Below are 142,483 nucleotides of genomic sequence, written 5' to 3'. Positions count from 1 at the left end.
ACCACAGCCTCTGCCTCCCAGGTTCAAGTGATTCTCCTACCTCAGCCTCCAGAGTAGCTGGGATTACAGGTGCATGCCACCACACCCGGCTAATATTTTGTGTTTTTAGTAGAAACAGGGTTTCATCATGTTAGCCAGGACAGTCTTGAACTCCCGACCCCAGGTAATCCGCCTGCCTCGGCCTCCCAAAGTGCTAGGATTACAAGTGTGAGCCACTGCATCCAGCCTCTACCCACACTTTTTTCCTTTTTCTAATTAGCCAGGGCCGGGTATGGTGGCTCACACCTGTAATCTCAGCACTTTGGGAGCCCGAGGTGGGCGGATCACAAGGTCAAGAGATCAAGACCATCCTGGCCAATATGGTGAAACCCTGTCTCTACTGAAAATACAAAAAATTACCTGGGCATAGTGGCATGTGCCTATAGTCCCAGCTACTCAGGAGGCTGAGGCAAGAGAATCGCTTCAACCTGGGAGGCAGAGGTTGCGGTGAGCCGAGATCGTGCCACTGCACTCCAGCCTGGCAATAGAGCAAGATACTATCTGGAAAAAAAAAAAAAAAAAAAAAAAAAAGCCAGGCACGGTGGTACATGCCTGTAGTCCCAGCTACTCTGGAGGCTGAGGTAGGAGGACTGCTTGAGCCCAGGAGGTCAAGGCTGCAGTGAACTGTGATCATGCCACTGCATTCCAGCCTGGGTGACACAGCGAGACTGTGTCTCAAAAAAAAGAAAGACATTGCAGCTTCTGTCTTGGTGTCTTGAATCACTCTCCGGGGGTAGACAGCCACGATGTTGCAAGGACCTTCCAGCAACCCCATGGAGAGGAACTGAGGCCTCGTGCCAATAGTCAGCCCCAACTTGCCAGTCCTGGGAGTGAGGCACCTTGGAAACGAAGCCTCTAGACACAGTCAAGCCTTCAGATGACTGCAGCCCTGGCCAATATTTGACTACAATCTCATGAGAGATCCTGAGCCAGAACTGCTCAGTCAAGCTACTTCCAAATTTCTGACCCACAGAACCTGAAAGATAATAAATTATTTTTGTTTTAAGACACTACATTTGGGGGTTATTATACAGCAACGGATAACTAATATAAAACCTAAGTCAGATATGTCACTCCTCTCTGTTCAAAACCTTCCAATGGTTTCTCAGGTCACTCACATAAAACCAAAGGCGATGGCTCATGCCTGTCATCCCAGCACTTTGGGAGGCCGAGGCAGGTGGATTACCTGAGGTCGGAAGTTCGAAGCCAACCTGACCAACATGGTGAAACTCCGTCTCTACTAAAAATACAAAATTAGCCAGGTGTGGTGGTGCACGTCTGTAATCCCAGCTACTCAGGAATCCAAGGCAGGAAAATTGCTTGAACCCAGGAGGTGGAGATTGCGGTGAACCAAGATCGTACCATTGCACTCCAGCCTAGGCAACAAAAGTGAAACTCCATCCCAAAAAACAAAAAAACAAACAAAAAAACCAAAGCCGAGGCTGGGTATAGTGAGTCATGCTTATAATTCCAGCATTTTTTTTTTTTTTTTTTTTGAGACGGAGTCTCGCTCTGTCACCCAGGCTGGAGTGCAGTGGTGTGATCTCCACTCACTGCAAGCTCCACCTCCCAGATTCACGCCATTCTCCTGCCTCAGCCTCCTGAGTAGCTGGGACTACAGGCGCCCGCCACCGCACCCGGCTAATTTTTGTATTTTCAGTAGAGCGGGGTTTCACTGTGTTAGACCACAGGGTGGTCTTGATCTCCCGACCTCGTGATCCGCCCGTCTTGGCCTCCCAATGTGCTGGGATTACAGGCGTGAGCCACCGCGCCTGGCCAATTCCAGCATTTTGAGAGGCTGAGGCAGGAGGATCACTTGAACTCATAAGTTCAAGACCAGCCTGGGCAACATAGTGAGACCTCATCTCTACAAAAATTTAAAAATTAGCTAGGCATGGTGGTGCATGCCTGTAGTCCCAGCTACTTGGGAGACTGAGGTGGGAGGATCATGTGAGTCGTGGAGGTTGAGGCTGCAGTGAGCCATGATTGCACCCCTACAATCCAGCCTTGATGACAGAGTGGAAGATTCAGGAGAATCGCCTGAATCTGGGAGGTGGACGTTGCAGAGAGCTGAGATCATGCCATCACACTCCAGCCTAGGCAACAGAGCACAACTCCATCGCAAAATAAGTAAATAAATAAAAATCTCAAAAACAAACAAACAAAGCAGAACCCACAAAAAAACCAAAGGTGAGGTCCACTATGATCTGGCCTCTCTCACTATCATACCTCACCTCCTGCCCCCCTCCCTGATGCCAAAACCATCTCCCTTTCAGGACTTCTGCACTTGCTGTTGCCTCTACCTGAAATGTTCTTCCCCAGATACCCACATGGCTCACTCACTCACCTCCTTCAGGCCTCTGCTCAAATGTGACTTGGACACAGAGGCCTCCCCTGACCATTCCAGTTACTCTCTTTCTCTTTACTCTATTTCATTCTTCATTCTCATTCATATTCTTTGTTACCGCCTCATACATTAATTTTTTTTTTTTTTTTTTTTTTTTTTTTTGAGATGTGGTCTCACTCTGTCACCAGGCTGGAATGCAGTGGTGCAATCATGGCTCACTGCAGCCTTGACCTCCTAGGCTCAAGCAATCGTCCCAGCTCAGCCTCCCATGTACTTGGGACCACAGGTGTACACCACTATGACCGGGTAATTTTTTTTTTTTTTTTGGACAGAGTCTTGCTCTGTTGCCAGGCTGGAGTGCAGTGGCGCAGTCTTGGCTCACTGCAACCTCCGCCTCCCGGGTTTAAGCAATGCTCCTGCCTTAGCCTCCCGAGTAGCTGGGAATACAGGCGCACACCACCACACTCAGCTAACTTTTTTGTATTTTTAGTAGAGACGGGGTTTCACCATGTTGGCTAGGATGGTCTCGATCTCTTGACCTTGTGATCTGCCAGCCTCAGCCTCCCAAAGTGCTGGGATTATAGGCGTGAGTCACTGTGCCTGGCTAATTTTTTAATTTATTTTCTTATTTTGCGATGGAGTCTTGCTCTGTTGCCTAGGCTGGAGTGTGGTGGCACGATCTCAGCTCACTGCAACCTCTACCTCCCAGATTCAGGCGATTCTCCTACCTCAGCCGCCCGAGCAGCTGGGATTACAGGCACACACCATCACACCCGGCTAATTTTTGTAGTTTTAGTAGAGATGGGGTTTCACCACGTTGGCCAGGCTGGTCTCAAGCTCCTGACCTCAAGTGATCTACCCACCTTGGCCTCCCAAAGCACTGGGATTACAGGCATGAGCCACCGTGCCCAGCCCCAGCTAATTGTTTAAAAAATAAAAGTGGTTAATTGGGCTGGGCACCATGGCTCATGCCTGTAATCCCTGCACTTTGGGAGCCCAAGGCAGGCAAATCACCTGAGGCCAGGAGATGTGGCCAACACAGTAAAACCCATCTCTATTAAAAATATAAAAGTTAGCCAGGTGTGGTGGCACAAGACTGTAATTCCAGCTACTTGGGAGGCTGAGGCATGAGAATCGCTTGAACCTGAGAGGCGGAGGTTGCAGTGAGCCGAGATCGTGCCACTGCACTCCAGCCTGGGTGATGGAGTGAGACTGTCTTAAAAAACAAAACAAAACAAAACACCAAAACAAAACTCGTTAATTATTGGATGATGAGAGTGTGGGTGAGTTTTTTTGTTTTGTTTTGTTTTTTGAGACAGGGTCTTGCTCTGTCGCCCAGGCTGGAGTACAATGGTGCTATCACGGCTTACTACAACCTCCTGGGCTCAAGGGATCCTCTCACCTCAGCCTCCTAACGTGCTGGGATTACAGGCGTGATTCACTGCACGTGGCCTCACCTTTGGTTTTACAGGACTACAGGCACGTGCCATTATGCCTGGCTAATTTTCGTTTGTTCTTTTTTTTTTCTTTTGGTAGAGACAGGGTTTTATCACATTGCCAGGCTGGTCTCAACTCTTAGGCTCAAACCATCCTTCCACATTGGCCTCCCAAAGTGCTGGGATTATAGGCATGAGCCCCTGCGCCTGGCCCCAGCTAATTTTTCGTTATTTATTTATTTATTTATTTATTTTTTATTATTTTTTTTTGAGACGGAGTCTCGCTCTGTCACTCAGGCTAGAGTGCAGTGGCCGGCTCCACTGCAAGCTCCGCGTCCCGGGTTTACGCCATTCTCCTGCCTCAGCCTCCCGAGTAGCTGGGACTACAGGCGCCGGCCACCTCGCCCGGCTAGTTTTTTGTACGATCTCCTGACCTTGTGATCCGCCCGTCTCGGCCTCCCAAAGTGCTGGGATTACAGGCTTGAGCCACTGCGCCCGGCCCGTTATTTATTTCTTATCTGTTTCTTCCCCACTAGAACGCCAGTATCATGGGAGGAAGACTTAATTCATAATGGTTCAAGGTCTTAATTTGTATTCCCATTTTACAGATTTAGAACACGGAGTCTCATAATTACACACTGGATTAATTTTAAAGCTAGGCCTTGCACTCACACCCTTACACTACAAACCTAATGCCCTTTCCAAGGGTGACTCAGTTCCAAAGCCCTCATTTTACAGTTGCAGAGGAGGCAAGAGTTCACAGAAGGCCAGGGCCTGTTGCAAAGAAGCAGTTCTCTGCCTCTTCCCATCCTCTGCCCCTACATCATTAGCCTGGGTCCTTAACACCCTCCAAGCCCTGCTCCTCAGAAGCCTAATCCCTTGGAGGTGGGAGGGGGTTTCTCCTGCCAGCTCATCTCCCCAGCAGGCAAAGTGCTCAGAGTTCCTGTTTGCTTACTGGCAACAGCTGAGAGAAGATGGTCTCACTGTGAGCAAACACAACATTTAAAAGCCAGAGGGAGATGTAAAGGAAACTTACAGCAGGCAATGCCTAGCAGGGTTGCCAGAGCCCCAGTAATGCTTAATCCTTCATATTTGAGGCCCTCCTAAGGCTTGCAAAGCATTTTCATGAACTTTGGAGTCTCTCTGACAGCCTCATGCCAACTGCTGGTTCCTAGCTGAAGAATCTGAATTTCAGAAAGGTTATGCAATTTCGCTAAATAATAACACATTTTTATTATCAACCATCTACTATGCATCAGGTACTGTGGCAATATTATTTATATATATCTGTGTGTGTGTGTGTGTGTGTGTGTGTGTGTGTGTGTGTGTGCATATATATTTTTTTTAGATGTAGTCTTGCTCTGTTGCCCAGGCTGGAGTGCAGTAGCACCATCACGGTTCATTACAGCATTTGCCTCCTGGGCTTAAGTGATCCTCCCGCCTCAGCCTCCTAAGTAGCTGGGACCACAGGCACACAGAACCACACCTGGCTAAATTTTTTATTTTTATTTTGTATTGATGGAATTTTGCCAAATTGCTCAGGCTGTTCTTGATTTCTTGGCCTCAAGTGATCCTCCTGCCTCAGCCTCCCAAAATACTGGGATTAAAGGCACAAGCCACCATGCTACGCCTTTTTCCATTCTGTAGATGCAAAAACTGAGGTTCAGACAAGCTAATGACTTGTTTGAGTCACACAATGACTTGAGTTAGTGACTGGGCTGGGATTTGAAATGAAGTCTCCCAGGCTGTGTATAGCCAGCACACTGTAGCACCAGGACAGAAATCAAAGTGGACAAATCCAAGACTTTTGTACTTTTAGTAGAGACAGGGTTTTGCCATGTTGGCCAGGCTGATGTCAAACTCCTAATCTCAAGTGATCCACCTGCCTCCACCTCCTAATGTGCTGGGATTACAGGCATGAGCCACTGCACTTGGCCATGAAACTTTGAGCAGTGTTTGCCTCTGGAGTGGGGTTTGCGCTAGCAAGGGGGCACTTGTTTTTCACACTACAGGTATATTATTTTGAACGTTTTGAATTTTTCACCCTGTACATGAATTTAATGCCATTAAATTTTTGACTAATTTACGCAGCTAAAGTCCTGCCTTTTGGCATTGCCCTCAAGGGGCACTATGGGGACCCTTTCACTCCTATGATGCCTCAGGGCCCTTAGTGAGCCCTGCAAAGCCCCTGCTCATACCCTTACCCCATGTATTTGCCTCTAATCCTAAGACAATTTCTGGTTAAGATCCCCAAGGGTAAGGACCAAACCTCTTACTTTGGCATTCCAGAGCCGTCTCACATGGCTCAAACCTCCCGATGCTGCCTCATCTCCTGTCTCCACCTCCCCAAACCTATGCCCAGCACTGCTTGCTGCTCCCCACAAACTTTGCTCTTGACACCTGGGTCAGCACCTTTGTTCATGCAATCCCTCCATCTACAATTCCTTTTCTTATCTCTCATGTGTAGCTGTTAAAATCATACCCATCATTTGGCTCAACTCCTACCTCCTCCACGAACCCTCCACGATGCCAGACATATATGGACACATACACATAAATGGGTTGAGTGAGTGAATATACATATACATATATATATATATATATATATATATATATATATATATTTTTTTTTTTTTTTTTTTTTTTTTTTTTAGACGGAGTCTTGCTCTGTTGCCCAGGCTGGAGTGCAGTGGCATGATCCTGGTTCACTGCAACCTCCGTCTCCCAGGTTCAAGCAATTCTCCTGCCTCAGCCTCCCAAGTAGCTGGGATTACAGGGCCTGCCACCATGCCTGGCTAATTTTTGTATTTTCGTATTTTTTTTTTTTTTTTGAGATGGAATTTCGCTCTTGTTGCCCAGGCTGGAGCACAATGGCGTGATCTCAGCTCACCGCAACCTCCACCTCCCAGATTCAAGCGATTCTCCTGCCTCAGCTTTCCCAAGTAGCTGGGATTACAGGCATGCGCCACCATGCCCAGCTAATTTTGTATTTTTAGTAGAGATGGGGTTTCTCCACGTTGGTCAGGCTAGTCTTGAACTCCCGACCTCAGGTGATCCACCCGCCTTGGGCTTACAAAGTGCTGGGATTAAAGGCATAATTTTTGTATTTTTAGTAGAGACGGAATTTCACCATGTTGGCCAGGCTGGTCTCGAACTCTTGACCTCAGGTGATCCGCCTGCCTAGGCTACCCAAAGTGCTGGGATTACAGGTGTGAGCCACTGCACTCGGCCCATTCAACCCATGTATAAAGGACGCTTTTTTTTTTTTTTTTTTTTTTTGAGATGGAGTCGCTCTGTCACCCAGGCTGGAGGGCAGTGGCACAATCTCAGTTCACTGCAGCCTCTGCCTCCTGGTTGATCAAGTGATTCTCCTGCCTCAGCTTCCCAAGTAGCTGGGATTACAGGTGCCCGCCACCACACCCAGCTAATTTTTGTATTTTTAGTACAGATGGGGTTTCACCATGTTGGTCAGTCTGGTCTTGAACTCCTGATCTCAGGTGATCCACCCAGTTTGGCCTCCCAAAGTGCTGGGATTACAGGCGTGAGCCACCACGCCTGGCCATAAAGGACACTTTTATAAACCAAGCACTGGGCTAGGTGCTGATGTTGCGAAATGCATCCGGCATGGTCCCTATTCCTGCGGGACACTTCTGGTCCAGCTGGGGAAACAAATTGGCAAATAATTTGGTCTGATGGGTGACATGACATGAGAGGCAGCACAACGCGTGGCTTTGGGGCACTGACTCGTGTGCCATGCTTCCAGGGCCCAAGTCCCAGCTCTCCCACTCACAGGCTCTACAACCTCAAGCTGGGTGCTTCAACCTCACTGGTTCTCAGTGCTCTTATCTGTAACATGAAGATAATAAGAAAAGCAACCTCTTAGGGCTATTGTCTAATGAGGTGAGTTAATTGATGTAAAGTGTTTAGAACACTGTAGCACATGGTAAATGATACATGTTAGTCATTTAATACATGTTACTTATTATTTGAGACAGGGTCTTCCTCTGTCCCAGGCTGGAGTACAGTGGCACAAACATGACTCACTGCAACCTCTTGGGCTCAAGTGATCCTCCCACCTCTGCCTCCTGAGTAGCTAGAACCATAGGTACTTGCTGCCATGCCTGGCTAATCTTTCGACTTTTGGTAGAGATGGGGGGGGTCTCACTTTGTTGCTCAGGGTGGTCTTGAACTCCTGGGCTCAAGCGATCCACCTGCCTCAGCCTCCCAAACTGCTGGGATTACAGGCGTGACCACTGCACCCAGCCCATGTTACTTATTACAATTTCAAGGTTCTATGGGAGCTCAGAAAAGAATTTCATAGAATCTTGAAACATTTACGGTATGTTTTAAGCAGAGGGAAAGCTTAGACAATAGTGTGGAGGTGTGAAGAGTGACGAGAGTTTCTCTCACAAAAGCCCTTTGGATATTGTTTTGAGCTATCTTCAGGGGTTGGCTGAGTAAGGATCTCCCAAACTTTATCATCATAATTCAAGCCACACCATTTACTTAATACTTTTTCTTTGAACCAACTCACTGTTTGTAATCTAAGTTTCTTAAAAGGAAACTTTAAATCACATTTTTAAACAGAAATATACAAGTACATAATACCAAAAAATAAATAAAATGGCTGGGCGCAGGGGCTCACTGTAATCCCAACGCTTTGGGAGGCTGAGGCAGAAGGATCCCTTGAGGCCAGGAGTTCGAGACCAGCCTGGGCAACACGGCGAAACCCCAGCTCTACTAAAAATACAAAAATTAGCTGGTGTGGTGGCGCATGCCTGTGATCCCAGCTGCTTAGGAGGCTGGGCAACAGAGTGAGACCCTGTCTCAATAAATAAATAAATAAATAAATAACCTAGTAACAGTGTTACTAAATTCCAGCAAACTAAGATTGTCTGACTCTGAGGTCTACTCTGTTACAAGGACAGATTATTAGCAAGCAGTAGAGAGGAGTTAATGACACGACAGCACTGAACTGAGACTTTCTCTTTGGGCATTGTCAGCAGGATTGAGAAAAACTGAAAAGATAATTCTTGCCTTCTGCCAGTGCCTGCCCAGGACCCCCTAAACCAGCTTGTGCAGTGTCAGAGAGGGGAAGATATCCCTCACACTGGAGGAGATGAATGTCAAATGGATCAATGTGTTGCCAATTTGTTTTAGAAAGGTAGATTTTTCAGAGAAAGGTTTACCTGGTTATGCTTGGCATCCTGGGCTGATGATCAATAAAGGATTAGATGTAAAAACAAACCAGGCCGGGCGCGGTGGCTCAAGCCTGTAATCCCAGCACTTTGGGAGGCCGAGACGGGCGGATCACGAGGTCAGGAGATCGAGACCATCCTGGCTAACACGGTGAAACCCCGTCTCTACTAAAAATACAAAAACTAGCCGGGCGAAGTGGCGGGCGCCTGTAGTCCCAGCTACTCGGGAGGCTGAGGCAAGAGAATGGCGTAAACCCGGGAGGCGGAGCTTGCAGTGAGCTGAGATCCGGCCACTGCACTCCAGCCTGGGCGACAGAGCGAGACTCTGCCTCAAAAAAAAAAAAAAAAAAAAAAAAAAAAAAAAAAAAAAAAAAAAAACCAAACCTGCTTGCCCTTAAATAATGTTATTTCAAGGGAAAGGTCTCAACCCTGAAATAAACCAGGTTTCAAGCAAGAATGTGAATTTATTTTGACAACATAATCCAGAGTGTAGGATTTGCCTCCGGGCTATGGGTTTTTTTTCTGTTAACTCCACTAAGGACAGAAGGAGAACTGAGAGGAAGAATCTTTATTTTCAGGCCAGTGAAAGTTTATTATTATTGTTGTTGTTGTTACTATTAATAGATTATTTGCTGAGCTTCTTTGAACAGAAAATGGAAAGGAGAACTCAACTCTTTCTTCCTCCCTCTGTCCTTTCTCCTCTTTCTTCTTTTCTTATTCTCTCTCCCCTCCATATTTCTGGAGATCTGTGATGTTTCAGGACAGTGTTTCCAGCTTTGGTTCCTTTGAACACCAGCGTCTCCATTTCTCCATCCAATCAGATACAGATTTTGAAAAATGGAATTCCCTTTTCTTAATTTTGAAAAATTGAATTTCCTTTTTTTTCTCTCTCTGAGACAGGGTCCCACTCCAGTGTCCAGGCTGGAGTGCAGTAGTGCCATCACAGCTCACTTTGCCTCAACCTCCTCCTGGGCTCAAGTGGTCCTCCCACCTCAGCCTCCCGAGTAGCTGGGACTACAGGTGCACACCACATGCCTGGCTAATTTTTGTATTTTTTGTAAAGACAGGGTTTCCCTATGTTACCCAGGCTGGTTTTAAACTCCTGGGCTCAAGCGATTGGCATGCCTCAGCCTCCCAAAATGCTGGGATGACAGGAGTGAGCCACTGCACCCAGGCTTCCCTAAGAAAACATATAAATTTGGTCTGACCCTAAAACAATGAGAGAGATTTGATCATCTGGTTGTAAAGCCCCTACCAATATACAGTAGGAGATGGAGGTCAATACAAACTGGGCAGCAGGCAGTTTCTAAAGCCACCTTGTTGACCACACCTGGTGGAACCCGTGAGGCTCACCAGGGAGGGGCTGCAGAGGTCTTCCATTACCATTGGCTGGCTGACCACACAGTGAGATCCCTACTTCCTTCAGATCAGTGTCGCTCAAGTTTTAGCCCCAGGAGAGCTTAAGAGATTCCTGGGCTGCATCCCCAGAGATCCTGACTCAGTGGTTCTGGGCGGAGGCCTGGGATTCTGCATTTCTAACAAGTTCCCCCAGGTGATGCTGATGCTGCTGATCTGACGACCACAATTTCAGGTCTTGGGCCACCGGGCATCCAAATCACTTGCAGGTGCTTGTGAAAAGGCAGATTCCTGGGCACTACCCCCAAGACATTCTGATTCTCAGGTTCAGGGTGGCTCCTGGGAATCTGCCTTATCAACCAGCCCTGGAAGGAATCTCTGAAGTCCACCCTTTGAGAGGCACCGCCTAGACCATTAGCACCTGTAATACTGAGGTGAGGAATGCGGAGGTGAAGGGATTTGCTTCAAGGTCGTTCTGCAAGTCAGGAACAACTCCCTGGTGCCTGGGCCCTCCATCTTGGAGCACCCTGGACTCCTCTTTCCCTACCAGTCCACATTCAGCATGTCAGCAAATCCTGTTGGCTCTTCTTTCAAAACACGTTTAGGGTTTCCTTAAGACTCTAGCAAACAGACTTGGGTGTAGGAGAGTAAATTAAACTAGACTGGTAAAATGTGGGTCATTGTTGAAACTGTGAGTTCATTTTATTACTCACAACTTTTAATTTATATTTGAATTCTTCCATAACAAAAAGTTTTAGGTGTTTGATCCAACAAATTCACTTCTAGGAATTTATCTTAGTCAACTTTTTTTTTTTTTTGCTTTCTGTCCAACAACTTTACTAATGAACATTTTAAATAAAGAAAACCTCTTACAAATATTTTTTCAAATAACAATAGTGAAAAACTGGGGACACATTAAGTCTCCTTTGTTTATTTTGAGATGGAGTCTCGCTCTGTCGTCCAGGCTGGAGTGCAGTGGCACCATCTCAGCTCACTGCAACCTCCACTTCCCAGGTTCAAGCCATTCTCCTGCCTCAGCCTCCCAAGTAGCTGGGAATACAGGAATGTGCCACCACGCCTGGCTACTATTATTATTTGTATTTTTAGTAGAGACAGTTCATCATGTTGGCCAGGCTGGTCTTGAACTCCTGACCTCAAGTGATCTGTCCATCTCGGCCTCCCAAAGTGCTGGGATTACAGGCATGAGCCACCGTACTTGGCCTAAATTCTCATAATAGGAAAACAATAAACTATGGAACACTCCTTGGTAGATTTTTTTATAATCAAGAGCATTTATCCAGGCTACATACCAACAGGGAAAACATGATACACTATTAAGTAAAACAATAGGACATTAATTTGTATATATTGCATAATTAAAACTATGTAAATATTTGTATCTTTGAAAAAGACTGAAAAATAATTATATATGTTCAGAATCTAATCATTTCCCACTTTCTTCAATGCAATGGCCTTTGTCTCTTGGGAGAGGAGGGCACTGGAGTCCTAGTCTAGGGGTGCCCAGCACCCCAGTCTCTTACCTGCAACACTGTAACAGCCCTGCACTGGTCTCTCTGCTTTCACCTTTTCTCTCTCCAACCTCCTCGGCACTGACCAGCTAGAGAGGTCCTTCAGAACGTGAATCAGCTCATGCCCCTCTTCTGCTTAGAACCCTAGGAAGCTTCCCCTCTCTCTCCAACTAAAAGCTGCCTGCCATGGCTGTCCAGGCTGCAGAATGTCAGCTCGCCTGCTCTGATCTGCTGCTCGGTTCCCTGCCTAAGCCTGCCTCTCCAGGCATGCTGGCCTCCTGGCTGCTCTTCAGGTACACACTCCAGTCTTAGGGCCTTTGCATGTGCTGTTTTCTCTGCCGGGAATGTGCTCCCTCCCTCCTTCATGGCAGTTCTTCAGAGAGGTCTTACCTGGGCTCCTTATCTAAAATAGATCCACTCCCTCTTTTTGCTCCCAAACTCTTTATATTTATTTATAGCACTTATCAACACCTCCCACAGTATATTTATTACATCTGCTACTTTCTAGAATGCAACTTCCTTGAGAACAAAGACTTTATGCTTGATTCTCTCCTGCATTCCCAGTACCTAGCATAGAGCCTGACACATAGTAGGTGATCAACAAACACCTGCTGAATGACTGTTGTACTGAGTAACTATCCAATGGGGGCTGTAAGCTACATGTGGGCTTTGTTTCTTGGGTAACCTCCCCTCCTTAATCCTTCTGGCATAGGCAGACTCACAGCAGGAACCCAACAGAAGGTAAGGTGGCTGATCATTTTTCCATAGGAGGCCTCCATGGCACACAGGGTGGAAAGTGCATTCTGTGAATTAGAGGCAGCAGAGCATGGCGGCTAATGGAACTGGCTCTGGGAGGTCTAATTCTGGCTTAACACCACAAGCTGGGCAGCCTTGGGAAAATTATGAGAATTCTCAGGGCATTAATTTTTCCTTGTGCAGAAAGAGAAGGATAATGACAGCTCCTATTTCCCAGGGCTGGGGAATAAATAAGAGAATGCCCATAAAGCACTTAGCAAGCACAGGGCCTGGCATGGAGGTGACCAGCAATGAGAGGCAGTCAAATTAATCAACAGCCACATTTGTGCCTTTGTCTCTTTCAAGTTTACAACATGCTCTTACATACATGCTTTAGCTGATCTGGGCCTTTGAACATTTTATAGGTAAGAAAATTGGGCCAGAGGAAAAAGTGCTAGCTCACAGAACACAACTCAATTTTGCTAGAACTTCTGGTGCTCTTTCTTTCAGAACACAAGTGATTATTACTGCTGATGTGAATCAAGGTGATTTGGAGCCAGGTGTGCAGTCTCAGAGAGGCTGAGGCGGGAGGATCGCTTGTGCCTGGGAGGTCAAGGTGAGTCATGATCATGCCACTGCACTCTAGCCTGGGAGACAGAGCAAGGCCCTGTCTTGGGGGAAAAAAAAAATCAGATGGCCCCACTGGAGTCCCAGACTCTAAAGTGTTTGCCTAGTGTAAGGCTGTGGATGGCAAATGAATTCCAAAATGAAATCAGCCAGCCAGCCACAGGCTTACAACCTAGTGGCGGCAGAGAGTGTACAGTCTCCCTCATCTGCAGCTCTTTCTCTGGATGAGGCTTGAGAGCAAGTCTGGACAGGCAAACCATCTCTCAGTCCACCCAGGACTTAAAATACTTCATTGTTTTCCCAAAAGGGAAAAATAGCAAGGCCCGTTCTGTACAGTTTCTCCTGCTTAGAGTTGGGTGGTAGCTCTATGCAGCAAATGCTGACTTTGGTGTTTGAGATCTTTGATACCCTGTGACCTCTGAGCACTGACCCAGGCTGCGCCTGACAAAAAAATGTTTCCTCCCACAGGTAACCAAGGGAGAAGGCCCAGCAAGGAGCTCTTGGCCTGGCTCAGTGGAGGCTCTGCCACCTTTCCAGGATCAAAAGCCAATGGAGGTGACATGGTGGGGAAAAGATCTACAGGGGTCAGACATGGAATTTTAGAACCACAAGGTCAAAAAACCATGGGCTCTCGGGAGTCATGGATTATTAAAACTGCAGCATCTGAGAGACCAAAACACTCACGACTTAGAGCACCTCAAGCCTCATGGTGTTGGCAGAGATTACATCGGAAGGGAAGTGTCAAAAGGTGCTTCTCCACTGATAATTCCGATGGCTTCTGGGCGCTGGGCATCTTCTATGTGGTCAGAACCTTGGCAAATGTTCCCTTGTGAGAATATGGCCTGAAGGCTCCAGCTGCAGGAGGAGGCTGGGAGAACAGGCTTTAGATATCAACCTAATGCCAACATTCTACCAACCAGGCCCTGCTGGGGCAAGAGATCAGAAGAGATTTGATGGTGCCAGGTTTGCAGTGGCCACCAAACAACAAAAGACTGTGAGAACAATACCATGATAGTCTGACTTGATGGTATGTGCTCCTTGCCAGGAACGTGCTATGTGAGTGGCACTTGGTCGCCCACAGAGCGCTGCACAGCACTACGACCAATAACTTCCATTTGCATAGTGTTTATAATGCAGGACAATGTTCATCCCCCAAGCTCCAGAAATGGCCTAGGAAGTGGGGGACAACAATGGCTCTGGCCAGGCAGTAGGGATGGCTCTTGAGGGCCACACTGGGGGACACCTTGAAAAGCAGCCAAAAGACTCACACCAGCCCCAGCCTCGTCCACATTCAGTTAAGGTCACTTTAGGTATCTACGTTAATAGAATTCACTGATTTTCAAAAACTACAGAGAGTTCTAGGGTAGTCATGACCTTGCATCAAAATTATAGAAATCTCCCTATAAAAAATCTCTCTGAAGAGTTCAGCATCCCAGGCTGCTCAGAGCAGAATGGACCGAAAGATGGAGGCTGGACTGCTTTGCTGGTGTGAGAAATTCCCAGAAGAGCAGGAAGTACGTGCAATGGGAGATGCTCCTGCTCCTAGGAACTTGGAAGTCCTATGCCCTGGGATATGGAACGTCTCCCTCCTCCAGGGGCTCCTGGCACTCTTCTCCATCTTTGCCAGGTGAGAAGAGGAGTTTGCAATCCCGGAGCACCTCTGGCTGCCAGGCTTGGCTGGAAGGACCAGCTCAGATTCTGGTCCCTCCAGGATCAGAGGGCCTGGTGCTCAGGCCAGAATCAGAACTCGTCCCGCAGCTGAGGGGGCCTGTCCATGCCGAAGAAAGAAGACGGCCTCCCCTGGAGGTCCCGCTCCCGCTTCACAAAGGCAGTGAAGGAGGAGACACAGTTGCCAATAAAGTGGTCGGCTTGGCCGAGGATGTACAGGTCCACCTGGGCCACCTCAGGCTTCAGGCTCACCACCTTCACCTGCAGGAGGAAGGGCAGAGCATATAAGCTGGGGTGGCTGCAGGCCAAGGCCTGCCATCCACACCCCCAACCTTCTTCCCTGGGTTATAGACACAAAAGGAGGGGCAGAGAGGAGGAAGATGTGGTTCGGTGTCCGAGGGCAGCATTGCCCAGCTGTTGCTTAGGCCCACTCCACCCTTCCCTGCTCCAGGAGCCTCAGCTCCAAACAGACCATTCACGCCTTCATGCCTTCACTTGTGCTGTTCCCTCTGCCTGGAATGCTGTTTCTTCACCCGTTAACATACCGACCAGACTTTTTTATTTTATTTATTTTTTAAGATAGGTTTTTGCTACACCGCCCAGGCAGGTCTTAACCTCCCAGGCTCAAGCAACCTCCCACCTCAGCCTCCCAAGTAGCTGGGACTACAGGTGTGCACCACCACGGATGTGGTTAATTTAAAACAATTTTTTAAGAGGAGGGGGTCTTGCTATGTTGCTCAGAATGGTATTGAACTCCAAGATTCAAGTGACCCTCCTGCCTTAGCCTCCCAAATAGCTGGGATTATAGGTATGAGCCACTGTGCCTGGCCTGACGAGACTCTTAAGGCTAAGCTCAAGTTCTGTTTTTCCTAAAACCCTGGCCTGATGGACTTCCCCACCAAACCATAGAGGAACAGAGAGCCCCACACCTTCCAGTTCTGGGCTGGATGCCTCCGTCTCCCATCTACCCCAAATCCAAGCCCAAGGTCTGTCCAATCTACTCCCAAGATATTCCCCAAAGGTGAACCCTTCTCTTGAGGGACCGCCACTCCTTGGGCCTGATCATCACAATCTCTTGCCTGATGGACTGCAACAGCCTCTTCCTGGTCCCCTCACTGCCTCTCCTGGTCTGCTCACCACAGAGCAGCCAGAAGAAACTTTTTGAGATAACCTTGCACCTGTCCTTCCCACCCTCCAAGTGTAACACCCTTTAATGATGCCCTACTGCCCTTCAGATATGGATGACATATTGTGAACGTGGCCTACAAGGCCCTCGTTGGGCCTCTTCTTATCCCACCCCCATCATTCCTTGAGCTCCAGCCCCTACCCAGGCTCCTGCCCTCCTCAGGACGTTTGCACATGTTGTGCCGTTCAGGGTGCACCTCCCTTCACCTGGTTAGCTCCTAGCTCTCCTTTGAATCTCAGCTTCAGTGGTACCTCCTTGGGGAAGCACTCCCTGGCCCTCCAGCCTAGGCCAGAGTCCTCTGCTCTTCACTCTCGCAGAACCCTGCTGCTCTACTTTGGAGCACACATCTCTGCTTATAGTTTTCACCCCTTAGTGATTCTCTGATTAGCATCATCTCCTGCCCCTGACTGGGGCTAGAGCTGTGTCGGTTTGTTCTCCACTGCTGGCCAGGTGCAGCACAGAGCCTGCCCCAGTAAAAATCTGGTGAGGGGACAGGTGAATGAATGGACCTGCCCATCTCTCTAGCAAGCTCCTGAACCTACCTTGTGACACACGTTATTAGCTCCCTGCAGTCTCTTTTCCTGGGTCTAGAATGTGAGCCCTGGAAGGCAGGACCACATCTTATTTATTGGTACCCCTACTCAGCACTGGACCAGCTTAATGGAGGAGCAAGGCTTAGTTCAGGATAAGGGTGGCCTCTGAACCCATGGAGAAGGGAGTTGAGGGGTGGGGAGGGACGAGAAGACTGGCATAGGGACAGGAAATAGAAAATGGCAAGAGATTCAAGGTACAACAGATACAGACTCCAAAAACTCACAAAAAAACTCCCTGGGACTCTCCAAATGCTTCAGCTTAGTACAGAGGTAGTTGGGGGTTGTAGGTAGGTGAGGGGAATGTGGGCAGAGTTGGGGCTGAAAGTGCTTTGCTGTTCCACAGAGATTTCTGATGTAACAAGAATCATCATCCTGCTATCTGGATTGTAGCAAAGAAATAATACCAGTTTAATCATGGCCAAAATCCCCCAAACAATTCCACTCACATTCTGAAACTTACCCACTCTGTGTCATGCCCATTATAATTAGCTCTGGGACTGCTTGGGTAAACTCTATCCTTTCTTGGGACTTTGGTTTCCTCAGCTATAAAAGAGGGGTTAGACGACCCCTGAGGTCTCTCAGCTCTGATTTTCTCTTAATTATATCTTTCTTCTGCATTTATTTATTTATTTATTTATTTATTTATTTATTTATTTAATAGAGATGGGGTCTTGTTATGTTAGGCCGGGCTGGTCTTGAACTCCTGGCCTCAAGCAATTCTCCTGCCTTGGCCTGGGATTACAGGCACGAGCCACTGTGCCCAGCCCCAGCTCTGATTTTCTGTTCAGTGGGTGGGGAGGAGATTAGAATGTGCTGACTTAGCACTTCCTCTCTGCACTGGAGCTTCCTGTGTATCTGGGGTGAGAGAGAAGGGGAGGCCCTTGATATAAAGCCAATGGCACCCAGTGTCTGCCTCTTAAGGCCTGCACAGCATTTACAGTTTTCACTCATCCTACAAAGCCCTATGGAATGCTTAATACTAATTCAGTTATTTTATCAATACGTACTCATTACCTGAGTATTACTCTTCACTGATACAGTAAGCACTGACCAATAACATTCTAGTATTTACTCATGTACTGAATACTCACTATTCATAGCTTCTTCAAGGGTTTATAAGCACAAAGATCCTTTCCTTCCTTCATCAGCCACCAATTTCTACTATTGATGATAGCTAACTTTATTGAGCACTTGCTCTGTAGCAGGAACTGTTTCAATTTCTTTACATCTGACCTTCACAACTGCCCTGTGAGATAGGTACTGTTCAATCCCATTTTATAGATGAGGAAACAGAAGCACAGAGAGGTCAAATAACTTTTTCAAGGCTGCACAGTGGGTAAATTCAAGTTCTCTGACTCCAGAGTCTCTGTTACTAACTCCTCCACTATACTGGATCTCTCCCCAGAGCCCATTCTCTACATCCTCATTCAACAAACTGACTGCCTACTAAGTGTCAGGCACTGTCCTAGACACTGGTGATGGTAAGGCAGGGTTTCAGTCCCAAAGAGGTTGAAGCACCAGGCTAGACATCAACGAATGTAACAGTAAGTCAGCCTTGGATCCTGCCTTCAAGGAGCCCACAGCTCCTGGGAGGAAGTAAGACATGTTTCGACACCCGTCTCATACAGTACAGAAAGTGCCCAAGAGAAGAAATGATACAGGGCCGCGAAGGTCCCAGCGGGGACACGCGAGCTCCAGGAGCGGACGAAAACCTGGAAAGATTGCGGAGGAGGCCTCTGAGCTGGGGTTTGAAGGAAGGTAGGAACTGGAGAGGAACGGTAGATCCAGGCAAAAGGCTTGTAGGGGAGCCCATGAAGCATGCAGTGGGCAGTGGGACCACCCTGACTCCTCCTTTCATTCCCTTCCTGCTGTACTCCCACCTGGCCCGCACATACCTTCCCTTTGAAGAACTGTTGGAGCTCAGGCACGTAACTCTCGGAATCAGTAGCAACATAGACCGACTGGGCATCCAGTGACTTCACCCAGAGCTTCAGAGCCCTCTGGATCTCCTTCAGGTCAGGCAGGCACATAGTCATCGTGAGGGGGGCCGCTGTGCTGCGGCTGTAGCCCACACACTGCGGAGAGGCCATGAAGTGCGAGCCTGCAGTCCCGTCCTTCAGCATAGCACAGGCATTTTTCTATGGGGGGCAGGGAACAGGGTTAAATACTGGCAACTGCCCTGGTAAGTGGAAAAAGACAGGCTATACAGGAAAACCCTAATTACTTTTTTTTTTTTTTTTTGAGATGGAGTCTCACTCTGTCGTCCAGGCTGGAGTGCAGTGGCATGATCTCTGCTCACTGCAACCTCTGTCTCTCGGGTTCAAGCAATTCTCCTGCCTCAGCCTCCCGAGTAGCTAGAACTACAGGCACCTGCCACCATGCCCGGCTAATTTTTGTATTTTTAGTAGAGATGAAGTTTTGTAGAGATCCATGTTGGCCAGGATGGTCTTGAACTCCTGACCTCAGGTGGCCCACCCGCCTTGGCCTACCAAAGTGCTGAGATTACAGGCATGAGCAGCCGTGCCTGGCCTAACTACGCTTTTTTTTTTTTTTTTTTTGAGACAGAGTCTCGCTCTGTCACCCAGGCTGGAGTGCAGTGGTGTGATCTCGGCTCACTGCAAGCTCCGCCTCCTGGGTTCGTGACATTCTCCTGCTTCAGCCTCCTGAGTAGCTGGGACTACAGGCGCCTGCCACCAAGCCTGGCTAATTTTTTTGTATTTCTAGTAGAGACAGGGTTTCACCGTGTTAGCCAGCATGGTCTCTATCTCCTGACCTCGTGATCCGCCCACCTCGGCCTCCCAAAGTGCTGGGATTACAGGCGTGAGCCACTGTGCCCAGCCCCTAACTACATTTTTAAAGAAAACATTGAGGACCAGGCGCAGTGCCTCGCACCTGTAATCCCAGCATCTTGGGAGGCCTAGAGGTAGGCTGATGGCTTGAGCTCAGGAGTTGGAGACCAGCCTGGGCAACGTGGCAAAACCCCATCTCTACAAAAAATACAAAAATTAGCCAGGTGTGGTGATGCGTGCCTGAGGTCCTAGCTACCCAGGAGGCTGAGGTGAGAGGACCACCTGAGCCCAGTAGGTGGAAGCTGCAGTGAACTGTGATTTTGCCACTGCACTCCAGCCTCGGTGACGGAGTCTGGAGACCCTGTCTCAAAAAAAGCACTGAGGGAGGAAAATGCATCAAAAGAGTTAACAGTGGTTATTTCTGGGTGGTGGGATATTGGCTTTTTGAAACAAAAATTACTTTGCTTGGTATTACTGCATTATCTGGGACATTCACTGAATTCTGAACAGTGGCAGTGCTAACAGACAGCCTTATCTGATTCCCAACTACAGTGGGAACACTTCCAATAGCTCCCCAGGAGGTATGCCATCTGCTGTGGTTTCGAGAGATAGCCTTTATCAAGGTAAGGTGGGTCCATTCTATTTCTGGTTGGTTATGAGTTTTTATCATGAACAGGTGGTGACTTTTATCAAATGCTTTCTTGGCCTCTATTGAGATGATCATATGATTTTTCTTCTTTGGGTTTTAATATAGTAAATTTCATTACATTCTTGTGATAGATTTCACGTTTTTTTTTTTTTTTTGAGACGGAGTCTTGCTCTGCCGCCCAGGCTGGAGTGCAGTGGCCGGCTCTCAGCTCACTGCAAGCTCCGCCTCCCGGGTTGACACCATTCTCCTGTCTCAGCCTCCCGAGTAGCTGGGACTACAGGCGCCCGCCTCGTCGCCCGGCTGGTTTTTTGTATTTTTTAGTAGAGACGGGGTTTCAACCTATTAGCCAGGATGGTCTCGATCTCCTGACCTCGTGATCCGCCCGTCTCGGCCTCCCAAAGTGCTGGGATTACAGGCTTGAGCCACCGCACCCGGCCGATTTTACATGTTTGTGTTGTGTGCTAATATGTTATTGGGTTTGACCTGTTAATATTTCACTTAGGATCTATGCATTTGTGTTCATAAGCGAGAATAGGCTATAATTTTCTGAGTTGACCTTATCTGAGTTTGGTATTAGTGTTACACTAGCTTTATAAAAAATAGCATCTTATATCTCTTGATGTTGTAGGAAAGTATAGATGGGAATTACTATTCCTTGAATGTTTGGTTGGAGCCACTCATAAAATATCCTGGGTCTGGCTCCCTTTCTTTGTGGGGGTGGGGGGAAAGGGGAGAGTTTAGTAATGTAAAAATGTAAGATTACCTCATCAATCGGCTATGAGTTAATTTTAATTTTAGTATTTTTCAAGTTTTCTGCAATGAGCGTTTCTAACATATCTACGTATCTTCTTAAGTCAATTAAGGCAACAGTCTACACTGATTCTGTTATTTTCACACAGAGGTGAAAACTTCATTGGAATACGAGGATTCTGCACATTTAAACAGCCTCCAAATTCTGGAAGGATGACATCTTCATTTCTTGGGAGCCACACCTCATCTCCATAGTTTGTTTTTCAATACAGAGTCTACTAGCCAGACACTGAGCTAGGACAGGGGACTCCTGGACTGCGGCCTCTTTATGGCTTGCTGCCTGACCTGGGGTCTGGCGTGATTTCTCAGTTCACCTATCTGTAAAATGCGGATAAAACAGCAGCTGCTACAGTGAGAGCGGGCCGGCAGGCACTCCGGAGTTACATTTTGATGTGTACTGCAGTGGGATGATGGGACACAATCCCACGAACCAGGCCAAGCAAGAGCTCTCTGCTCTCGCTGGGACACGGGGCCAATCCCTACAGGCCGGGGCCCTGCTCAGGGACACATCCAAGTTAGCCAGTGAGGGAGGAAGGGGGAAGTTACCCAGTCAGAGCCAATACGCAGATGAATGCCCACATAGGGCCGGACAAGGTGGGCATGAATCTGGGCTTCTCCCGTCCTCACCATTTCGTCTGACCATACCATGTACTTCTGCAGTGGCCTGTGTTCCTCCAGGACAGGGAACTGGGCCGGGGCTCCCGGCAGGGCAAGCACCGGATGTTCCTTTGGAGAAAATCTAGACAGGAGATGGAATGAGGGAAGTCAGAGGACGCACAGAGAGCCTGGCTGCCACCCCCACGAAAAAAGGATGGTGTTGCACCATGTCCCAGAGACCCTACGGAGGGGCCCCTGTAACATGCAAGAAGCACGAGAGGTTGTGAAATACCAACGGGCTGATAAGGAACCTTGGTGGCGGTGGCAACAGGCACAATATGCAATACTGTCCCGCCGCAGGGAATTTACAACCCTCTTTGCTTGTTGAACAATTAAAACTTTACAGTAGAGCATTCCAACCTTTTATATGTCACGCTGGCTTCCAATCTGTGGTGCGGTAATTCACTCCAGGGTGGGGTGTCTGGACCAAGCCTTTGCCCTTTTATCTACACGGCGGGACTGGGACATGCAGCTGCTTACAGAAGCAACGGCCAGGTCACACTCACAGGGACTATGTACACTGGATTTGAATCATTCATTCAACATTTAAAAAACATTTATTGATTGCCTACTATGTATTGGGGCCTGGGGGAAAACAAGACAGGCACGGTCCCTGCGCTATGGAAGGGAGCAGAGGTCTGCAGGTGCCCCTATCACACCCTCCCAAGCACCTGCTTCCCCCTTCATACACAGTACACCTCATAATTATTTCACATCTGTTTCTGCTGTGGGAAGGCAGTGGTTACAGTGTGCGCAGAATAATGTCTGGCATACCCAAGAGCTCGGTAAATATTTTTCTTTTATTTTTCTTTTTTGAGACAGGGTCTTGCTGTCACCCACGTAGTGGGTGGAGTGTAGTGGGTCACTGCAACTCCACTAAAGGCTCCAGAAAAGACCCTCCCACCTCAGCCTCCTGAGTAGCTGGGACTACAGGTACGTGCCACCAGGCCCAGCTAATTTTTTATATTTTTTTGTAGAGATGGGGTTTCACAATGTTGCCCAGGTTGGTCTCGAACTCCTGGACTCAAGTGATCTGCCTACTTAGGCCTCCCAGGGTTGGGATTACAGGTGTGGGCCACTGCACCTGGTCAGTATTTCTTGACTGAACAAATGAGGAGCAAACCTGTGTTCCCTCTTCAGCTAAACCCAGACTACGTCTCAGCAACATGAAACACCTTGCTGTTCCATGTTCACAATGCACTTTCAAGTTCTAGATCTCCGTATACTTCTCTCCAGCTGGAGTGGGGAAGTGCCTTCTGCCAGCCAAAATCCTTTCCTTAAAAGTATAAAATAAGAACAGCCATTCTGGAAAACAGTTTGGCAGTTAGGTATGCAGTTACCTCACGACCCAGCAATTGTACTCTTAGGCATTTATCCAAGAAAAATGAAAACTTACGTTCACACAAGCCTATATACCGATGTCCCTTGCAGCTTTATTCATAAAATAGTCCCCAACTGGAAACAACCCAGATGTCACTCAACAAGTAAATGGCTAAACACACCGCAGTACACCTATATCATGGAATGTGAACCCCACCAAAATAAGGAACACACTATCAACACAGGCAACAATTTGGATGATGTCAAGGGGATTATCCTTGGGTCACGGAGGGTGGGCAATCTCAAAGGTTATGTATTGTAAGGTTCCATTTATATAAACATTTTAAAACGATAACATGGAGAAGAGAACAGAAATGGAGAAGAGATTAGTGGTTGGCAGAGGTTAGGAATGGAGTGTATGTTTAGGGAGGTGGGTGTGGTTATAAACTGGCAACACAAGGATCCTTGTGATAATGGAACCGTTCAGTGTCTTAACTATGGTAGTGGATACATAAACCCACACACAATAAAATTGCACAGAACTAAATACATACACACACACACACACACACACACACACACACAGAGGCACGTGCTCACACACTCAGAAGTAAGTACAAGAAAACTGAGTAAGATGGGTGAATTGTATCAATGTCAATATCCTGGTTGTGATACTGTACTATAGTTTTGCAAAATGTTACCATTGGGGGAAATTGGGTAAAGGCTACATGGGAGGTTGCTGTCTTATTTCTTACAACTGCATGTAAATGTACAATGACCTTAATGAAAATTTCAAATAAGAATTATGAAATATTTCAAACCATTCAGGCAAATACAGAAAATAATTTAATAATTTATATACCCATGACCCAAATCAGCAGATACTAACTTTGCTTTCAGGTTTAAAAAAACAAAACAAAACAAAACAAAACATACACACACCTAAACACAAGCTCATCCTGCCATCATCCTTCCCAGAGGGTAATGTGTTTTAATGTATGATTACACTTTTACTATAAGCATCAAAAAGGAGGGGAGGCTTCTTCTGAGTGCTTTCTATGGACTGAAATGATGAAGAATGTAGATTAAACCAGAATGCTTTGTTCCAACGTTGACTATGCCACTAGCTAACTTGGGCAGGTGACTTCACCACTCTGTGCCTTAGTTCCTCATCCGTATAATAGAGATAACAGATAACAGTTCCCACATCACAAAGCTGTTTTTTTTTTTTTTTTTTTTTTTTTTAAATTGTGCTTGGGTGTGGTAGCCACTCCTGTAATCCCAGCACTCTGGGAGGCTGAGGTGGGCAGATCACTTGAGCCCAGGAGTTCAAGACCAGCCTGGGCAACATGGCAACACCCCATCTATCCAAAAAAATCAAAAAATCAGCCAAGTGTTGTGGTGTGTGCCCGTGGTCTCAGCTACCTAGGAGACTAAGTGGGAAAATAGCTTGAGCCTGGAAGGTTGAGGCTGCAGTGAGCCATGATTGTGCCACTGAACTCCAGCCAGGGTGACAGGGTGAGACCTTGTCTCAAAAAAATAAAAAAAAGTTGGCTGGGCGCAGTGGCTCATGCCTGTAATCCCAGCACTTTGGGAGGCCAAGATGGGCGGATCACGAGGCTGGGAGATCGAGACCATCCTGGCTAACACAGTGAAACCCCACCTCTACTAAAAACATAAAAAATTAGTCGGGCGTAGTGGTGGGCGCCTGTAATCCCAGCTACTCGGGAGGCTGAGGCAGGAGAATGGTGAACCCGGGAGGCGGAGCTTGCAGTGAGCCGAGATCGCACCACTGCACTCCAGCCTGGGCAACAGCGCGAGACTCTGTCTCAAAAAAATAATAATAAACAACAACAAAAAAGTTGTATATATTTAAGATATACAATATGATATTCTGATATACGTGTATGTAGTTAAATGATTAGTACAGTCAAGCTAATTAATATATCCATTTACGGCCAGGCGCGGTGGCTCAAGCCTGTAATCCCAGCACTTTGGGAGGCCGAGACGGGTGGATCACGAGGTCAGGAGTTCGAGACCATCCTGGCTAACACGGTGAAACCCCGTCTCTACTAAAAAAAATACAAAAAGCTAGCCGGGCGAGGTGGCTGGCGCCTGTAGTCCCAGCTACTCAGGAGGCTGAGGCAGGAGAATGGCGTGAACCCGGGAGGCGGAGCTTGCAGTGAGCTGAGATCCGGCCACTGCACTCCAGTCCGGGTGACAGAGCGAGACTCCGTCTCAAAAAAAAGAAAAAAAAAAAAAAAAAAAAATATATATATATATATCCATTTACAGGACTATTGAGAGGATTAATGTATTAATCAAAGCAAAGCATTTAGAACTGTACCTTGGCACACAGAAAGCTCTCAGAGAATGCTAGCTCTCATCATCATCATCACATTGCATGTAACCTAGTTAAAGGTTACATACAAATCTAACCAACTTTCTAAAAATTCAACTTTATGTTTCAGAGACTTGGCCATGTTGATCATGTGGATCATGTGGTTGTACTGGCTTCTCTAAAAGTTTTCCATTTTGTACAAATAAACTGCAATTTACCTACCTATTTTCCTCTTGCTGGACAGTGAGGTCGTTCCAATCTTTCTCTCACACAACAGTGCTCTGACAGACATGCCACTCATTCTCCACACCCAACAAAGACCGCTTGCTCAGCAAACACCTTCCACACCTCCAAGGTCAGTCGGAACTCCCAAGCCTCACCTCCTTAGGGAGGGTTTCCTGTCCCACTTCTCTTGCTGCCTTCTGCACAACGATATGCCCTGCAGCCATCTTCCCTGCCCATGGAACTGTCAGCTGGTGAGGCTGGGGACCCGAGCAGCCTGTTTGCCACTGCTCCCACATACACTATCCAAGGCCTGTGTCACTTACACAGGCTTTGGACCAGTGACAAGAAAGTGTTCCCTGATGGTCCAGTTGTGTGACACTTGTCTTGCTAGACTCCAGTTTTCTTTTCTTTTTTTTTTGAGATGGAGTCTCGCTCTGTCTCCCAGGATGGAGTACAGTGGTGTGATCTCGGCTCACTGCAACCTCCGCCTCCCAGGTTGAAGCGATTCTCTTACCTCAGCCTCCTGAGTAGCTGGGATTACAGGCACGTGTCACCATGCCCGGCTAATTTTTGTATTTTTAGTAGAGATGAGTTTTCACCATGTTGCCCGGGCTGGTCTCGAACTCCTGATCTCAGATGATCCACCCGTCTCAGCCTCCCAAAGTGCTGGGATTACAGGCGTGAGCCACCGCGCCCAGCCTAGACTCCAGTTTTGTTTATATACATAACTGTGAATTGTTTATTGGGCCTCATTATGCGACAGGCAATGCTCCGATTGCTTATATATATTAAGTCATTTGATTTTCACAAGAGCTCTAGGGAAGTATACTGTCATTTCTCATTTTACAGATAAGGAAACTGAGGCACAGAGGTTACGTAACATGCCCAAGGTTGCACAGCCAGGAATTGGTGGAGCCAGGATTTAAATCCGGGCAGTGTGCTCCAGATCCTACGTTCTTAACTACTACCCCTCCCTCCCATCTCCTCCACCTCTGACAATGAGCTGAGTCTGTGGCTTCATCTTCTGATTCCCAGCCCCAGTACAGGCCTTATCCCATGGTAGGCATGATAACTTTTTTAGAATAAATGGGAAAGATTTGGGGACCTCACCAGAAAGACCAGATCAGGCTGTCAGGGGTTAGAAAAGGAAGGAACTCGTATTACCTGAGTACCTACTAAGGGCCAGGTCTTCAGTTAATCTTTCAGATGCTACCTCAAAGGATTTTCAAAGGAAAACCAGAGTAGATCTCCCAGCGGGGCTGGAACATTGGGATAAAACCCCGATGTGCGCCCCCCGGCTACCCTCCGACCTCTTGGAAAGTACCTGCAGTCGACATTTGGTGAATTCTAGACTTGGAATGTGTGTCCCCTCTACCTGAATCTGGACCAGCAAAGAGCTGTCCCCGTGGGACAACATCAGCTCAGACCCAACAAGCAGCGAGAGGCTAAGGCTGATCTGCTCACTCACTCTTGGTGAGGTAGGACAGCACTGTCTGGAAAGAAAACCGGGGGAACAGGGATCTTGGCTGGAAAGAAAATCTTGACCAGCTCCACCTGCCTGGTGACTGCTCACCCTTGGTCAGGTTCTTTGCTTACTGCTATCCAGCTGAAGTGGGCTGGCTTTCCTGCTGCTGGGCCCAGTGAACCTCTGGGGTTCTTCACCACCATGCCTGTGCTGCTGAGATTCTCCAACAAACTGGGACTTCTCTGTATACAGCATCTATTTATGTGTCCAGTGTATATTTGTGGGACCACGAGTGGATGAACCCCATATTGAGTGCAGAAGACCCAGAGACATGAACAAGGCAGGGCCTTGTTCTGGATGTCCCTGCCACGAAGGACTGTCTTTCCCTCCAGGTCTCTGCATGGCTGGCTCCCTCTCACTCTTCCAGTCTCATTCTGGATCCCACAGGGAGGCGGCAGCAGCCTGGGAGAATGACAAGCCATGCGCTCAAATACCTGGACCATTATATATGAGAATGGTTTGGCATGACGGTCCATTGCCTTCCGACAGTCAATGTGCAGTAAGTGTCAGCTGAATTAGAGCTGTGCCAGGCTATTCACAGGCTCAGAACCATCAGAGCTGGAAGGATCCTCAGAAAGCATGTGGTAAAGAAGAAATACATCTTATCCTCTTTCCCGAGAACCCAGTTTTCAGCTGCATACATGGCAGCCTAAAATAAAGACACTTCTTATCAGCCAAACATACCCCAGGGGGCGAGGGGGAGAAAGACAGACATTTCTAAGTACTTCTTGCAGCTAGGTATGGCCCATGTGCCCTAATACTAGCTAATGAGATGTAAGCAGAAGGGTTATAATGAACTTCTGGGAAAGCTTCTTAAAAAGGGAGGATATGCCCTTTTGCAACTTTTGTCCCTCCAGTTGGGATGTGATGGCTGGAGCTTCATCTGCCATCTTGGCCCATGAGGTGACACAAAAGCTAATACTGGATGGCTGAACAAAGAGATGGAAGCCTGATTCTTTTTTTTTTTTTTTTTTTTTTTTTTTGAGGTGAAGTCTCACTCTGTCGCCCAAGCTGGAGTGCAGTGGCATGAACTTGGCTCACTGCAGCCTCCGCCTCCCAGGTTTAAGTGATTCTCCTACCTTGGCCTCCTGAGTAGCTGGGATTACAGGCATGTGCCACCACGCCCAGCTAATTTTTTTTTTAGTATTTTTGGTAGAGACGGGGTTTCACCATGTTGGCCAGGCTGGTTTTGAACTCCTGACCTCAAGTGATCTGCCTGCCTCTGCCTCCCTAAGTGCTGTGATTACAGGTGTGAGCCACTGTGCCCAGCTGGATTCTTGATGACACTATGGAGCTGCCATCCAGCTCTGGACTGCATACCCAGTTCTTCTTTTACTTAAGAAAACAATAAACCCTATCAATCTGCTCTTATTTGGGGCTTCCTGCTACCTGTAGCCTAACTTAAGTCTAACACACCTAGACTTGTGGCCTACAAACTTCTTCTGCCTTACTGAGAGCCCTGATTTTTTAAGGGTTATTGGTTGAAGGCAATAGGGAGGAGGAATTGAGCCCCTGGAACTTGGTCCCCTGCTGCCCCCGATAAAGGCCCTAGAGGCACTTTTTTTTTTTTTTCAGCCGGTCTCACTCTCTCGCCTAGACTATAGTGCAGTGGACAGATCATGGGCTCACTGCAGCCATGACCTCCTCAGGCTCACCTGATCCTCCCACCTCAGCCTCCCAAGTAACTGGAACTACAGGTGTGTGCCACTATGCCTGGCTAATTTTTTCTATTTTTTGTAGAGACAGAGTCTCCCTACATTGCCCAGGCTGGTCTTGAACTCCCGGGCTCAAGGGATCACCTGCCTGGGCCTCCCTGTAATCCCTTAAGATTACAGGTGTGAGCCACCATGCCTGACAAGCACTTCTTGAAAACTCTGAAGATAGCTTCAAAACCACTCATCTTGCCCATCCCCTTCATTTTATAGATGGGACATTGAGGTCAGAGAAGGGGAACAGCTGCCTAATCGCACAGTAAGCCTGGGAAGAGCTTCACTTTCTGATTCCATTCTTCTCTCCTCTCCAAGGACAAATTTGCATAGCAAGGAAGTATTCTGTATCTTAAGAAATGTTTAATGCTAAATGTTCATAGACATTCAAATTCATCCCTACTAATCATTCACAGGCTTCTTACCAGATTGCCTCACAGGGTCTACAAACCTGAGTGTTTTGACCCCCGCCCACCTTCTGATCTCCTTTCCTGTGTGGCAGATTAAAAGTGGTCATCAAGCCTTTGAACCCCTTCCCTTTAGGTGCGATCTGCCTCCTCCCAATAGCACCCCAACACAAGTGACACTGTGCCGGTTTCCAGATTCAGTTGTTAGGGAGCCCGCAGTTTCTATTTTCTGTCTCTTGGGACACTTACTCCCTGGATGCCCCCTCTCAGAACACAGGCGCCATGCTGTAAGAAGCCCAAGCCATATGGAGAGGTCATGTGTACACATGCTTGTTGGTGGCTCCAGCTTGGCTCCCAGATGACAGCAGCATCACCCACCAGACATGAGAGGGACTTCCTGGACATGTAGATCAGTCAAGCCTTTTTTTTTTTGAGACAGAGTTTCGCTCTGCTGCCCAGGCTGGGATGCAGTGGCACAATCTTGGCTCACTGCAACCTCGACCTCCAAGGTTCAAGCAATTCTCATGCCTCAGCCTCCTGAGTAGCTGGGGTTACAGGTGTGTGATACCACGCCCAGCTAATTTTTTATATTTTTAGTAGAGATCAGGGTTTGGCATGTTGGCCAGGCTGGTCTTGAACTCCTGGGATCAAGTGATCTACCTGCCTCAGTCTCCCAAAGTGCTGGGGTTACAGGTGTAAGCCATTGTGCCCAACCTTGGTCAAGCCTTTAGATAACTTGAGCCCTGGATAGGCATGGTGGCTCATGAAGTAATCCCAGCACTTTGGGAGGCCAAGGCAGGATAATTACTTGAGGCCAAGAGATCAAGACCAACCTGGGCAACAGAGCATGATCCCCATCTCTACCAAAAAAAAAGGATAACTTGAGCCCTAGCTGATAGTTGACTGCAGCCACATAAGACCATAAGCAAGAACTGCCCAGCTAACTCAAGTGTCCATCAATAGGTGAAGAGATACACAAATGTGGTATATACATACAATGGACTATTAGTCAGTCTTAAAAGGACTAAAATTTTGATACAGGCTACAACACTGATGAACCTTGCCACATGAAATAAGTCAGACACAAAAAGATACATATTGCATGATTCCACTTCTATAAGATACCTAAGTACCTATGAGATACCTAGAGAAATTCAAAGACAGAAAGTAGAAAAGCATTTACCAGGGGCTGAGGGGACATGGAAATGGGAGTTATGGTTTAACGGGTAGAGTATCTGTTTGGGAAGATGAAAAAATTCTAGAGATGGATAGTTGTAATGTTTGCACATGTGAATGTACTTAATGCCACTGAAGTATACACTTAAAAATGGTTAAAATGGTTTAAAAAAGTTCCACTAGTATACATATATACACACCAGTAACAATTTTTGAAATCTTGTGTTTTTAAATGTTTAGAATCGATCCTGCCAGCAATATTTACCAAACTGGTAAATTTTTTTTTTTTTTTTTTTGAGACGGAGTCTTGCTCTGCCGCCCAGGCTGGAGTGCAGTGGCCGGCTCTCAGCTCACTGCAAGCTCCGCCTCCCAGGTTTACGCTATTCTCCTGTCTCAGCCTCCCGAGTAGCTGGGACTACAGGCGCCCGCCTCGTCGCCCGGCTAGTTTTTTATATTTTTTAGTAGAGACGGGGTTTCACCGTATTAGCCAGGATGGTCTCGATTTCCTGACCTCATGATCCGCCCGTCTCGGCCTCCCAAAGTGCTGGGATTACAGGCTTGAGCCACCGCGCCCGGCCCAAACTGGTAAATATTGATACAAATTACATCTCAAAAGGACAGGTTTTTTAATTAAGGAGGGGTGTCTTTTTTTTTTTTTCTTTCAGATGGAGTCTCGCTCTGTCCAGGCTGGAGTGCAGTGGTGTGATCTCGGCTCACTGCAACCTCCGCCTCCCAGGTTCAAGCAATTCTCCTGCCTTAGCCTCCTGAGTAGCTGGGATTACAGGCATGAGCCACCATGCACAGCTAACTTTTATATTATATTCTTAGTAGAGACGGGGTTTCACCATGTTGGTCAGGTTGGTCTCGAACTCCTGACCTCGTGATCCGCCCACCTCGGCCTCCCAAAGTGCCGGGATTACAGGCGTGAGTCACCGCGCCTGGCTGGGGTGTTTCTTTTTTAAGATAGGGTCTCACTCTGTCATCTAGGCTGGAATGCAGTGGCACAATCATGGCTCAATGCAGCCTTGAACTCCTGGGCTCAAGCAATCCTCTTGCCTCAGCATCCAAAGTAGCTGGGACTACAGGTGCATGCCACCATGCCTGGCTAATTTTTAAATTTTTCTTTTGCAGGGACAAGGTCTTGCTATATTGACCAGACTAGCCTCAAGCGATTCTCCTGCCTTGGCCTCCAAAAATGTTGGGATTACAGGTATGAGCCGCTGAGCCCAACCAAAATGAAAAAGTTAATTATTATTTGATTATATATATTTATATATATATATACACACACACACACACTGATTTCATTTTAAGCTAATATGTGTAGATATGTATGTATGTGTATATATAATATATATATATAAATATATGGAGGACACAAGTATACACATCAAAATGTTAATTTTTTTTGGAGGAGTAATGAATTACATGTAAATTTTTCTTCTTCATTAAAAAAGAAACCTCTAGGCCAGGCATAGTGGCCTACATCTGTGATCCAGCGCTTTGGGAGGTCGAGGCAGGAGGATCACTTTAAGCCAGGAGTTTAAGACCAGCCTGGGCAAGATGACAAGACTCTGTCTATACAAAAAATAAACAAAATTAGATGGGTATGGGGGTGTGCGTCTATGGTCCCAGCTACTTGGGGGAGTTGAGGTGGGAGGAGCTCTTGGGCCTGGGAGGTCGAAGCTGCAGTGAGCTGTGATGGAGCCACTACAATCCAACCTGGGTAACAGAGTTAGACCCTGTCTCGAAGAAAAAAAAAGAAAAAGAAAAAAGAAAGAAATCTTCCACCAAATCTGAGGCTACTCATTGCCTCAGAATAAAGGTTATTCATTCCAAGAAATAGATGTTTAGCCTGAATTTAAACTTTGTACAGCAGGGAGTCCATAAAGAAAATGGAAAAATGAAAACCCAAAAGAACTGCCTAGCTAAGCCCAGTTAACCCACAGTCCCAAGAGAAATAATAACTATTGTTATACTACTAAGTTTTGTAGTGATTTATTATGCAGCAACAGATGACAGCAACATCCTACCATTCTCTCACTCACTGCATACCACATTGCCTTCTTTCTGCCCCCTCACCATACCAAGCTTATTCCTGCCTCAGGGTCTTTGCTCCTGACTTCCTGCTGTGAACTACTTTCCCTCTAACTCTGACATAACTGGCTCTGTCTCATCCTTCTGGTCTTATCCCTACCAATCACATACCACCTGTTTAACATCCTTCTAAGCACCATGTCACTCTGGAACTATCCTATGTAAAAGTTTATTCACTATCTCCCCTGTTAAGACTGTGAGTTCCATTGGGGCAGGGACCTTATCTGCCTTATTCTGGCCTGTATCCCCAGCATCCAAACCAGCCCTTGACGCTCAGGAAGTGCTTCTTAAATACATGTTGAAGGCAGGCAGGTATTTGCCCAGAGACTGTCAACTCCCTTAAACTCCCTCCAGGGACCTCATCTTCCCTACTAATTTTCCTTTCCCAAAAACTTGGCTGTAAGGCACAAACTTCCTCAAACCCTCATGTAATTCTTACAACTCAATGAACTCACACAAAGCTATGGGGCAATAAACAAGTGTTTCAACAACACTCCCCATGCACCATTGTCCTTTTTCTTCCTACTAGGATTGTGTGCTTTTCCTGGCTTTTTGGAATTTGCTTTTGGAGCTGCTTTTAGAGTTGGTGGCACTTTTTTTCCCCCTGGCATATTGTCAACATGGGCAAATCTCCATCTTTTGAGGGCAGGTCTGCCTCTGGCAACAGCTCCAGTTCATTCGGAGGTGAAGGGGAGTGTGCTATCTGGGATCAACAATGAAGAAGATTTAAATCTGCCATGACTGAGGATCCTCAGTAGCGCATGAACTAGGTGCAAAGGCAAGTCCCAGAAAGGAACTGGCAGCTGTTAAAGGCACAGCTATTTAATCCATGGTGATTAAGAACAGGTGCTTTGGGACTGGGAGCAGCAGCTCACGCTTGTAATCCCAGCAGTTTGGGAGGCTGAGGTGGGAGGATCACTTAAGGCCAGGAGTTTAAGACCAGCCTGGGCAACATAGCGAGATCCTATCTCTACAAAACAAAACAAAATATTAGTCAGGCGTGGTGGCATATGCCTGCAGTCCCAGTTACTTGGGAGGCTGAGTGGGGAGGATTGCTTGAACCTAGGGATTTGAGGTTACGGTGAGCTATGATCATACTACTGTACTCCAGCCTGGGAGATGAGCAAGACCCTGTTTCAAATATAAATATATAAAATAACTGGTGCTTTGGATTCAGACTTCCTGGGTTCAAAACCAAGCTCTGCAACTTCAAGCTTCATGACCTTGGGCAAGGGACCTTACTCCTTTCTGCTTCAATTTCTCTAAGTGTAAAGCATAGATGACAGTAACAACCCACAGACTCAGGGAAAGAGTAAGTGAGTCAATACCTGTGAAGACTTAGAACAGTGTCTGGCACATAGAAGGCACTAAATGAATCTTAGCTGTTGTTATTTATTAAACATTAAAGATTAAAGTAAATCTTTAATAAAAAACAACAGGCTGGGTGCAGTGGCTCACGCCCATAATCCCAGCACTCTGGGAGGCTGAGGCGGGCGGATCACGAGGTCAGGAGATTGAGATCATCCTGGCTAACACGGCAAAACCCCGTCTCTACTAAAAATACAAAAAAATTAGCCAGGTGAGGTGGCGGGCGCCTGTAGTCCCAGCTACTTGGGAGGCTGAGGCAGGAGAATGGCATGAACCCGGAAGGCGGAGGTTACAGTGAGCCCAGATTGCGCCACTGCACTCCAGCCCGGGTGATAGAGCAAGACTCTGTCTCAATAAATAAATAAATAAATAAATAAATAAATAAATAAATAAAATAAAATAAAATAAAATAAAGATTTACAAACAGACCCAAGCTGTCCACTCAACAGCTCAATGACCTTGGGAAGTTATTTAACTTCACTGGGCTCAGTTTCCTCGCCTATAAAATGGAAATTGGTAACAATACCCACTTCATGAACTATCTCAAAGGCTTAAATAAAATAAAGCACGTGAGCAATAACACTGACAGCCAACACTGGCTGGCTGCTTAGTGCGGAATATGCACTTCATGCACTATGAAGCAGATACCATCAGTGCTGGCTCAGGGCTCAGGACTATCTCACCCCTCAGCCTGTGCTTGTTTTGTTTTGTTGAGACAGGGCCTTGCTCTGTCACCTGGGCTAGAGTGCAGGGGTACCATCATGGCTCACTGCAGCCTTGATCTCTTAGACTCAAGTGATCCACCCACCTTGGCCTCCCAAAGTGCTGGGATTACAGGCGTGAGACTCATTTCTCTATATCTGTTTACTTTTGGCCTATTAAATGCCAAGTGCTTTGACCACATATGAATTAGTATGTTCCTTGCACCTCTTAACTAATATCTGCCTTCTAAGCCCACGATCTTTCCTGCCATGCTATAGCATTAAGGACAAGTACACTATGCTGATTATTGTCATTATGAGACCATAGCTCCTAGAAAACCAGGGCCGGTCATCCTCATTTTCACACCTCACCACTGGCCTCTGAGTACTATGTCTCAGACATGACAGACGCCCTATAAATGTTTCACAGCCTGTGCCCATGCCCTGCTAACCTATTTTTTTTTTTAAACAGAGGCTAATGGAGTGTAATTAATAAATACATCCAGTAATTATCAGGATGACATCATTTCTCGGTCTGCACCTGATGTTCTCTAGAAGCTGCTCCCAATTTCACCTTGTGAAGAGTAAGGTAACACAGGAGTGATTCTCACGCCTAGAGGAGGAAATTGAGACTCATGTGACTGCAGAATGTTCTTTTTATGACATCCTTTATCAACCGATAAACTCTTTCTCAACCTCATGGCAGGTCAACGTTCCACTGTGTCAGGCGTGGAGACGGGAACAGATCACACAGGATTCCAAGTTCAACATACAGAGCACCGGCACCTTTGGTCTCATACATCAGGGTGGGGAAGACTGGGAGAGTGCCAGAAGGTGCTGAATACCCACGAGCTCCATGCCCCTCCCCTAAACCCAGCAACTCTACCCCCTCCAAGTACCTCTGGCTCCATTGTTCTCTGTAGGAAGCACTGAAGGAAATGCCTGTAAAAAGCTCAGACTTGTTGAAACTCACATGAAACTGATCCCAGAATGGGCCAAAGGGGTTTCCTTCCTGCAGAAAGAGAGTGGTGGAAAGCTTACTGAGGGGGAGGGAAAGCCATCTGGGGATGGGGCCAGGGAACTGTAGGTGGGGAAACCTGGGTGATTGGACTCAGGCCAAAACACTCTCACAGGATGGCCTAGGAGGAATGTCACTCTGTAATTCCTGGGCCAGGGACTGAGGAGCGTGCCTCAGCTTCAATTCTGGTTTCCAGCAGGAAAGTCTTTCCTGTTCACAGGTCACACCCTGCTGACCCAGCAGCACTGATGATGGTCTGGGGAGAAGCAGACCTTGGATTTGGAACCAAGAACTAGAGCTTCAAGAGATATTCAAGATTGGCTAATCCAATGCCTTCATTTTCAAGATGGAAACCAAGGCCCACTGAGGGTCAGACACTTACCCAAGGTTACAAGCAAGTAAGGGCACTACTGGGGCTGTGAGCTAGGTCTCCTTTCTCAAATTTCATAGTTCTTCCAACCACTTTCCTAAGACTTTAGAACATACACCAAAAGACATATTTGGGGATTGCCTTACTTCCAAAGTGCCAGAAATGCACAAATTTCTTCTAATAAGATATGACAGCCTCTCATTCGCCTGCTGAGATGCAGGAAAGTATTTAAGTTAAGTGGGTAGACAATGGTGCCAAATTACCTAAGGCTGAATCCCAGCTCTACCACTTGTTTGCTGTGTGATCCTGAGTAAGATACTGACCCTCTCTGTGCCGTCCTCAGTGTCCTCCCTATGAAGTGGGGATATTATAAGTATTCTCCTCATGGAACAGTGTGAGTATTAAATGAGTTGATACATGTAAAGCTCTTAGCATGGTATCTGACATATATAGTAAGTGCTACGTGAATATTAGTTATTATTACTGATGTGACACTTTGCAGTTTATAAGCACTCTTTTACCTGGCCCTCAAGACACTTTATGAGTGAGACAGAGCAGGGACTGGCATCTCTATTTTGTAGGTAGAAATGAAGGCTCAGAGAAGCAAAGTCTTCTGCCCGAGGTGATGCTGCTCCACTAACAAATGCCAGAAACAGGACTTAAATATCTGTTTTTCTACTCTAAGTCCTTTCCCTGCATTTTGCCATGACATAGTCTTGGGGGCCTAGAGGACATGGAACAGGAAGAAAGGGACCCCGAACCCACAGGACCCACCTTCATGGGGCACGTCTTCTTATCTGGGCTTCGCTGGGCTGCCACCTCAAAGCAGTATGCCACCCGCTTCTCAGGGGGCCAGTGGGTGGGTGCCAGCTTCTCCATGAAATCCTCCAAGCTGATGACCCGATGGTAAGCCTGGAGGGGCTCCAGCTTAAAGTACTTCTGGTAGGACACATGGAGCTGCAGGAAAAGGAGGAGCAGAGGTACCACCTCAGTGCCCTAGAGGCTACGTTAGATATTTATTAAAACAATACACTCCAGGCCAGGCAGAGTGGCTCACACCTGTAAACCCAGCACTTTAGGAGGACAAGGCAGGCGGATCACCTGAGGTCAGGAGTTCAAGACCAGCCTGGCCAACATGGCAAAACCCTGTCTCTACTAAAAATACAAGAAAATTAGCTGGGCATGGTAGTGAGCACCTGTAGTCCCAGCTACTCGGGAGGCTGAGGCAGGAGAACCACTTGAACCCTGGAGGTAGAGGTTGCTTGCAGTGAGCCAAGATCGTGCCACTGCACTCTAGCCTGGATGACAGAGCAAGACTCCGTCTCAAAAAAACAAAAACACTCCAAGATCAAGACAGTTCAGACTACATGACAGTGAAAAGTTTTCATCAAAAGACGCCAAAGTTAGGATAGAGACAGGTTAGGGGGAGAGTCTGCAAACTAAAGAACAAACAGTAACATCCCTGTGTTAAAAAACACCTGCTAATCTATAACAAAAAAAGACAAATGATGCCAAGAGGAAAATATAGGCAAAGGTTAGAGGTAAACAATTCACAGCAAAGGAAACCCAAATAGCCAACATACTCAGAAGATGTCTAACCTTACTAGTAATTAGGAAAAAGCAAATTACAATTATAACAAGGCATCAATTACTTCTCACTCATGAGACTAGCAAAAACTGAAAAGCTTAACTTGTGGGGAAATGGGCACTCTTGTACACGGCTGGTAGCAGAAGTCTATATTTTGGAGCAACCACTTTGGGATCCAATCGGTGAGTATCTAATAGAATTTAAAATGCTCCTTTTGGCCAGGTGTGGTAGCTCATGTCTGTAATCTCAGCACTTTGGGAGGCCGAGGCAGAAGGATCACTTGAGGCCAGGAGTTCAAGACCAGCCTAGACAACATAGTGAGACCCTGACTCTACAAAAAATTAAAAAATTAGCTGGGCGTGGTGGTGCACACCTGTAGTCCCAGCTACTAGGGAGGCTGAGATGGAAGGATTTCTTGCATCCAAGAGGTTGAGGCTTCAGTGATGTGTGACTGTGCCACTGTACTCTAGCCTGGGCCAGAGTGAGACTCTGTCTCAAAAAAAAGAAAAAAATTTGTTTTTTTAACGTACTTTCCTCTTCTAACTATCTGCTCTAGAGAAGTATAGAAGTTCTTGCACTTTGGACCTGGAGATCAGTACCAGGATGCTCAGTGCCACAATGAAAGTATAGGAAAGAACATCAAAGGAGTCACACCAAATATACTATATCCACAACAGTTGTTAAGGGAACAGGACTAGCCCCAGGAGTCAAAAAGAGACTTCGTTTACCAACTTTATCTGTAACGCTTTATTTCTTTTATTAACAAAAAGAGAAGATGAAACAAAGATGAGAAAGTGTTAACAATTATCACTTCCAAAGGTGGGTACATGGTTGGTGGTTGTATTCATCTATGTATTTTTCTTTTTTTTTTTTTTTTGAGATAGAGTTTCACCCATCACCCAGGCTGGAGTGCAATGGCGTGATCTCGGCTCATTGCAACCTCTGCCTCTCAGGTTCAAGCGATTCTCCTGCCTCAGCCTCCCGAATAGTTGGGATTACAGGCGCACACCACCACGCCCGGCTAATTTTTTGTATCTATAGTAGAGATGGGGTTTCACCATGTTGGCCAGGCTAGTCTCAAACTCCTGACCTCGTGATCTGTCCGCCTCGGCCTCCCAAAGTGCTGGGATTACAGGCGTGAGCCACTGCTCCCAGCCTCATCTTTATATTTTTCTACATTTTTTTTTTTTTTTTTTGAGATGGAGTCTTGCTCTGTCTCCCAGGTTGGAGTGTAATGGCGCCATCTTGGCTCACTGCAAACTTCGCCTCCAGGGTTAAAGCAATTCTTCTGCCTCAGCCTCCTGAGTAGCTGAGATTACAGGCGGGTGCCATGACACCCAGCTAACTTTTGTATTTTTAGCAGAGACAGGGTTTCACCGTGTTGGCCAGGCTGGTCTTGAACTTCTGACCTCAAGTGATTTGCCTGCCTCCCACTGGACTCGGCGTATTTTTCTAGATTTTAAAACATTTCTGGCTGGGTGCAGTCGCTCACGCCTATAATCCCAGTACTTTGGGAGGCTGAGGCGGATGGATCACCTGAGGTCAGGAGATGGAGACCAGCCTGGACAACATGGTGAAACCCCATCTCTACTAAAAATACAAAAATTAGCTAGGCGTGGTGGTGGGTGCTTGTAATCTCAGCTACTCGGGAGATCTGAGGCAGGAGAATCACTAGAATCCGGGAGGTGGAGGTTGCGGTGAGCCAACATCGCACTACTGCACTCCAGCCTGGGTGACAAGAGCAAAACTCCATCTCGAAGAAAAAAAAAAAAATTCTGGCCAGGTGTGGTAGCTTACTCCTGTAATCCTAGCACTTTGCGAGGCCAAGGCAGGTAGATTACTTGAGGCCAGGAGTTCGAGATAAGCCTGGCCAACATGGTGAAACCTCGTCTTTACTAAAAATATAAAAAGTTAGCAGGGTGTGGTGGCGCATGCCTGTAGTCCCAGCTACTCGGGAGTGGAGGCACGAAAATCACTTGAACCCGGGAGGCGGATGAGCCAAGATTGTGCCACTGCACTTCAGCCTGGGTGACAGAGCGAGACTCTTTATCAAAAATGAAAAACAAACAAACAAAACCAAAAAAATTTCTGCAGGGTGTGGTGGCTCACATCTGTAATCCTAGCACTTTGGAAGGCTGAGGCAGGAGGACTGCTTAGACTCAGGAGTTTGAGACCAGCCTGGGAAACATAGCGACACCTTGTCCCTACTAAAAATCAAAGAATTGGTCGGGTTTGGTGGTGGGTGCCTGTAATCCCAGCTACTTGGAGGCTGAGGTGGGAGGACTGCTTGAGGAGAAGGAGACTGCAGTGAGCGATGATCATGCCACTGCACTTCAGCCTGGGCAACAGTGAGACCTTGTCTCAAAAAATATAAAAAGAAAAAAGAAACACAGGCCTGTAATCAGGGTGGGGATTCTGAGTCTGGGCCAGAGACAAAGTTGGGAGGCACATGGAGAAGAGTAAAAGCCACAGGAGTCAACAGACATTTATAGCAAAGCAAGTAATGGTAATAATAGCAACTAATATTTACTGCATGCTGACACAGTGCCAGGTATTGCACTCATCACTTCACACAGATTTGCACATTTAATCCTAAGAGGCAGGAATATAACCATCTCCAGTTTACTTATGAAAAAACCCAAGCATACAGAATTTTGATAACATCTGAGGTCACATAGCTGATAAGCAAGCAGAAAGAGGAGAAACACTAACATCTAAACAGTGGGTGGAGAAAAAGCAGCCCCGATACAGTGTAAAGAGGAAAATGCTGAGAGGTTAGATTGTAGCAGGGACAGGTGGTGTCTTGGAACAGGAAAGTTCAGGAAGGAGAGGCTCACAGGGTCAGGTGCCACTGGGAGGTCAGGTGAGAGAAAGACTGGAAAATAACCCCTGCCAATTTGGAGGTCACTGGTGACCTCAGTGAGAATGCTAAAAGTGGCAAAGAAGAGCCTTGTTGAGGCAGGTAAGTAAGCCACAGAAAGCAAGGAAGTGGAGATTCAGAAAGACAACTGGCTGAGAAGGCAAGGAGACAGAGGCAAGCAAGCCAGAGGGAGATGGATGGGCAATGTCTACACTCTAACAGTACGAGGCCAGGCGCAGTGGCTCACGCCTATAATCCCAGCACTTTGGGAGGCCAAGGCAGGCAGATCATGAGGTCAAGAGATTGAGACCATCCTGGCCAACATGGTGAAACCCTGTCTCTACTAAAAATACAAAATTAGCTGGGCGTGGTGGTGCACCTGTAGTCCCAGCTACTTGGGAGGCTGAGGCAGGAGAATCGCTTGAACCCGGTAGGCGGAGGTTGAAGTGAGCCGAGATCGCGCCACTGCGCTCTAGCCTGGCAACAGAGCGAGACTCCATCTAAAAAAATAAAATAAAAAATGTGAGTGTGAAACTATCAGAACATCAATGGTTTCCATTAACTAAGGACTCTAGGATCTGTACGTTGACGAGTTCAGTTGATTCTAAGAGGGAGGTGGCATATGACAACACTGAAGGCGTGTTACTGTCACTGACTCATTCAGTCCTTACCACAAGACGGTAACAAGAATCATTATCAGCTTATTTTTAAAATGAGGAAACTGAGGCACAAAGAGGTAAAGTACCCTGTCCAGGCCATGTAACTAGTAAGAACCCAAGTCAGACTACGATCTCAGGTACTCAGGCTTTTGACTGCTGTTCAAACCCTCCATAAAGGCCAGGTGCGGTGGCTCACGCCTGTAATCCCAGCACTTTGGGAGGCCGAAGCGGGCGGAATACCTAAAGTCAGGAGTTTGAGACTAGCCTGACCAACAGAGCGAAACCCCGTCTCTACAAAAAATAAAAAATTAGCCGGGCATTATGGCACATGCCTGTAATCCCAGCTACTCAGGAGGCTGAGGCTGGAGAATTGTTTGAACCCGGGAGGTGGAGGCTGCAGTGAGCCGAGATCGCGCCACTGCACTCCAGGCTGGGCAACAAGAGCAACACTCCATCTCAAAAAAAAAAAAAAAAAAAAAAAAAAAAGACTCCATCTCAAAACCTCTGTAAATACTGGCATGCAAAGGAAAAAGTAAAATCTATGCAGAGAAAAAGTTGTAAGAATGAAATTAAGTGTTTTGTTCACACTAAGTATTATTTCTGATGTCTACTGAAAAATTATTAAGTCAATTCATCAAATATTAATTAAGTTCCTACTGTCAGGCTCCGGGAGATACAATATGAACAAAGACACAGGGTCACTGGAAGACACAAAGAATAACCAAGGAACTGGGGGCCGGTGAGCATCGCATGACAAGGGAGCCCCTTGATGGGGTGAGAGGCAGCACTGAAGCCAGACTGCCTGGGTTGTGGCCTTGGACATGTTATTAAATAACCTGTGCCTGCATGTCTCCTTTAAAATTGATAAGAGCATCCACCACCCTTGGCCAACGGAATGCACAGAGGGTAGGACCAATCAGGGAAGGAAATGGAGGCTTTAGGTTCAAGTCACAGGCTCTGGAGTCAGACAAAGATGGCTTTGAATTCCAGCTCTCCTACTCACAGGCTGTGTGATCTTGGGCAAGTTACCTAACCTCTGTAAACCCCGGTTTCCTCACAGGCAAGTGATGAGGGTGAAATGAGCTAATTCTCATGCAGCCGCACACAACAGGTGCTGGATAAATGTTAGGCATTGTTATTGCAGTGAAGACAGTCCTGGCTGGAGGTAGGGCAATCTTAGAGGAGTGGGAGGTAAAGCCCAGAGGACTTGAGGGCTAAGTGTAAGTAAGCAAGACTGAGGAAGGGCGGAGGAGGGTCAAGGTCAGGGAGAAGTACTCACGTTGGTGAAGGGAGGCTTGTGATGCTGGTACTCAATCCAAGGAGGGACAGCCAAGGTGCGGTTTAGCAGCTTTGCAAATGCCAGAGAGCCCAAGAAGTGATCGGCCTGGTTCCCAAAGCGCCCTGGAAATGGTATATTGTGGGTGAGGTGAGGCCTGGGGCATGGAGGGCATAGAGCATGCAGGGCTCAGAAAGGTTGTGGAGCCAGGGGTAGAAAGTCAGGGATACCGGCCGGGCGCGGTGGCTCAAGCCTGTAATCCCAGCACTTTGGGAGGCCGAGACGGGCGGATCACGAGGTCAGGAGATCGAGACCATCCTGGCTAATACGGTGAAACCCCATCTCTACTAAAAAAAAATACAAAAAAATTAGCCGGGCGAGGTGGCGGGCGCCTGTAGTCCCAGCTACTCGGGAGGCTGAGGCAGGAGAATGGCGTGAACCCGGGAGGCGGAGTTTGCAGTGAGCTGAGATCTGGCCACAGCACTCCAGCCTGGGCGGCAGAGCGAGACTCCGTCTCAGAAAAAAAAAAAAAGAAAGTCAGGGATACCAAGGAGAACCAGGGGACCTGGCAGCATAACAAGAAGTCTGGACTCTTGGGTCTGATATCCAAGGCTCTTCAGGTCCTGCAACAACTGCTTCCGCCACTCCAGGCTTCTTGCTGTTTCCCCAACATGCTCTACAATTCCCGTCCCCATCCAATGCCTCTGATTTTGCTGTCCCTCAGCCAGAAGAGCCCTTCTACCTTTATCTCCATTCACCTGCACATGGAAGGGCAACTCGAATGCCTCATTCACTGGGCTCCTTTCACCAATCCCCTGCCATACTCACTCTCCTCCTTTACCCCCCACTTTGGCGCTGAGTTACTTCAGTTCTTCAATTTTCCTCAAATATCTTTTTTCACTTCCTGGCCTTTGTACTGGCTGATTCCTCAGCCTGTGAATGCCTCAGAAGCAAGGACCCTGTGTAATTCCTTTTGTTAATCCCAGCGTGCCATCTGTTCGTTCATTTCACAAATATGACTGAGAGGCCACAATGTGTCAGACTCTGTGCTAGGTGCTAGGATACAGGAATGAACAAGAAGGACGAGGCCTCTGCCTCACAGTTCACTGGGGAGACACTAAACATATAAACAAACACGTGAAAAATGTTGATAATTGCCAAAAAGAGATGGGAAAAGTTTGGTGATAGGGTAATGAGATTACTTGGGTAGAGGTCAGTGAAATCCTTTCTGGTGACATTTAGGTTGAGATCTAAAGGATGGGAAACAGTGGTCAGGCAGAAATGGAGGAGGGGGTTCCAGACATAGGGACTGCCACCTGCAGCAGTGCAGACTGGAAGACCTGAGCATGTGTGAGGAACGCAAAGGAGGTAAGTGTGGCTGCAGCTGGAGGATCAGCAGAGAAGGGAGTTGTGGAGATGGCCAGTGGAGGCTACCTCATGCAGGGCCCTGAAAGCCATGGTCAGGAGTCTGGAAGCCACTGGGGGCCTTAAGATCATCCACTTCCACAATGATGATCCACCACACCCATTTCAACTGTGCACCTGGCATGGCCTTTAGATTCTCCCTACCCTGCTCTCTTTATTTCCCCTAAGTATTCATCATCCTCCATGAAACTATGTACTTATTGTTTTACGTTTATCCCTTACTGGGTTTGTTTGCTTGTTTCGAGACAGGGTCTCACTCTGTCACCCACGCTGGCAGTGTACTGGCAAGATCAGAGCTCACTGCAGCCTCGAATTCCTCAGTTCAAGAGATACTCCCACCTCAGCTTCCCAAGTAGCTGGGACTACAGGCACATGATACCACGCTCTTTTTTTTTTTTTTTTTTTTTTTTTTTTTTTTTTGAGATTGGATTTTCACTATGTTGCCTAGGCTGATCTCGAGCTCCTGGCTTCAAGTGATCCTGCCTCGGTCTCTTAAAGTACTGGGATTACAGAAGTGAGCCACCGCCCTGGTCTACTTATTCTCTATTGTTTGTCTTCCCCAACTAAAATGAAGGCTCTACAAGGACGCGGAGTTTATTTTATTCACTGCGGTATTCTCAGCACAGAGAACAGGGCCTGGAACAGAATAGGTGCCCCATAAATATTTGCTGAATGAATGAAAAATCACCAGGAGCCAGCGTGGGTCAGTGACATCAAGTCCTGCCCCAGTAACTCCATTTACTGGACCCTGGGCTGGCTTAGACCTCTAGCAAGTCACATAACCTCTCCCAGCCTCAGTTTTCTCATCTGTCAAATGGAAGGTTGGACACGTTGGCCCCCCTGTGCCCTTGCAACTAGGGCAGAGAGAAGAGCATGCCCTTTCCCGCTCTGAGGTTCTCTCCTGGACCTGTGAAGGTGTCTCTGGGTGCATCAGAGGAGTTGCTTCTCCTCTCCCGGCCTCGGTTTCTCCATTTGCGCAGAGGGCTCGGGAGGCCTTACCCATGCAGGGGCAGTAGAGCAGGTAACCGGCCGGGTCCCAGGAGCCCGCGGGCATCTCCGGGAGCGGCAGAAGCAGCAGCAGGAAAGGCACGCGCAGCGGCCGTGCCCACGCGGCGGCGCCCATGTCGGCCCGGGAACCCGAGACAGCCACGGCGTACAGTCGGGGAAAGAAGGAGGGACGCAAGCGCCCGCCCCGCTCCCGACGGTCCCTGCGCGCCGCCCGCGCGCCGCCCCGGCCGCTCTAGCCCGCGGGCGGGCGGGACCATAGAGATCCCGCGGCACCGCCCCCTCCACGACCCGAGCGCCCGCTCGCGCGGCTCCCACAATGCACCGCACAATGGCCCGACCGCCGCCACTACCGGGGCCTGAGCGGGCCTGGCGGAGCCCGAGCGCGGCCCGGCCCGCAGCGCGGGGCCCCGAGCGCGGTGAGTGCCGGCGAAGGCCCCAGGGGACGGCGGGGAGCGGGGCGGGAGGCCATCTCGCTGGGTCCGCGCGCCCTGTACCCGGAGCGGCGGCGCCCCTCATCTCGGGCCCCTCAGCGCGGTCGCCTACACCCCCGATCCGGGGCCCGGTCTGCGCTAACCCGGCCTCAGATAGGCCCTGGGGTGACGAGAACTCTCCCTGGACCCCATACCTGTGTCTGGGGGACCCGAGGAAGCCACTGGTCTCCTCCCTTCCGAGACCTGGAGACGCAGTCCTGAGGGACCCCCACTCCCGACCCCCAGGCTCCCTGGAGACCCAGATAACGCGCTGCTGACCTTACCAGGGACCCGGGTCTGGGGGACGCAGATAAGCTGCACCTGCTCCTTCCCTCCGACACGCCTACCCAGACCCACATAACCCCCTTTGCTTCTCCAGATAGCCCGCTCTGTACCCTGTTTCATTTTTCAGACTTACATAACCCCCTTTGAGGCTTCCCTCAAATATCTGGGTCTGGAGCAGTTGGATAAGCCCCACCTGTAGTTCCCTCCTCAGTGGCCATACTCCCAAGCTTTGGACATCTTCCATCCCGTTACCCATTTTGAGACCCTCTTGAAATTCGGAGGATTCACTTCTGACTATCCCCAACCCCCCAGCCCTCCAACCCTTAGAATCCCCCATCTCATTCTTGTGGGGATCCCTTAGAGACCCAGGAAACTTGCTCACGATTCCTTCCCATCCTCGCTCTCCCTTCGCATCCCGGAGACTCCCTCCAGACTTCTCCCTGAATTCCCCTTGCTTCTCCAGCCCTCATCTACTCTCCATCTCTCCCAGGCTCGGGGAAATTGAACCTTTCCCACACCACAGTGGGGTAGTCTAAAAGCTGGCCTGGGACCAGGCTGTGGCCCATCTTGGTGGGGAGAAAGGGCCCTGTTAGATGGAGGATATGGGGACAGCTGTGTGGGGGAATCGGTGCTTTCACCTGCAAGCATAGCCTGTCTCCTGGCTTGTGTGTTTTTCCACCTGTCAGCCATGGGACTGTGAGTCTGGCCTTGGGTTTCTAACCCTTCTCTCCTAAAGTGAGGCCACCAGATTGGGGGCGGGGGTTTCTAATCAGGTTTTCTCCCCATGAAAATGGGGTTGTGATGAGTTGCAGCCATTTGTTCAAGGCCTCCCCAGGAGTGGGAGGCAGCAGGAATCTGAGGAAATAGTGAATCAAAGGGACTCTAAAGAGGGCCCATCTACACTGACAGAAGAATTAGCAGCCTGAGAGTAAATCCAACCCCTGTTAATCCTGTTTGATGTTTCTTGGAATGATGCAAGTCATTGAGACTCTCCAGCCTCCCTGTAATTTAATTCTCCCACCACTCTGGAGTGGGCGGGGGAAAGGGGGCGACAGCATTCCCATTTTCCCTCTTCTCACTGTTTTCCAGCCAACCAGTGTGTCTTTAGGATTTGTTTCTGGTTCTGAGATCAGGATCTGTTTTTTTGTTTTCTTTCCTCTAAGTCTATTTATAATTTCCCAGTTGCTATTTTGGGTTCTGCTTTAGGGAAGATTCTACCCCAAGGAACGTTCCGGGTCTATTTCCTCCGGCAGGTGTTGAATTGAGTTCTTCAGATCCCCAAGTAACTCTTGGGCAGGAGGATAAAAGCTATTTTAGGGTAGTCACTGAAGTGGAGCTGTTAATCCTCTGTGGGTCTCTTTAGTTAAGAACACTCAAAAGATTAACCCTTTCCTTGTGCAGGGATGTTATCTCTTAACAGTTTTTTAGGGGAGTGTTAGGAGAATTTGAGTGTGGTAGCAGAAGGTGGAAACATGCAACTCAATACAAAGATAATAGCTCTCTTTTGTTGGGTACTTCTAGCAGGCCAAGCCCTGTGCTGAACCCTTTGCATACCTCACTAAAATAATCCTTACAGCAAGCCTGTGAGGTAAGTATTTTTAGCTTTACAGATGAGGAAACAGGCTAATAATGGAGAAAGAACGCAGTTTCTATAGAAATGATGTAACACCATAAAAACTATAGTTTCATCAGAGGGCAGCAGGCATCATGGCACATAACAGGGGATAGACAGACTGGAGAGAAATATGTCTCAGTTTCAGCTTCCAAAGAGGACCATACAGAGTTTTTAGCACACATTCCTGTTTGGGATATGGAGCCCTAATAATAGGAGAGGGTATAGGAAAGTGGTTGTCTGCTCAAGAGAGAACTCTGGCCCAGGAGATGGTGCCTAGAGGGAGGTAAAGTAAAGGGCTCTTTAAAGGGGATGTGCCGAGGGTTAGTTGTGAGGGAAAAGGGGAAGACTGCATTCTGGGGGAGATGTTGGGAAAGGAAGGAAACTCACTCTGAGGCCTGAGAAGTAACATTAAAGAGGAAAAAAAGAAGTACTACTCAGGCCTCATGCGGAGAAAGAGGCAGACACAGCTGAGACCTCAGAGAAGGCACTGCGTGTATTCAGCACACATTTTGTATCAGCCACTTTCCAGAGTATTATTTCACTTAATCCTCTATACGAATCTTACAGGTAAGGAAAATAAATCCTTATTTTAGAAATTGAGGAAACTGAGGTTCAGAGAAATAAAGTAAACTGCCTATGGTTTCCCAGTTAGTAAGTGGCAGCTCTTCTGATAGCAAGTCCAAGGTTCTTTCCCCTTTCAGATCAAGCACTAGAAAGAATCTTAGGCTGAAAATATACTGAGTTATGCCAGTAACTGGGAAGGATTGTGTTTGTTTTATGGAAACAGGTTCTGTCAGCTTCTCTGTAGTCTATAGTCATTAAGATTAAAATGTGAGACCAGAAGAGCAGCTTTGAAAGAGAAGTAGAATTCTTTCACAGTTTTGCTGAGGAAGGACAAGTCTGAAGGAACAGACCTTCTGATTATGTGAGACAAACCCAGGAATCTTTCTGGATCAGAGGAGTTTGCAGACAAAGGGCAGAGAGAGAGAGACAGACTAGATCCCCAAAAGAGTTCATAGGTAACACTAGCAGCTTTGGTTATCCAAGAGGCTGCTGGTGACTAGGTAGGGACTTCCTGTGCCTTTTGAAAAGTGTAGGAGAGTAGGATCAGGGTGTTGGCTCTTTGTGAAAACATAGCTCCATTAAAAGCAGATCAAGGTGAGCACATGGCTGCTGCTTTCCTCCTTTGGTTCTATCAGTACAAGCTCCTTAGCCACCACCAGCCTCTTTCCTAGAAGCCCATTACTCACTGTTTCAGTAGCAGCCTACTAAACTATTGTGTCTTGTTTGTGCTTGTTCAGAACAGATGAGGTGGACGTGTGGGAGGTGGAGACGTAATGTTCTCTTTCTGAGTTTGTGTGGAGTTTCCAGGGCTAGACTCCTCTCTCACATCAGCCAAACTGATGTGACTTGTTTCCTTCTGGCTGCCATTCCCAACTTTCCAGAGGCTGAGGTGCATGATTTCAAAATGAAGGGGGAGTAGAATTTGACTTTGAAGGTAGGGGTAATTCTCTCCAATCTAAACATGCACACTCGAGCACACTCTCTGCTCAATTCCAAGGTGCATAGTAATCGCTGGTATTACAGGTAATTCCACCCTTGCAAAGGAGGAGGGGACTTAAACAATGAAAGCCAGACGTCACAGGCCTTTGAGGTTTATAGTGAAGCAGACACATATGCCATAATGACTCGAAGGCTGAAGTGGGACTGGTTTTTAGTGCCACCTACCCCTCCTCAGCATGTGATTCATGCAAAATGCAGCCACCTTAGTGCAGATCTTTCTAGACAAATCTACACTCATGATGGGGACATGCTTATCATATTACATCGCAGTGTTTCTTCCACAAGAGGAATGGTTCCTGAACAGGACGTAGCTCATGTTAATGATGAGCAAAGCTCTCTGGGGCATGAACCCGCTGATCCCATCATCTTGTTCACAGCCAGTCTGTTGGATGAATGGTCACTGTAAGCAGCAGGTGCTAATGAGCTGAGCAAGCATTCTGTGGCCCACAGCTAGTTTGTGCAGTTAGAGCCCTCCCCAGATTCTCGTGGATAATCCCCAGACACCCCTTTTTCTCTCTTCACATGGAAAAGCCTCATGATCAAATTTTGACACGATCTCTTCAAAGGGAATCCCCCTGTTGTAGCAGGTTGCATTGTGGTTGGTAATCTTTGGTAAGCTCAGGAGTATGAATGTGGGTCTCGTCCCCTTTTGAGAGTCAGTGTGGTAACTCCCATCCTCTTCCTCTGGATTGGTATCCGGAAAGGAGTTGTGTCATCCTTGCACATCTCCCCTTCTATTCAACAAGAGAAAGAATCAGACTTTAAGATTTTGGCTGCCCATTTGGGAATGGCTGCGAACCCAGTTTAAACCAGAACTACCTGGGCATAGGTTGGTCCCTGAGAATCAGCCTGCATTCAGTGACTAGTTAACTTATCTGAAATAAAGTTGAGGTTCCTTTTTTAGATATTAGGTATATAGAGATGAAAGAGAGATGATGCAAGCCCTCAAATAATCAGGCTGGTGGAGAGAAGTAAATTCCAATGTGAGCTTGCTACCTTCTTCTAATGGAGATGTGCATATGTACTCTGAGGGCCTATAGGAGGGGCCCCTCAGCACCTGGGGTGTTGGACAGGCTTTGCGAAAGAGGGATGGTCTGGGCCCTGAGACAGAGACCCAAAGAAGTGGTGGTGGTCAGGATGGGACCAGTCCTGGTTTAGGGAAAATGCTAGGAATCTGCTGTTGCCTTCCCAGACAGACCCTCCTGATGTTGATGCACTGCTAAGAAACACATCTGGTACCAGGGCTGACTATCCAGGATGCAAATTTCCGAAGTAGAGACTTCCCCTTCCTCCTCTCTTGCCTTTTGGGCATTTTATTGCTCCTTAGCACCTCCAGGAGGAGGAGAATTGTGGAAAGTAGTGGACGAGGAGGTGCCAGGGTAATGAGAAGGAGGAACCGCTATTTCTAGGTTCAATGGAAAGGATATAAAAATGAGGTCCAGAAGAAAAAGTTTGAAGTTTTGGGGCTTTTGGTTCTTCAGTTTATCTTGTTTCTTATTAGCCTAAATGGTACTAGTAATAGTAGCTACCACTAAGGACTTAATGGATGCCCAGCCTTCTGCTGAATGCTTTATATTCATGATCTCATGTAATCCTCAAAACATTTTTACAATTTAAGAGATTATTATGCCCATTTTATAAATAAGGAAACAACTCAGGGAAGTAAGTAATTGGCTGAAAGTCGCACAGCTTCTAAGTGGAAAGGCTGGGATTGGAACGGGATCTGTCTGCCTCCAGAGCCCATGTTCTCATGATATTGGGCTCCCTAACACCAGGTGTTCTGATGTTTCAGGTGAAGAGATTGTTTTCTGAAAGCTGCGTTGGAGGCTGTGACAGAGCTGAGAGCCTGTGTGGAGCGGATGGAGAGGCTTTCTCAATAACATGGCCCTTTGCCATTAGCCTTGCCATGACCACATTTTTTACCAGCGTCCCCCCCTGGATTCAAGATGCAAAGCAGGAGGAGGAAGTGGGCTGGAAACTAGTTCCCAGGCCTCGGGGCCGGGAGGCAGAGAGTCAAGTGAAGTGCCAATGTGAAATTTCGGGGACACCTTTCTCAAATGGGGAGAAGCTGAGGCCTCACACCCTTCCGCAACCAGAGCAGAGACCATATAGCTGCCCTCAGCTGCACTGTGGCAAGGCTTTTGCTTCCAAATACAAGCTGTATAGGTAGGTGACACTCTCATATCTCTTCCTGCCCTGAGGTTCCCAGAGGGAAAAAGCAGAGAGACTCTGCCTACAGTGGGTTTTTAATCTGTGGCAAAAGAGTGGAGGTTTATTTGTCCTACAAGTATACCCTGAATGCCAAACAGTTGAAGTCACTCTCTAAAAATTGATTCAGATTGCTTGATTCAGACACTAGAATCTGATGGGTTGCCTCCCAAACTATTGGGATTACCGGCATGAGCCACTGCACCCGGCCTTCTTACACCTTCTTAGTAACGATCTGGGTGCCAATGTCAGGCAGCCTTGAACTTTTTTTTTTAAAGAGATGAGAGTCTTGCTCTGTCATCCAGGCTAGAGTACTGTGGTGCAGTCAGCTCACTGCAGCCTCCAATTCCTGGGCTCAAGTGATCCCCTCACCTCATTCTCCCAGGTAACTAGGATTACAGGCTTGAACCACTGCACTTGATTATGTTTTTAATTTTTTTGTAGAGATGGGGGTCTGGCTGTGTTGCCCAGGCTGGTCTCAAACTCCTGGGCTCAAGTGATCCTCCTGCCTTGGCTTCCCAAAGCAGTGAGATTACAGGCATGAGCCACCACACTTAGCCCTGAACATTTTTTAAAAATATTGCTTTCCTCACCTTTGTCAGGTGGTGGTCAGAATTTTAGCTAGAAGTTAGGAATCAAGAATCAGTATTCGAACTTTAGAAGGAGAATTAGACCTTTTGGCCCAATCTGTAAATTTTAAAGTAGAGGCTCAGAGGAGGGACGTAACTTACCCAAGGTCACACAGCTTCAGAGGTCCTGCAGTGCCTCTTCTACTGAATCAGCCTGCTACTTACTCATTTAACTATGTCTGTCTCCCTGTTGCCCACTGGGGCAGCTGCTTTTCTGAAACTTATAAGCCCAAGAACCCCTACTTAAAGTGAAATTAAATGTAAAAGTCCTGACATAAGGCAGATAGAGAGGAGCAGCTTTGGTTGCTTTGGTGAAGACAGGCAGGCATGGTCAAAAGCAATTTTGGGCCAGGCATGGTGGCTTGCACTTGTAATCCCAGCACTTTGGGAGGCTGAGGTGGGCGGATCACTTGAGGTCAGGAGTTTGAGGCAAGCCTGGCCAACATGGCAAAACCCCGTCTCTACTAAAAATTTTAAAAAATTAGCTAGGTGTGGTGGTGCATGCCTGTAGTCCCAGCTACTTGGGAGGCTGTGGCAGGAGAATCACTTGAACCCAGGAGAAGGAGGTTGCAGTGAACTGAGATTGTGCCACTGTACTCCAGCCTGGGTGACAGAGCGAGACTGTCTCAAAAAAAAAAAAAAAGGGCAGTTTTGATTTTATCCTTTTCACGTTAGAGGAACCTTGAACTTGCCCTTTAGAAATGAGGTAGATCGGCCTGATGCACAGTCATCCAACCATCCATTCATCTACCCAACGTTATTGAGCTCTTGCTCTGTACCAGGCACAGTGCTCGGTGCAAGCGGCGGAGGAGTGAGCCAGTCAGATGGGGGTGCTGGCCCTCCTTGGGTTTATGGTCTTAATAGTGGGTACAGACAGTAAACAAGTAAATACATGAACAAGATGACCACAAAGCCTCAGTTCCTCATCTGAAAAACAGTTAATAGGAAGGGACTAAAATAGGCAACAGGGTAGTGTGGTAGCCAGGATTGCTCTCTTGACAGTTATTCTGTGGTCCTCAGGAGTGCTTAGATTCTCTGTGTGCTCCTGTATCTTAAGGGAACTCCAGTCAAGGCCATATTCTTAGGCTTTCTTTTTTTTCTTTTTTTTTTGAGATAGGGTCTCACTTTTGCCCAAGCTGGAGTATAGTGGCGTGATCATAAATAACTGCAGCCTCAAACTCCTGGGCTCAAGTGATCCTCCTGCCTCAGCCTCCTGAGTAGCTAGGACCACAGGCATGTACCACCACCACACCTGCTAATTTTTGTACATTTTCTAGAGACAGAGTCTCTTCCCTGTGTTGCGCAGAGTGGTCTCAAACTCCTGGCCTCAAGCAGTCCCCCCACCGTAGCCTCCCAAAGTATTGAGATTATTGGCATGAGCCACTGCACCCAACCTTCTTAGACTTTCTGTTTTTTTTTTTTTTTTGAGACGGAGTCTAGCTCTGTTGCCTGGGTTGGAGTGCAGTGGCCGGATCTCAGCTCACTGCAAGCTCCGCCTCCCGGGTCTTTGGCATTCTCCTGCCTCAGCCTCCCAAGTAGCTGGGACTACAGGCGCCTGCCACCTCGCCCGGCTAGTTTTTTTTTTTTTTGTATTTTTTAGTAGAGACGGGGTTTCACCATGTTAGCCAGGATGGTCTCGATCTCCTGACCGCGTGATCCGCCCGTCTCGGCCTCCCAAAGTGCTGGGATTACAGGCTTGAGCCACCGCGCCCAGCCTAGACTTTCTTAATGATGGTCTGGTTACCTGTGGACAGCTGCAGGAAAGGTCCTGGGTCAGGAGGCAGGAGCCCTGACTCATCACATGTAATTTACTGTGTGATCTTAGGTGAGTTACTGAACCTCTTTGGGCCTCAGTTTCCTCACCTGCAAAATGAGGGAAATGAACAGTGGATCACTAAGCACCTCCCTCTCTACATTACCACGTCAGTTCCATCACAGGAGGTTGACAGTAACCCACACAGGCATGAGCATTCTTGAGCATGCACATGTGGGATGTGGGCAGTGGGTGTGTTTGATAACCTCCAGGTGGAAAGGATCACAGAGTGCTGTATGAGAGAGACAACTGTTGCGTACCTGACTGAACACAGGTCTTCCGAAGGCCTGTTTAAATCCAGCCTCTGATACTTACCAACTGGCGGGTGAGGGGGCTGCCTTATTTTTTAGACTCCTGTCCTTGTCTGGAGATCAAGGTTAATGACACAACTTACACAGAGCCTGGCAAACAGTGGGTGCTGAGTTGATTCTGAATATGCTCTGGAGCTGTGAATTGCAGTTCCGGGATTCTGAGCCACTTTTCAACCGTATGGGATCAGGTAAACCAAGGGACACTGAAGTGCCATACCATTAAAACATTTCTTGAAGTGTTACTGGTTTACATGACAAGCAGTTCAAGTGGTACTAACTGGCATGCCATGAGGAGTGAATGGTCCTCACACTCGAAGTCCCTGTTCCTCTCCCCAAAGGCAGCTGGTGGGTTGGTTTTTGTGTATCCTTCCTAAGACATCAAACGTGTATATTCCCTTTCTTTTTTATTTTCAAAAAAGATTGTATTACATGCACTGTATTGAACTTCCTTTTTTGACTTAGCCCTACATATCTTGGAAATTTGTTCTAGATAAGGAAGTTAATTAATTTATTTAGAGACGAAGTCTCGCTCTGTCACCCAGGATGGAGTGCAGTGGTGCGATCATAGCTCACTGCAACTTCGAATTCCTGGGCTCAGGTAATCCTGCCTTAACCTCTTGAGTAGCTAGGACTACAGGTGCGTGCTGCCATGCCCATCTAATGTTTAAGATTTTGTAGAGACAAGGTCTTGCTATGGTTCAGGCTGGTCTCAAACTCCTGGGCTCAAACGATGCTCCTGCCTCGCCCTCCCATAGTGCTGTGATTATAGGCATGCACCACTAACTATGCCCAGACTGGAAGTTTAGATATATTTCATTTTTTCTTTATCGTATCATTTAAAATTATTTAAATGTAATGTTTGAAAAACGAAGTACATCCACGTAATTCAAAATGCAAAAGGTATCAAAACTTATATGATGAAAATTCTCCATGACACCCATCCATAAGCTGTTCGGTTCTTTTTTGCATAGGCAGCCACTGGTATCAGTTTCTTGTATATCCTTCCAGAAATATTTTAGGCATATACAAGCAAACGTACATATATTTTTCCCCTTTTCACATAGAGTCCTATTCTGTATCCACTATTCTGCCTCCTTGCTTTTTTTCTACTTCCTGTCTCTTAGGAGCATGTTCCCTGTAAGTACACATAAAGCCTCATTTTTGAAAAGTTGAGTCATTTTATGGACTTATCATAATTTATGTAACCAGTTCCCTATTGATAGATTGGACGATCAGATTGTTTCTGATTTTTTTTTGCTACTACAAGCAATGCTGCAAAGAATATCGGTACACATTATTTTGCAGATAAGCAAGGATATCTGTAGAATATAATTGGTTTGGTATTGCATTGCAAGCCTTTACCATAGTTTTTGTATCTAGTTTCCTGTTAATGGACACCTTGGTTGTCCAGTCATCCCTTGTGATCTCCCCTTTTTCTGCTTTCTCCTCTCTCCCCTGTCTCTACCCCCAGGCACATGGCCACCCACTCAGCCCAGAAACCCCACCAGTGTATGTACTGTGATAAGATGTTTCACCGCAAGGACCATCTGCGGAACCATCTGCAGACCCATGACCCTAACAAAGAGGCCCTCCACTGCTCTGAGTGCGGTAAGAATTACAATACAAAGCTGGGCTACCGGCGCCACCTGGCCATGCATGCTGCCAGCAGCGGTGACCTCAGCTGCAAGGTGTGCCTGCAGACCTTTGAGAGTACCCAGGCCCTGCTAGAGCACCTGAAGGCCCACTCACGCCGGGTAGCAGGCGGTGCAAAGGAGAAGAAGCACCCCTGTGACCACTGCGACCGGCGGTTCTATACTCGTAAGGATGTACGGCGGCACCTTGTGGTGCACACAGGCCGTAAGGACTTCCTGTGCCAGTACTGTGCCCAGCGGTTTGGCCGTAAGGACCACCTGACGCGTCACGTCAAGAAGAGCCACTCGCAGGAGCTGCTCAAGATCAAGACAGAGCCCGTGGACATGTTAGGCCTACTCAGCTGCAGCTCCACAGTCAGTGTGAAGGAGGAGCTGAGCCCTGTGCTGTGCATGGCCTCTCGGGACGTAATGGGGACCAAGGCCTTCCCTGGCATGTTGCCCATGGGCATGTATGGTGCCCACATCCCTACCATGCCCAGCACGGGCATGCCACACTCCTTGGTGCACAACACGCTGCCCATGGGTATGAGCTACCCTCTGGAATCCTCACCTATCTCTTCCCCAGCTCAGCTCCCTCCAAAATACCAGCTTGGATCTACCTCATACTTGCCCGACAAATTGCCCAAAGTGGAGGTGGATAGTTTTCTGGCGGAGCTTCCTGGAAGCCTGTCTCTCTCATCCGCTGAACCCCAGCCCGCCTCACCTCAGCCGGCGGCAGCTGCGGCCCTCCTAGATGAAGCACTGCTTGCCAAGAGCCCCGCCAACCTCTCTGAGGCCCTCTGCGCTGCTAATGTGGACTTCTCCCACCTACTGGGCTTTCTTCCACTCAACCTGCCCCCGTGTAACCCACCTGGGGCCACAGGAGGCCTGGTCATGGGCTACTCCCAGGCCGAGGCACAGCCCCTGCTCACCACTTTGCAAGCTCAGCCTCAAGATTCCCCAGGAGCTGGGGGACCACTGAACTTTGGGCCTCTGCACTCCTTGCCTCCTGTCTTCACGTCTGGCCTGAGTAGCACCACCCTGCCTCGTTTCCACCAAGCATTCCAGTAGCCCCCACAGAGGCCCTCAGCTCAGTTTTTGGCTCTGTTAGGGAGCCTTAGTACCCACCCCGTCCGTGTCCCCCATGAAGGCAGCTGAGCTTTCAGAGCTGGGTTAAAAAAAAATTTCAGTGTCTGTATGGAGCACTTGGTTTGCGGGTTCAGGCTCCAGGATCAATTCCAGAAGGAGCCTTGAGCCCCAACCCTGTGAAAAGATCTCATACCGTAGGACTTCAGGTATTTTTTACTTTTATTTTTTTGACCTGAATCGGGAGCCACACTTAGCCCTCTTTCTCTCCAAAGCGCCAGAACCTCCTCCTCTTTGGAGAATGGGGAGGCCTCTTGGAGACACAGAGGGTTTCACCTTGGATGACCTCAAGAGAAATTGCCCAAGAAGCCCGCCTTCTGGTCCCAATCTGCAGACCCCACAGCAGTCAGTTGGTCAGGCCCTGCTGTAGAAGGTCACTTGGCTCCATAGCCTGCTTCCAACCAATGGGCAGGAGAGAAGGCCTTTATTTCCCATCCACCCATGCATCCTGTACCAGCACCTCCATTTTCAGTCAGTGTTGTCCAGCAACGGTACCGTTTACACAGTCGCCTCAGACACACCATTTCACCTCCCTTGCCAAGCTGTTAGCCTTAGAATGATTGCAGTGAACACTGTTTACACACCGTGAATCCATTCCCATCAGTCCGTTCCAGTTGGCACCAGCCTGAACCATTTGGTACCTGGTGTTAACTGGAGTCCTGTTTACAAGGCGGAGTCGGGTCTTGCTGACTTCTCTTCACTTGAGGTCACATTTTTCCCCCGTGGGGAAATAAACTGAGTTTGGACTGCTCCAGTCTCTGCCATCTTCCATGACTGCATCTGTTCCTGCCTGCCTCGGCAGTGTCCACAGAAGACAGGCAAGAAGATTGGAGCAGTTTTCTCACAGGTCTGCGATTCTGTTTTTCTCCAAGTACATTATGACCCCCTCATCCTTCTCTTGAACTGGAGAGGGGAAGAAATGAAAGGCATGCCCATGTCCGTCACCTCCCCATCCCTTAGCCCCACCTTGAACATCATGAGCTGTTGTTACTAGTCTTGGAAGCAGAGTCTGGGTTGGTGTGGATAGCGAAGGAGGAGGTCTGAGCCCTTCATTTGTCTTCCTCCCAGCTGTCCCTTTTCCAGGAAGTTGTGGAATTGTTGGAAGAAGAGTTTGCAGAAAGGAATGGGCAGATAGCTAAGTCCTAATCTATGGGTACATTGTTGTGTCCCAAACCAAAATTTTCCTTATCCGCAATGTCCCTTCTGTCTCTTCCACTTTACAGTGGACTCAGCCACTGTGCGTAGGCTTCTCTGCTCTCCATCAAATCACTTCTACTTCCTTGTGCCCCCGCCCCCGCCTCCAGTTTTCCCCCAGTATCCAGCAAGGTTTCTTGCAACAATGATCAGTTCTTCTCTTCTGACTTGTGGGGCTCCCTACCGCAGAGAGTGCAGCCCTTGCCCAGAGCCCAGGAACCCCATCCTTGCTTCATCTCAGTTCTTCATGGGCTTCACTCTTCCCACTCATGGAAGGGAGGCAGCTCAGGGACCTCCATTGTGGGACCCTTGAGACGCCTCCACTCTGATTCAGAAACACACTTCTACCTCTTTACTGTTAACTCTTAACAGATGCAGTCAGCAGTTTCTGGGCACTTCTCTCAGTAGGTGCCTCCTGCTGACTTCTCCACTAGGGTTTCAGGACAAACTACCAAGGAACTGCCTCAGCCTCCTACCAGTTCTCCCTCACCCAACTTCTGTCTAGGTTCACTTGGTTTGTCATCAGGAACTGAGCAGGTCCAGGACTGAGGCTTCTGCTTCAGCCCAAGCCAGTACTCCTTGTTTGAGGTAAAAGCCTTAAAATTTAGCTCCCTAGCCCTTGATTGGAAGCAATTTGGAATAAGTGTGTTTCGATTTAGGCAGGGTAGCTTGGGATACCTTTTAAAAAACAAAACCAGATATTAAAATGTCTGGCAAGGTTAGAATCAGACTAGATGATTTGCTTCTAAAAATTAGTTTCAGTGAGTCCCAGGGACTAATTAAGGTTTATTTTAAAAAGCGTCTACCTTGGTACGCAACCACCTCCTGCATGCTGTGCATGTTATTGGGACTTGTATTATAGGCGATAGTATGTGAGAATCCATTTGGGACTCGCTGTTGCCATTCTCCTTGTATCTGGTTTTCATTACTAGACCCAGCAACCCTTCTCACCTCAACTGCCACCTTCCCTACACCCTCAGTTTACAGAGGCCACTGAGCCTCTGGCTGCAGAATACAAAGTCCTGGGCTGTTAGAGGAGTCCTTTCCTCTCTGCCTGCCCTTTCCTGTCCCTCCCTCGAATTCTTTCTCCCCTTAAGTGATGCTGGGAAAGTCATAGGACTGGCAAAGCAACTGTTTAAACCCTTGTAACTGGGGCCTTGCCCCCACCTCCTGTCTTTTCTCCTTGCCTTCCCCATTCCCGTGTCCTCCCATCTATCCTGTCTTTCCTTTCCTCCTCCCTTAGTGTCCTCAGCACCCACAAGGAATTTTCCTATCACTGTGAACTTTGCTGGTACAGAGGAATGATATCTGCCTTCACCTTTTTTTTTTTTTGGACCATAGCTAGCCAGTCATTTCTTAAACCTCCCTTCCTAAAATCTGGGGGGTGGGGGGGGGGGAGAAAAAAAAAAGCCTTAGTGGCCTGGTTGTTCAAAGGATAAGAATAGCTTTATCCTATACTCAGTACCCAAACTCACTTCAGTATGCTTACTGAGGCCATGAGAACCTGAGGGACATCTGCCCAGGACAGGAGCCATGGCATATGGCAAAGACCAATGAGGGACCAGGAAAAAAAGGGGTGATGTCCCCTTTCCCTGCTACCTCCAGCCTCTGTCAGCAATGGGCTGTCTCCCTCCCACCCTACACAGTAGCTGGTCAGGGCTGAGTGCAGCCCTGGGGGTAAGGGGATGACATGCCTAGGTGTCAGCTCAAAGGATTTCTGCATCATCTTGAGGTGGGAGGCAGGGAAAGGAGCACCAATAAGGTTGCCCCCCTCCCCAACCTTTTACAAATGGCATTTTCTTAATTGAAATCCGGGAAGCAGGTGTGATTACTTTTTTGCTCGTAGATATTGTCCTAAGTTGGAATTCTCCCACTGCCCTAAAGCTTTCCCTGGTAGTCCTTTAAATTCCCCCCTGCCTTTTTGGTAGCTGTTTTCTCCGTCCTCTCTCCACCTCCCCTCTTACCTAGGAGCTGTTTGTAAGCATGATTTTTTAACAGGTTATATTGTACAGGATCAATATTTTACTTTTTAACAAGGATATTTATGTAACAAGAAACTTTGCCTTAGGCAGGTGTTGGCCAGAAAAGTCCAGATTCCTCTGGAACCCCACCCTGGCCTCTCCTGGAGCTCTGAACCTGCTGTGGAAGGAACTGGCTGTGGCCTTCGCCTCTGGAGAGTAGGGCCTGTGGTGAGGGAAGAAACTGGCCGTGGCCTTCGCCTCTGGAGAGTAGGGCCTGTGGTGAGGGAAGGGCGCTCATTCACCATGATAGTCTTGTGCCTCCCTGGAGGGCTTGGAAACATTCCAGTCCGATTTCTTTGTGTGCCGGCTGACTTCCTCAGCTCATGCTTCCCACGTGCACCTCTCCACCTCTGCATATTTGGCACTAGAACTCCTGAGACACCACTTCTCATGCTTCTCCCTCCCTATCAGCAGTCAAGGCTTTGTAACTCCAGATTATTTAAAGAGAAAAATACAAGACAGAAATCTTCTAGCACTTTGTAAACACAGTGAATAACCTCTTGGAGTATTTTTGGCTTTATATAAAACAAGGTTTTTAATTGTAAAGTATAAGTGCCATTAGAAAATGCACAGGGCATATCTTTGTTAAAGTAGATTTTTCAATGTTTTACAGAATTACATTTTCAAAAAAAGGTTTTTATAATGAAGTTGTTTATTAAAAACTTCTGAATGATGTGTTTGGGAGTTGTGAACCTGTCTGGGAAAGGGTTGGAGACAGCCTGGAATTGGGAAGAATTGGAGTCTCCAGACATCTTTAGCATCCAAGATGATGGTGAGTGTAGGGCAGACAGTAAAAACCCCTCCCATCAGCACCTACAAGCTTTGTACTTTTAAGTTAAATATCTTATTTGCATGTCTTGAGGTAAGTGGCATAATTCTATCAATCATCTTGGATGCAAGGGTCAGACAGCCAAAGTCAAACTGGCTTTAAACAGTGAAATTGCATGTAACTGGAAAATACCAGATGTAGAGCAGTCTTTAGGTTAGGCTTGATCTTGTGGCTCCAACATGGTTGGCCTCAGCATTCCTATTTCTCTCTGCTCTGTCTTGTGCAGTTGTGACTTCATCCACAGGCCCTACAAAGTAGATTTCCCCTTTGTGTGGCAGTGAGCAGAATGCTGCCTGGATTCCAGACCTGCCATTCTCACACATTGCCTACCAGAAGGAAGCAGCCCTTTGCGGGCTCTCAGGAGAGGACTTGCCACAGAAGCCCCAGTAAGCATCCTGTTTCATTGGCCTTGATGGGATTCTGTGCCATCCCCAAACCAGTTACCACATGCCCCTGACAACAAGGCTGAGACAGGAGGAGTGGTTTCTCAAAGGAAATTTGGGGCACTCTTAGGATGAAGGAATTGATGCTGGTTGTCCAAGAAAGGACAAATGTTCACCCTAGTCACTGCCCAAGGTGCACAGCTGGTGACAGCTAGGACCTGACCTTACCTACACTTGTGTCCAACCACCAGGTTCAGGCAGACTGCTGAGAGGCTTACATGGCTTCACCTGAGCTTGGTGGTCTCTAATGAAGGTCGTTACCACCATCTTGGGCACCAACCCTTGTGCTGAGATCCTCCCATCAGAGCGAGGCTCAGACTGAACTGGCTTTTCTGTGGTCTGGAGCTAGTGTCCATGGCCAAGCAGTGCACATCACTTGGAGTCCAGCCCAAGAGCCTATGGGGCCATTAACAAGTGCAGGTGTTTTGTGTACAAAGGAAGTGGGCTGACCCTTCATCGTTGGCCTTCCACTTGATGGATGTTCACTGTCCACCCCAATAGGTTAAAACCCTAGCTAGGACCCTAAGGAAATCTACCTTGCTCCCTAGGGAGTGTATACCACAGTAAGGTCTGAGGGCTCAGATGAGGGAACTGTTGTATCCATTGGTCAGGAAAAAGCTGAAAACTTTCTGGAAGAGGTGGCAAAGACTTCCAGGCAGAGGTCGGGGGATTAGAGGTACTGACCTCCACAGGTCACAGTTTGGGAGCTGAGACCAGAGGAACACAGATTTGCAGGATCAAGGACTGCAAGGGCTGGCCAATCCAGCCCTTAGCCTACCAGGTTCAGTCCCTGCACTTCAGGCTAGAGTCCACCTTTGGAAGGGTAGTCTTTGGGCCTACGACAAAGTGAAGCAAGGTCCACCAGGCTTCTGCCAGCCAGCCCAGGAGGAACCAACTCCTGTTGGAGAAACCAGGCAGATGCCCACTCGCTCCCTGGTTTGTAGCATTTAAGACCCTCTCTCACCCCAGATTCTTCCACTCTGACCTTGCTTATTTTCCCCACATGAATATTTCAAGCACCTGCTTTCCCTCCCTGAATGCGTTGATCACCTTTGTGTGTCAGAAGATTATCTGCCGCTCCCAGTTTAAGTTTGGTCAGTCTTTGCAGGGGATACCTCTTAAGCCCTCTGCATGTGCCTGAGTTAATTTATCCAGTGCAAAGCTGAGTGTCCTACAACTGCCCAAAAGCGCCACTCGAGTGTGGAAGCCGGGCGACTCCTGCCTTCCCACCACAGATGGGGAACATTGAGCAATCGCCTGGCGTGGTGGCTGTGATGGGAAAGTTTTAATTGTCCAGGGCCAGGGACTGGGCCTGTCCCCTGGTGTTTGCTCCGAGCTGACCTTGCTTGGTACACACTTCTCCCCACCTCCACCGCCAGCGCTAACGAATCTGGGGCCAGTTCCGTCTGGCGCCCGCGGTCGCGTCCCCGTGGGGCAGTCCTGTACCCTTCCTCTGGGCCTCCAGGCCGCTCGCCCGGGCTGCGGGGGACCCCGGCGAATCACATCCGAGAGGGGGGCGCGTGGGGCGGAGCCTTCCGCCCGCTGTCGCACCTCTCGCCTAGCCCGCAGTCGCCCGCGCGCCCCGAGCCCCTCGAGGTCAGAGGCTCCGGCAGGCGATGGCGGACGAGAGGGCGGGGACTCCGGAAGCCGCGGCGCGCCCGCCGCCCGGCCCTGCCCGGGAGGGGGACACGCACACGGCCCCCGCGGCCCGGGCCAGAGAAGCTGGGGGGCGCAGGTCCCTCCACCCCGCAGCGGGCCCCGGGACCGCCCTCCTTTGCCCCGGGCGCGGGGAAGCAGCCTCCGCGGCGACTACTCCCAGCCTGGAAAATGGCCGGGTCCGGGACGAAGCCCCAGAAACTTGTGGTTCAGAGGGGCTAGGGGCTCGGGCGGGAGCCGGCGAGAAGGCCGAGGACGCGACCATGGAGGAGGGCGCCATCTTCCAGGAGGAGCCAGCGGAGGAGGTGGAGAAGCAGCAGGTGGGGGAGAAGCTGGTGGGGGAGGAGAAGCAGCAGGTGGGGGAGAAGCTGGTGGGGGAGGAGAAGCAGGAGGTGGGAGCGGAAGCCCAGGAGGGCCCGGGGCTCCTGAACCTTGGTGCCCTAATTGTGGACCCACTGGAGGCCGTGAGCGCCCAGGCCGACAGGGCCTACCCCCGCCTCGAGCGCAGGTTTTGGCGGATGCACAGGTTGCACCTTGCCTGTAGGAGCTTCATCATCCAGAATATTCCGGGCTTCTGGGTCACCGCCTTCCTGAACCACCCGCAGCTGTCAGCCATGATCAGCCTTCGAGATGAAGACATGCTCTGCTACCTGATGAATTTGGAGGTGAGGGAGCTCAGGCACTCCAGGACAGGTTGCAAATTCAAGTTCCTCTTTTGGAGCAACCCCTACTTCCAGAACAAGGTGATAATGAAGGAGTATGAATGCAGAGCCTCAGGCCGAGTGGTGTCTATTGCGACTCGCATCCGATGGCACCGCGGCCAGGAACCCCCGGCCCTCGTACACAGGAACCGGGACACTGTCCGAAGCTTCTTCAGCTGGTTTTCACAGCACAGCCTCCCAGAGGCCGACAGGGTTGCCCAGATTATTAAAGATGACCTGTGGCCCAACCCCCTGCAGTACTACCTGCTGGGGGATAGGCCCTGCAGAGCCAGGGGAGGCCTTGCAAGGTGGCCCACGGAGGCCCCTTCTAGGCCCTACGGGTTCCAGTCTGGCTAAGTGCTGCCTTGGGATGTGGGGCCTACGTAAGGCTCCCTCGTGCCTCCTGTGTGTGGTGGATCCGGGCTCAGGCCCGTGGTGAGCGCTCTGCTGTCTGCTGTGTGTTCTGTGCACTCCGGCTCTGCATGTTCGGTGGACTCAGCTCTCAGATTGTGGCCCTCGTGGCCAGTCTCTACTGTTTCCATATGGCCTCATGCTGTTCTGTGTTAACATCACGTGGCTGTCACATGCTGCTACGTCTACACTAAGCACCCAGTGCCGTGGATGTGCACTGCCATAATCTTTATGGCGTGGACCTGTGACCATGGCCATCCCAGCCAATTTTGACGAGGGCACCCACAAGTCACTACTTGGAGGACGGTGCCTCTTTGAGGCCTGTGCTTCAGGACTCCAGCCTGCTGGCCTTCACGTGCGTGCTGGTCGTGCTCACAGTAGCTCTACACCTGGGCTGTGGCAAGCTGAGTGTCATCACCCAAGATGAAGTGGGTTCATTTGGTGCCGGGTGCCACCCAGACTTGGACATTCCAAGCCTCAAGACCACAGACTACCACCAAGTGGACTCTTGGGTATCTGGCAGGATGAGTACACAGCTGGCTGCTGGGCATGGGTGAGGTCAAGGGCATGAAGCAGTGGACAGCACATTCTTTGTGATCATACTGCTCCTCCTGCCCCACGGTGGTCTGACATCACAGCCTGCTACTAGCTTGTGAGGGTCTGTGCCATGCCCCAGCAATGCCTGGCCATCTCCTTTCCCATGAGTTTTGCCCAGGCAACCATCAGCCCTGTTGCTCACTCCCAGGTCTACAGGAACCTCCATAGCTGCTTGTGGACCCAGGTGGGCCACCTGCCAATGCACAGGAGAGCCCCTAATCCCCAGGAACTCTGCCAAACTGGCCTATCTGGGCATGTGAGTGAGGCAGGGGCAAGGACAGGATCCCCTCCTGAGCCCCAGTTACTGGACCCCACAGAATCCAGGTGCTCTGCCAGCCCCCCTGCCTCTACCTGTTAGGCTGCCAGGCTGTGGGTGCTGGAGAGGGGGGTCTTCCTGGTCCTGGGGCCTGTCCATACCCAGATCTCACACCATTTTTTTCTTTAAATGATGGCTTAGAAACAAAAAATAACAACTGAAGAAAAAGATTTTTTCTTAAACTCAACAAGAAAGACTTTCGTGTTGAGTTTGCCTCTCTTCATCTCCAGAGAGGGAGGGCTTGCCCTGTAGACCGCCAGCATTCTCTCTTCCCCCATACCTTATCCTCTTTAGCAAGGCCTAGAATCTTCTAAAGGGGACAGCCCAAGGCTGCTGAACAGAGAGACCAGGAAGTCCCCAGGGCAGGGATAGTTAATATTGCATTTTATGCTGTTTTCTTTTAGACTAACCCTAACTCTTTCTTACCCTTCCACCAAGTCCAAACCCCTCTAGGTACAAGAGCTAAGCTGCCTACCCCCTCCTCCCCCTGCTTGCAGAGCTGTCTGTCTCCATTTCATTTTAGGGGAAGGGGTGGTGGTGACCATACCCAGGCCCCTTCCCACGGAAGGCCTTATCTTCTGTTCCCTAGGACCTGGGGAGGCCTTATCACAAAATAATGTGGAGGGTGCTTTTGGCAGGGAAGTACAAAAGGAGGCAGAGCCAGTTGAAAAGACAGGATGACTGAGAGATGGTGGAAGGAGGAGAGCCCTTGATTTTGGTTAATAAATAGAGACAGGGTCTCACTATGTTGCCCAGGCTGGTCTTGAACTCCTGGGCTCAAGCAATCTGCCCACCTTTGCCTCCCAAAGTGCTGAAATTACAGGTGTGAACCACTGTGCCTGTCCGATTTTTTTTTTGCTTCAAGACAGGGTCTCACTCTGTTGCCCAGGCTGGAGTGCAGTGATGCAATCATAGCCTCGAACTCCTGGGCTCAAGTAATTCTCCCATGTCAGCCTCCCAAGTAGCTGGGACTACAGGTGTATGCCACCATGCCCAGCTTTAAAAAAAATTTTTTTTGTAGAGACAGGGGTCTTGCTTTGTTGCCCAGGATAGTCTTAACTCCCGGGCTCAAGGGATCCTCCCACCTTGGCCTCCCAAAGTGCTGGGATTACAAGTGTGAGCCACCGTGCCCAGCCCTTGCTAACATTTTTGATTCACCAATACGTTTTGTAAACTAGAAGAATAACAGAACACTGCAACTTGAAAGCTTTTCTCTCTTGGTCTGACCTTGTGTGTGTAGAAAGTTAATGTTGTAAGCTTTTCTTCTGCTGCTTTTAAGTAAGACCCTATGCATCCCCTCCTGTGTTTCAGCCCATTGGGGCATTATGCTGTAAAGGCCTGCTTGTTGCTTTTAGTTGAGAACTTTTGCAAGATTGTCAGTGTACATTTTTTACGCCACTTGGGAACTTATGTGACTATTCACAATTGTTGTCAGGTTGTTGGGGCCTTTACCATAACCTTGTACTTAGAAGCAGAGTTCCGGTTTTGTTGGACTTCAGACTGGAAGCTGTGACCATGTTCTGTAAGGATAACCTCCAGAAAGAATTCTGTGACCCTGATGGTCCTGATGATCTTGTGCCAGGTTGTAATTGACATCACTGTAACTGACAACACTTCTTTTAAGCAGAGAAATATTCCTGAGGTGGCTTTGTCCAGTCACAAGGGGATCTGTGACACTTTTGTTTTCTATATGCATGATAAAAAATAAAAAATTGCCTGTCTGGGGGAAAAAATAACTTAGATCATGTTACTTCCCCATCCAAAACCCTACACTGGTTAAAAATATGTATCTAGGCCGGGCGCGGTGGCTCAAGCCTGTAATCCCAGCACTTTGGGAGGCCGAGACAGGCGGATCACTAGGTCAGGAGATCGAGACCATCCTGGCTAACACAGTGAAACCCCGTCCCTACTAAAAAAAAAAAAAAAAAACTAGCCGGGCGAGGTGGCGGGCGCCTGTAGTCCCAGCTACTAGGGAGGCTGAGGCAGGAGAATGACGTAAATCCAGGAGGCAGAGCTTGCAGTGAGCTGAGATCCGGTCACTGCACTCCAGCCTGGGCGACAGAGGGAGACTCCGTCTCAAAAAAAAAAAAAAAAAAAAAAATATGTATCTATAGTCCGGGCGCGGTGGCTCATGCCTGTAATCCCAGCACTTTGAGGGGCTGAGGTGGGTGGATCACGAGGTCAGGAGTTCGAGACCAGCCTAGTCAACATAATGAAACCCTTATTCTATTTCTACTAAAAATAGAAAGATTTGCTGGGTATGATGGCAGGTGCCTGTAATCCCAGCTACTCAGGAGGCTGAGGCAGGAGAATAGCTTGAACCTGGGAGGCAGAGGTTGCAGTAAGCTGAGACCACACCATTTGCCATTGTGCTCCAGCCTGAGTGAAAGAGTGAGACTCCATCTCAAAAAAAAAAAAATATATATATATATATATATATGTTCCTTATTGCAGGCAACAAAGCCCTGCATTTGCTGATCCCTCCCAGCATCTCCCATCCACCTCCACTTTGCTCTCTCTGCTCCCCCCACACTGGCCTCTCTGCTGTTCTTTAAACACACTAAGCATGTTCCAGCCTCAGGATTTTAGCACTTGCTTTTTTCCCTCCCCTAGCTAGGATTTTCCTTCTGCAGATATTCTCATCTCATGGCTCCCTCAATTCATTTAGACCTCAAACGCCACTTCAGAGGCCTTCCCTGCCCAGCCTGTCCAAAATAAGCCTCTACTACTCCCTTCATGATTTTTTCCATGTCACTTGTAACTCTCTGAAATGATTTTTTTTTTTCTTTTTTGAGACAGGGTCTCATTCTGTCCCCCAAGCTGGAGAGCAGTGGTGCTATCTTGGCTCACTGCAGCCTCCGCCTCCTGGGTTCAAGCGATTCTCCTGCCTTAGTCTCCCTAGTAGCTGGGACTACAGGCGCCCGCCACCACATCTGGCTAATTTTTGTATTTGTAGTAGAAACAGGGTTTCACCACGTTGGCCAGGCTGGTCTCAAACTCCTGACCTAAAGTGATCCACCCGCCTCGGCCTCCCAAAGTGCTGGTATTACAGGCATGAGCCACTGCACCTGGCCTCTCTGAAATGATCTTTTCTTACCTTCTTCTACCTCCTTTCACATGTGGCAGGAGAACAAGGACACATGTTTCTGCTGCTTTGCTTAGTTTAGTGTCCAGTGTTTCAAAGATCACTGGTATGAGTGACTGACTTTATTCCAGCGTTCAGAATACTGTGCCGGGCTCTGACAAAGGCATGGTTCCTATCCAAAGGATTTCAGTTGGGTGGAGAAAGGTGTGGGTGGTGAAGGGTGACTGTTTAATTTGCCATCCAGCTGGAACATATCTGGGAGTGAAAGGGTCACGACTAATAATTACACCGGGGCAAGAGGTGTAACTGGTACCCAATGGTCATCCAAGGAGACAAAACCCAACTGCATCCAACGTGGCTTATAGTTCATCAGGTATGTGATTATGTGGGATCAGAGGGCAGGGACTTCTCTGAAATTGGGTCACGAGCTAGGTGTTGAGGAATAGGCAGTAGTTTAGAAAGTGGAGCCAGAGAAGGGAATTCCTGGCAGAGCGAACAATGTGAGCGAAGGCACTGGATGGGCAAATGTGCGGCGTGGTTAATGTAGAGCATGTTCCGTGGGTTTGGCTGCTTGGGAGAGGCAAAGCTGATGGGTAGATTGAGGCCACTTTTTTTCCTTTTATTTATCTTTTTTTATTGTTTTCAAGAGCAATACCTGAAGAGGCCACTTTCTGAAACAGGAACTCTTGAATGCCAAGCCAAGGTATTATCCTGTGGATAGCGGGGAGGGGTATCAGGCGTGGTTCAGAGGTGGAGTGATCTCACAGGGCACGTCTGGAGGAGTGTCTGCAGTTATAGACCCCTAGTATCTTCACTTTGAATCTTATCTGTCCATTTAGGCTACAGCTCTTCTAGGAAGTCCTCCATGATTGCCCCAGCCCACAACAGTCTTAGGACCAACTATCTTAGCACCAACTATAATAGGCATGAGATGACCATTCTGGCCCCTGCCCTCAGTGAGCTCCAGGGTCCAATGGTGCAGCTGAAGAACATTGATAATAATCACCAATGTTTCTTAAGCACCTACCATGCGCCAGGGCTTTATGTGGGTGCAGCAGGCAGAGTGTGGCTCTCTAAGCCTGAGTCAGACCATGCCCTTCTGCTCCAAACCCAATGGCTGCAATATACAGAGGAAAAGCCAACATGCCCTGCCTGGCCTGCAAGACCCTCCTGATCTTACCTCCAGTCACCAATCCAACTTCATCTCCTATGCTTCTCTGCCTCCAGACCACTTTCCAGCTCCAGCATCCTCTTTTTCTTTTTTTGAGACAGAGTCTCACTCTGTTGCCCAAGCTGGAGTACAGTAGCACGATCAAGGCTCACTGCAGCCTCAACCTCCCACGGCTCAGGTGATCCTCCCACCTCAGCCTCCTGTGTAGCTGGAACTACAGGTGTGTGCCACCATGCCCAGCTAATTTTTGTGTTTTTTGTAGAGATGGAGTTTCACCATGTTGCCCAGGTTGGTCTTGAACTCCTGGGCTCAGGCGATCTGCCCACCTTGGCCTCCCAAAGTGCTAGGATTTCAGGCGTGAGCCACCATGCCTGGTCTACACCAGCCTCTTGCTAGTCTTCAAACCTGGCTGAAGACCTTGCTTCCTCTTCCCTCTGCCTAGACGTTGCTTCTCCAGGTGTTTGCGTAGCCGGCTCCTGCCTTCATTAAGGTTTATCAGTTCAAACATTAGTTATGCCTCTTCAAGGGAAGCCTTCCCTGACCACCCTTTCTAAAACTCACCCTGTCACCTTTCTGTTATAGCACTTAACAACCACCTGATATATTATATATTTATTTTATTTATCTACTTTTATCTCTACACTCTTCGGGATTTTTTGTTTTTTGTTTTTTGTTTTTGTTTTTTGAGATGGAGTCTAGATCTGTTGCCCAGGTTGGAGTGCAGTGGCGTAATCTCAGCTCACTGCAACCCCTTCCTCCTGGGTTCAAGCGATTCTCGTGCCTCGGCCTCTCGTGTAGCTGGGATTACAGACATGCACCACCATACCTGGTAATTTTTGTATTTTTAGTAGAGATGGGGTTTCCCCGTGTTGGCCAGGCTGGTCTCGAACTCCTGACCTCAGGTGATCTGCCCATCTCGGCCTCCCAAAGTGCTGGGATTATAGGTGTGAGCCACCGCACCCAGTGGGACTTTGTTTTATTCCTGCTAAATCCCCCTTACCTAGAACAGCACCTGGCACAGGAAGTTCTTTGTGAAATGAATGAATGTATGCGTCACATCATTGAGGTTCAGGAGGGTCCTCCTGGTGGGTGAGGCGACAGCACCTATGAAGGCATCAGATGCCTGCTGAAGGCCCTTCCAGGGCTTGTATCTCTAGGGATAGGAACTCTCTACTGCTCAAGGCAGTACCGCCCTTTTCCAGGCAGTCTCAGAACTGAGGCAATAAATGTCCCGGGGCCCATTCCCGACCCCTACTACAGAGAGATGGCCATGTGGCCTGCACATGCTCCAAACATGGAGGAACAAGGCCAGGGTACAGAGGGGGCTTCCTGCTCTGGCATGGAGAGCGAACACAAGCCTTGGGTTCCAGGGTTCTGTTCCCCTCTGTCTCAGGTGACTGCCCTGTTCTGTTGGCCTGGGAAGGAACTTTGGACAGGCTCTTTTCAATCTGAGAAAAATCTGTCCCGAAACTATGGCAATTACTTGTAATCTGCAACTGCCTTGATTACAGCTTGGGGGACTTTGATATTTTCCTCCAAGGATACCATTTCAGCACAAAAATTCAAGGAAGTCCCCGGTGCTTGCTTGCTCTTGCCCAGCAGAACTAAACGTTGACTGGAGTTGGTGAACTTTGAGGCCTCCACCCACAGGCCCCACCATCAAAGCTGACTCAGGATCTTGGGGCACAGGGCTGTAGCGCACCAGGCACCCGCTGGAAGGCTGATAGGCCTGTGCGGGGCTGCTCTTGCCACTTCCCCCTGCATGGCCTTGGGCATGTCTTTTCACAGCTATCAGCCCTTTTCTCATCCAAAGGAGAAAGTCAGAACTCCTTAGCAGGAGGTAAGAGTACCTTTAAGGTGCTCCCCTCCACATGCACCTCTAGCCCTCCAGGTGGCCAGCTCAGTGACAATGCTTTTGGTGGCATCTAACTGAACCGCTAATTAAGTCTTTTTTCCTTATATGAATATTCAGAGGGGAGGGAGACATTGGGGCTATTTGATCCATCAGCTCAGTGATGCGTCCAGGCTCGGGCCTTTTCTCATCTGCCATCCTTCTTGTTAGTTCCATCCTCAGGTTGGTGCCAAGATGGTGGCAGCAGCCTCAAGTGTCCACACTGGAGTATGGCAACTCCAGAGAAGGGAGACTGTGTCTTACCGTGACTCCTGTTATGATGGAGGAAGCCTTTCCGAGAAGCCACTGTAGATTTTCCTGGTCCTATACCTTACTGACTGGAACTGGGTCACATGCCCAGTCTTGAATTAGTTATTGGCAAGGGGGAGCAGGGTAGTGGTAGACCAAGCATTGATGGGGAATGGATGTCTGCTCCTAATGTTCAGTGCCTAGAGGCAAGCTAAGACCACTGTCTGTAGGCGCTCACAGTCACACTTTGGCTTTTCTGTGAGACCCCACAGCTGGCACTTTCACCCCATGATGGCCCTCAGGGTTAGAGGGTGCCGACTTCTAGGCTAGCACAGGTCCAACTGCAAGGGATCTGGACCTAGAAAGTTCCTTAAGTTGAGCCAAGTCACTGCCAAACTAAAATTCCTAGGAGGCAGGCCCTTTAGACTCTCCTTTGGTGAGTGAGGAGGGATTGAGCACCTATTGTGTAAGTGTCTCTTTCACTTCAGAGAACTTGTCTGGGTGCGGTGGCTCACACCTGTAATCCCAGCATTTTGGGAGGCCAAGGCGGGCAGATTGCTTGAATCTGGGAGTTCGAGACCAGCCTGGGCAACATTGTGAAACCCTGTCTCTACAAAAAACATATAAAAATTAGCTGAGTGTGGCTGGGTGTGGTGGCTCACGCCTGTAATCCCAGCACTTTGGGAGGCCGAGGTAGGTGAATCATGAGGTCAGGAGATCAAGACCATCTGGCTAACACAGTGAAATCCTGTCTCTACTGAAAATACAAAAAAAAAAAAAAAAAAAAAAAAAAGCCGGGCGTGGTGGCAGGTGCCTGTAGTTCCAGCTACTCAGGAGGCTGAGGCAGGAGAGTGGCGTGAACCCGGGAGGCGGAACTTGCCGTGAGCTGAGATGGCGCCACTGCACTCCAGCCTGGGTGACAGAGCAAGACTCTGTCTCAAAAAAAAGAAAAAAAAATCAGCTGAGTGGTTGTGGTAACCTGTAGTCCCAGCTACTCGGAGGCTGAGGTGGGAAGATCGCTTGAACCTGGGAGGTGGAGGTTGGAGTGAGCTGAGATTGTGCTACTGCACTCTGACCTGGGCAACAGAGCAAGACCCTGTCTCAAAACAAAACAAAACAAAAAATCCCTCATACAGTTGTTCACAGAGGCCCTGTGATCTTACAGGTAAAAAAGGTGGTGCAGACCGGGCGCAGTGGCTCACGCCTGTAATCCCAGCACTTTAGGAGGCCAAGGTGGAAGGATCACCTGAAGTCAGGAGTTTGAGACCAGCCTGGCCAACTTGGTGAAACCCTGTCTCTACTAAAAATCCAAAAAAAATTAGCTGGGCGTGGTGGCAGGTGCCTGTAATCCCAGCTACTCGTGAGGCTGAGACAGGAGAATCGCTTGAACCCAGGAGGTGGAGGTTGCAGTGAGCTGAGATGATGCCACTGCACTCCAGCCTGGGCAACAAGAGTGAAACTCTGTGTCAAAAAAAAAAAAAAAAAAAGGCAGTTCAGAGACTTCTATTTCTAGGCAAGGTGGAATAACAGGGATCAGATACATCTGCCCACCTGAAACCAAAGTAAAACTAGACAAAATACATGAAATAGTGGTTTCCAAGGCTCTGGGCGTTGAACGATAAAGGACAGAGATTCCAGACAGATGGGAAACAAAGGTGAGCCCTGCGATTGCCCCCAGCCTTGAGAGAGTTTTCAGGCTGCAACACAGGGATGGGGAATTAAAGTGGAGCCAGGGAACACCATGAGTTGAGGAGACGGCGCTAAATGTCAGGGTAAGGTAACCAAAGTGTGTAGGACATTAGTGTGTAGCACAGAGTGCCAGAGAGGAGACAGCTGCCTAGAGAGAAACCCCTGGAGAGCTGTGGAGGCAGCCCTGAAACCCCGCAGGGTACTGATGAGCACATGTGTGTGAAGGACCCAAGGCCAAGGCAAGGTCCATCAGGAAGGATTGAGGGAACAGTGCCCGCTGCTCACTGGGTGGGGACTGTCTGTTCCCACCAGCCATGCTGAGTGTCATGGGGTGTTGAAAGGACTCAGGGAGGCCTAGCCTCACTAATTGCAAATAATTAGCTTTAGAATGAGCACTGGTTGGATTTGCCTAAAAAAATTCTTGTGTGAGCAAGATCCAAAAGGATTAAACCATTTCCAAGTAACTCAAGTGTCCCAGAAGAAAGCCCAAGAGGATTTACAGATTACAGATACATCCAGCACCCAACAAGGTGAAACTCACAATGTCTGGCACCTGATCAAAGATTATCAGTCCTACAAAGTAGAAGGCAATGCAATCCATAAGAGGGAAATAAGCAAGCATAACCCACAACTGAAACTGATGTTAAAATGGGGGGTAAGTGCAAGTTACTCTAATTTTATTCCATATGTTCAACAAATTAAATAGACTCTCATATATATGGTCAAAAGATTTTTGACAGGAGTGCCAAAACCATTCAATGGAAAAAGGACAGTCTTTTTAACAAATGGTGTGGGAGAATGAATATCCACATGCAAAAGAATGAATTTGGGCCAGGCGCGGTGGCTCAAGCCTGTAATCCCAGCACTTTGGGAGGCCGAGACGGGCGGATCACAAGGTCAGGAGATCGAGACCATCCTGGCTAACACGGTGAAACCCCATCTCTACCAAAAATACAAAAACTAGCCAGGCGAGGTGGCAGGCGCCTGTAGTCCCAGCTACTCGGGAGGCTGAGGCAGGAGAATGGCATAAACCCAGGAGGCGGAGCTTGCAGTGAGCTGAGATCTGGCCACTGCACTCCAGTCCGGGCGAGAGAGCGAGACTCCGCCTCAAAAAAAAAAAAAAAAAAAAAAAAAAAAAAAAAAAAAGAATGAATTTGGACCACATACCATATACAAACATGAACTCAAAATGGATCAAAGACCTAAATGTAAGAGCTAAAACTGTAATATTCTTAGAAGAAGACATAGGAGAAAAGTTTCATAACAGTGGATTTGGTGATGACCTTTTGGATATGACACCAACAGCACAGGCAACAAAAGAAAAAACAGATAAATTGGAATTCATCAAAATTAAACTTTTGGCTAGGCTTGGTGGTCCATGTCTACACTTGCAGCTACTTGGGAGGCTGAGGTGGGAGGTTCACCTGAGCTCAGGAGTTTGAGGCTGCAGAGTGCAATCACTGCATCTGTGAATGGCCACTGTACTCCATTCTGGGCAACACAGCAAGACCCTGTCTCTAAATACATTAACTAAACTTTTGTTCATAACAGGACACTATCAAGAGAGTAAAAAGGCAACCCACAGAATGGGAGAAAATATTTGCAAATCAGATACCTGATAATGGGTTTAATATACACAGTATACAAATAGCTTCTATAGCGCAACAAGAAAGCAACTCGATTAAAAGAATGGGCAAAGAACTTGATTACACATTTATTCAAATATATACAAATAATAAGCAAATGGAAAGATGCTCAGCATCACTAATAAGTAGATAAATGCAAATCAAAATCACAGTGAGATACCACTTCATTTACACTAGGATAGGTATTATAAAAAAAACCAACAAAACAAAACAAAACAAAAACCAGAAAATAAGTATTGGCAAGGCTATGGAGAAATCGGAGCCTTTATGCATTGCTGATGGAAGTGTAAAATGGCATAGCCACTGTGGAAAACAATATGGCAGTTCCCCCAAAAATTAAAGAATCACCATATGATTCAACAATTCTACGCCTGGGTATATACCCAAAAGAACTGAAATCAGGGGCTGAAATAGATATTTGTACACCAATGCAGCATTATTCACAATAGCAAAAAGGTGAAAGCAACCCGAATGTCCATTGGTGGATAAATAAACAAAATATGACAGAAGATAATTTAACCTTATAAAAGGAATGAGGTTTTTTGTTGTCGTTGTTGTTGTTTTTTATTGAGATGGAGTCTCGCTCTGTCCTCTATTGGCCAGGCTGGAGTGGAGTGCAGTGGCTCAATCTCGGCTCACTGAAACCTCTGCCTCCCGGGTTCAAGTGATTCTTGTGCCTCAGCCTCCCGAGTAGCTGGGATTACAGGCGCACGCTACCATGCCTGGCTAATTTTTGTATTTTTGGTTGAGACCGGGTGGTCTCCGCCATGTTGGCTAGGCTGGTCTCGAACTCCTGACCTCAGGTGATCCAGTCGCCTTGGCCTCCCAAAATGCTGGGGTTACAGGTGTGAGCCACCGTGCCTGGCTGGAGTGAGATTCTGACACATGCTACAACACGGATCAACCTGGAAGACGTTATGTTAAGTAAAATAAGGCAGGCAAAAAGGGCAAATATTGTATGATTCCACTTATGTGAGGCACCTACAGAAGTCAAATTCAGAGACAAAAAGTAGAATGGTGGTTACCAGGGATTGGGGGAGGGGACAATGGAGAGTTAATGTGTAATGAGTATACAGATTCCTTTTTTTTTTTTTTTTTAGACAGTCTTGCTCTGTTGCCCAGGCTGGAGTGCAGTGGTGTGATCTCGGCTCACTTGCAACCTCTGCCTCCCAGGGGTTCAAGTGATTCTCCTGCCTCAGCCTCCGGAGAAGCTGGGACTACAGGCACATGCCACAACACCCAGCTAATTTTTGTATTTTTAGTAGAGATGGGGTTTCACCATGTTTGCCAGGCTGGTCTCGAACTCCTGACCTCAGTTGATCTGCCTGCCTCGGCCTCCCAAAGTGCTGGGATTACAGGTATGAGCCACCACGCCCAGCCCAGTTTCAATTTGAGATGATGAAAATATTCTGGAGATAGATAGTAGTGATGGTTGCACAACATTGAGACTGTACCTGATGCCACTGAATTGTATACTTACAAATATTAAAACAGTCAATTTTATGTTGTGTATATTTTACCACAATAAAATAAAGTAGAGACATGGACAATTTGAAAAAAGATCCAAATCAAATACGTAGAGATTTTAAAAAAGACAATGTCTGAGATGAAAAATACACTAGAGGCCAGGTGTGGTGGCTCATGCCTGTAATCCCAGCACTTTGGGAGGCCGAGACAGACAGATCACCTGAGATCAGGAGTTCGAGACCAGCCTGGCCAACATGGTGAAACCCCACCTCTACTAAAAATACAAAAATTAGCCAGGTGTGGTGGCACGTGCCTGTAGTCCCAGCTGTTCGGGAGGCTGAGGCAGGAGAATTGCTTGAACCCGGGAGGCGGGGGTTGCAGTCAGCTGAGACTGCGCCACTGCACTCCAGTCTGGGTGACAGTGAGACTCTGTCTCAAATAAATAAATAAATAAATAAAAGAAAAATACACTGAATGGGATTAATGGCAGATTAGACACGGCAGAAGATTAGTGAATGCAAAGGCATAGCAATAGAAACTATCCAAAATGAAAAAGAGATGAAAGAATCAAAACAAAACAAAGGAAAAGGAAAGAGTGCATCTGTGGGCAGGACTTCGACGGCTGGACAGTTTCAGGCAGTCTCACATATGGGTAATCAGAATTGCTGAAGTAAAGAAGAGAGATGAAGGACAGAAAAAATATTTGAGTTGAAATAGCCTAAAACTTTCCAAGCTTAATAAAAACTATAAATGCACATATCCAAGAAGCTCAACAAATTTTAAGCACAAGAAATGAAGAAAACCACACCAAGTCATCTCATAATCAAATGGCTTAAAACCAATAACACAGAGAAAACCATAAAAGCAACCAGAGAGAAAAGACTGTTAGATACAAAGAGAACAAAGATAAGGACAATATCAAATTTGCTGTTGGAAGCAATGTAAGAAGACAGTGGAGTAACATCTTTAAAGTACTAGAAAAGAAAACTATCAACCTAGAATTCTGTATCCAGCAAAAATACAGTGGAGTAACATCTTTAAAAGTTCCAGAAAACTATCAACCTAGAACTTTTTATCCAGCAAAAGTATATTTTAATAATGAAGGCAAAATTTTAGATGTACAGAAGCTGAGAGCATTCATCATCATCAGATCCCCACTACAGGAAATGTTAAGGGACGTCTTTCAGGCAGATGGAAAATGGCACCACTGCACCCAGGCCGGAGTGCAATGGCACAATCTTGGGTCACTGCAACCTCCGCCTCCCCGCTTCAAGCAATTCTCTTGCCTCAGCTTCCCAAGTAGCTGGGACTACTGGCACCTGCCACCAAGCCTGGCTAATTTTTGTATTTTTAGTAGAGACGGGGTTTCACCATATTGAGTAGGCTGGTCTCGAACTCCTGACCTGGTGATCCGCCCGCCTTGGCCTCCCAAAGTACTGGGATTACAGGTGTGAGGCACCGTGCCTGGCAGGGGTTCTTATACTGTATGTGAAGTGGTATAATATCACTGGAGGGTAGACTATGAGAAGTTAAAGTTATATACTATAAATTCTAAAGCAAATGCTAAAGTAACAAAACAAAAACTTAGAGCCAGGCTCAGTGGCTCACGCCTGTAATCCCAGCACTTTGGGAGGCCGAGGCGGGTGGATCACAACGTCAGGAGTTCAAGACCAGCCTGGTCAAGATGGTGAAACCCCATCTCCACTAAAAATAGAAAAATTAGCCGGGCCTGGTGGCGCACGCCTGTAATCCTAGCTACTCATAAGGCTGAGGCAGGAGAATCACTTGAACCCAGAGACAGGAGGTTGCAATGAGCTGAGACCATGCCACTGCACTCCAGCCTGGGCGACAGAGCGAGACTCCGTCTCAAAAAAAAAAAAATAATAATAATAAATAAAATAAAATAAAATAAAATAAATAAATAAATAAAAAAGAAGTGCAATGCTCACAAAGGTAGGTGGACCAAAGGATTCTGGAAAACAGCCGGTAAAGGGCTTACAGTGGATAATTCATTTAAATTTGAAAAATGTAGACATGAACTTATCAAATACCAGCGAGAGCTATGGAATAAAACTATTGATGCAATGAAGAGAGTTGAAGAGATCAAACAGAAACGCCAAGCTAAATTTATAATGAACAGACTGAAGAAAAATAAAGAGCTACGGAAGTTCAGGATGTCAAAGGAGTCAAGCAAAACATCCAGCTTATCCGAGCCCCTCTTGCAGGCAAAGGGAAGGAGTTGGAAGAGAAAATGGTACAGAGGTTACAACAGGATGTGGACATGGAAGATGCTTCTTACAAATCTGGAACCATTTCTTTACATACATTTGAAAATGTCCTTTGGAGACTTGGAACTGCTAAACTATTTTTTTTTTTTTTTTTTTACATAAGGTCGCTTAAATTAAAAGTGATTAAAATATATCTTTCCTACATTGCTATCTACTTTAAAACATCAGTTATTACAGATGTTAGATTGTATCTCAGTGTTAAATCCTCACTGATAGATGTACATATGTAAATCATGAAAATTCTACTTATAGAAGTGAATGGTGGACGTAAAATGGTTATGCCGTTTGGCTAATGGCATTAGGCAGCATTTGTGTAATAGCTAACAGCAAAAATTCATGGCTAGCGATGTATAAAATAAAATATTCTTTGAAGAAAGATATTCCCTTTATTAATGTTATAGAAGGGGGGATACAGCAAGGAACTAACAATTTGTATGACAGCATCAAGTATTATTTTAAGTACTTCCTGTTTTGATTTATTTGCATCTTAGAAGAGCATATTGGCATTGTTTGATGACACCTAATTATGCTGGACTGTTTTGACCCAGTTTAACCCTTCTGACAGGGAGTTGTGGATGCTGGGTATGAGAACTGAATAATCTTTGCCTGGAATGACATTGCACTCTAGAATTTCCACTTTGGAGAAGACTCAGTTCTAACTTGTGATTCCTGGTAGAACAAACTTTATTTTTCTAGCCTAGCAATGATCTACAAGCAGAGGAATCCCAGTGCCTTTAAAAATTTATTATGTGGTTTTCTTTTAAGAAACTCCTAATTGTTTTTGGAGAGTAGAATTTATGGGTGTAACATCTGTTCATTATTTGCACATAAAATAAAACCATTTTAAAAGTAAAAAAAAAACAAAACCCCCAAACCATACACCTACCATATGATACAGCTATTGACTGCTTCACTTGCTCATAGCAACTTTATTTGTAATAGCCCAAACTGAAACAACCCAAATGTCCATCAACAGATGATAAACAAATTCCGTACAATGGAATAAAAAAGAAATGGACTATAGTCACACATAAGAACATGGATGAATCACTAAGTATGCTGAATGAAAAAGTCAGACAGGCTGAGCATGGTGGCTCACGCCTGTAATCCCAGCACTTTAGGAGGCCGAGGTGGGCAGATCACCTGAGGTCGGGAGTTTGAGACCAGCCTGGCCAACGTGGTGAAACCCCGTCTCTACTAAAAATATAAAAATTAGCCAGGCATGATGGCGGGTGCCTGTAATCCCAGCTACTTGGGAGGCTGAGGTAGGGGAATGGCGTGAACCCAGAGGGCGGAGCTTGCAGCTTGCAGTGAGCTGAGATTGCGCCACTATATTCCAGCGTGGGCAACAGAGTGGGACTCTGTCTCAAAAAATATATATATACACACATATATATAAATAAAATATATACGTAATAAATATATATAATATATAAAATATATATACACATACACATATATATAGCGTAATATATCGTATATGATTCTCCTTATATAAAGCTCTGGGAGATGCAAATTAATCCATAGTGACAGAAAGATCAGTGGCTTATTGGGGATGGTGTCTTAGTCTGTTCTGTGTTGCTATAAAGGAATACCTGAGGCTGGGTAATTTATAAAGGAAAAAAAGGTTTACTTGGCTCATGAGTTTTTTTTTGTTTTTGTTTTTGTTTTTGTTTTTGAGACAGAGTCTTGCTCTGTAGGCCAGGCTGGAGTGCAGTGGCACAATCTCGGCTCACTGCAACCTCTGTCTCCTGGGTTCAGCCTCCCAAGTAGCTAGGATTACATGCGTGTGCCACGACGCCTGGCTAATTTTTGTATTTTTACAAAATTTAGAGACAGGGTTTTACCATGTTGGCCAGGCTGGTCTCGAACTCCTGACTTCAGGTAATCTGCCCGCCTCAGCCTCCCAAAGTGCTGGGATTACAGGCATGAGCCACCACGCCCAGCCAGCTCATGAGTTTTAAAAAATGTTTTATAATTTGTTTTTAGAGATGAGGTCTTGCTTTGTGGCCCAGGCTGAACTTCTCCTGGCCTCAAGTGATCCTCTTGTTTCAGCCTCCCAGAGTGTTGGGCTTACAGACATGAGCCACTGTGCCCAGTCTGGCTCATGATTCTGATGGCTGGAAAGTTCAAGATTGGGCATTTGCTTCTGGTGAGTTCCTTCTGCTCATGGTGGAAGGTGGAGAGCTGGCTGGCATGTGCAGAGAGAACAAGGGGAGAGGAGAAGTAGGGGTTGCAGGAGGTGCCAGGCTCTTTTTAACAACCAGCTTTCTTAGGAGCTAAGAGAGAACACACTCACCTCCTCTGCTCCCACCTCCCCCAGTGCACTAATCTATTCACGAGGAATCTGCTCCCGTGACCCAAACGCTTCCCATTAGGCTCCACCTCCAACACTGGGGATGAAATTTCGACATGAGGTTTAGAGGGGACAAGCATGATGGTGAGAGGCTAGAGGGCAGGATTATAAAAAAGGGCAGGAGGAAACCTGAGTATGCTCACTATCGAGACTGTGGTGATAATTTCATGGGTGTATGTATTAAAACTTACCAAACTGTGCAGTTCATTTTACATCAATTACATACAATTTTACAAACACGCACAGCCCTTTCAAAAGGCAGCTATAGTAGAGAGGTTGGAAGGACAGATTCAGAAGTCTGGCTGTCCCAGGTGAACGCTACTCCATGCATCATGGGTGCCTCGCTGACCACCTCTGTAAAACGGGGCTAATAACAGAACCTGCCTCAGAGGCAGGTTGTTATCTTGCAACATATCCAAGATTAAATGGGCTAACCCATGGAAAGTGTTTGGAACATCAGAACACAGGAAGTACTCCATAAATAGTAACAAACACCTTTCCCATTGCAGATGAGGAACTGAGGCTTAGGGTTAGAGAGGGTGGGAGGTCACAGGCCACTGTTTTGGTCTGCTTCACATCCCTTACCATGGGAAATGGTTCTTTCCTCATCAACCATTCCAAGTAATTCTGGTGCCGCTGAAATTCGCTATATCCAACACCGTCAGGAAAAGTGGCCCCAAATCATACTCCATTGCCCTGGATATAGTGATTGGTACAAGACGTGCAAATAATAATCCAAGCTGGGCCAATCAGAAATGTTTCCTGAAATTTCTCTATATTGAATAAACTGAAGTGGGGAGGGACATCTTCCCCTACCCCAACCTCCTGGGATATCCAAGTAGATCACGTAAGCCTGGAGTGATTGACATCCTGCCCTCCCTGCCTCACACATCAGGAGGAAGACTGTGGATAACAGGACAGAGGGAGGCCAGAGAGGAGCACAGTGGAAAAGGCGAAAGAGCCCTAAGGCTATCCTTTGAGCCCCTGGATCCAGTCAGACCTGAAGCAAAAAATAAACAAAATCCTTGATGACTTAAGAACCAATCAGGCCGGGCGCGGTGGCTCAAGCCTGTAATCCCAGCACTTTGGGAGGCCGAGACGGGCGGATCACAAGGTCAGGAGATCGAGACCACCCTGGCTAATACGGTGAAACCCCATCTCTACTAAAGAATACAAAAAACTAGCCGGGCGACGAGGCGGGCGCCTGTAGTCCCAGCTACTCGGGAGGCTGAGACAGGAGAATGGCGTGAACCCGGGAGGCGGAGCTTGCAGTGAGCTGAGATCCGGCCACTGCACTCCAGCCTGGGCGACAGAGCGAGACTCCGTCTCAAAAAAAAAAAAAAAAAAAAAAAAGAACCAATCAATTCATTTTTGGACTAAAACCAGTTTGACCGACATTTCTGTTGCTTGCAATTGCAATTGAAGAACTGGGTTTCGTAGAGTGAGATAAGCTGACAGTAAAACACTGAAGCTGGGAATCCAAAACCAGATCTCACTGCTACCAAAACACACTTGATTGCCATTTCCCGCTTGTGGGATCAGAAGAGCAAATGACTGCAATTTAGTATGGAGCGGCTAGGCAATGGACTTGTACCAGGCAGGAAACAGCAGTAGCTTGAGCCCTGGAGAAGTCTGACATGAGAATGAGCTTCGGGGCAAACTATGCAACTAAACCCACTCGGGGAAGGTGTCTCACCTCAGACCTCCAACCCCTGCATGAGACTCAAGACAAAACAGTAGGACAATGGCATATTTATTTACAATTGGACCAAAAAAAGGCATACAGGCATTTTTTTAATTAAAAATAATAATGATGATGATTTAAAAAGTCAGAAAAATTGATGATCTTTGAACCCTTTATGAGGTGTCCATTTCCCATTTCCCCTAAAAAGAGAATCTCTTAGGGAAAGAAAAAAAAATCCAAGATCTGAATGAACAAAAGACTCCAATATCGCTCTCTACTGCTTGGGTTCCCTTTTCTCCAACCTGATGCTTGGTGGATGCCGCTTGGTGCCACAGTCACTGTGAGGCAAGATTGAGAACTTCACTGGTTTGATGGGTGAGGCTGGTAGGGCCACCGGGAGAATGTGGGGCAGTGAGGGGAGGGGCATCTTCCTAGCATCACCAGCATCCTGAGCTTTGTCTTGTGTTGGGAGCCCCACAGGGCTGCTGCAAGGGTTAGCAGCTGCTACCTGAACCCTAATCCCTGGGTGGATTTGGTCTCTTGTAACTTAAGAGCAAATGTTTGTGATGACATGCACAGGTGGGCAGAGGTTAAGAACAGGTGTCTATGGAGGAGCCAGGCCAGCCACGTGAGCCCCTTCTTTCTAAGTTGGCTTCTTATCCATTCCTGGGGATTGGGGAAAGAACGACAGAACTTACCTTCCATCTTCCTTCTCACAAGCAGTGTTTTGGGTGTCCCCAAAAGGAGGAGGCAAGAACTCAGGTGTCGGGTGGAGGGGATGGGGCTGGCTAAAGAAGTGAGTATGACCCTGGTGGCCAGAGACGGCAGGGAGAGAATGCCCGGCCACTTACAAGAGGGGATCTGTGATCTCTGGGCCTCCCTGTCCTGCCTGAAGTTGGCCCACTGCCAGCACACCTTGGAGAGTGGTACCTCCTGGGGAAAGGGCCGGGGAGCAATCCTGAGGGGTAAGGACCCTAGCGGCCTTGGCCATCCCTTCCCAGACACAGACAAGTGGATGCTTGGCTTGGGAAATACTTGGCCCCAGGTCCAGGGTTTCTTGGCACAAAAACAGTTCACTGCAAGTCTCTTCTCTTCCTCCTTGTTGGTCCAGCAAACTCCGGCTGCTCTGAATAGGGGTGATTCCTGCTGTCTGGGGAACCTGGCCCCCAGTACTTCCAGGGGATTTTCTTGTAGCAACTAAGACTTGGGTTTGCTCCTGGTGAAAAGATGACCCCGAGGCCTGGCTGGAAACCCTGCCTTGGGCAGCCCTGGAGGAGGCTGGGGAGAAGAGGGAAAGAGAGGTCTGGCAGAGGTTGGCTGGCACTGAGGGTGCTGTCCAGGCTGGAGCTGTGCTTTGTCGTGGCCTCCGTGGTGAGGATGGGCAGGGGGAGGCTTGGAACCTCACTGAGGCTCTGGCGTGTCCTCTTCCAGTTAGTCGCAGGGTGGCCAACAGCCCTGAGGAACTGAGGTGGAGACAGTGACCAAAACCCTTATCTCGGTGGATTTATCCATCCTGGATCCATTTGTTAAAACAAAGAAGAAAAAAAAAGTCCAAACCAGAAATACACCTGAATAAACAGGTCAGAGAGTTCCTGTTGGAGGGAACTTTCTTAGCACTGAAGAAAAAGCAACCCACAAAAAAACTCATCCCCCACAGAACTGGAATAAGATGAAGAAAAATGCAAGATTATCTACAGGCCCTCCCGCCCCCTACACAGCCCCAGGATCCAGGAACACTGTGCCAGGAGTTACATTCCAAACGAGCAGGAGTTATTTTATTTTGCGTGCCTGCAGTCCCCCACGCAGGGTGGCTTCCTGTCCGAGGACGGAGCGGGCCTGGCCGTGGTCCACTCCAATCAGTCTATCTTCACGGCAGCATAGATCTTGCGAACAAACATGTAGGCTGCATAGAAGCCGATGGTGCCCGTGAGCAGCCAGAAGGACAAGACCATGAGGGCCGTGTAGCCAAAGTAGAGGAGAGAGGGGATGAACTCCACGATGTCTAGCTGCGGCCACGGGCAGAAAGAAGACAGGGTGCGTGCTTAGTGCCAGGCTGCATGGCAAACTGGGACCCCACCCTCACTGATATCATGGGGAAACTGAGGCCTGGCCAGGGGAAGAGGTGTGCTCCAGTGGGTGGCAAGGGGCAGGCAGGACTCCTGGGCACAGCTCTGCTTCATCTGGACCAGGCCTGTGTATTGTCCTAATGCACACAGCCTCAGGGGCCAGGGTCAGAATGCCACAGGAGGAATGGCCATGGCTGTGCCCTTCCTGGTCCCCCACAGTCCGTGGATCAGTATGGCAACACTCCTGGATGGCCAGAGCAGCAGTCAGAGTGGGTGGGGCAGTGGAAGGGAGGGGTGTCCAGGATGCCCAGTTGATGGGTGACCAGGAGCCCCATCAGCCTGCCTCAGCCTTCATTCATTCTTCTCTTCCCTAGAATGCTTGTCACTTCTGTTAGCATCTCACAGAGATGTTGATCTTGGAGCGTTTTAGACTCCTTTTTAACTGGGGTAGAGTTTAGAGGCTGGGCGGAGATGCTGGGAATCTGTGTTGTGTTATTTACAAATGGAACTAATGTGGAACCCTGGTATCAAGATATGCCCAGGGCCTGAGTAGGGCCTGTCCCAGGACTCACAGGCAGACACATGGTCATGGAATGCCAGCAGCCCAGAAGAAAACAGTAAAGAAACAAATAAAACAATATAGGTCACCATTTGAAGCCCTCTCCTAAGCCTATGGGGTGAAGGCCATGTTTTCAGGCTCAGCCCTGCAACTCTCCCCCTACCCCTTTGCTTTAAAGGGACAGGGTCTCCCTCTGTTACCCAGACTAGAGTACAGTGGCATGATCACAGCTCACTACAGCCTCACCCTCCTGGGCTCAAGGGATCCTCCTGCATTAGCCTCCCAAGTAGCTCAGACTATAGGTGTGTGCCACCACACCCAGCTAATTTTTATTTTTTCTAGAGATAGTGTCTTGCTCTATTGCCCAGGCTGGTCTCAGACACTTGGCCTTAAGTAATCCTTCCACCTTGGCCTCTGAAAGCGCTGGGATTATAGGTGTGAACCACACACACCCAGCCTCCACCTCTTCTTATATGCATTCTTGTGGCTGGAGGTGGGGAGAGGAGTGAGGGAGGGACAGGGAGCAGAACAGTGGTAAAAGGAGGTAAGGTATGAGGCAAAGAGGCAGAGACAGAAAGTTCCTCATTTTATACAGAAGGCACCGTGGCTGGAGGAAGAGATGTTTTGAGTAGAGCAAGAAGACTAGAGCAAGAAGACTGGAGCAGAAGGGAGGAAGGACAAGAGGCTGTGATGTGATCTCTAGTTTTTGTCTAACCGTGTTCCTTGTCTTCCATCTTCCAGATGTTTTGAGGAACACACTCAAAATACCTGGGCCTGTTGGGGCCATCAATCCTAGCACAAAATAAGCTGGCTGCGGTGGCTCACGCCTGTAATCCCAGCACTTTGGGAGGCTGAGGCAGACGGATCACATGAGGTCAAGAGTTTGAGACCAGCCTTGCCAACATAGAGAAACCCTGTCTCTGCTAAAAATACAAAATTAGCCAGGTGTGGTGGTGTGCACCTGTAACCCCAGCTACTCAGGAGGCTGAGGCAGGAGAATTGCTTGAACCCAGGAGGCGGAGGCTGCAGTGAGCCAAGATCACACCACTGCACTCTAGCCTTGGCAACACAGCGAGTCTCCACCTCAAAAAAAAAAAAAAATCCTAGCACAAGACCTAAGCCAGTCTGCCTGAATATGTTATGCTATTGGACCTGGAAAACAGTGAGCACTGGGCATGCCACCCGAGCAGAGCAGCGAGAGTATTCACTGGCTGACGTATGATGGTAGAAGAAAGATAGTCTTTTAGCTCTAGGGCTGCAAAGCTGGAAAGAGTAGACTCTAGGGCTGCCACTGGCCATCTTTCTACTTTGTGAAAAGATCTTGCCTGCAGACTGAGGCCAAAAAAAGATACACAGGGCTAAGGCGTGGGCACAGAGCCCTGGTATGTATGTGTGCATATTTTTATTTCTATTTTATTTTATTTTATTTTGAGATGGAGTCTTGCTCTGTCATCTGGGCTAGAGTGCAGTGGCACGATCTCGGCTCTGCAACCTTCGCCTCCAGGGTTCAAGCGATTCCCCTGCCTCAGCCTCCTGAGTAGCTGGGACTACAGGCGTGAACCACCACACCTGGCTAATTTTTTGTATTTCAGTAGAGACGGGGTTTCACCATATTGGCCAGGATGGTCTCGATCTCCTGACCTCGTGATCCACCTGCCTTGACCTCCCAAAGTGCTGGGATTGAGCCCTGATATTTTTGAGACCCTGGATCTAAGTACGGTTGAGGCTAGAACTCCAATTTCTTAGTCTTTCCAGTTATATCAGCAAATATATTCTTTTTGCTTAAGCTACTTTGAATAGTTTTAGTCACTTGCCACTTATGAGAGTTCTGATTAATATGGGCTACAGAAGAGGGAGATTAGATTTGTTCTAGATGATCCCAGAATTAAGACTAAGGTCTAAAGATGGAAGTCACAGCAAGGGAGACTGCAGTGTGAAACAAGACCTTGATAATGATAGGAGCTGTCCAGAAAGAATGGGAGTGTTAGGAGGGAGTGTCTTCTCTGTTGCTGGATGTAGGAGAGCAGGGGTCTGCAATCTTTTACTTAAAGGGCCAGATTGTGAGTATTTTAGTTTCTGTAGGCCATATGGTCCCTGTCGCAACTACTCAACTCTACCACTGTAGTGTGAAAGCAGCCATGGACAGTATGTTAATGAATGACCATGGCTGTGTTCCAATAAAAATTTACAGAAACATGGGGGCTGCAGTTTGCTGACCCCTGAGCTGGAGAATCATCTGTTGAGACTGTTAGAGAAGAGGAGCACAGTCACCAGACTGGAGGCAGCGGTGCAGCACCACACTAAATGATCCTTCCAGTCTTTTCCAACTTGATTGTTTTTGGGAAACGGCATTCCCAGCTTTGATCAACTCACCTACAATTCTATTTTGCAAATACGCCTGGCTGCTGCAGAGGACTGCTTGCTTCTGGGCTCTGGAGACCCAAAGTACAGCAGGTGAGAGTAAGTCTTGAGTGTTAGTTCTAGAGGTGAGGGGCCCAACAGGGCTCCTCCAAATTCCTCTCGATGGCTCATCTGGTTTGTGTATCATGTATGAATCTAGTAAAAATGTCGTGGGGACATCTGTATTCTTGCCCATGCCTCTCTCTGGGGACAGTGAGCTCTGTGAATTGCCCTAGTCCGGTAAGCCTGGCTCCCTCTTATTATTGGGCCACACTTTACCTCTGTTGGGTCACAGAGCAAGGAGGGCTCCAAGATGCCTGTGAAAACCTTTCCCATCCTCTCCTTACTCTGCAGGATCGAACAGTACTTGTGTGAAGAAGAGGACACCTGCAGAGAGACGATGCCTGCAGCCCTAAATTTGGGTTCTACTATTTAGACTATTTCAGCATTTTGTGCTTTTATCTTTATTAACTCCTTTCTGCTTTTCTTCTTTCATGTTACTCTCATATTTTCCTTTCTCTCAAAGTGTTATTAGTCCCTCTTATTTCCTGTGAAGAGCCCTGCAGGTGACATACTGCTTTCAAGTCCTGCTTTGGCCATGGCTATACCTCGTAAGTTTCACAAGTATTATTCACATTGTCACATATCCTGATGGCCTTTGTCTCCCAAACATACAGAATACAGATTCTTTCTTTCCTACTAAGATCCATCTTCTAGAGCAGGAACAGTTCTAGGTGGCTTTGGTCCTCCCCATTCTGGGTGGAAAAGGAAGATTCAGGCACTCGGGTTTTTCTCCCAGCATCCTCCTCCTGACCTTCCTACCCTACGAGGACTAAGAGGACCTCCTCAAGGAGGGCAGTACCTTGTTAACGAAATAAAAGATGGCATAAACCAGGACGTAGAATGCAGAGCCCCCGGAGACTAGGAAATTCCTCCACCACCAGCGGTAATCCTGAGGAGGAAACAGAGGAAGGTCAGCGTTGTCCTGGGGCAGAACCCCTTCCTACCAATTTCACAGTTGCTTGAGGGGCTGAAGACTCTGGTAAGAGCAGTAACATATGGGGTGATGGAAATGTTTCACAGTTTGACTGTGATGGTGGTTCCACAACTGAATGCATTTCTAAAAACCACAGAATTGTGGACAAAGATACTGTTTATACCTCATTTAAAAAAAAAATCAACAAAAAAGTAATTAACATTTCTCGAGCAAATGCTTAGCATGTGGCAGGCCCCCCCCCTCCCCCTTTTTTTTTTTTAAGACGGAGTCTCACTCTGTTGCCCAGGATGGAGTGCAGTCGTGCGGTCTTGGCTCATTGCAACCTCCACCTCCTCGGTTCAGGCGATTCTCCTGCCTCAGCTTCCCAAGTAGCTGGGACTACAGGCATGTGCCACCATACCCAGCTAATTTTTTGTATTTTTAGTAGAGATGAGGTTTCACTGTGTTAGCCAGGATGGTCTCGATCTTCTGACCTTGTGATCCACCCAACTCGGCCTCTCAAAGTGCTAGGATTACCGGCGTGAGCTACAGCTCTGGCTGGCAGGCACCATTTTAAGTGCTATAGATGAATCCACTCACTTAATCCCGAGAGCAGCCCTCCAAGTTAGGTCCTCTCACTCACCCCATCATATGGAGGAGGAACGGATGGCACAAAGTTAAGCAATCTGCCCAAGACCCAGAGCTACTCGTGGAGGAGACAGGGTCCCAGCCCAGACTGTTCATCCCAAACCCTGGCTTCACCCACTCTGCCAATGGCCAGTCCCCAGAGGGAGGACAGGCCACCCAATGTGCATCAGCCTGTTGGATAAACTATTACTGGAGTGGACCTGGCATTGGCAAATCTACTGTCCTTTCATCTAGCTGTGATGAGTACCCCACACAACTAAGCTGGAAGGTATCACATTAGCCCCAGGGTACAGCTAAACACTTGGAGGCTGGGAGAGGCACAGCAACGTACTGGCCCAAGAGCTCAGAGCCAGAAGCAAGGGCCACATGAAGAGCCCCGACCCAGCCTCTCCACAGAGCCTCACCAACCCGTTCAATGCTGGATCCAGTTCTCCCTCCCCCGCCTCCTGGCCCTGCTCTCCTCACCTCTGCACACAGCTGGAAGTACACCATGACGATGCTGATTTGTGAACAGGATACCACCAGGATGATGAAAACAAGGAACAGGAAGCCAAAGAGGTAATAGAACTGATTCTCCCAGATAGCCTGCGGACACACAGTGGGGCTTCAGCTGGCTTGCCTACGCTGCACCCCTTCCCCTGGCACACCAACCTGTCACAAGGGCAGGAGTGGACACATCATCCTGACACTATCAGGGCCTGTGGGCCTGGCATGTGGCTCTGGCCCTTCCTCCCCAGAGCAGGGGGTGAGCCACGCTGTCCTTAGGGAGGGGCCAGGGCTTGACTGACCCTGCTCTGGGTGGACCCCAGCGTGAACTCAGCAGCTTGTAGAAAATAATGATTCCTATCCAAAGCAAAATTATAGAGTAGCCACCACTACTTGAGCAGCTTTCCAAGCGCTAGGCCTTATGCCACATGCCTCATATGCAATTGCTACATGTGTGTGTCTTGAAAGCTTGGCCTGGTAGAGCTAAGAAAGTCAAGGATCAGAGAAGCTGGTGACTGGCCCAGAGCTCCACAGATGAAACAGAGGGGGCCTCCCTGGGGAGCGCACATGGGCTTTAGCACCACGGGCAGCCAAAACCTCCTCTGACCCTTCTCCCAGGCAAACCTGTGTGGGTGAGGTAGTCTCAGCAGGGAGGGGCTGGGTCACTACTCTGGAATAGCAGATACATGTCCGGTACTGACTTGGTACAAGGTACCATCTGTGCTGGGCCCCGAGCTGGGTCAGCCACACTTACATGGCTCTGAAGGGCCTTCCTACCAACTTTCATCTTGGCACTCTTTGGGAGGAGTCATCATCACCACTACAACAGCATTTCCTGAAGTCAATCACTTTTACAACGACTTATTCCAATTTCACAATGACCCTGACAAGCAGGAATCATTCTGTCCACCCTCCTAGGAACTATGAGTAACACAGAGAGGTAAAGATGTGCAAGGACCCAGAAATGAAAGCAGGTGCAATGATGCTATCAGTCATGGTGGTGAACGACTGAAGTACCACTGAGGCAGCTTCTATTTACCAAGCCCCGCTTTCCACACACCAGGCACGCCCCCCACACTGCACGTCTCATTTAACATTTTTTTTTTTAGACAGAGTCTCACTCTGTCACCCAGGCTAGAGTGCAGTGGTGCGATCTTGGCTCACTGCAACCTCCGCCTCCCAGGTTCAAGCAATTCTCCTGCCTCAGCCTCCCGAGTAGCTGCGACTACAGGCACATGCCACCACGCCCGGCTAATTTTTGTTATTTTTTAGTAGAGACCGGGTTTCATCATCTTGGACAGGCTGGTCTCGAACTCCTGACCTTGTGATCCACCTGCCTCGGCCTTCCAAAGGGCTGAAATTATAGGCGTAAGCCACTGTGCCCAGCCTCATTTAACTTTCAATGCTGCCCTGACAGGGAAGGCTGTTATCCAATTTCAGTGTGAAGAATGGGGCTCCGAGAGGTGAAGTGGCCCATCTGAAATTTCTCAGGCAGCAGGCAGCAGAGTACCCAAGTGGAGTGGGAGAGACCCGGCTAGCAGTGGTGGAGGGGTTGGGGAGGCACCAGTACTCACACTGAAGATGAAGAAGAGCTCGATGAACATGGCGCCGAAGGGCAAGATCCCAGCCATGAGGATGCTGCCGCAGAGCAAGAGGTTAACACTGTTAGAGACCTGGCCATCAGGAAGCCCCAAGCTCCCTCCCAAGCTGGCATGAAGTGAGAGCGCCTACATGAGTGTGGTGGTGCTAATTCTTCTGGCATATTTCTGTACTATTATAATCTCTTGAGAGGTAGGCAGGGTGGGCATTATTCTCATTTTATAGATGGGAAACTGGGGTGCAGAAAGGTGGGGTGACTTGCCCAAGGTCCAAGTGATGGTTTTAACCTGTCGTACCATACCCTTCCATCCTTCCCTTCCTTGTCCTGGTTCCTAGAACGACACCACGTCTGCCTACAACCTGTCACCTTGATCTTAAGAGTGAAGCTAAGCTTTCATAAACGATTAGAGCCGGCTGAAGCAGCAGGAACTCTGGTTGCTGCACCCTTCTGGTGGGGGGTGGGTACCCTCTTCCATGCCCCCCTGCTCTTGCCTCTGCTGGAGGACTCACCCCACAAATCGGTTCATGTACCACCGCTGCTCGGGGATCTGCCGGGGAATCTGGTTGGTGCGCACAGGGTTGTCATATGGCTGCTTTCGGAAGCCGAAGTAGTAGCCCAAGTAGACGAGGGGCAGGGAGATCCCGAACCACATGCACAGCAGAGCCACCATGGTGGGAAAGGGCACCTGTGGACATGGTGCCATGAGGCCCCCCCGATGCCCGGGATGGGGGCTGCGCAAGGGGAGGGGACCTTCTGGGCTCCATGGAAGGAGAGGCGACCTGTGCAGCAGAAGCACACTCCCTGCCCCCATCACAGGGCTCCTGGCCAGCATCTCTTGGGGCTGGCCCCAGCCCTGATCTGGACTCCCAGTGAAGAAGGCACCTCAGCATCCCAGAGGAGCTCGCCATCCAAGGAGGAAGTAGGGGAGGAACAGGAAGGAAGGGACTGAGAACGTGAAGAGGAGATGAAGAGGTCAAAATGAAGAGATTACATGTGGCACATTATGTGAAGAAAAAAGGGAAAAAACGAAACTGTACAAAGTGCTCCCAGTCTTGTCAGAATAAAACTCCGTGATACGCTATTAAGTGTAAAAAGGAAAATATAAAACTGTGTGTATAGAAGGATTCCATTTTAATAAAAACACAACATAGTCGGTCCTCTGTATCCACAGGTTCTGCATCTGTGGATTTAACTGCAAACAGAAAATGTTCAGGAAGGCCGGGCACGGTGGCTCATGCCTGTAATCCCAGCAGTTTGGGAGGCTAAGGCGGGCAGATCACTTGAGGTCAGGAGTTCAAGACCAGCCTGGCCAACATGGTGAAACGAAGTCTCTACTAAAATTACAAAAAAAAAAAAAAAATTGCCAGGCACTGTGGGGAGCACCTGTAATCCCAGTTACTTGGGAGGCTGAGCAGGAGAATCGCCTGAACCCAGGAGGTGGAGGTTGCAGTGAGCTGAGACCTCGCCACTGCACTGCAGCCTGGGTGACAGAGTGAGAGAGTGAGACTTCGTCTCAAAAAAAAAAAAAAAAAAAAAGAAAAAGAAAAAAAAAAAGAGAAAATGTTCAGGAAAAAAAAACCAAAAACCAAAAACAGTAAAATAAGCTGGGTGCAGTGGCTCATGCCTGTAATCCCAGCACTTTGGGAGGCCTAGGTGGGCAGATCACTTGAGGCCAGGAGTTTGAGACCAGCCTAGGCAACACAGTGAGAATGCATCTCTACAATTTTTTTTTTTTTTAAATAGCCGAGTGTGGTGGTGGCACCTGTAGTCCCAGCTACTCAGTGGGGCTGAGGTGGGAGGACTGCTTGAGCCCGGCAGGCGGAGGACTGCTTGAGCCCGGCAGGCAGAGGCTGCAGTGAGCTGAGATCACACCACTGCACTCCAGCCTGAGCAACAGAGTGAGACTCTGTCTCAAAACAAACAAACAAAAAATACAACAATATACAAATTAAAAAACAATATAGTATAACAACTATTTATATAGCATTTACATTGTATTAGGTATTTTAAGTAATCTAGAGAAGAGTTAGAATATACAGGATGTGTGTAGGTAAACACTATGCCACTTTATATATGGGACTTGAGCATCCTTGAATTTTGGTATCTTCAGGGGTCCTGGAACCACTCCCCTATGGATACCAAGGGACAATTCTATTTGTTTATACTGTGCCTGGAAAGGCCCACACCAAAGAGCTAACAATACTTTCTTGAATGGGATATGGGGGATTAGAACTGATTTTTCATTTTCTTCTTTATCCTCTTCTCTACACTTACTAAGTTTTTACAAGAATCACATAAAAAGAAATAAATACATAAAGTGTTTAGAACAGTAGTACTACAAAGCAAGAACCACATAAATGTTTGCTGTTATTTTATAAATTTTAAATTACATAATTCCTTTGTAAGTACATCTATAAAAAGGAAAAAAGACAGAAAGAACATATATTAAAGACCTACACTGTATTTATCTCTGGTGAGTAGATTTGGGGTTATTTTAAATTTCTTCTATAACTTCTCTGTACTTTCCAAAATTTCTACAAGGAATGTTTATAATGAGCAGTTGGTAACTGGGAGGAAAATGCTCAAAGGGAGAAGGAACACAGGTATAAAAAAGGGGAAGTGAGAGGAAGGGCATGACTGTGTCTTGAGGGTGGCTTCCTAATTGCTGGGAAAGAAACCCCTCCTCCGAGCGCCTGGACGTGAAGCCTCATGCGAGGACCTTTACCGCCACCCCCAGGTGGAGGGCAGGCAGCTCTACCTGCTAAGGCTAGGATAGCAAAATGCCTGCCCCATCTCAACTGCAGTCCTGCTAATTGACCAAGACCCCATTCCCCCTTCCCACAACTGAGTTCAAAATCCTACTCAGTAAGTCTTGGACAGCTGCTAGTAACACAGTGGGCTAGGGCTGGCAGGATCCCAATTCTAAGGGTAATACAACCTGATCCTTCCTTTCCTCTCTTCTCCACTTACAGGTGCTGGTGCTGAGGGGCAGGGACACTGAGGAGGACAGGCTTGCTTTGGGATACTGACCTAATAAACTCACACTGGCAAGCTCACTTTTGGTTAAGACAAAGGGAAATTTCCCAGTTGGCCCCTGGACTGTGGAAACCTCCCTTTAGAGAAGTGGGCTTGGGTCAGTTGTCTGAAAGATCTCACAGGAAGGCCAGGGCCAGGGCATGGCACACCAAGGGCAGGGCTGGGGAAACCCCAGACGGCCCTCTGCCCTCATGGCTGGGAACATAACTTTGGGGACTCAGAAAAGGGAAGGGAATGGCAGGAAGTGGCTTTTAGGAGTGGGGCTGAGTGCAGCTGGTCCTCGCTTGCTGGGGAGGGGCTGGGAGGGTAGGGGAGGCACTTACCGCTCCTGATGAGTGCTTTCCCCAAATGAAGCAATTCAACACGAAGCAGATGCCAAAAACCACACCAGGGTACAGAGTTGCCGTCTGAAGCAAGAGGGGCCGGGCTGAGGAGCAGCATCCAGGGAGCTCCCCAACCTGTCCCAGTGGGGCCCCCAGACCAGAAGCTCTTAAGCCCTCCTTGTCTTTCAGACTCAGCTCAAGCATCATTCCTTCCAGAAAGTATTCCCTGACCCTCAGACTGAGCAGGGCTCTGTCCTATGCCCTCTCAGGTCCCTAAAACTGCCCCTTCTTGCTCTCATCCCAGTTTGTAATTACATATTTTGGCTACCTGATCAATATCCACCTATCCCCAAAAGACTGTGAGCTCCTTGGGAGGAGTGTGTCCACCTTGTTCTCTGATGTACTCTCATCACTGAGAACACGGTAACTACTCTGGCCGGGTGCAGTGGCTCAAGCCTGCAATCCCACACTTTGGGAGGCCGAGGTGGATGGATCACCTGAGGTCAGGAGTTTGAGACCAGCCTGGCCAACATGGCGAGACTCCAGCTCTACTAAAAATACAAAAATTAGCTGGGTGTGGTGGCACACGCCTGTAGTCTCAGCTACTCAGGAGGCTGAGGCTGGAAAATTGCTTGTACCCAGGAGGCAAAGGTTGCAGTGAGGAGAGATCGCGCCACTGCACCTCAGCCTGGGCGATAGAGCGAGACTCCATCTCAAAAAAAAAAAAAAGAAAGAACACGTTAACTACCCAATATATACATATATATGTAAATCTTTTTTTTTTTTTTTTTGGGAAAAAAAATTACTTCCAGAATCGCTTGAGCTCAGGTGTTTGAGACCAGCCTGGGCAACATGGTGAAACCCTGTCTTTACGAAAAAGTAGCCAGGCGTGGTAGTACGCACCTGTGGTCCCAGCTACTTGAGAGGCTGAAACAGACGGATCGCTTGAGCCCGGGAGGCAGAGGTTGCAGTGACCCGAGTCGCGCCACTGCACTCCAGCTTGGGTAATAGAGCGAGACTCTGTCTCACACACACAAAAAAACCCCAAAAACCAACTTTAACAAACCACGTATGTCTGGGCCCCAACCCAAACCGCCTAGGAGGATGGTGAAGCTCTGAGTCTTAGGGGTGGCAGATGCTGGGTTCCTATGTACCTTGTCTCACCTAATCCTCACTGCAAGTCTGGAAGGAAAGTCTACCATTATTCCTTTTAATGAGGACACTGAGGCCTGGCAATGTTAAAGACTCCCCCCACCTCCACGTCATCCAGTCTCCTGAAGGTGCAGCAGAGTTGTATAAACCCAGGCAGTCTGAACCCAGAGCCCATGCTCCTGACCTACTGCAGTGTATTCTAGCCAGTCAGAATCTCTTGGGTGGGGTCTAGGCACAGGGATTCTAGTCTAGTCAATGCCCAGAGTTAAAGTTGAGCCTTTTCCTTCTATTTTCTTCAGAGACAGGGTCTCACTCTGTCACTCAGGCTGGAGTGCAGTGGTGTAATCAGCTCACTGCAGCCTCAAACACCTGGGCTCAAGTGATCCTCCCACCTCACCTGCCTGATTAGCTAGGACTACAGGCACATGCCACCACATCCAAGTAATTTATTTTTTTGTAGAGACAGGGTCTCACTGTGTTGCCCAGGCTGATCTCAAACTCCTGGGCTCAAGTGATCTTCCTGTCTTGGCCTCCCAAGGGACGGGGATTACAGGCGCAAGCCACCACAACCGGCATGAACCTTCTTGCCACACTGATCACCAGGCCAGGGACTGCTGTGGCAGCCTGAGCTTCCAGGTGGGTCACTAACCACAATGACGAAGGCCCTCTGGAACCTGACGCTCAACCTCCATTGCCAGTTTCATCTTTGGCTCACAGCCCTGCACCCAACAACTGGTCACTGTTTCTGCACATTCCTGTCTCTGGGCCTTTTTGCATAGGTCATCAACACCTCAGAGGATCCATTTCCTGAGGGCTAACGCTGTACCAAGGTCCTTATGTGCAGTTAACCCTAGCTATCTTCATTGGAGAGATGGGGAAACTGAAGCTCGGAGGGCTGTTGAAAGTTACCAACCAATGAAAGAGCAGAGCCAGACTGGGATCTAGGCCATTCTAGAACCTTAGGTCCCACTGCTGGCTGCATCCCTTCATCTGAAATCCTCCTCTCCAAGGCCTGGCTCAAAGGTCACTTCCTCCCTTCCTGTGTTTTCCTACATGACTGTTGCGTAGCACAGAATTCCTCATCTACCTTCCTGGCTGAAATTTACTGACTGGTCACCGTGCTAGGTAGGAAAAAATGCTCCAGGGAGAAAGGCAGACCCCTATGCAGAGAACAACACACCCGCCCCTACTTAGCTCTGCCAAGTGCTACTTAGGTCTCATGAGGGCTCTAGGAGGTGGTGGAGGCAACAGCCTCTAGAGTATTGATGTAGGAGCTAAGACTTAAAGGATGAGGTGACACCAGCCAGGTGAGAAGTAAGGGTGGTGTGGTCCAGGCAGAGGGGATGGCACAGACAAGGCCATAGGAGAGTACACCCACACTGCTGCGGGCTGTCGGAGATGACCACCTGTGGAAAGGCACCAGGTAAGGCTCAGAATCTTGCAGGGAGACCGTGAGAGCCAAGTGAGAGGCAAAGGTGTCTGAATCCTTGAAGATGCAGAGATGGGGGCGGTGGGGTGGAATTCATGGAACATTCATAGAACATTTGGTAGGAAGACCCTTAGCACTTGATGTCTGAGAAGGAATGAGGCACGAGGGAGGAGGAGGACAGGCAACTCCAGGTTTCTGGCTTGGGGGACCTGGATGAATGATGGGCTGACTAGATGCAAGGGGTGGTTTGGGGGAAAAAGACTGGGTTTGGTGTGGGATCCACTGAGGGAAATCCTGGAGGGTATCTGGTGACCTCATCAAGGAAGAATCTTGCCAGGAGGCAGTGGTGGGTTTTACTTCTCTCTAGATCCCTGGCTCTTGGCATATGGTAGCCAGAGAAAAATGCTCAAATCATCAAGAATTCAGGAAATTGGCTGGGCACGGTGGTTCACGCCTGTAATCCCAGCACTTTGGGAGGCCGAGGTGGGCGGATCACCTAAGGTTGGGAATTCGCGACCAGCCTGACCAACATGGAAAAACCCTGTCTCTACTAAAAATACAAAATTAGCTGGGCGTAGTGGCGCAGGCCTGTAATCCCAGCTACTCGGGAGGCTGAGGCAGGAGAATAACTTGAAGCCGGGAGGTGGAGGTTGCAGTGAGCCGAGATCGCACCATTGCACTCCAGCCTGAGCAATAAGAGCGAAACTCTTAAAAACAAACACACACACACACACACACACACACACACACACACACACACACCAAAAAACAATTCAGGAAGCTTTCTTTGATCCTTCCAAAATAGTCACGGTCATAACTTTTCTTTACTGATGCTTACTTTGTGCCAGAGGTGTGGCAGCCAGAGCTGACACAGCCTGAGCTCTCCTTGACCATTTGACAGCGGTGAGAATGGTTTCAGAATCCCAGGCCCAGAGACTTCTCTGAGTATGGGCACTCAAGAGTCTGCCTAGTCCTCTAAGGGACTCACTCGCTCTGGGAGAAGGGGCTTGGGGCTCCCTAGGAGGTGAGGTCCATCTCCAGACCCCCTCTGGTTTCTATGGTCTTTTCTGCTGCCAAGAACTCGCCTTACCTCCAGGAGGCCAGAGAAGGGCAGGAGCCCTCACCAAAGAGAAATGTAAGCACTAGTTTGGAAAAACGGGCTGACAGGAACTCAGGTCTGGCCTCTTCGGGCTTAGGCAGGCAATTCCCTCTTTACTCAGGGTGTTCTCTCAGCTGCCCTCCTATTCTAAATCTTGTTATTCTGAATCCCCTATTTCTTCTCTTGCTTGAGCCATCAGACAATGTTGGCTAAAAATGACCTAAATTCAAATCCCTCATTTTACAGATGGGGCGGAGGAGGCCCTAGGAGGTTCTGCTGTGAGCCTGTGGGTAACAGCCTGGGATTCCTCCCCTGAACCTGTGCTCCTCCTGCTACGTCTTGGTGCTGCTCAGCTTCCGGCCCAAAATCCCCACCAGGGCCTGCCTACCTCCTCCTGAGGAGCCCAGGAAGAAGCTTCTCAGCTTCCCACCAAACATGAGAGAAGGTTTAGGACACTCACACAGAAGGCTCCTTTCTTCCACCGATGGCCTTTTAGAGTGCGGTACAGACGGCCAGCAGAAAATCCGCCAAACACCCTGTGGGAAAATGGCGGGGATCCACACCAAGGGGACCCATCAGCTGGCGTGGAAGAGGCCTGTGCCGCCCCTGGGCGCCCGCTCAGACACACCTACCCCATGAACATGAAGAGGAAGCAGGCTGTGGTCATGAGAGCTCCCCGGCTGGAGGGTGACAGCATCCCAAGCATGGCCACAACTGTGGAGGGAGGGAGGGAGGGCAGAGAAAGGCAGGGTGGCTGATCACCAGGCCCCCAGCCCCAGCCCCAGCCCCAGGCCCATCTTGGACAGGCTAACAGGAGGAGTCTGGGCAGATGAGGCTCCCCCTTCCTTGTCTTCTCAACAGCACAGTCCCCTGTCCTCTACAGGGGAAGACTGGGTCTTAGCTGGGGTTCAGAGGGGTGCAGCAGCAGCTGCTGGGCCTTGACTGGTCAAATCTCAACTGCAGCTTCCAGTCCATAGAGCACTTGCAGTTAGTCAAGGTGCTGGGCTGAGGGCACCACAAATGCCAGGTCTCTGAACCCACCTTACCAACTCTGCAGGGTGATTACTTTCCCCATTTCTCAAGTAAGGAAACTGAGGCTCACAGAGGTCAAGTGGCCTGTCCAAGGCCACAAAGCTTCGAGGCATGAGACTGAGATGTAAATCTAGACAGATGACTGCAAAGCTCTCTAAAATTACTATATATTAGTGGGGTTTTTGTTAAATAAAATACTTGATTTCAATCCTAATCCTGGTACTGACTTTGGGCAGGTCACAGCCTCTGACTACAAAAGGAGGCCAAGCTCACAGCAGTGATATGTGGCCTCATTGATGGAGGGGACATGGTGGGCTCCGTAAACGGCTGTGAGGTGAATCACCAGTCCTGGGCTGGGGCTGGGGCTGTTGCTGAGATAGACGGCCCGTCTGGCCCAGAGATACTGACATGCCCACTTGGCGCCAGGAGCTTGGTTCCCTTTCTCCACGGAGGGAAGCCCACCCTTCTCTCCTTGAGGCACCTGGAAGAGGGAGCCATGCTCCATGCCGGGCCCCGCTGGGCACACTCACAGATGACGATGAGGATCATACAGAAGAGCTGAATGCCTGAGCCCAGCAGGGAGCTGAGGATCATGGGGTACTGGGGGGGCCTGAAGACGTCGCCGTGCACCAGCTTCCACCCAGACTCCTCCATGGTGTCTTCCTGCAGAGAAGAGCCAGAGTGAGGCTGGTGGTTGAGGATGGAGGCAGCTCCTGCAGGGACCACCCCCAAGGTACAGCTGACACCCTCAGGTGTCAACCAGTGCTGCTCTGACACAGGAGTGTAAGTGATAGGAGAAAGTGTTTATCTGAAACTGTCACAAGAAAAGGAGGCCACAAACCTGATGCCTGGAGCTGCATAAAAGGAAAATCTCTTTAAATTTCACAAACCTCATTTGTGGGAATATAATGTAAATACCTCAACTCACTAAAATGTTAACTGTAATAGTTCTTGGGTGGTGAGACTTGGAATCAATTTATTTATTTTTTCTGATTATAAAAGAAATATGTATTCTTACTTGTATAATAAAAAAAGTAAAAATAATTTGGTATGTAGCATGAAATTCAAATGAACAAAAACTAACACGTTTATTATAGAAAAATTTGAACAGAAAGATTAAAAAAATGACTAATACTCCCACTTAATAACACTGTTTTGATATAATTCCCTTAATCTTTTATATATAATGTGTATATGTATGTTTTAAACAATAACATTGGGATCACACTATGTACTTTGTTATTTTCAGTTGGTATTTGTGAACATTTCCTTAGGTCAATAAAAGCTCTTTGACATTGTATTTCAAAGTTGTAATATTTCTTTCTTTTTCTTTTTCTTTTTTTTTTTTTTTTTTGAGACGGAGTCTTGCTCTGTGGCCCAGGCTGGAGTGCAGTGGCCGGATCTCAGCTCACTGCAAGCTCCGCCTCCCGGGTTTACGCCATTCTCCTGCCTCAGCCTCCCGAGTAGCTGGGACTACAGGCGCCCGCCACCTCGCCTGGCTAGTTTTTTGTATTTTTTAGTAGAGACGGGGTTTCACCGTGTTAGCCAGGATGGTCTCGATCTCCTGACCTTGTGATCCGCCCATCTCGGCCTCCCAAAGTGCTGGGATTACAGGCTTGAGCCACCGCGCCCGGCCTCAAAGCTGTAATATTTCTACACCAAGTCCTGGTGTTTTGAATCTTGCCTTAGAAAAATTATAGAAGAATTGCCGTGCAAAGGAAGTTGCCTGTTTTAGTTCTTTTTTGTTTTTGTTGAGGCACGGTCTCCCTATGCTGCCCTGGCTGGTCTTGAACTCCTGGGCTCAAGCAATCCTCCTGCCTTGGCCTCCCAAAGTGCTGGGATTACAAGCATGAGCCACTATGCTCAGCCTGTTTTATAGTTCTTGATATCCACTGCCAATCACTTTTCAGAAAGCTACCAACTTACACTTCCATGGGTGGTATGGAAAGGTGCTTGGCTCACGTTAACCTTGCCAATAATTAGTACTGTTAAAAAAAGAAAAAAAGTCTGTGCTAATATGATGGTCCAAAACGGTCTTCTCAAGATTGTTTGAATCTGCATTTTGTGGGGTTATTCCTGAGGTAAAAACAGTTTTCTCTTGCTTACTGGGCATATTGCAGTGTCTTGCCTGTAAATTTCCTGTTCATCATTACATTCGAAATTTTGGATTTTTTGGTTTTATTTATTTATTTATTTATTTATGAGACAGAGTCTTGCTCTGTTGCCCAGGCTGTAGTATAATGGTGTGATCTCGGCTCACTGCAACCACCAACTCCCAGGTTCAAGCGATCTCTGGCCTCAGTATCCTGAGTAGCTGGAACTACAGGTGCCCACCACCATGCTCAGCTAATTTTTGTATTTTAGTAGAGACGAGCTTTCACCATGTTGGTCAGGCTGGTCTTCAACTCCTAACCTCAAGTTATCTACTGTCCCCGACCTAGTTTTGTTTTGTAGACAGAGTCTTACTTTGTTGCCCAGGCTGGAGTGCAGTGGCGTGTTCTTGGCTCACTGCAACCTCCGCCTCCCAGGTTCAAGTGATTCTCCTGCCTCTGCCTCCTGAGTAGCTGGGACTGCAGGTGCATGCCACCACACCCAGCTAATTTTTGTATTTTTATTAGAGATGAGGTTTTCCCATGTTGGCCAGGCTGGTCTTGAACTCCTGACCTCAGGTGATCCACCTGCCTTGGCCTCCCAAAGTGCTGGGATTACAGGTGTGAGCCACCATGCCCGGCCCTGACCTAGTTTTTTTTAAACAAAGAGATTTTATATGAATTCTTTAAACTGTGCCACTTTTTTCAAGTTTGTTGCAGATACTGTTTTGCCATTGTGGCCTTCTGTTTTGTTTATGTATTTGGCATGCAGAATAGTTTTACAATTTTCAATGTCAAATGAATCAACTATTCTTTGTGATTTCTTCCACTGTTTTTATGCTTTAAAATTAGGCTGTCCCTATCACTTTGGGTGAATAAAACTTTTTTCCTTACTTTTTTAGTATTAAAAATATACTAGGCCAGGCACGGTGGCTCATGCCTGTAATCCCAGTACTTTGGGAGGCTGAGGCAGGTGGATCATGAGGTCAGGAGACTGAGACCATCCTGGTCAACGGGGCAAAACCCCATCTTTACTAAAAAATACAAAAAATTAGCAGGGCGTGATGGTGCGCGCCTGTAGTCTCAGCTATTCGGGAGGTTGAGGTGGGGGAATCATTTGAATCCAGGAGGTAGAGACTGCAATGAGCCAAGATCACGCCACTGCTCTCCAGCCTGGTGACAGAGACTCCATCTCAAAAAAAAAAAAGTATACTAAACTGTTTTAGTATGTTGAGGTTTCCTCTATGAATAATAATACACACACACACACACACACACACACACACACATACACACACGCACACACACGGTCCTCCTCCCCTCCCCGTCCAACTTCATCCCTCCCCAGCCAAGACCTCGTACAATGTCATCCTCCTTGTTGTAGTTGGCAATGTCCTTCCGGAGGGTCCGAATGATAATCATGCTCAGGATACCTGAAACAGATGGGGTTGAGGATGAGGAGAAGTTGGTGCTGCCAGTAAGCCTATGCTCCATGCCCTCCTGGACATGATGTTTTACTGTGCGACAGCTGGCAAGCACAGCTTGCTCCATTATGAACTGGCTATGCAGTCACCTCAAGGCCTCTTCTTGGGGGAGCTCCACTCCAGCTACCAGGGGAGGAGATCAGAGTGTGGAGGTGGGGACGAAAGGCCTGCTGGGATGGGTAGGGGTATCCTGGGGAGAGGAGCATCCCAGCTGTTCCATGGCTTGGTCCTACCGACTCTCAGTGCATGTGTCGAAGGGCCACCTGTGGCTCCACCTCTGGCTATCTGCTGCTTCAGTTATGGCTCCTGGCCTCACTGTGTCCTCACTGGCATGCCTTTCTTCAGGCTCTCCTTTTTGCCCAGAATGCCCCGCCCTGCCCTGACTTCTACTCATGCTTCACGGCTCACCCTGGGCATCTTCACCTCCCAGCACCCTGAACAGTACAGAGCTACTCCTGGCCCCATTTGTACTTTCCTGTTTCCCTCTCTAGGCAGCACTGTGTGTCAAGAACATGGGCCATATGACCTTGAGTTCACTTAACATTTTCGGGCTTAGTTCACAGGGCTTCAGGGATTGAAATGTTTGGAAAGTGCTTAGTTCAGCAGCTGGCCCTATGGTAAATGTTTAATAAACAGTACTTAGCATTATCTGTGCTTCTCATATGATAGTGAAACCATCAGTGTCATTCTACTCCTGTCTACCACCCTCTCACCACCTGGTTTCTTGCCAAGCTTATCTCACTGCAGGACCATGATCCTCACTGGCACAGACTTTTCCCAGGTCTCTGGATGGTGGCTCCTTCTCGTAAAGAAAGGTCTTCCCCAAAGAGCCTTCACACTTTTCTCAGCTATTGTGCATTTGGCCACCCTGCTGATCTGCTTCACAGAATGTATCACTATCTGGAACTCCACTACTTATTTGCTTTTTTGTTTCTCTCCCACCACTAGAATATATAGGCTCTGTGAGAGCAGAGCCTGGGTTGGGCTTGTTCACACCATATTCCCAGCATCTGGCAAAGTGCCTGGCACAGAATGAGCAACAACAACATCTTGTTGAATGAATCAAGAACGTGTGCAGGCTCAGGTATGTCTGTCCTCTATGAATGAGCTCTCCAGAGTTCCAGAGCTCTCTAGAGATGAGTCTTGTTCACCTATGTACACCTGATGCTTAGCAGAGCCCTGATGTCTGTTTTTGACCTACACCTGGCCCTGAGAACACCCTGGAAGTCCCCCATACATGATGTGATGTCTCAGTCCCTCAACCCCAACTCCCATCCCCTTTCCTTCAACCCACAGATCTCTCACCTGACAGGAAGAAGACGACAACGACAGAGTTAATGATAGAAAACCAGTGGATCTGGACGTCACTCATGGTTAGGTAAGTGTCCCAGCGAGAGGCCCATTTGATGTCACTTTCCTGGCAGGTGGGAAGAAGCACTTAGAGTCAGGCCTCCTGCTGGAGAACCTGACACAGACCAGAGCCCTCCTCCCCTGCCCATGAGCTCCAGCCCCTTCTCACCTCCCAGTGGACAGAGTAGGTGAAGTACAGCTGATTCTCCTTGGTGGGGTCAATTTCTTGGGGCGAGGAGTTGGTACCCTCGGGCAGAGTGCACGAACTCTTCTCATCTGTTTTGAGGTCTGAGAGAGACAGAGACTCAGTCTGCTCCTGTAGTGGCCAGTGCCACTGCCCAGGGGCTATTCCAGGGGCTGCCCTCAAGGCTGTCTGTTGTGGGGACCCAGCCTCTAGGGTCTGACTGGAGATTGGGAGCACAATGGGCAACAATGGGTTTTATTTTTTATTTTTAAATCTTATTTTTTTAGAGACAGAGTCTTGCTCTGTCACGCAGGCAATGGTACAATCATAGCTCACTGCAGCCTCAATCTCCCAGGCTCAAGGAATCCTTCTGCTTCAGCCTCCGGAGTAGCTGGGACTACAGGCGGATGTCACCACACCTGGCTAATTTTTAGAAATTTTTTGTAGGGACAGGGTCCTGTTATGTTTCCCAGGCTGGTCTTGAACTCCTGGCCTGATGCAATCCTTCTGTCTTGGCCTCCCAAAGCACTGGGATCACAAGTGTGAGCCACCGTGCCTGGCCAACAATGGTTTTTGAAAATTATTCCCCAGAGCCCTGACTTTCCAAAGGTACTTAGGGGCTGCAGAGAGGTCTGTGCATGGGGGAAGGGAGGGGCCTGAGTTGGAGTTCCTCCCTGAGTCAGTGTTCCTTCACTCAATTCAAACATTCACCCACCATCCAGCCAGTCCCATTCAACATAAAACCTTGATCCATTCCATCATGCCTACTCATTTATTTAGTCTATCTCTAAAGTTCTGGCATTTTCGTAATAAATCATTCAGATGTTTTCTCCATTCATTTGCTCATCTGTTCATCCTGTTATCCATCTACTCATTTAACCAACAACGTATAATAAGCACCAACTATGGGCCAGGTACCGTGCTAGGTGCTTAAGATAAAATGGTGAGCCAGGCGCAGTGGCTTACGCCTGTAATCCAAGCACTTTGGGAGGCTGAGGCGGGTGCATCATGAGGTCAGGAGTTTGAGACCAGCCTGGTTAACATTGTGAAACCCCGTCTCTACTAAAAATACAAAAATCAGGCATGTGTGGTGGTGGGCGCCTGTAATCCTAGCTACTGGGGAGGCTGAGGCAGGAGAATCGCTTGAACCCTGGAGGCAGAGCTTGCAGTTAGCCGAGATTGCGCTACTGCACTCCAGCCTGGGCGACTGAGAGACTCCGTCTCAAAAAAAAAAAAAAAAAAAAAAAAAAGGAGACAGGGAGACTCTAAGCTCGAAGAGCCAGTGGGGAGCAGGTGGCCTCAAAACCATCATATACACAAACATAGAACCACACTCGGGAAACTCCCAGCAGCAGATGCGCTACAGAGCTCTTGAAGGGCAGGATCTACGTTTGGGACTTCTGGGTCTAATTTTGTTTGAACACTAAGTTCCACAGTGGAAAAAAAAAAGCCCAAATACCACCAACGATGTCAAAAGGCTGGGCATGCTGCTTAATTGAAAAGCACACTGTGGTGATCAAGGGCCAAGAAGTGAGGCGAAGCCGGACCAGCTCCTAGGCCCATTAGTACTGTGCTGGGCTCTGAAACTCCTGCACACCTGTTGACCCTGGGCAAATTTTAGTTTATGCCAATCACTCACACAGAGGGAGAGGAACAAAGAAACCTGCTGCCTATGGGCTTTGTCGGTACCCTGGCCCCTTGTTCTCAACCCCCGGTGAGCTGGCTGGTTCTTGTGAGGAGGCCCAACAAAGCCCCAACTTGCTGTTTGGTCTTGGCCGAGTTACTGGCCCCTTTTGAGCCCCTAGTTCCTCATCTGTAATCACCACATACCTCCTGGGGTTGCTGGGAAGGGGTAAACTAGTAAGGTGTCCAACCCGTGACACTGCCGCTGTCAGCTGCCCCCCCACCCCACCTTCCCTGATGAGAATACAGTGATCCTACCTTGGCTGGGCCCACATGCCTCACCCAAGCCCATCAGCCAGCTCAGGAGGGAGAAGAGTGCGAAGACCCTGGGTGGAGAAGCCCAGGCCCATCCAGCCCTGCCCCTCCGGCCACACCTCCCCACTCACCCTCCAGCCTGATGCTCTGGGGAATCACCTCGAAGCGGACGACACGGTATGTGTGCTCCTGGTCCTCTTCCATGTCCTCCCGGTGGTAGTAAAGGATGAATGAGAGGTGGTTGTGCAGGTAGATCTGAAATGCAGCAACAGAGAGAGCACAACAGAACATCACTTAGGGATACTCTCCAGGTATTAGGGTCCTCGCCTCGCCCAGCATGCCTGGCTGTACCAACCTTCCTAAAACACTATTCTCATCACCCCCCTACTCAGAAGCTCTTCAAGGGCTCCCTGGGACTTATCAGACAAAAGCCCAGTTCTCTCAGCCTGGCATTCAAGGCCTTCTATCCTCTGACCCTGACAGAACTAAGTGTCATCATCTAAGTCACATGAGTTCACCCAGCCTCCCCTGCGCCCACTGTCTCATGAACCAGTCCCTACCCTGCATTCCACTCCAACTAGAATGTCACTCCCAACTCCACTCAGCAAAAGCCGACCAATTTCTCATGGCCCACCTCCTCTGTGACAACCTGAGTGTAAAAGGAGCTCCCTCTGACCTCCCCGCCATTAACAGCCAGTGAAACGCAGCTGGGACTTGAGACCTAGAGCCTCCCACTGTTGGTTCTCTTCCCAATTAGGACAGATGCCCTTTGGCGACAGGGGCTGCACCTCAAAAGAAATGTTTTTGTCATTTATTCCCTAATATCTTTCAGTTTAGAAAGAAAGAGAAGAGAATCAGGGCTATAACCATCACATTATTAGCTGAGTCTCCAGGGCTGTGCTGGGAAGTGCTCACACGGATGTGCTAATTTACCCCGCCACTGCTGCTGCACGTATTTCACAGCTAAGGAACCACAGGCTCAGGGTCACTCAGACAACTAGCAAGTGGGAGAGGCAGTATTCAAACCCAGGGAGCCTGCATGCTCTTGACCACTACGTAGCCCTCTCTCCTACATATTGATGAAGTTCTACATTTTTTTTGATGTTGTTTTAATCTTAGGAAAACGGAACCTGACGTCCTAAGAACTGTGCCTTCACCTCCCTGTAGCACCTCCCAGGGCCTTGCCCGGAGCACTCGGACCTCTGACAGACCATCATGCCCAGGGCACCTGGAGAAACTTGCTGTGGCCGAGTGCCACCTTTTCTGTGGCCCGGGACTCGTGAGGTGTGGCTCCCGGCCCTGTGAGCACGCCAAAGACACTCTACCTTGTTGACATCTGTGAAGCCGAGCCGGTAGCCGTGTTCAAACTGCACGTCTTTTTCCTTCTTCTTGTCATCGCTGTCTCGGTTGGAGTAGAGCTCCAGCCGGGTGGCCACAGGCAGGTTGTCAGCAATGCTGGAAAGCGAATGCCCCGCTCAGGTCTTCTCAACCGCCTCTCCCATCAGTGCCCTCCCCTGTGTGAGCCTGAGGCAGCAGGGAGTAGAGGGCGACTTACAGGTGGACGTAGTAGTCTTCTGTGATCCGCTCAGCCACAAGTCGGCTCTGCTCCACTGTCAGGGTCACTGGCTTGTTGGACTGGCTGCACAGAACTTCACACTTCTTCTCACTGTTCATGAGAACCTGGAAAGGGGTGTTGACAATCCGGTCCCCTCTCAGCACCTCTCCTGCCATAAGAGAGACAGATCGAGCTCAGAGCTTCAGCCCTGAGGTTGCTGAGGTCAGCAGAGTCACAGAGACACAGGACTGCAGGACAAAAATGGGCTTCCAAGGACTTCAGCAGTGCCTCAGCCTGGCAGCCAATGCCCTTCCCCATCAGTTCACACCCAACTGGCCCAGCTAACCCCCACCTGCCACCCTCCTCCTTTGGGCTCTAGTGCTACCAGACCCCTTAGCACTCATCTAGCACCACATCCTTCTATGCCTCTGGGCCTCAGTCGCTTCCTTCTCCGGGAGTGCTGTTCCCTGCCCCATGCTCCTGGCCTCCCCAGGAAGCCCAGTTTTCATTTCATTCTCTCTGGGAAGCCCTTCCTAACCCCTCAGGACAAGCCCATCACTCCCTCCCCTGACTGCCCTGTGTGAGGGCGGCATTATGCAGTGGAGAGATGGCTCTGAGTCCCGGCTGCCTGCCTTAGCAGTCTTGGTAAGTCACTCCACCTCACTGAGCCTCAATGTCCTCATCCGTAAAATGGGATAATAACAGTACCCACCTCACAGGGTAACAGTGAGAAATAAAGGAAGTCAATCCAATAAAGTAGCAGGCACAGAGTAGGCAGGCACCAAACGCCCTTTTATCATCAGACTCGTTCCTATGTTAAGGATCTACTTTGCACAATGTGCTGATACAGTCGTGTTTCTGACTCCCCTACCTGACTATGAGCTCGTTACTGTTAGACTGTTTCCTATTTATCTCTGTGTCTTCAGTTCCTGGTTCCAGCAGGGAAGGGAGTGGGGTGAAACCCAGCACCTGAGATTTTTAGCCAAAACATCTTTTGACACAATGAAGTGGCACCCCTTGTGTGCCTTTTGCCTCAGAGTAACCTGCTGCCAGATGTCACCCTAACAGGCACTGAGCAGTTAGGGACTATCAAGCAAACCCCATGGTGCTTTCATTCTGAGCTGTTCAACAATTGATGGACAAGATGAAGACTAATTAACACCTCCACATGCACTTGGTCTCGCACTTTTCCTCCAGGGTGGATCTGCTCAATAGGGCACTCTCCCTAGTCATCTAGTCATTCATTCATTCATGAAGATGTACTGGGTACTGGCTACCTGCCAGGCCCTAAAGATACAAAGTTGAATAGACGTACTCATAGAGTGCATGGCCTAGCAGGAAGATAGACTTTGCTGAATAATCAGCAAAATGAGAATATATAACTTGCTGTAGACACAAGGGAGTGGGGCTAGGACAGCTTCCCTGAGGAAGTGGTACTTGAAAGGAAGAGAGAAGTTAAAAATAGGGGAAGAATATTCCAGACAGGACAGCATGTGCAAAGGCCCCTTTGGGACAGGGGGAGGCATTGAACCTGAGAGGCCTGTGTGGCTACAGTGTAGAAAGCTCAGATGAGCTGCAGAGATGGGCCAGTGCTAGACCACAGGGGCCTGTGGGACACACACAGTTTGATCTTGACCAGTTTGACCTAGAAAGCAACAAAATCCAATGAAGGTTTCTAACGGGTAGAGAAAGACGTTATCTGAGTCTGGTTCCAGAAAGATCACTCTGGCTGTTTTGTGAAGAAAACAGAGGATGCAAGGAACTGGCAGTGAGCGGTGGGGTGTGGGGGGGTGGCAGCAGCGATGGCAGTCAGTCATGCATGAGCGACACTGGTGGCTGGAACAGGTGCTGGTGAGGGTGGAGAAGAGTACACAGGAGCTCCGAAGAGGTGAAATCCAGGGGAAGCATTGCTGACTGTAAACAAGGCATGAGTGAGGGGTGGTGCATATTAGGAAGACTCTGAGGTTTCTACAACCAGGTTCTAGGTGGGAAAACAGGAAGAACAGCAAATTTACATTGAAGGCATTTTCAGTTTGGATATATCAAGTGGGCACTTAGATATCAAGATGTGACGCGCAGAGGAGAGGTCAGGGCACAGATGGAAGTTGGGGGTTATCGGCCCACAGATGGTAAATGGCAGGGCCGCGAGCTACACTGCCGTAGGGGCCAGCACTCTGTTGTGCAAAGTAGCAGCCCTGGCAAGCAATGCTTCGAGTGTGGAGGAGGCACACAGGAGAGGGAGAGGGTGAGGAAGGGCCTGGATGAAGGCCTCACCTCTCCACCCTGTGTTGGAAGGCTGGCAATGCAGGTGAGCCTGCAAAACCCAGGGATGGACGGGCCAGTGAAGAGTGAGGACACAGTAAGACATATGCAGAGTCCACTGCTGAAATGGCATTTTAAAGACAACAAGCTGAGGATCAGAGACCTGCTTGTGGTGATACAGGGGGGTGGTGGTAATGCTAAACCCCTGGCCTCTTTCCTCTATAACATTTCCTACTGCCCATTTTATCTCCTGTCAACAAGGATCTTGCTTGAGGAGAGAAAGAGCTACAGAAAGGAACAGGACGGCAGACCAAGCACGGTGGAATCGCTTCTTGGTATTTAAAATTAAGTTTAAACCAAGAAAGGGGACATAATGGTCAGGAAATGGCTCATTTCTATTTCTTTTTTTGTTTTGTTTTTGAGACAGAGTCTTGCTCTGTTGCTCAGGCTGGAGTGTAATGGCGCGATCTCGGCTCACTGCAACCTCTGCCTCCTGGGTTCAAGCAATTGTCCTGCCTTAGCCTCCCAAGTAGCTGGGATTATAGGTGTGCACCACCACACCCAGCTAATTTTCGTATTTTTAGTAGAGATTTACGAATTTTTTTCAATTTTGTATTTTAGTACATTGGCCAGGCTGGTCTTGAACTCTTGACCTCAGGTGATCCGCCTGCTTTGGCCTCCCAAAGTGCTGCGATTATAGGCATGAGGGAAATGGCTCATTTTATACACGGAAGTACTCCTTTTAATAATGAGCAGTAAGCCATGAATGTGGAGCCTCCCAGAGTCCGAGGTTCTATCCGGAACACCTGCCAAGGATCTCCATCAATGTGACACCATTAGCACAGCCCTCAGACAGCCCCATGGGCCTTTCTGGAGAAGGCAGCCTGGGACAACAGAAATAACTCTGGCTTTAGGGTAAAAAAAACCTGAGTTTAAAAAATCTCAATTTCTCCACCTATTGGCCATGTGACCCTGAATAAGTCTTTCAAACCCTTGAGGACGCTGTTCCCTCTACTATGAAATACTCAGCTTACAGAGTTACTATCAGAATCACGGAAGCTGCTGTACAGTGTGGTACTTATGGGCATGGATTCTGGAGCCAGAGTTCCTGGAGTTCTGCCACTTACTAAGTGAGTGACTTTACCTCCTTGCGCATCACTTCCCTTATTTATAATAAGGAGAGAGTAAGAGAATCTACCCCTTATTGTGAGAATTAATAAGTTAGAGTTGCTGTGAGAATTGAATAAGTTAAGGCACAGGAATGCTTACAACAGTGCCCAGCTCATAGGATGAGCCCTCTCGGTACTAATGATGACGATGAGGATGATGATGTAAATGGCTTACAATCCAATGGTCATGCAATTAAGGATGGTCTTGCTCCACTCAGGTAGGACACTAACACTTATCGAATGCTTACTATGTGTCAGGCACGGGGCTAGAAGCTGAGAAGAGAGGGGAACGTGAGACACAATCCCTCCAGTCAAAGAGCCCTTAGGCCATGAAGGCAGGCACTACGAAGACAGAATGAGATGCAATATGGCAGGATAACATTTGTATACAGAAATCTCCATTTCTATGAGGCAGGAACTTTCCCCAGCTTTAGGAAGATTTGGCAGAGGTTCAGAGAGGTTAAGGTCACCCAGGATCACACTAAGAGTACGTAACTATAGAGCCTTGGGCTGCCAAAGGGTCCACAACAGCTCCCAGAAGAAGGGAGGTACAGTTGTGAGGGGCCTGACATCAGGACCCTGGAGCACCAAGTGGGTCAGGCTTCCCGGGGAGAGGTAAGGTGGCTGGAAGATGGCATGGTGTGGAGAGGAAAGGAGGGCTACGGCAGGCAGGCACTGGTCCACAGATGGTAAGTGGCAGGGCCACAAGCTGCACCACTGCAGTCGGTGGAGGCAAGCCCAGGCTCTGAAGCCAATCTCTGTTCAATGCTACAAGGCAAGACTTCGGCACAGCTGGTATTAGGGGAGACGGTGCTACCCAATTTTGGTTATACTGGCTCCAAGGCCTGCCTCCAACTGGTCCAGGACCCCCAATACCTGGCAGTAGATAAATTTGTCAGCTAGGGGTTCCAGAAACATCTGAGCCATGGGTAGCCCTGATGGAGAAGGCAGCCCTTTCAGGGGCCTGCTCAAGAACCAGTTCTCTCCTTTCTCCTTCCTAAGGTGTAAGAAAAGAAAGTCTCTTAAGTTCCTTGAGGTCAGGGAGAGCATCTTTCCATGCTTTTATCTCTAGGACCTAACACAGTCATAGAGGAAGCACTAATAACTGTGTCATGAATAGACGCCTCTACACCTGAAATCCTGCCAAATGGAGAATTATTTAAATGAGAATAAAATGGCTACTAGTTATGGAATATTTGTGTCAGACACTGCACTGGGTGCCTCATATTATTTGACATGAGTGTTGCAGAGTTCAGCAAGAACTGTGGTGGCATCTCTGCTTGCATTCAGGGCAGAGGCACTCACTCTCCCTTTCCATTTAAAGCAGAGGAGGTGATGAAGCCACCAGAGAGGCGATATCTAAAAATCAAGAAGAGGAGGTGTAAGTAGAAGCCAAATGCTCCAAGTCTGAAGACTGACTGTGGATCCAAAACAAAGATCACTTTGGCTGTTTTGTGAAGAAAACAGAGGATGCCTTTGTCCACAGTATAAACAAAGACAAGTCACTTAACCTGCAAAATGGGAATAAACAGAGCAACTGTCTCCCTGGGACTGTTACGAGGTTTAAATAAGCTAACAGGTATGCAAACAATGTAGACCAGTGTCTAGAATATAGCAAAGTTAACTGTTGTTATCATTATAAAAATCATGCTGGGTTCCCCCTGGGGACAAGTTGACAGCAGTGTGGGAGAAGAACTTACCCAGATTCTCTGCCTTGTAGGTTATCTTGCTGGGCTGGCAGAAGGGCAGTGAATAATATTCGTAAGGTAGCTGGGTTCGAGAGCTGGTAAGCTTCACAGCCTGATGGGAATCCAGCAGAAACCAAGATGACCAATAATCCTTCCTGGTACCCACCCATCTTTAGTACACTTGGTAATATTATCTAATAGGCAAATGAATTAGAAGAAATGACAGCAGTACACTATATAATGTACTGCCCACAATTCTGAATTATTTCACATTTCATTCAATTTAGACTACATTACAGATTTAGTTGAAAATCACAATCAAATTCAATACACTGTGAGACTTTTGAACATGCTACTATCCCTTGACACAGTAATTTCACTTTTGGGCATCTTTCCTAAAGAAATAACTCCAAATAAGGAAAAAAAGCATTTTAGGAGCAACGAAGTTCACTCCTTATTCATAACCACAGTGATCTTCTTCCTTCAGCTCCTTGAGTCAGTCAAGCTCTCTCCTGCCTCAGGCTTTGACCCACTGCTCCTTTCTGCCCTACTGTGTGCTTGCCTGGCTTCTCCTCATATTCAGGTCTCAGCTCTCCCTTTGCTTCTGAGGCCTTCCTTCAGAAGGGAGGCCTTCTAAAGGAACTCCCCAATATCCACTGGACTGTCAGTCTTCAACTGTTTGCTTCATAGCATGTCTGATAAATTGTTAATTAGTTTCCCTGTTTTTTTGAAAATCAGTTTCTCCCATTAGCATTTAAGATTTAAGCTCTGTAAGGACAAGGACCACGTGTGCCTTGGCCACCTCTGTAACTCCAGTGCTTTAGAGCTAGGTACAAAGTAGGTACTAAAGTGCTGAATGAGAGAAGAGAGGAAAAATGAAAACTTCAACTCAAAGCCCCTGCAATGGGAAATTGATCAATAAACCATGATATATTCTTTCAATTAAATATAGTAAAGCCATAAAAAAATTAAGACAATGAAGGAGAATGTTTAGGAAATGCTACAAGCACACAGAATATAGCTCTGGAAACCACAGACAAAACAGAACCCATCAAAATGTTACAAAAAATACAATTTTAATCCAAACGTGAGTGAAGCTACCTTTACTATTTAGGAACTACTGACCATTCCTCATACACCACCTGAAAGTATAAAAGATTTTTGGAATACAGGTCTACAATCTTTCAAATCTTTTTTGGGATTAGAAATTTTCCGGATTCCCTGTAATCCCAGCATTTTGGGAGGGTGAGGCAGGCAGATCACTTGAGGTCAGGAGTTTGAGACCAGCCTGGCCAACGTGGTGAAACCCCATCTCTACTAAAAATGCAAAAATCAGTTGGGCGTGGTGGTACACACCTACAATCCCAGGTACTCAGTAGGCTAAGGCAGTATAATTGCTTGAACCCGGGAGGCAGAGGTTGCAATGAGACGAGATCATGCCACTGCACTCCAGTCTGGGTGACAGAGCAAGACTCCATCTCAAAAAAAGAAAATTTCCAGATTTTAGAAGGCAATGTGGTATACAAACCATAGCCAAGCTGGGTCTGGACAGTACCTCATATTCAATAACTATTTGTGCAGAGAAATGCAAAAATATTCATATCAAGTGGGATAGAAAAAGTCAATAAACAGCTTTGTGTTCAGTTCTGGTCAGTTCTTGCCTCGAATGTGCTTGGAAAAACTGAGTTCCAGAGCTTTCTGGATGTGAAACTGAAGGGATTAAGGACCTCTATTAAACATTCCATGAATTGCTTGAGGAAAAATGGCCAAAAAGTCTGTTTTAACAATTTTGTGTTTCTTAGCATTCTCACTCAGGAAATGAGAAAAGAATGCACGTAACAGAGAGATGTGTCCCACCTTTATGTTGCCTCCCACTCCCTCTCTTCCCACCCAAGGCGTCCATCCCTCACATACTCAGCTATGTGGGACTGGAAGCCAGAGCAGCCCTGGTACCTCCAGGCCACTGCTCTGCTCTGGAGGGAGCTTTTGACAGAGGTAGTGGGAAGAAGGTACGGCAGTAGTTAAGCGATGGGGTCTTGGGCTGGGTGTGGTGGCTCATGCCTGATAATCCCAGCACTTTGGGAGGCTGAAACATGAGAACTGTTTGAGCCCAGGAGTTCAAGACCAGCTTGTGCAACATAGTGACACCTCATCTCTACTTAAAAGAAAACAAAAAAAATTAGCCAGGTATGGTGGTGCACACCTGCAGTCCCAGTTACTTGGGAGGCTGAGGCAGAAGGATCGCTTTAGCCTGGGAGGTCAAGGTTGCAGTGAGCTATGCTCATGCCACTGCACTCCAACCTAGGCCACAGAGAAAGACCACATCTCCTCTAAATAGAGATGGGGTTTGAACTAACCCTATGTCTTCCTCACTATGTGACCTTGAACGTGCTAATTTTCCTTCCCAGGCCTCAGTTTCCCCATCTGTAAAATGAATAGGAAATCTGTGTAACATATAGAATTAGCCCTTCGGGGGACATCCTGAGCTAAGCCATACATATACCTGGCATGTAAATAAAAGTTATTTTAATGACTGTTCCTGCAAGTTACAAGTCTGACTGCCAAAGAAAAGAGATGCTCACAATATATGAACAATATGAGCAGACACTAGGAGTTATGCAGACAAAGCTGGTAACAGAGAAGAAGATGGAGCAGGTGAAAAAGGGAGGCAGAGATGCTAAAGAGGCAGGTGGAGCAAGACAAAGGCACAAAAACAGATGGACACATACATGACAGAGACAGAATACTTGAGAGCAAAAGTGAGAGTGAGAAAGAGACCGAGATGCACATATACAAAAGCATACACAGGGACAGAGACACAGAAAGAACCGGAAATGGAGAGGGGACCAAGAACCAGAGGCACAGGGAGAGGGAGACGCAGAGTTCCAGGGTAACTGGCACTATTCTTTCTTCTCTGCAACCACAGGATGGACACGAGCAGCTCACCATGGTGCTCCAGCCACGCTGCCTAGCACAGAGGCTCCAAAAATCCAGGAACACACTTACCTTGATTTCTACAGGATCATTCTGGTGGAAGTTGATTGGCGCGACCCCAGGCACATAGAAGGTGCTTGTTTCATACATCAGGGAGAAAAGCAGTAAAGACCATGGCAACCAATCCTGCTCAGAAGAGAGGCCAGGGTTGGATTGGGGAGAAGTGAAGAAGATCCTCTGAGGAAGATCAAGTCATACCACCTTAATGTTGCTTTAATTGACCCAGTGTCACCACCCTCTGACCCATGAAGCCTGAAGACCTCGTAAACGTCTCCCAAATGCCCCCAAGAGTGCCACAAGACAACAATTCTGCACTTTCAGAAGTAAGCCACAAAGTAATTAACACCTGGGCAAAAGGGAAGACTGTCACACAGGAGCCACATCTCCCTGCTTCTGGATCAATCTTCTTTTAACCATTTATAGTGTGTAACTCCCAGGATAGCTAGCAGGGAATAAAGCTCCAGGACATTTAATTAATTCCATTTCTCTGTATAGCAACTGGTTCACACTGTCAAAAGCTCCTATGTTACCAAGAGATGTTCCTACAAGTTTCTCCAAAACTGTGCTGGCCTCCGTCACCTCCCACTCTCCTCGCTCAGCTCAGCCACACATGCCTCCTTGTTGTCCTGACAACAAACCCTTCTGCCCCCCTCAGGGCCTTCGTCTTTACTGTGCCTTCTGCTGGAATGCCCTTCCCACAGGCACCTGCATGGCACATCTTTTTTCTTTTTTTTGAGATGGAGTTTTGCTCGTTACCCAGGTTGGAGTGCAATGGCACGATCTCAGGTTACTGCAACCTCTGCCTCACAGGTTCAAGTGATTCTCCTGCCTCAGCCTATCAAGTAGCTGGGACTACGGGTATCCATGACCACACCAGGCTAATTTTTCTATTTTTAGATGAGACGGTGTTTCACCACATTGCCCAGGCTGGTCTTCAACTCCTGACCTTAGGTGATCTGCCCACCTCGGCCTCCCAAAGTGCTGGGGTTACAAGTGTGAGCCACCACGCCCAATGGCACATCTCCTTCTTATTTCATTCAGGTCTCTCAAGTATCACTTCCTCAGAGCAGCCTGCACTGACCATTCTATCTAAAAAACAACCTCAGGGCTCCCATTACCCATTTCTCTAGTCCCTTATCTATTTCTCCTCATGGACTTATCTAATTGACATATACTATATGTATGTGTTTATTTGGGTATTGCATCTCCCTCTACCCTTGAATGTGATCTCTGTGGGAGCAGCACCATGAACAGTGCCTGGCACAGCATGGGGACTCAGGAAACATCTGCATGCAGCATAGGCACCTGGGAATCAAAGGCAAGAAAGGCCCATTGCATCTCTTTCCCTTAATAATAGCGCTTCACCCCTGCACGGAACTAGAAGAGCTGCCGGATTCTCTTCCTTCTGCGCAGTCTGAACAATGAACTTTTGTCTTCCACACGCCTAAATCACCAACTCAAGTCAGTTTCTGTATCTGACTGCTCTCCCTAACCTTTCACTGCTGTTGCATTTCAGATGCTTATTTCCTCCCACCTGGACATTGGCCACAGTCTCCTGATCACCTGTCTCCACAGCCCTCCCATCCATCAAGTTACACCCCGTCCAACCAACCAAGCAACCAACTGACCAACACACACACACACACACACACACACACTCTCAGATGACTCTCAGTGAAACTCAGTTTTATAGGAAATCAGGATCACTGAGTGAGGGGGCTTGCCAAAAATGCAGAATGACCTGTACTTTTACCTGGACTACAAGTTGAGGAAAAAAATGGCTTTACAAGTTTCTGAATTTGTAAAAGGTTCGGAATTCAGTACACTTTTTGCAGACACACAGCTTGGTCAAAGTCTTTTAAGCAATATCTTCATGGAGTTTTTCCTCTGATTTGTTGTGAATGTTTACAAGTATCTGCCAGCGGATGTTCATTAGGGAAGCCTGCCCGCCCCCCCCCCCCCCCCATAAACACAGTGCCATGGCTAAGACAGGTATACTGTATTTGGCAATCAGGAGGCCAGATGAATTAGGAGAGCAGGAAAATCTTTAAAAGAAATGACAAGACTAGTAGATAAATTGCCTCACGGGGCAATTTGGATAGGAAGGATAGGAAGACAGTATTTTTTCCCTCTGTCCTTTTTTTTTAAAAAAAAGAACTTTTTATTTTTAAGTAAATTCAGATTTGCAGAGCAGTTACAGAGAGACTATAGAGGGTTCCCATACATCCTTCACCCAGTTTCCCCTAATGCTAACATCTTGCATAACCATAAGCGAGTAAGGCTTTTTAAAAGCAACTGGCATGAACATTTTTTGAAAAAGCAAATTACAGTAAATAATCCAAACAGCACAATTGGGTATGCCATGAAAAATAAATCTTCCTTCCACTTCAGGTCCCCATGGACAACTGCTATCACCAGTTCCTTGAAAATCTCTCTAGAGACATTCCATGCTGGTACAAAGGGGAAGGTTTCATAGTACAGGTTGGCTTGAATACAAAAACAAATCGATTTTTCTTCTTTCTCTCTGAGTAGTGATGGAAAGTCTACCAACTGCAGGCTGGGTACAGCATCTGATTTCCTCTGCGTCAGGGGACCTCCTTCACCTGACTAGGCATCTGAAGATTCTGGCCCTTCCTCATTGGAACCTTTTGCCAACCCTCATATGTCATTGGTTAGAATGCAAGTGCGTCATGTGAGAGAAATAAACCCTGCCCTCTTTTTTCCTCTAATTCCCCTCTGTTCCTGAATTCCAGTTAACCAAAATATAAAGAAGGCAAATTCCTGTATTGCTGGCAAAAACAGCCACCCAAAAGTTGTTAAAAAAACAAAACAATCCCAGCACTTTGGGAGGCCGAGATGGGCGGATCACGAGGTCAGGAGATCGAGACCATCCTGGCTAACACAGTGAAACCCCGTCTCTACTAAAAAATACAAAAATCTAGCCAGGCGAGGTGGCGGGCGCCTGTAGTCCCAGCTACTCGGGAGGCTGAGGCAGGAGAATGGTGTGAACCCGGGAGGCGGAGCTTGCAGTGAGCTGAGATCCGGCCACTGCACTCCAGCCTGGGCGACAGAGCCAGACTCCGTCTCAAAAAAAAAAACAAAAAAACAAAAACAAAAAAACCTCAACCTTGAATTTTTGAAAAACAATCCTCACTCAAAGATACTATCAACAAACCACACACCAATTTATCTTAGAAGGATCAAGAGATGAAAAACAGCAAAGGATATTTTCGTAATATGCTAGAATCTTTGAACATAATACTTATGTTGGCAACCAAAAGCAATTCAGAAGTTCAACTTAGAACTAATGGCTGTATCCGATGACACTGTCTATTTTAGATATTAAAATGTCACTGTCTTGGTATTTTCACATGGCTATAGGGATTATAAACTGGAACACTACTGCAGGTTTATCTGGCACTCTGTATCCAAAAGTCCCCCAAAAGTACATACTCTTTGACTCTGTAATTCTGCTTCTAGGTATGTTAAGAAAAATGTGTCAGGTATGCCAAAATGTATACATGAAAGGGTGTTCGCCAACAGCATTATTTAAAATAGTTCACTACTGGCTGGGCGCGGTAGCTCATGCCCGTAATCCTAGCACTTTGGGAGGCCAAGTGGGGGGCAAATCACCTGAGGTCAGGAGTTCAAGACCAGCCTGGAGTACATGGTGAAACCCCATCTCCACTAAAAGAATAAAAATTAGCCAGGTGTGGTGGCACATGCCTGTAATCCCAGCTACTTGGGAGGCTGAGGCAGGAGAATTACTTGAACTGGGGAGGCGGAAGTTGCAGGGAGCTGTACTCCATCCTGGGCGACAAAGGGAGACTCCATCTCAAAAAAAAAAAAAAAAAAAATTCACTACTTACAATAGTAAAATGTCAAATGTTAGTGGAATGGGTTAAATTATTATATGTCCATTTAAATAGTCATCGAAAGTGATGACATGTTTCTTTTTTCTTTTTTTGAGACAGGGTCTCACTCTGTTGTCCAGGGTGGAGTGCAGTGGTGCAATCACGGTTCATTGCAGCCTTGACCTCTTGGGCTCAAGTGTTCCTTCCACTTCAACTTCCCAAGTAGCTGGGACCACACGCACATGCCACCATGCTCTGCAATTTTTCTTATTTTTTGTAAATACGGCATCTCCCTATATTACCCAGGCTGGTCTCAAACTTCTGGGCTCAAGCAATTTTCCCGCCTCAGCCTCCCACAGTGCTGAGATATAAGTGTGAGTCACTGCACCTGGCCGATACATTTCTTGAGTAGGAATGTTCAAGTTTTAGATTTACATAGTAAAAGCAGGAGCTAGAACATTGTGTGGCAGGATTCCTTTTTTTAAAGTTATCTTTGGAAAAATATTTAGGAGGCAAAATGTCTTACTGATGAGCTTTTTTCCTTTTTTGTGTATCTATATTTTCTAATTTTCTTAGAGGATTATATAGTATTTATGCCACTTAAATAACAAATGAGGCAAAAGAAAACATCACTGTTCTGAACACCGAGGTGAGAGTAATCCCAGCTTGGCACAGAGGAACATCCACCCACCGCTCCCACTGTCTCTCCAGCAGCACCTCCCACCTTTTCTTTCTAAGCCTTCAGGGAGATCTAGGACTCGGGACACTGTATAAATGTGTACACACACACACACACACACACACACACACACACACACAAAATGGAATACTCTTCAGCCATAAAAAAGAATAAAATCATGTCTTTTGTAGCAACATGGATGAAACTGGAGACCATTTATCTTACGTGAAACAACTCAGAAACAATGTCAAATACTGCATGTCCTTGCTTGCAAGTGGGAGCTGAATATTGGGTACACAGGGACATACACTGTGGAATAACAGACACTGGAGGCTCTGAAGGGTAGAGGTGGTGAGGGATGAGAAATTACTTACTGGATACAATGTACATTATTCAGGGAATGGTTACACTAAAAGCCCAGACTTCCCCACTACCCCATCTACCCATGTAACATGCACTTGGTACGCTGCATGCACTTGGTACGCCCTAAATTTTATTTCAAAAGAGAAAAGAAATGCAGAATCTCGGGCCCTACCTTAGAACTAGTGAATCAGAACCTGCATTTCAGCAAGTTCCCTGAGTTAAAGTTTAAGCAGCACTGCTCTAGGTAAGCCTAAAGTGCAGTCAGGATCAAAAACCACTGCTTAGGTAGAAGAGTCTATCCCAGACGATACACACCTCTCAGAAGGGATGTAGTGGTCTGTATTTCTCTTTGACTAGATTTAAAACTGCATCTTGACAACCAATACTGCGATGGCTGTCATTTGCTAGGGAAAGCACTGAGCCTGGGGTCCCAAAATAAGGCCAGGGAGTTATACCCTCCCCTCAGCTGTGCAGCACTGGGCAATCAACTTCAACTTTGCTGGGCTGTGTCCTCATTTACTAGGATGGATTCATGTGGTAGAAGTGGAGCTCAAAAAAGAACATGGATTTGAAAACATTTAATAACCAGTAAGCCACAACCCTTATATGTAAGTATGATTATCATTCTTTCTTGCTCATCAATAACCTGTGCTCTGAATGTCTCCTCCTAAGAAGCTGGACACCGGACCTTTTTGTCTCATCTGATATGTGATTTGAAACCAGTGCAGGATCACAATCTCCTCTGGTTATCAAGCCAATTAAGTCTAAGCAGTTACCACAGTTCTACCTTCTTTTGAAACAGAATCCTCCAGATTTAGTTGAGAGACACCACCCTAGGGAACTCAAGGGCTCTCTGAGAAGCTCAGGTTGCAGAGGAATGAAAAGCAAATCCTGAAAGACTTTAATACACTTTTGTTCCAGTCTCAAACCAATGGAGCAAGTACACACATAAAAAACAAAAACAAAAAGACACAGCAAGAATGCCCTAACAGGAAAACAACACCAAAAAACAACAAGAAGGCAGAGTCACTGAGCACCTTCTAAGTATAAGGCACGGTGATAGACCTGGTTCCTTCTTTCCACTTACTGCTTACCAAATCCCTGTGCCCTGCTAGGCACTGACAAACATTGATTTGTGGTATCCTCACAACTACAGGTACCTGGAGATTTCGGTCACCATTTTGCAGACGGTGTTAATCTGAGACCCAGAGACCCAGAGGTTAAGTAACTTGCCCAAGGTCACCCAGCCAGAACGTGGAGGAACAAGGATGCTCTTTTCAGGCAGGTGAATTGCATTACAAATGAGGAGACTGGAAGATGATGTTCATAACAACGGCAGCTAACATTTATTGGATGCTGATTATGTGCTAAGCACAGTTCTAGGTTCTTTCCATGGAATAATTCAATGAAAACAATCCTACGAGGTGGGGACTCTTGTTCCCATTTCACAGATGAGGAAACTGAGAGTCAGACGGGCTCTCAGGATTGGCATTGAACAGTATTAGGATTAAACAGGATTTAGCCTGGTTGAGCCCAAAGCCCATGTTCAAACCAGTACAGAAATTAGTTCACAGGCCAGGTGCGGTGGCTCACGCCTGCAATCCAAGCACTTTGGGAGGCCAAGGTGGGCAGATCACCTGAGGTCAGGAGTTCGAGACCAGCCTAGCTAGCATGGTGAAACCCCGTCTCTACTAAAAACACAAACATTAGCTGAGTGTGGTAGCAGGCGCCTGTAATTCCAGCTACTCAGGAGGCTGAGGCAGGAGAATCGCTTGAACCCGGGAGGCAGAGGCTGCAGTGAGCCGAGATCGCACCATTACACTCCAGCCTGGGGGACAAGAGCGCAACTTTGTCTTAAAAAAAAAAGAAAAAAGAAATTAGTTTAACTACTTATTGAGTACCTACTGTGTGTCAGGCACTGTGCCAGCCTCACAGCATACATGCCCACAAGGAGCTTTCAGGCAGGTCAGGGGACACAGACGAGCCATCAGCCAATCACAACACTAGGTCCCAGATGCTCTCAGTAGGTTAAGAGGCTAAGAGCAATACGTTGAGAATACATGGGAGCAGCAATATACCCAGGCTTGGGGCAGGGAAGGAGCGCAAACCTAAGAACTCAAGTCTACCCTGAAACCTGAAGGGAGGGGAGAGGAAAGAGAGAAGGGTTCCAGAAAGAGCACAACACAGACGCAAAGGCCTGGTGGCAACTCTGACTTTTTGGCAGGTAATGTATAGGCTGGCGCTTCTTAAAGTTTAACGTGCATTTAAATAACTTGGTGACCTTGTTAAAATGCAGATTCTGATTCAGAAGGTCTGGGTAGGGCCTGAGACTCTGCATTTCTCACAAGCTACTAGGTGATGACGACACTTTTGGTTCACGGATGATCCTACGAGCAGCAAGTGTTGGGCTCTGTTCTCAGCGCAGGGAGGAGACTCAGGAATTTTAAGCAGAAAAGGAATAAATCATATCTGCAGTTTTAAAGGTTACTCTGGCTTGTGTGTGTGTGTGTGTGTGTGTGTGTGTGTCTGTGTGTGTGTGTGAAAGGGGGGCTGTGTGGAGCACATTTCTGCTTTGGAGACGTAGTAATATCCAGTCCTAGATTTGACATTTAATAAGGATAAATGAAATAATCTAGCCCTGTGCGATGGCTCATGCCTATAATCCCAGCACTCTGGGAGGCAGAGGTGGGTGGATTGCTTGAGCCCAGGAGTTTGAGACTAGCTTTGGCAACATGCTGAAACCCCATCTCTACCCAAAATACAAAAAGTTGGCTGGACATGGTGGCATGTGCCTGTGGCCCCAGCTACTGGGGAGGCTGAGATGGAAAGGATCACCTGAGTCAGTGAGCCATGATCACACCACTGCACTCCAGCCTGGGTGACAGAGCAAAACTGTGTCTCAAAAAAAAAAAAAAAAAGGAAAAGAAAAGAAAAAGGAGAAATCACCTATAAATTCTCGGTCAAATGTGAAGAGAAGCAGCAGCCAGGTACAGAAGTGGAATGACATGGCATGCAGTGGTGAAACTTGAGCATGTATGGAAATTACCAGGAGGGATTACTAAAACACCTGGGTCTGGGGCAGGGCCTGAGAATGTGCACTTCTAGCAAGTTCCCAGAAGATGCTGCTGCTCTTGAAATCACACTTTGAAAACCACTGGTGTACTGGAAAGAGCACAGGCTTTGAGGACCATACAGACATGAATTCAAACCCCAAACCTACCACTTTCTAGCTGTGTGACTTTGGGTAAATTTTTATAACTCTTTTGAGTCTTGGGTTCTTACCTGTAAATGAGAAAAATACTACTAACCTCATGGTAGGGTGATAGTGGTAAAGATTAAATAAAGTTCATAGAGCACTTGGCACATAGTAGGTGCTTCATAAGGCAGGGTGGCCTTGTTTTGGGTTGTACAAGAAAGCAGAACCAAGGAGGACACTGCAAGGGAGATGCAGCGGGCCCACTCTAAGGGCTCTTCTAACAGGAGAGCTATGCAACCGTCACCATGAGCTGAGTGATCATGGGAGGAGGTGGCAGAGGAGGTCTCTGCCCTGATGAACAGGGTGAATCAGAGGTCTCACGACCTCCCTTGAAGTTGAAGCGCAAGAAGTTAACAATTCCCTTGAGAATATTCAACACTGTATCAACCAAAGTAACCTAAAAGTAAAACAAAACAAGGCAAAGTTCCATTCCAAGTTGGGTTTGATGGGGTTAAAAAGACAGTTTTTAGGGCTGGGTGTGGTGGCTCACACCTATAATCCCAGCATTTTGAGAGGCCAAGGAGGGTGGATCACCTGAGGTCAGGAGTTTGAGACCAGCCTGACCAAGATGGTGAAATCCCGTCTCTACTAAATACACAAAAATTAGCCAGGCATGGTGGCACACGCCTGTAATCCCAACTACTTGGGAGGCTGAGGGAGGAGAATTGCTTGAACCTGGGAGGTGGAGGTTGCAGTGAACTGATCGTGCCACTGCACTCCAGTCTGGGCGACAGAGTGAGACTTCATCTCAAAAAAAAAAAAAAAGTTTTTAAAAAAACTTCAGAGGTCATATAATCCAGGAGGTCAGAGAGGGAAAGTAACAGGCCCATGGTCACACAGCAAGTTATCTGCAAAGTGACATAAGTCCAGCTCCCCCCAAAACTAGCACAGCCAAGTGAATAGAGGTCTGTCACCAGGCTGGGAGCCATGCTTAGGGACAGTTTGAGGTTACGATTAGAGGTGTTCAAGAAGAACTGTATTGCCACAGATGAACTGCTTATTCTTCTCCTTTGACCATCCCTCTCCAATTCTTTTCCTCTGATTGTTCGTCTCCCTTGTCTCTCCCCCAATGCAATGCCTTTCTTTTAACAAACCATTGCAATCAATTTGGTATTTGTCCTTTACTTTGGGGTGATTTTGAAAAGAGGAATAGTTTTTTCGAAAAGGCAGACTAGTTTTACTAAACATTAAAATGTAGAGCTACCCAGGCCAGTCATGGTGGCTCACACCAGCAATCCCAGCACTTTGGCAGGAGAATCACTTGAGGACAGATGGGAGTTTGAGAACAGCCTGGACAAAGTAGTGAGACCCTGTCTCTACAAAATTATTTAAAAATTAGTTGGGTATGGTGAAGTGGGCTTGCAGACCTAGCTACTTGGGAGGCTGAGGCAGGAGGATTGCTTGAGTTCAGGAGTTTGAGGATGCAGTGAGCTATGATGGTGCCACTGCACTCTAGCGTAGATGACAGAGGGAGACCCTATCTCTTTAAAAAAAAAAAAATTGTATATATGAGAGAATACGTGAGCTAGAGAGCTATCCAAAGTGTTTGTTACTGGTGGAAAGAACATAAAGACTTATAAGTATAATTAAATAGAAGTACTAGAAGAAAATATGGATATGCTTTTAAATAATCTTCGTGGAAAGTTTCCAAAGAATAAAGCAAAATCCAGAAGGTATAAAGAAAAAGGATAAATAAATGCATAAAGAAAGAAAATGAAAAAAAATACACCAAAGAGAAAGAAAAAGACAGTTTAGGTAAAAACATTTAACATACTTGATCAAGAACTACCTTCTTCAATATACAAGGACACTCAAAAACCAATAAAGGACAAATAATCCAAAAGAAATATGAATGGGCAGTTAAAAAAAAAGCTCAAATGGCCAAACACAAAAAGATGCTCAGCATCATTCATAATTTAAAAGCTGTAGGTCAAAATAATGACATCTCATTTTTTTGCTTAACAGAGTTTTAAAGCTTTAAAAAGTATGATTAGCCTAGATGTAGGTAAACTGGTACAGTCTTTAGGGAGGGTAATTTAGCGATACATACTTAAATAGAAGGTAGAACTGTTACTGAAGGACTGCCAACATAAACTATTATGCAGGAAAAAAAAAAAAGAGGCACAGCAGGTTTATGTAGTTTATGTATAGCCTTTTTTCACTTGTCCAAATAAATTTTTAAAAAACCATGTACTAAGGCCAGGTGAAGACATCACAAGAAAAGGAAAAGGAAACTACAGACAACTATCCTGTGTGTTCATGATGATGATGAACAGATGAAAAAATTCTTTTTTTTTTTTTGAGACGGAGTCTTGCTCTGTCGCCCAGGCTGGAATGCAGTGGCCGGATCTCAGCTCACTGCAAGCTCCGCCTCCCGGGTTTACGCCATTCTCCTGCCTCAGCCTCCCGAGTAGCTGGGACTACAGGCGCCCACCACCTCGCCCGGCTAGTTTTTTGTATTTTTTAGTAGAGACGGGGTTTCGTCTTGTTAGCCAGGATGGTCTCGATCTCCTGACCTTGTGATCCGCCCGTCTCGGCCTCCCAAAGTTCTGGGATTACAGGCATGAGCCACTGTGCCTGGCCTTTTTTTTTTTTTTTTTTTTTTGAGACAGAGTCTCGCTCGGTCACCCAGGCTGAAGTGCAGTGGCAAAATCTTGGCTCACTGCAAGCTCCGCCTCCCGGGTTCACGCCATTCTCCTGCCTCAGCCTCCTGAGTAGTTTGGACTACAGGCGCCCGCCACCACGCTCGGCTAATTTTTTTTGTATTTTTAGTAGAGACGGGGTTTCATCATGTTAGCCAGGATGGTTTCGATCTCCTGACCTCGTGATCCACCCACCTCGGCCTCCCAAAGTGCTGGGATTACAGGTGTGAGCCGCTGCACCGGGCCTGAAAAAATTCTTAACAAAATATTAGAAAATTGAATCTACGTTTATACATCACGACCAAGTGGTGTTTATCCTAAGTTGGCTTAATATTTGAAAATCAATTAATATACCAGATAAACAGAATAAAGGACAAAAACCATATGACATCATAATGGATGCAGAAAAAGCCGTTGACAAAATCCAACATATTCATCATTAAAACTCTCAACAAATTAGGACTAGAAGGGAACTTCCTCAATCAGATAAAGGGTAGCTATGAAAAATCCACAGCCAACATCACACTCAGTAGTGAAAAACTGAATTATTTCCCCTAAGATCAGGAACAAGGCAAGGATGCTGACTCTTGTCATTTCCATTCAACACTATACTATAAGCCACTGCACTAAAGCAAATACATTAATAATTAAGGGCATCCCTGAAGAAGCATACAGGAAAAAATTAAAAGAAATAAGCAAAAAGTGCTTTTAGTTACGGATCACATGATTGTGTATCTAGAAAATCCTAAGGAATACACAAAACAACTACTAGAACTAATAAACAAGTTGAGCAAGATCAGACTACAAGATCAATATAGAAAAATTAATTGTATTTCCACATACTAGCCAACAACAATCCAAAACTAAAACTTAAAAAAAAAAAAAAAAAAAGCTCCACTTAGTATAAAAAGAATAAAACATTTAGGAATATATATTTTTAAAAGGACTTGTATATTGAAAATTCTGAAATTGCTGAGAAATGAACGAAGATAATTGGGGAGATATTCCATGTTCACGGACTAGAAGACTCAATATTGTCAGCATGTCAGTTCTCCCCAAATTTATCTACAGATTCACTGCAATCCTTATCAAAATTCCAGCAGGTTTTTCTGTAGAAACTGACAAGCTGATTCTAACATTTATATGGAAATACAAAGGATCCAGAACATCTAAAACAACCTTAAAAACATAATTGGAGGACTTATACTACATAATTTCTAAACACATTATAAAGTTACAATATCAAGACAGTGTGGCAAGAATATGCATAAAGATCAGTGGAACATAAAAGTCTAGAAATAAATATTTACATTTATAGTAAACTGATTTTCAACAAAGCTGACAAGGCAAATTCAATAGAGAAACAATCAGTCTTTTCAAAACATAGTGCTTGGACCACTGGGTAGCCATATGCACATGGAACCTCAGAACATACACACAAAAATTAAGTTAAAATGGATCACAGAACTAAACAAAAAAGCTACAACTAAAAAGCCTCTAGATGGAAAAATAAGAAATCATTGTGATCTTGGGTTAGGCAAAGATGTCTTAGATACAACACCAAAACCAGAATCCATTAAAAAAAATTAAATTAAATTTCATAAAAAATTAAAAACTTTTACACTTCCAAAGATACCACTAAGAAAATGGAAAGATGGGCCAGAGACTAGGTGAAAATTCTCTGCAAATCACGTATCTGATAAGGAACTTATATCCAGAATATACAAAGAAGCCTTAAAACTTAATAAGAAAATGACAATCCAATTTAAAAATGGACAAGAGATTTGTACAGAAATTCACCAAAGAAGATATATGAATGACAAAGATATGTAATATCGTTTGTCAATAGGGAAATGCAAACCAAAATCACAGTGAGGTACCACCACACACCCACGAGAATCTGCCTGCCTCGGCCTCCCAAAGTTCTGGGATTACAGGCATGAGCCACCGCGCCCAGCCCTAATTTTTGTATTTTTAATAGAGACTGGGTATCACCATGTTGCCCAGGATGGTCTTGAACTCCTGGGCTCAAGCGATCCACCTGCCTCAGCTTCCAAAAGTGCTGAGATTACAATCATGAGCCACCACACCTGGCCAAATAAACCTCTTTTCTTTATAAATTACTCAGCCTCGGGTATTCCTTTATGAGCAACACAGTCTCCCAAAGTGCTGTGATTACAGGTGTGAGCCACTGCGCCTGATCTATTTTGTAGCTTTTTAAAGATTGACAAATAAAAATTGAGTATATTTATGGTAGGCATACAACATAATGTTTTGATACTTTTATAGCTTTTTAATACATTTTTCCACGTACATGGATCACTCTTACTCAAAATAAATACATTTATGGGCACAGTAGCTCACGATTGTAATCCTAGCACTTTGTGAGGCCGAGGCAGGTGGATCGCTTCAGCCCAGGAGTTTGTGACCAGCCTGAGCAAAACCTCATCTCTACAAAGAATACAAAAAATTAATGAGGAATGGTGGTGCTTGCCTGTAGTCACAGCTACTCCGGAGGCGGAGATGGGAGATCTCTTGAGCCTGGAAGGTGGAGGTTGCAGTGAGGAGAAATCACACCACTGCCTTCCAGCTTGAGCAAGAGTGTGACCTTGTCTCAAAAAAATAAAATAAATAAAATGAAATAAATACATTTAGGCTGGGCATAGTAGCTAACGTCTATAATTATGTCAGAGGATTACCTGAGCCCAGGAGTCCGATGGCTGAAGTTAGAGTGAGCTATGATTCCACCACTGCATTCCAACTTGGGTGACAGGGTGAGACCCTGTCTCTAAAAAAATTAAAAAATTAAAAATAAAGACAAATACTCATTTATATTTTAAGAAGCGAAGGAAATGGGTTGCCTCTGAAAATACCTGGATGAGTTCCACAGAAGATGTGCAGAAAGTGGGCTGCAGAGGGGGTTCTGGCACCAGGTTTGTGGGTAAGCAGACAGATTAGCAATTTTTAATCTTGGGGAGGGTGTCACAAATCCCTCTGAGAAACTTACAAAGCTACAGATACTGCTCTTGGAAAAAATATTCCAATACACAGAGAATCAAGGACTAGAAGTTCATGGGTCTCTGGTAAAAACCCCTGGATACTGTTCCAACTTTTTGTGATTCTATGACTTCATCACCTCCTATACTCCTGAAGCCTGATAAGAGAATGTTTGGTCTGCTGTTCTTTTCTGTAAGGAAGTAGCAAAGTACCTGCTTCTTATGAAATTCCTTTAAATCTTCTTTTAATTTTTTTTTTTTTTTGAGACGGAGTGTCACTCTGTCGCCCAGGCTGGAGTGCAGTGGCCGGATCTCAGCTCACTGTAAGCTCCGCCTCCCGGGTTTACGCCATTCTCCTGCCTCAGTCTCCCGAGTAGCTGGGACTACAGGCGCCCGCCACCTCACCCGGCTAGTTTTTTGTATTTTTTAGTAGAGACGGGATTTCACCATGTTAGCCAGGATGGTCTCGATCTCCTGACCTCGTGATACGCTGGTCTCGGCCTCCCAAAGTGCTGGGATTACAGGCTTGAGCCAACGTGCCTGGCCTTAGTGTAATTGATCGCCTCATTAACTCCCATGTGAGGTTCAGTCTGAAAAGTCAATTAAATATTTAGTAAATCATCTTCTGCGTGTTCAGAGCCATGCGAGGAGTCCTAAGAGATGTGAACCAGCCCATTCAACGTCATTTTGCTTTTGCTACTTGGTTTGCAAGTCATGAGACCGCAAAGGCAGCATATCAAGCAATAAGGTGATGGCAATCTAGAAGCCTTTTGTACTGTAATCTAACACGCCATCACTGGCAAAGATACAGGTGACCTGGAATCTTATAAAGCTCAAGAGAACCAAGAATCAAGGTCTTTCCCTCCCCATCTGTTTTATTCTTGGGGGTGGGGTGGGTTGGGCACTCAGAAATATCTCCCCCAAACAGCTGTCTAATGAAGGGCTGCTAGGACTCAAAAGTACCCCAAACTACTCCAAATTCACCCCACCCAGTTTGAAAGGTGTGAACAACTAACATTTTCCAAAGAAAACAGGAAGTTTCCCTGAGAACTAAAAATTATTTCATTCACTCGCATTTCTCTGTAACCAGAAGTTAACCTTTTCCGGAGCCCTCTGCCTTGCAATCTCCTTTCCCATAAATAGCATCAACTAGCAGCAATACATCTGGTCAATCTGAACAGCCTTTCTCGTTCCTGTTCCATGCCTTTCCTACCGCAAAAGCAGCATTTTCCTTAAAAATAGACTAGATTCTTTTACTTTCTAAAAGACAGTCACTTTTTTTCTTTTTTGAGACAGAGTCTAACTCTGTTGCCCAGGCTGGAGTGCAGTGGTGCGATCTTGGCTCACTGCAACTTCTACCTCCTGGGTTCAAGTGATTCTCCTACCTCAGCATCCTGAGTAGCTGGGATGACAGGTGCCTGCCACCAGACCCAGCAAATTTTTTGTATTTTTGTAGAGATGGGGTTTCGCCATGTTGGCCAGGCTGGTCTTGAGCTCCTGACCTCAAGTGACCCACCCCGCCCTCGGCATTTCCCAAAGTGCTGGGATTACAGGTGTGAGCCACTGTGCCTGGCGACAGTCACCATTTTGAGGCTATGTCAGTAACTGCTCCCTCAGATTAAGCAATAAAAAAAAAAAAAAAAAAAAAAAAAAAAAAAAAAGACAGAAAAAGGAAAAAGAGAGAGAAAAAAAAAAAAAAGAAAAAGGCTTTGGGCACAGTTTGCCAACAGTTAACTGAAGTCAATTACCCAGTCAGTTAAAGCGTACCAAGAATCCAACCGCATGTGAATGAAGGCTAATGACAGCTAGAGACTACTTACTAAGCAGGCCCAGGGAACTAAAGAACTCACAGAGCAAGAAAACAAACAAACAAACAAAAAACAAATTAGCCACAGGAAACTGAAAATGTAGCCTTTATTTCAGAGCCCACAGAAACAGAGTAGCTGTTGAACAGAGACACATGAAAGACTCAAAGCTGTAATTTGGGGGTAGGAAAAACGTACAGCAGGCTGCGGAAGTCCAGGTGAAACTAACAACCACCCTCACAAAGCAACAGGCAACCAGACTTCAACCTTGACGCCAGAAAGTGCAGAAACGTACTGCTCTCCTGTCTCCACCTCGGGTATTTATAAAAGAACTCTCTACTAAAAAATACAAAAAACTAGCCGGGCGAGGTGGTGGCGCCTGTAGTCCCAGCTACTCGGGAGGCTGAGGCAGGAGAATGGCGGGAACCCGGGAGGCGGAGCTTGCAGTGAGCTGAGATCCGGCCACTGCACTCCAGCCTGGGTGACAGAGCAAGACTCCGTCTCAAAAAAAAAAAAGAACTCTCAGCTAGCCCAAGCAGCAGGCTTAGATAGCTCACCTCAGGAAGACTTCAAGCCTTGGAGTAAAGTTACAGAGCATCCTCTTTGTGCTAGCACTTTCATCTCATAGTTCATTTAATCATCACAACAACCCCTTGAGAATATCATCCTTGTTTAAAAAATAAGAAGATTAAAAAGTTCTGGAGACGGATGGTGCTAACAGCTGTATACGTGTGAATGTACTTAATGCCACTGAACTGCACACTTAAAAACGCTTAAAGTGGGCCAGTCATGGTGGCTCATGCCTGTCATCCCAGCACTTTGGGAGGCTGAGGCAGGTGGATCACCCACGGTCAGGAGTTCGAGACCAGCCTGGCCAACATGGTGAAACCCTCTCTCTACAAAAAATACAAAAATTAGCCAGGCGTGGTGGCACATGCCTGTAATCCCAGCTACTTGGGAGGCTGAGGCAAGAGAATTGCTCAAACCTAGGAGACGGAGGTTGCAGTGAGCTGAGATCGCACCATTGCACTCCAGCCTGGGCAACAGAGTGAGACTCTGTCTCAAAAAAAAAAAAAAAAAAAAAAAAGCTTAAAGTGGTAGATTTTGTTATTACCACAATAAAAAATTTTGAATATAAGGTAATTGAGGCTTAAAAGGGCAAACAGTTTTCCCAAAATCATATAACCAACCAGTCCAAAGTCACAAAAGTAATCACAGTGTCAGAGCTGGGAGGCTAGCCCATATTCTCGGACCAAGCATAAGACCAGGATTTCAAACCCTGGGAGGTCTGTCGGTTTAATGCATCAGGCATAGGTGAGAAACCATGTTAGGAAGGGAGAGAAGGAAGCAATGAAAAGGAATGAGATGGAACTGAGAAGTCCTGGGTGTCCCCATCCATGCCCCATTTGGGAAACTCTAGTGTCAGCAAACGGTTCAGGGATCAAAGCAGGCTTGAAGGTGGTAGATGGCTCCTATTATTCATCTGTGGCCAGATGGCTTTCCTCATCCTGGGTTCTTCCCACCTTCTTGCCAGTGCCCAGAGATCAAAACTCAACCTTCTCCAACATTCTGTGACCTGCTTCTTTAATGCCAAGATCAAAGAGAGACGTTTGTCCAAGTTGTAAAACAGAAACCAAGAGGCAACTTAATGTGATCCCAACCTCCTCTGTACTTCCTGAGGGGGGTTAAGGGCATTCCTTTAAAGGGACCCCCGGAGAAACACATTTAACGAAGGCCCGATGTCAGCACCTCGGTTCCAAGGACACAGTAGCTCCTGCAGAACATGAGCCAGGTGGGGAAACCTGGGTGATAAGACAGACAGCACAACCAACACAACAGCTTGGAAAGATCACAGGGACCATCATCATGGAAAAAACAAGATCAGTCTGATTTTATAGGCATATTAGCAAAACTCACCTTAAATGCAAGTATTCCAAACTACAAAATTTTCAACTTGGAATCTGGAAATCATCAAGTCCAAACCTTAATTTCACACATGTCATATGTGGAAAACAGACTAACAAAGCTAAAGTCATTTGCCCCAGGCCACACAATGCATCAATGGCAGCACTGGGACCAAGCCCAGGCTGCTGGCTCCTGCTCCAGTGTTCCTTCTTCAATCAGCTCATGTCCTCCTATACAGGGGGTCCACAGGAAACAGCCACTTCCTGCACACAAGACTGATGGCACAGCTCAGGCTCCTGGCCTTCTGTTCCAGGACTCTATCATCCAACCTGATTAGCACCACATTCCACCATTAAAAACAGCTTTAGCCTGGCACAGTGACTCACGCCTGTAATCCCAGCACTTTGGGAGGTCAAGACGGGAGGATTGCTTGAGGCCAGGAGAGTGCAAGGCTAGCCTGGGCAACATAGCAAGACCCCATCTCTAGGAAAAATAAAATTAAAAAATTAGCTGGATGTGGTGCGTGCCTGTAGTCCCAGCTACTCAGGAGGCTAAGGCAGGATGATCGCCTGAGCCCAGGAGGCGGAGACTGCAGTGAACTATGATCGTGCCACTGCACTCCAGCCTGGATGACAGAGTGAGATCCTGTCTCAAATAATAATAAAAAACAAACAAAACCAGTTTCTGGGCCTTTGACTGGGGCTGGAGGGACTACTGGCATTGGCTCCATTAGCACAAAGGAATCTTGATGTCATTTATTCCATTCCTCTGTTTCTGGACTGGATCAAACCCAAGTAACCGCAAAACAGTGTGAACTGATGCAGCAATTACACCCCTATACGCCCAAGGAAACTGAACGTTATGTTCACACAAGAACTTACACCTGAATGTTCACAGCAGCATTATACCTAACGGCCAAAGAGTGAAAACAATCCCAATGTCCATCAACTGATGAATGATAAACAAGCTGTGGTACATCCATACAAGGGAAGATTCAGCCATAAAAAGGGATGCGGCACTACTGATACATGATACAACATGAACAAACTTTGAAAATATTATGCTAATGGCCGGGCGCGGTGGCTCAAGCCTGTAATCCCAGCACTTTGGGAGGCCGAGACGGGCGGATCACGAGGTCAGGAGATCGAGACCATCCTGGCGAACACGGTGAAACCTCGTCTCTACTAAAAAATACAAAAAACTAGCCGGGTGAGGTGGCGGGCGCCTGTAGTCCCAGCTACTCGGGAGGCTGAGGCAGGAGAATGGCGTAAACCCGGGAGGCGGAGCTTGCAGTGAGCTGAGATCTGGCCACTGCACCCCAGCCTGGGCGACAGAGCGAGACTCCGTCTCAAAAAAAAAAAAAAAAAAAAAAAAAAAAAGAGAAAATATTATGCTAAGAAGCCAGACACAAAAGATCACATATTATATAATTATCTTTGTATGAAATGTCCATAATAGGCAAATCCATAGGGATAGAAGGTAAATTAGTAGTTGCCTAGGGCTGTGGGGAGGGAAGAGTAGGGAGACTCTCTTTTGGGGGTGAGGAAATGTTCTGAATTACACAATGGTGATAACCATCACATTTAGTGTATGCACAACCTATGAAAACACTAAAACTCACTAAATTATATACTTTAAAGGGGTGAATTTTATGGCATATGAATTATATCTATAAAAAAGATTATAATAAAAACCAAAACAGTATGAACAATGATGTGAGAGAAGTACAGAGTTTTATTCTCCAAGCTGAAGTTTTTAGACTCCTGAGACATCTAGAAATGTCCTCCATGGACATTTCCCAAGTTCCAGTGAAATAATATTCCCAAGAACCGTTTTCCATAAAGAGTGAGACATGAGCCCACCTCTCAGTTCAGACCTAGCTAGATCAACACTGTATCCTGTAACTTCACAGAGTAGTCTAAATCTAAGGATGGAAGAAGACAGGAAAATCAAAGAGAACTTCAGTTTATACCAGCTATCTTTTATGGAGGGAGAAGTCTTCCCCTGCAGGTTCAGGAAACACCCTCTATACTAACATCGTTCTGGGAGATGGCAGCCCAACGCTTGGGGAAGAAGAGCCATTCACCAAGGAGAGAGGGAAAGGCTCACATGCCACTGCACTTGCACCCACAACCCTAACTTTCAAAACAAAGGACAAACCAAAAACCCCGCTGTTCCCACAGCCACTGAATCCACTAGTTCAGTTCCTCTTTGGCTGTATGACTCACCTCAGAGACCCATACACTCCCAAGCAGATCTACCGCACCCCTCACCCCCCCACCAACGGTTATGAAATGAGGGTGTGTATGAGGGAGTGGGGACTATTCTGACTTCTGTGTAATGAAGTGCTGACACAGATCAAACTCAACCCTGTGACTCCACTTTGCCCCTTATTCACATACCCCCGTAATAAATTTGCTTCCACACCTTTTCACTATTGCCCCAGATATGAAGTTTCTCCATATGCACCCTTTAAACTGGCCTCTGTGGGTCACTGCATACATTACACATTCAGTTTCTTTAAATCAGTTACTGTTTTCAGTACAGTACTCCTGCATGGCACAACAAACGCTAAATCACCGTACTTTCAGGGTTTTGTTGGTGGTGGTTTTTTGTTTTGTTTTGTTTTTGTGAGACAGGGTCTCACTCTTGCCGCCCAGGCTGGAGTGCAGTGACACGATCTTGGCTCACTGTAGCCTCCACCTCCTGAGTTCAAGCGATTCTCGTGCCTCAGCCTCCCGAGTAGCTGGGATTACAGGTGCGTGCCACCATACCCGGCTAATTTTTGTATTTTTAGTAGACAGGGTTTCGCCATGTCGGCCAGGCTGGTGTTGAACTCCTGGCCTCAAGTGATTCACCTGCTTCAGCCTCCCAAAGTGCTGAGATTACAGGCGTGAGCCACTGCTCCCGGCCTGTTGTCATTTCTTAAGACAGGGTCTCGCTCTGTTGCCAAAGCTGGAGTGCAGTGCTGTGATCAGGGCTCACTGTATCCTTGGTACTGACCTCCCAGGTTCAAGTGATCCTCCCACCTCAGCCCCCGAAGTAGCTAGTACTACAGGTGCACACCACCAAGCCCAGCTAATTTTTTCCTTTTGTATTTTTTTTTTTTTTTTTTTTGTAGAGATGGGGTTTTGCCATGTTGTCCAAGCTGGTCTCAAACTCCCGAGCTCAAGCGATCTCCCCGTTTTGGTCTCCCAGAATTATGGGATTACAGGTTGAGTCACTGTGCTGGGCAAAATCTCCGTCCTTTCCACTGTGCTTAGACTAAAATCCAAATTCCTTTCCACAGCCTCTGTGCCAACTGAGAACAAGCTGGCTCCCTTCAAGTACTGTCCTCAAGGGGATGGGAAGGGGAAGCAGCCTAATACAACACTCTATTTGAAAATGCAATCGACCGTCAACAAAATGTAGACTGCAGTCCATCCCAATTCCAGGCATGCTTCTCTAAACAGTTGCTCTTGCTTCCCTCCAGTTTCATCTTGTATCATTCTCTCCTACCCTAACCCTCACCATGCTTCGGCTCCTCCAGCCTTCTGTGTGTTCCTCAAAAACACCAAGCTCCCTCCCACCTCAGCCCCTTACACTTGCCATTTCCTTTGCTTGGAACATTCTTTGAATGGCTGGTTCCTTCTTGTTAATTATGTTTCAACTCAAGTCACCTCCTCTGAGAAGACTTCTTTCTGGCCACTCAATCCAAAGTAGTTGTGTCATCCAGTCACCCCAATCACTATCACTCCATTTTGCTGTCCTCACGGCATTTACTGGTGACGTTATTTTGTTCATGTATTTACTTGTTCACTGCCTGTCTCCTCAAACTAGAAAGGCTCCACAAGTGTAGGGACCTTGACCCTCTAATTCACAACTACACCCCTAGTTCATGGAACAGAATCGGTACTCAAATATTTGCTGACTAAATAGACGTGTACCACATATATGTATGGCTAACTTATAACCTCTTAAAAATCTCTGACCAAGGCAGGGATTTCCCAGTGCAGTGCTGTAAATACTACTTTATTCACTTTATTCAATGTTTTCCTTATAGCAAGAGAGGGTGTGATTTCCTGTTAAGTTCTCACACCATCTTTGTTCTGAATGTGCACCAGAATATATATACATACATATATATATACAAGTTTCAATATACTACTTTGAGGATTTGCTCCATTCGTGGTTCAGCCTGAAGTCTGAAACCACACCAGGTAAGGTCATGAAATCTTTTTACGTGACCTCTGAAGTTCTAAATAAGGAATCCCTCATTAAACAAAAGATAAGTTCTCAGTCAGCTAAGAGAAGGAGGGAAAACTGCTACCAGTCAATAATATATCCCTGTTTGGAGAAAACCAACACCAAATTATTTAAGCCAGAATCTTCCTTTGCTAAAATCAAATGTGCTTTTCTCTGAGCCTTCCTTGTCATTCACTCCCAGGATGAAATTATCTGCTGACGAAGCAGTATGCAGGAAGCTCCAGAAAATCATTCTGAACTAAGTGACTTCAATTTTAGTTTTGGTCTCTTGACGAGCAGAATTTGAACTAAACTTTTGGAAGAAGGGCCAGTCCTTCAAAGATTTACTTCCAGGGTTCTGCATCAGGAGCCCGCAAGCTCTGACCCAACTTCCAAGTATGGCTCTTTTACCTCCACCCTCATCCACACAGACTTCATCCCAACATATAGCTTCATCATAATGAGCCTTCATCCCTAACGAGCTGTGTGGCCATGTTGGGGAATGGGAAGGACAGCAGTGAGGTGGTGCTATTAGTGTTTTTCAAAACGTAGTTCACAGACCGCCTCCACCATAATCACTGGAGTGCTTACAAAAGGGCAGATTCCTGGGCATCACCTGGCCCTATGGAATTAGAATCTTTGGGAGAGGGGCTGCTCAGGAAACTGCATTTTTAGCACGCCTCCTCCTGCACACCCCGAGATTCTTTTGCACAGTAAAGTTTGAGAACCAACAGGGTAAAAGGTCCCTAGGAGAGGGGCATGGAGTTGACTGAGGGAAGACGGGAGGCGTGGGGAAGCGTCTAGGGATGAAAGATGGGGGTGGGGTAGGTGAGGGCAAGCTCTGGGGTAGTGGCAGTCAAGAGGAGTGCGCGATGGGGACAGCTATGAGTGTAAGTGAGGACAGGGCTCTGAAAAGGATCTGAGGCAGCGCTTGGGCTGGGAGGGTGGTCAGAGGGGAGGTCACATCCGCGGACTGGTTAGGATAGTGGGGAGGCGGGGAGAGCAGGGTCTGGACGTGACGAGGAGGAGCAAGGATGAGAATAACAGGGGCGGGGGTCTTCAGAGGGGTCAGGACTGGGAGGTGAAAACTGGAAAATGGGGCTCACAGTGGGCGGAGACCAAAAGTAGAATGGGAACCGGCGAAGGTAGCAGCCGAAGTCTCTCTCCCAAACGGCGCCTCCCCCAAAACTTGGGGCCTTGACAAGCCTGACTGCAGGGGCAGGGCCGGGGAGGTGGATCTCGGGGGAGACCAGCCCAGTCAGAGGCAGCCCTCAGGCCTGAGTCAGGGGTCCCGGAGGTGGCTCAGGGTCAGGCATGGGGTGCTGGAAGATCCTGGGATACCCCGGAGGGCCCCGCTCCAGCTCCCGCTCCCGGAGTCTCCTTCACTCACCATCGCCGTCGCCATCTTGGATCCACGTGTCGCCGTAATGACGTCAGCGGAAGTGGTGCTCCCAGGTTACGGAGTTTAACTCCGTAAGGTGGTCGCCTAGCTTCAACCGCACTTGTGGTAGCGGTCAGCACAGGGTAAAAGGAGTCTTAGCTCCTGCTTGACAGTCTGGTCTGGGAAAGTAAGGTCATTGATTAGTTGAAGAGAGAGAACGGTGTAACTATGGAAGCCATATTAGCTCCTGGCAGAAACTGAGCCTCCCCTATCCCCGCTGCATTGTGGGTAATGGGGGTGTGTGAAAATGCGCTCGTGCTCTCAGCGCCATCTTTACTACTGGCAGGAAGACCCATTGCCAGGGCTACCTGAGACCTTGATTTGAGGGAGAGGGTGGGCACTCGGGCTCCAACGGCAGTCCGACTCCAAGAACAATTTGTAATTATATATTTAATTATTTGTTTGACTGTCCTATATCCTCTTTAGTAGACTGTAATCCCTATGAGAATAGACCCTGTTTTTTGTTTGTTTGTTTTTTGTTTTAACCTTGCTCTGCCTCATTCCCATCTGTAAAATGGGAAGGGGGTTCATCATAGGCTTGTGATGAGGATTCAGTGACACAATATTACATAGGATGTATTCAATAAATAATTGTCAGTATATGTTTATTATACTCCTTTGGGCTTGTGGTAGGTGCCCAATACACTATTTTTTAAATGAAGGAGTGAAAACCAGCATATTCAGTGGAGGGAGATATCTCTGAATGTGGACGTCATGCACCAGCTTAGTATGTAACTCCAGATAAGTCATGCAATCTTCCTAAGCTTCAGTTTCCAAATCTGTAAAAAAGAGACTCAAAGAATCATGGTATTAAGGTTAGGAAAGAACTCAAAGTTCATTTGGCCCATAGATGTCACTTTAAACTGAATACAGTGCTATCTTAGACTGTTTTAAAAAGCTATTAAAAGAATAATAATGATTAATAATAATCATCAGCAGTTGCTGAGCATTTGGTGTGTGCTGCAGCACTTAGCATTGTGCTAAAACAGTTCATAAGACTCTTTTTATCTAATTCTCGGGGGCAAGGGACAGTTAAACTCTGATCCCCACCTGTGGGCACCACTGTGGTGGATTCTCTGCAGATAGCTGCCATCTGGTTCTGTCCATCCTTGCATGATGAGCATACGGTTTCCCTCCTCAAGAGATAGACTCTGTTTTACCTCCTGTTGAATCTGGCTGGTCATGTCAGTTGCTTTGACTAATAGGATGTGCTACAAGTGATTCTGCCAGTACTGAGCCTAGGCCTTAAGAGGATTGAAAACGCCTGATTCTACCTTCTTAGTTATAAAGAAGTGTAGCTACTCTGCTGGAAAGGCACCTGGAGAGAGAGGGAAGCCCAGCCAACTCCTCAAGACATCCTAGAAACTCCAGCTGAGCACTGTAATAAGCAGTTGAAGTCATCTTGGACATTCCAGCCCCCACTGAGCTACTAGCTGAATGCAGCTACATGAATAACCTCATGAACCCCATGTGGACCAAAAGAACTGCCCAGCTGAGCCCAGCTGTTTTAGAGTGGGGTGGTTTATTATAGATCGTTTCAGGAATAGATCATTGAAACACACACCCATTAACTCTTGTGATCTGCACAACCATCCCGAAGACTGGAAGATTGGCTATTAACCCTAAGGAGGAGGAAGCTTGAGAGACTAGAAGGAATTTGCTGCAGTCTCATATGTTCCAAACTTGGAACCAGTTTTTCTAGAGCTTCGATCCTGAGTGTTTCCCACCATTTCTAGCTGCCTGAAGAAGAATAACTGATAAGGAGCAAAGCTCCATAAATGGCTTATTATTTTTTAGTATTTCCACTTTTTTTTCTTCTCATGCTTTGTATTTTCCCCTAAAGGGCTTTCACATCCCAATCTCTTTTGGTGACATAAGCCAGAATCCTAGAACTAGACTGCCTGGGTTCAGAGCCCATCTCTACCACTCATTAGCTCCATAACATGGGCAAGTTTCTTTTTTTTTTCCCAAAAAAATATTTCTTTTGAGATGGAGTCTCACTGTTTCGCTGGAGTGCAGTGGTGTAATCTCGGCTCACTGCAACCTCTGACTCCTGGATTCAAACAATTATCTTGCTTCAGGCTCCTGAGTAGCTGGGATTACAGGTGCATGCCACCAAGCCCAGCTGAGTTTTTGTATTTTCAGTAGAGATGGGGTTTTGCCGTGTTGGCCAGGTTGGTCTAGAACTCCTGACCTCAAGTTATCTGCCTGCCTTAGCCTCCCAAAGGGCTGGGATTACAGGTGTGAGCCACTGAACCCAGCCTAAATTTTTTTCATTGTTGTAAAATATATGTAACAAAATATTGACTATTTTAATCATTTTTAAGTGCACGATTCAGTGACATCAACTACATTCACAATGTTGCCAGTCATTACCATCCTCCATCTCCAGAACATTTTCATCATCCCTGAAAATGAGTATCCATATGCAAAAGAATGAAATTGGACCTTTATCTCACACTATATACAAAAATCAATTCAAAATAGATTACAGACTTATAGGGCCAGAAGCTGTAAAGCTATAGAAGAAGATATAGGGAAACTTGACATTGGCTTGGGCAATGATTTTTTGGATATGTCACCAAAAGCACAGGAAACAAAAGCAAAAATAGACAGGTGAGATTGCATCAGACTAAAAAGCTCTGCACAGCAAAAGAAACAACAGAGTAAAAAGGTGACCGCCAGAGCTAAAGAAAATATTTACCAATCAAAAATGATCTGATAAGGGGTTAATATCCAAAATATATAAGGAGCTTAAACAACTCAATAGCAAAAACTCCCAAATAACCTGGTTTAAAAATGGGCAAGAGATCTAAGCAGACATTTCTCAGGAGACAGACAAATGGCCAGCAGGTAAATGGAAAGGTGCTCAACATCCTTAATCATCAGGGAAATGTCAATCAAAACCACAATGAGCAGTCATTTCACACCTCTTAGAACCGTTATTATCAAAATGACACACAATAAGTATTGGCAAGGATGTGGAGAAAAGGGAACTCTTGCGCACTGTTGGTAGGGGTGTAAATTGGTACGGTCACTATGGAAAACAGTATGAATGTTCATCAAAATTGAAATTAAAAATAGAACTACCATATGATGCAGCAATCCCACTTCTGAGTATATATCCAAAAGGGAATGAAATCAATGTCTGCACCCCCATATTTATTGCAGCATTATTCATAATAGCCAAGTTATAGAAACACTGCAGCTGTAAACTATTATCTATATTTAATATAAGTATATAACTATATATTATTTCTATTTATAAATATAAAATATATATGTAACATATATATATATATATATGTTATGGAGGAAATGTTCCACAAAGGCAAAAGTGCCCATGAAAATCATCATGCAGCTCTGGTTGGTACCTTGAAATTTGCCATCATGGGAATGTTGACACCACAAAAATCAGGAAGTGCTACCAAACGGGGCTTGAATTTTTGTTTTGCTAGCAACATTTTTTTCTGTAAAGGGCCAGATTAGTAAATATTTTGGACTTTGCCAATCATACGGTTGTGTTACAACGACTCAACTCTGCCATCTTAGTACAAAAGCAGCCACAAACGTTACATAAATAATAGACATGACTGTGCTCCAATAAAGCGTAGTTTGCCATAGTTTGCCAAACCCTGGTCTAGACTTAAAGTGATCGAGAAAAATGTTAATATTGCAGATTAAATGTAATGGTGGGCAGTGTCTATAGCTGTTACCTTGTAACTAGCACAAAAATGTGACTTT

The 142,483-nt window shown here is 47.3% G+C and overlaps 4 protein-coding genes across 5 annotated transcripts; 2 read left to right on the top strand and 2 right to left on the bottom strand.

The window, feature by feature from the left end:
- Nucleotides 1-11,634: 11,634 nt before the first annotated feature.
- POFUT1 (protein O-fucosyltransferase 1) lies at nucleotides 11,635-44,918 on the bottom strand. 2 transcript variants are annotated; one of them, XM_010352769.2, is made up of 7 exons: nucleotides 44,681-44,918; nucleotides 42,260-42,381; nucleotides 36,648-36,830; nucleotides 35,385-35,497; nucleotides 21,509-21,701; nucleotides 18,610-18,852; nucleotides 11,635-15,196 (listed from the first exon to the last, which is right to left on the bottom strand). In XM_010352769.2, the coding sequence occupies exons 1-7, from the start codon at nucleotides 44,802-44,804 to the stop codon at nucleotides 15,008-15,010; spliced, it is 1,167 nt and encodes a 388-aa protein (XP_010351071.1). In that variant the 5' UTR covers nucleotides 44,805-44,918; the 3' UTR covers nucleotides 11,635-15,007. The 2 variants fall into 2 exon arrangements, with proteins under 2 accessions (XP_010351071.1, XP_010351073.1); XM_010352771.2 differs by having other exon boundaries at nucleotides 11,638-15,196; nucleotides 21,608-21,701.
- A 45-nt stretch (nucleotides 44,919-44,963) lies between these two features.
- Nucleotides 44,964-60,254, top strand: PLAGL2 (PLAG1 like zinc finger 2). Its single transcript, XM_010352772.2, has 3 exons — nucleotides 44,964-45,105; nucleotides 50,415-50,788; nucleotides 55,055-60,254. The coding sequence occupies exons 2-3, from the start codon at nucleotides 50,529-50,531 to the stop codon at nucleotides 56,283-56,285; spliced, it is 1,491 nt and encodes a 496-aa protein (XP_010351074.1). The 5' UTR covers nucleotides 44,964-45,105; nucleotides 50,415-50,528; the 3' UTR covers nucleotides 56,286-60,254.
- Nucleotides 60,255-62,437: 2,183 nt separating this feature from the next.
- LOC104653710 (putative testis-specific Y-encoded-like protein 3) lies at nucleotides 62,438-66,254 on the top strand. The gene is made up of 2 exons (XM_030913954.1): nucleotides 62,438-62,823; nucleotides 62,869-66,254. Exons 1-2 carry the CDS (start codon nucleotides 62,464-62,466, stop codon nucleotides 63,559-63,561), a joined length of 1,053 nt encoding a protein of 350 aa, XP_030769814.1. The 5' UTR covers nucleotides 62,438-62,463; the 3' UTR covers nucleotides 63,562-66,254.
- Nucleotides 66,255-82,105: 15,851 nt separating this feature from the next.
- On the bottom strand, nucleotides 82,106-138,938 carry TM9SF4 (transmembrane 9 superfamily member 4). The gene is made up of 18 exons (XM_010352774.2): nucleotides 138,689-138,938; nucleotides 115,587-115,700; nucleotides 112,593-112,692; nucleotides 107,462-107,630; nucleotides 107,232-107,361; nucleotides 106,038-106,161; nucleotides 103,954-104,072; nucleotides 103,740-103,851; nucleotides 102,313-102,383; nucleotides 99,391-99,523; nucleotides 98,461-98,542; nucleotides 98,289-98,364; nucleotides 94,149-94,232; nucleotides 91,299-91,474; nucleotides 90,764-90,827; nucleotides 89,169-89,288; nucleotides 87,942-88,031; nucleotides 82,106-84,060 (listed from the first exon to the last, which is right to left on the bottom strand). The coding sequence occupies exons 1-18, from the start codon at nucleotides 138,701-138,703 to the stop codon at nucleotides 83,911-83,913; spliced, it is 1,929 nt and encodes a 642-aa protein (XP_010351076.1). The 5' UTR covers nucleotides 138,704-138,938; the 3' UTR covers nucleotides 82,106-83,910.
- Nucleotides 138,939-142,483: the final 3,545 nt, after the last annotated feature.

Source organism: Rhinopithecus roxellana, chromosome 13 (assembly GCF_007565055.1).
Source record: "Rhinopithecus roxellana isolate Shanxi Qingling chromosome 13, ASM756505v1, whole genome shotgun sequence".
Taxonomy (NCBI): Eukaryota; Metazoa; Chordata; class Mammalia; order Primates; family Cercopithecidae; genus Rhinopithecus; species Rhinopithecus roxellana.
This window is presented reverse-complemented; position numbering and strand designations above follow the sequence as displayed.

What these genes read in the sequence shown, in the direction of transcription:
- POFUT1 (XM_010352769.2), bottom strand. Translation starts at nt 44,804, where the DNA reads ATGGGCGCCGCCGCGTGGGCACGGCCGCTGCGCGTGCCTTTCCTGCTG. An exon ending in AGAAGACGTGCCCCATGAAG is followed by an intron (nt 35,498 to 36,647) that starts GTGGGTCCTGTG and finishes CTCTTTCTGCAG; the next exon opens with GAAGGAAACCCCTTTGGCCC. An exon ending in TGCGTATTGGCTCTGACTGG is followed by an intron (nt 18,853 to 21,508) that starts GTAACTTCCCCC and finishes TGCCCCCCATAG; the next exon opens with AAAAATGCCTGTGCTATGCT.
- PLAGL2 (XM_010352772.2), top strand. Translation starts at nt 50,529, where the DNA reads ATGACCACATTTTTTACCAGCGTCCCCCCCTGGATTCAAGATGCAAAG. An exon ending in TCCAAATACAAGCTGTATAG is followed by an intron (nt 50,789 to 55,054) that starts GTAGGTGACACT and finishes CTCTACCCCCAG; the next exon opens with GCACATGGCCACCCACTCAG.
- LOC104653710 (XM_030913954.1), top strand. Translation starts at nt 62,464, where the DNA reads ATGGCGGACGAGAGGGCGGGGACTCCGGAAGCCGCGGCGCGCCCGCCG. An exon ending in AGGAGGTGGAGAAGCAGCAG is followed by an intron (nt 62,824 to 62,868) that starts GTGGGGGAGAAG and finishes CAGGTGGGGGAG; the next exon opens with AAGCTGGTGGGGGAGGAGAA.
- TM9SF4 (XM_010352774.2), bottom strand. An exon ending in ACAACAAGGAGGATGACATT is followed by an intron (nt 99,524 to 102,312) that starts GTACGAGGTCTT and finishes TCTTCTCTGCAG; the next exon opens with GAAGACACCATGGAGGAGTC. An exon ending in GGAAGAAAGGAGCCTTCTGT is followed by an intron (nt 94,233 to 98,288) that starts GTGAGTGTCCTA and finishes CTCTTGCTTCAG; the next exon opens with ACGGCAACTCTGTACCCTGG.